At 46.6% G+C, this 133,760-nt stretch overlaps 2 long non-coding RNA genes across 2 annotated transcripts; one reads left to right on the top strand and one right to left on the bottom strand.

Moving 5' to 3' along the window:
• Window positions 1-41,325: 41,325 nt before the first annotated feature.
• Window positions 41,326-52,639, top strand: LOC126534370 (uncharacterized). Its single transcript, XR_011895690.1, has 4 exons — window positions 41,326-41,750; window positions 42,502-42,592; window positions 46,732-46,917; window positions 48,731-52,639. It is a non-coding gene; the product is annotated as an uncharacterized lncRNA (long non-coding RNA).
• A 9,302-nt stretch (window positions 52,640-61,941) lies between these two features.
• LOC129385761 (uncharacterized) lies at window positions 61,942-122,577 on the bottom strand. Its single transcript, XR_008613315.2, has 5 exons — window positions 122,353-122,577; window positions 95,303-95,457; window positions 90,525-90,607; window positions 65,554-65,631; window positions 61,942-62,150 (listed from the first exon to the last, which is right to left on the bottom strand). It is a non-coding gene; the product is annotated as an uncharacterized lncRNA (long non-coding RNA).
• Window positions 122,578-133,760: the final 11,183 nt, after the last annotated feature.

Below are 133,760 nucleotides of genomic sequence, written 5' to 3'. Positions count from 1 at the left end.
TACAAGATGGCGTCCCGTAGCACGAAGTGGGTGGCTTGGGGACGAACGGCTGGAGGGCTTGTAGCCATTGAGGAACTGTTAAGAATGTCAATGAGCGGCACAATCCACGGATTGTTTCTCTGTTCAGACGGCATGTCAGTAACAGCAAGCGTAGAAACCAGGCACTCTATGAATCAGGATGGCGTTATGTCGGATCGCATGGGTGAACGGGAGAGCGCATCTGCATTTTAATGTTGGCGCCCGGATCGATAGATGACGCGAATGTCAAATTCTTGGAGCCGAAGAGTCCAACGTCCAAGACGCCCCGACGGGTCTTTCAGTGACACCCGCCAGAAGAGCGCGTGGTGGTCTGTCACAACGTCGAACGGACGGCCATACAGGTAAGGGCGAAATTTGTTTAAGGCCCAAACTATAGCCAAACATTCTTTTTCTGTGACGGACTAATTGGTTTCTGCCTTCGTGAGGGCGCGACTTGCATATGCAACCACATATTCCGGATATCCAGGATTGTGTTAGGCAAGGACGGTTGCAAGACCAACGCCGCTGGCGTCCGTATGAACTTCGGTCGGTGCACCCGGGTCGTTGTGGCGTAGAACAGTAGGTGAGGTAAGCAGGCGACGCAATGTGGTGAAGGCTCGGTCACATGGCAGAGTCCAATCGCGAAGGTCACCAGGGCCAGCCAGGAGCTTCGTCAGGGGAGCGCTGATGCAGGCGAAATTGCGCACAAAGCGTCGGAAATAAGAGCGAAGACCGACAAAACTTTGGAGCTCTTTCACTGTAGTCGGCCACGAACATTCTGCGACAGCACGATGTATGTCAGAATCGGGAGGGAATCCGTCTTTGTAAACGACATGGCCATGTACGGTCAGCTGGCGGGCTCCGAAGCGGCACTTTTTCAAGTTAAGTTGAAGGCTGGCGGTGGCAAGGCAAGTAAGCACTTTCGTAGAGGAGAGTTGAGTTATGAAATCAGGGGAGAAAACTACCACGTCGTCTAAATAACGCAACCACGTCTTCCATTTGAGGCCTCGCAGAATATTGTCCATCATCCTTTCGAATGTCGTGGGCGCATTGCTGAGGCCGAATGGCATTACTGTAAACTCATACAGGCCATCAGGCGTAATGAAAGCTGTCTTCGAGCGGTCGGATTCATTCACTGGCACTTGCCCATTGCCCGATCGCAATTCCGAAGAAGAAAAGAATTCGGCACCATGAAGACAATCCAAGGCGTCATCTATACGCGGTAGAGGATAGACATTTTTATCGTGTAATCTTGTTTAGGCGATGATAGTCCACACAGAAATGAATGGAGCCATTTTTTTTCTTAATGAGTACTACGGGAGACAACCAAGGGCTGCTGCATGGATAGATAACACAACGTTCAAGCATGTCTTCAACTTCTTCGGTGATGACATGACGCTCGGTGGATGACACGAGGTACGGACGCTGGCATAATGGTGCGTGATGCCCCGTATCAATGTGGCGAGAAATGGCACTTGTGCGGCTTAATGATGCTTGGTTCCAGCAAAAGAGGTGTGAAAATCATTTAAAAGAGTAAGTAGCCGCTCACGCTGTGTGGGCTCGAAGTCATCGGCAATAGAGCGACAAAAAACATCTGGTAATACTCGGTTAGATGGCACAAGGGGTGTCAATGCCGTTACGTTGGGAGTATCCACGTGGTCGGCGAGAGGAAAATGCACAATAACAACAGCATTCACAGTCTGGATGGTACCAATAGAATCGCCACAGTGCAAGGCCAAAGTGCACGAATTTGGGTTAGAAACCAGTATTCCTGCAGCACCATGGTGAACCGTGAGGAGGGCGAAATGCAACAATATAGGCTGGCGGTGAAGGAAGACGACAGTGGGTGAAAACATGACCGTCGCTTCGGCAAGCGATGCGCATGAAACAGGGACAAATACAGCGCTATGAGGGGGAAGGTCAGTATCTGAAGCTACACAGATCCTGCTAACATCATGAACTAGAAAGTCGTGAGATGGCAAATCGCACAGAACGGAGAACTGAACCTCAGCATGTGCACAGTCAATGACGGCATGATGGCGCGACAGGAAATCCCAACCGAGAAGCACATCGTGGGAGCAAGTTAACACAGACAAATCAATCGAATACAAAATGTCTCGAATCAGCACCCTGGCAGTGCACATAGCGACTGGCTAAACTTGTGCACTGGCTGTTCTAAGAAATAGTACCGAAGGCATCAGGTCACTTTCCGTAATGCACGACAAAGATTCTCACTAATCACGGATACAGCAGCACCTTTATCGACGAGCACAAGAGATTTGATGCCATCAAGGGACACTTCAATAACGTTAGCGCGGGAAAAACGAGGACTGATGGTCCGACGATGACGCTGTGACTGGGTGCTGGTATATCACCAACAGCGTAGACTTCCGGTGGTGGTCCTTGAGGCATACGGAATGGTCGGAAGCCGGAGCTTGGTTGTCGCGGGGTGCCCACGAAGGCCTGCAAGCGCCGGCGGCAGAAGCGCGCTACATGTCCAGGGGTACCGCAGGCATAGCATATTGGGAGGATGTCAGCAGTGAGCCAAGGATTGTACCCTGCTGCTGTGCACTTAAAAAGGGAGCCTTCGCGTCTGGTGAGGCGAAGGCGAGAACACCGGCGGGCGAGGCGCGGAAGGCGGAGGAGAAAATCCCGGCAGACAAGGCGCACGTGTAGCGTCTTCAGCATACGTCAGATACGCGTCCACGGGAGCCGGCTGACACGGAGGTGGAAGAGCTTCGGTCACTTGCTCTTGAATTATCTGTCCGATCGCTGGAGCCAAATATTAAGAAGGCTTCTCTGTGGTCGGCAAAATCGAGAGCTGTCGCGCGACCTCCTCGCGCACAAATTCTTTTATTTGCGTCAGCAAAGTTGTGTGGTTGTCGCCAATAAGCAATGTTGCTAACGAATCTTCCGTAGGCGGTGGGTGCCATGCTAAGCTGCGTTGCTTCCGTAGCTCGTCAAAACTTGGGCACAAATTGATAACTTCAGCCACGGTACGCGTCTCCTTTGCTAATAACATTTGAAAGGCATCCTCAACAATGCCTTTCATAATGTGATTTATCTTGTCCTGTTCTGCCATTGACAGATTAACACGCTTACACAGGTCAGTGACATCGTTGATGTAACTTGTGAAAGTTTCACCGTGACGTTGTGTACGCCCCCGTAAGCGTTGTTCTGCACGAAGCTTGCGCACAGCGAGGCGCCCGTACACTTCTGCGAAACTTGTCTTGAATGTGCTCCACGTTGTGAAATCGTGTTCGTCGCTTCGGAACCAGAGGTTCGCGACGCCAGTTAAGTAAAACAGCACGTTGTGCAACTTGGTGACGCCGCCCCATTTGTTATGCTGGCCCGTTAATAAGATGACAACCAATCCTCCACGTCATTATCATCGGTGTCGCTAAAGATGGCAGGATCACGCTGGCGCTACGCACCGGAAACGATGACCGCCGAAGGCTGTGGTGCATGTTCCTGGATGATTTGGTCAGGCATGGTCGCAGCAGTCGGTAGCGTCCGGCTTCGGAGTTTCAGTTTCCGAGGTTACCCAGCAGCTCCACCAAATGAAATGGGGTTTATTGCAGTTCGTTCGAGGGATTTCAGGTAGCACTTGATCACCAGTCCTAGCGCTTCGCATCAGCAGCCTGAGCTCGGGTCTCGCGCCGCAGCGGGGGCAGTCCACACACTGCCACATGGATATTGCCCGCTACAATATATATATATATATATATATATATATATATATATATATATATATATATATATATATATATATATATATATATATATACGGAAGACAACGATTGAGCGCACAGTCAGCAGCGTCGGCAGCATCAAGCGCGCAGCCGGGGCTCGAGCTCGGGAACTGCTCGGTGCACCCTAGAACCGGCGGTTGCTACGAACCCCAATAAATCTTCTTTATAAGTGCCGGAGCCGTGCAGGGTAACGTTCCATTCTACCATCCTGGAACTCCATTCTCGGACGCTACCCTCCGCCATGCCGGACGGCGACCAGCAGACTCCTCCATCTCCACCCGTCCCTTGCGCTGGCACCGTTCGCCAGCGGGAGCCTTCTATCTTCAGCGGCACTGACAACAACGTTGAAGACTGGCTGTCGTCCTATGAGCGGGTGAGCGTTCACAACAAATGGAATGACTCGGACAAACTGGCTTACGTGTCATTCTACCTCGCGGGCGTGGCCAGTCTCTGGTTAAGAAATCATGAGAGGGATATCCGAACGTGGTCGTCGTTCAAGACGTTGATTACAGAAGTATTTGACCGACGCGCCATCAGTAAACTCCGAGCCGAGCAGCGTTTGTGTACACGCGCACAGCACACGGGTGAGACACTCACCAGCTATATAGAAGACGTTCTAGATTTGTGCAGGCGCGTGAACACTGCCATGACGGAAACGGAAAAGATCAAGCACATCATAAAGGGAATCGATGATGACGCGTTCCAGATGCTTCTGGCCAAGGACCCACACATTGTGTACGCCGTCATTTGCTTGTGCCAGAGCTATGATGACTTACGTAAGCGGCGAGCTCTCACAAGTCGACAGCCTACACCAAATGCGGCGTCACTCTGCAGCCTGACCACCGGCCCAGAACAAGCCTCCCTGATAACCCAAATCAGATTTTGTCCGCGAAGAAGTCGCACGACAGCTATCTCTGGTGTCCGTCACTCAGGAGTCTGCCAGCACTTTGCCGTCTCATCTCCGTAACGTGATCCACGAAGAGTTCGCTGAAGCGCTGCCGGCCGTTCACCAGCAGGATGTTGTGACTACACCAGTCACTTATGCTACGGTTGCTTCAATGGCCCCTCGCACTGTGCCCGTATGTTGCTTCCAGCAGCCTGTGCACCGCCCTCCCCTCCCGTCCCCTGGACCACCACTGCCGTCGCTAACCCGTGGGATACGCCGGGCAATCGCCCTATATGCTCCGCATTTAATACCCCGGTCATGTCGCAAGATTCTGCCGCCGCCGATGGCAGGCGTTCGATCCCGATCGCCGAGCGCCTTATGTGCCGCCTGATTCAAATGGGCCTTACAGACCCTTCGACCCATCACCAGCTCGCTCCTAGACTGATCGCCGTCCTCGCTTCGAACGCCTCCGAACACCCTCCCCACGTCGTTGATCGCTTTCCCCCATGCGTCGACGACCCGCCTCTAACGAAGAGGGTAACTAGACGACGCAGTTCCTGAGGCAAGAACTGCGCAAGTGTCGACATGCCGAAGTCCTCCTCTTTTACCTGCCAATGTCATTGATGTGTTTATTGAAGATGTCGCTACAGTCGCCCTCATCGATACCGGTGCTGCTATTTCAGTTATGGATGCCAGGTTTTGCCGTTCTCTTCGTAAAGTGACGACAACTCTGTATGGGTTGTCGCTTCGAACGGCGAGTGCTCAACCCATTTGCCCTACCGCTGCTTGTACTGCCCGTGTGACCATATGGACGTTTTGTACACGATTGAATTCATAGCTCTTTCATCGTGCTCCCACGCCGTTATCCTAGGATGGCATTTTCTCTCACGCCACACTGCCATCATCAATTGCGCTCGGACTGAGATTGAACTTTTCCACCTTGGTGACCTGGCCTCCGTCGATGCTCATCCTGCCGCTAAAATTGTCGTGATAGAAGACACCTATTTCCCCCGTGCTCTTCAGCATTCTTACCAGTCTTCTGTAGTACCATATTTGACGGGACGGTCTTCTTTATGCCCTCTCATCACTTTGTTACCGAGAAGCACTTCCTTTGCCCTTTGCAGCTCTTGACCTTGCCGCCGGTGTCAGAACGATGCCCATTTACAATCATATTTCATCGGCGCTATCACTGCTCTGCCGTGAATGCCTTGGTTACGTCGAGTCGGTCGATTCAACACGAATTGTCTTCGTCCTCGACGAAGTGCCTTCTACTGCCGTCCATGAACTCCGTACACGACTCAACATTTCATTCCACAACAGCCCGTTCATCGCCGAAGATCTGACGCATTCGCAGCGATCTCAACTTCTCACGTCAGCACTTCCGCCATTCTTTCGACGTTGCGCTAACATCTCTTGGCCGTGCATCGACGGTCGAGCATTACGTCGACACTGGCTCTCACTCACCGCTGCCACAAAGACCATATCGTGCGTCCGCTACGGGACATCGCGTCATTGCAGACCAGGTCGATGACATGCTCTGTCGATGCGTCATTCATCCTTCCCAAAGCCCATGGGCCTTTCCCGTGGTCCTAGTCACAAAAAAAGACGGTTCCATCTGCTTCTGTGTTGATTTTCGACGGTTGAACAAAATCGCGCTGAAGGACGTCTACCCATTACCATGCATCGATGATGCTGTGGACTGTTGTAAAAGCCGAGTTCTTTTCTTCGCTGGATTTGTGGTCAGGCTACTGGCAGGTTCCGATGGCAGAGGTCGATCACCCGAAAATTGCCTTTGTTACACCAGACGGCTTGTATGAATTCACCGTCATGCCTTTCGGACTTTGCAACGCACCTGCTACGTTCGAAAAAATGATGGATAATGTTCTGCGAGGGCTCAAATCAAAAATTTGTCTTTCCTATATTGACGACATCGTGGTGTTCGCCCCTCATTTCGCAACGCACTTCCTCCGCATCCAGCACGTACTCACTTCCTTGACCAAAACCGGGTTGCAACTTAGCCTGAAGAAGTGTCGTTGCTGTTCGTCAGCTTACAATTTTAGTCCATGTCGTGTCAAAGGAGGGCATACGCCCGGATCCCGAGTACCTAGGTGCTGTTACTGCGTTCCCAAAACCTACCACTATGAAATAACTACGAGGTTTTCTCGGCCTCTGCTCTTACTTGCGGCGATTCGTTCGAAACTTTGCGTCACTTATATGGGCTCTCACGCAGCTTCTTGGTGGCGCTAGTGATCTCTCATCATGGTCTCCAGCGTGTGACTACGCCTTCACAACCTCGCGCCGTCTTCTCAGGACGCCACCCATTCTTCGCCATTTTGACCCTCAAGCGCCAACCGAAATCCATACCGATGCAAGCGGGGTAGGCCCTGGCGCTGTGTTGGCACAGCGTCAACCTGGCCACACAGAATACGTCGTCGCATACGCGAGTCGCACGTTAACCAAGGCGGAGACCAATTACAGCGTTACAGAAAAGGAGTGTTTGACCATTGTGTGGGCGCTTGGCAAGTTTCGCCCATATTCATACGGCCCATCGTTTGACGTAGTGACCGACCACCACAGACTATGTTGGCTGTCGACGCGCAAAGATCCATCGGGCCGCCTTGCCCGTTCGGCATTGCGAATCCAAGAATATGACATCCGCGTGGTTTACCGTTTCGGGCGAAAGCACTCCGACGCTGACGCGCTATCCCGGTCGCCGCTTCTCCCGAAGGCCAGTCACGACCCCTCCTGCGAGTGCACATCATCATCGTTGGACGTTAACACTATCGCTGCTGCACAACGCAATGATCCCTGGACTGCATCACCTGAAACTCAGCTCGTTTCAGCTCACCTTAAACGATCCAAAACTAGCGCCAAATTACCTTCGAAAAAAAAATAGAACTAAAAACATTGAATTTCTTTTCCTTCCTGATTCATTTCATAAAAGTACTTTCTTCTACAAAACTACGGAAGAACACATTTCACGATTATGGTCAAGTGGAAGGCATTTATCATTGAATAAACACAACAACACAACGTAGTGCTACCGTCGAAACACGTTATACATTAGACGTCCACTGCAGGCCAAACTTTTGCTTCACGCTCGACAAAGAACACTCGGTGACGTCTGTTGGCGCCGCCGTGAAGCTTGCGCGTGGCCTCGGTAAAGCCTCGCACGAGGCTGCATGCTAAAGCTACGGCATGTGTCAGGCGGGCTCCGCTCCCTCTAGCGCCAGGATGGATGGATGTTTTGAGCGTTATCGGTGTGAAAAAGCGTGCTAGATTACGGACACAGTGCGCCATCTAGTGGCGCTGCCGAGAACTCCGCGCGTGGAATCCGAGACGACGAGCGTGGCTCACCGGTGCCTGCGAATGCTGAGAATTCTTCCGTTGCTTGCCGCACACCCAGTGGAACACACTGGCGAGAAGTGTAAGGAAGACGGGTACATCATGGCGCAGCTCGCTAAAGCGTTTCGGTGAAAGCGTTTTATTGAAGCGTGGCGCATACCTGGTGCATTTGGGGCTTAGTGTGAAAAAGCGTCCAGTTTCTGTGGTTCATGAACCCGTGTGAAATGGCATCGGTTCGGCCCAGCAGGAACCCATGTCAAAGGTTTTCTATTGGCCAATCGGCTGGTCGGAATGCGACCTGGCTCCTCCGCCGCTGCACTACTGGTACTGCACGCATGCTCCCCACTGCACAAGCTGCGTCGTCTACAGGCCTTGCCGTTGCGACAGTCCACATCGTCATTGCGAAGTTCACAGAGAGAGAGAGAGAGAGAGAGAATAAACATTTTTATTGGGTAAATGAAGCTTTGGAGAGGCGTCCTCATTCCTGAATGCCTTGAGCTCGGGCCGCGTCCTGGGCCCTCGCAATCAGCCGTTGCTGATCCTGGAGGTCGGAGCTGGCCAAGGCTCTCTCCCAAAGCTCGTTAGTGGGGTAAGGGTTCGGAGGATTTAATGGTGCAGCTCTGCAACCCCCTACTATGTGCCTGAGGGACCCGGGCTCTGCGCGAAAACGGCATTGCGGAGAGAATTGTGTAAGGTCTATGAGGTGATTTCTGGTTGGGTGGGGGAATGTATTAACCTGTAGAGCTCGGAGGAATCGCTCCTGCTCTCTAGGTAGTGACTTGTGTGGGGGTGCATATGTTCTGCGGTTTAGCTTGTAGTGTTGTGTGATGTCTTGGTAAGAGACTAGAGGGTGCATGCGCTCGGGTCCAGATTCCTCGGCATCGGCTCGGTGGGTCAGATCTCGAGCCACGTGGTTGGCGACCTCGTTGCCAGGAATGCCTTGGTGAGCTGGCACCCAGATGATCATGACTGATCTCGTTGGCGGCTTTTGATTGATGATCCGGAGCGTAGTGGTATGAATTCTGCCGCTAGCAAAGTTGCGGCACGCTCGTTGGGAGTTGGTCACTATGAGTTCAACCTCTGTTTGAGAGAACCCGAGGGCTATGGCCGCTTCCACGGCTTGCAGGGCATTGTTTCCTGTGAGCGAAATGCTGCTCCGATGTTCTGTGTTGACGACTACGGTGGCTGTTGTGGCTGCGCGTCTGGAGTTAGAAGCCGCGTCCGTGTAGGCTGTAGAGGGTAAAGTCCCGTATCTCTTGTGTATGGCCAGGGCGCGGGCCTCCCTTCGCTCTGCGTGGTGCACTGGGTGCATATTGCGAGGTAGAGGATGTACGGTGATCTTTCTCCGGATGGCATGGGGTAAGCTCACAGCCTGAGCAGGCGGATGGCTCAGAGGAGCAGAGAGCCCCAGGCGTAAGAGAATGGACCTCCCTGCTTCCGTAACCGCCAGCCTTGTTCGCTGACTGGATAAATGTGCCTCGATCAGCTCCTCGGCCGTGTTGTGCACACGTAGTCGTAGTAGGCGTTCTGTGGACGTACTGGTTGGCAGGCCCATCGCCTGCTTAAATGCCTTTCTGGTCATTGTGTTGATTTTCTTCAGTTCCGTCTCGATGAGTAGTGCGTATGGAATAGCGTAAGTTATTCGAGACACGACGAAGGCTTGGACAAGCCGACTCGTGCCGAGCCTCGTGCTATTCCTTGGATCGTTGACAAGTGTGAGATCCATGTCCTCATACTCAATGACCCATGTTGGTGAACGGCAGATGAGAACCGCGGCATATTTTGACAATAACAGCTGGCTGACGAAGAAGCGGGTATGGTGATAGTGGCACTAGGAAGATGGCATGATGGCGACGGCATGACAAGGCCTGCATGATAGCGTGTTTGTGATGACAATAGGATGACGACGATGGCATGACAACGACGCAATGTTATGATTGAGTGACGACTACAGGGATACAGTAGAATGATGGAAAAGGAAAGATGTTCATAGTTCAAAGTAGTTCATATGACGACAATGAGATGGTAATACTGAAGTAATGATGCTGCTGAATCGAAAGCTTGATGACGATGATATGATGACGATGGTATGACAATGAAGGCAGGATCAGAGTCGGATGTCGAAATTACAATGGCGAGGATGTAATGACCACGACAGTATCATAATGACTGTGTATGGCAACGACTCACAACCACAGCATTATGACGATGACGCAATGACAATGATGGTGTGAAAACGGCATGAGGACAGTGGAATAATCACAGTCGTATGATTACAATGGCGTAACGATGACTATATTATTAAACTTGTATGACAATGTTCGCGTTATGATGGCGGCATGACGACAGTCGGATGATGAGCCTGATGCGACGTTGATGGCCCGACCGTAACGCAATAACGTAGACGGTCTCAACGGATCTCTGATAGCGACTGTTTCACAATGATTGCGAAAGGGCGACGACTGTAGGATTACCACACAATGACAAAGAAAGATTGATGTCGAGAGAATGACGAAGGCGGTATGGGGATGGGGGCATGACGGGAAGTTAGTTACGCTACTAAAGGAATTAAAATATAAAAGTACCACGTGACAACGATGACACGACGAGAGCCGGATGAGGATACACGAATGACCATGTGTCAATAACCACGACAGCATGACGACCACAAACACATACAAGATGGCCTAAATAAATTAACTTGGATCCCTGGTTTGTTGTAGCTGAAACCATGACACCGTGAGCAGAGTCATATTGCGAATCTGGAATGACGAAGAATGAACCACCTTGCTTGTGCCAGGTTAGCGGTTTGACAAGAAAGGTATGGGGAATGTTTGCCGACGTTGGCGTGATGGCGATGGCGTGGCGTTAATCGGATTACAAAGCTGAAAGAACGATGCAACGACAGAAAGAAAGAGTATCTTATAGAAAAGAGCACACGAGCATACGTAGCCCTTCCCCTGTGTAGTGGGTGGTCCCTTCAGTCCAGGTGTCCAGTGGTCATAGCTGCCTCTCGCACTCGGTTGACCAGGTATAGCTGGTCCGTGGAGTCGGAGCTGGACAGCGCTGCCTCCCATTCCATTGTGTTGGGGTTTGTTATGGGTGTGAGCTGTTGCGTGCTTGCGCAAGGCCACATCATGTGGTAAAGTGTAGCGCATTGATCGCAGTGTGGGCATTTATAGGAATACAGTGTGGTGTGTATGGCGTGGTAAAGACCCAAATGTCGATATGAGGTGGTCTGTAGTTTTCGCCATATTTCGCATTCCTCTCGCACCAGAGCATTATGAAGCTTCGGTAATGGTCTTAAAGGGCGATAGTGTTGTAAAATATGCGTGTAGCCTAATGGTATCGGGTCGCGGCTCCAGCTGTGCATAGGCTCAGGTGTAGGCGTGAGCCTGCTGATTGCCGGGTAAGGATTCATGCCCCGGAGTCCAGGCGATCTGTGCGTATGGCGCGAGCTGGTGCCCTCCAATCGCAATTTGATGTGAAACATTTGAAATGTTGGCGCTGGAAAAATTTCTGCATGCCGTCTGAGAGTACGTCAGAACTATCACCCACTCCCAGTGCGGTCTCGTCGTGATGGGTAAAGCTACCGGTAGTTCCTTTGTCTCTGCAGCGCTCGCACTCGAACGCGACGACGCATTTATTTTGGTCCCGTGATTGTCAACTACGCTGGTAACAAAGGCGGTGCTTCTTGCGGGGTTGGCCACGTCTACAAACAACATGCTCTGATGGCTTTCGTACTTCTTCGCGAGCGCTTGCTCTCATTCATGCAACTGTCCGATGTGTAATTTCGGGTGCATGAGACGTTCATATTTTCCTGTTCTCTTGTTGGAATTTTGTCAAAGCACTCGTCTTCAGGTTGGAATAACGAAGACGTTTCAAGACGCCGTCAAGACGTCACGTTCTCGTGATGCCTGTGGCAGAAAGGATGTTGCACATCAGCCGCCAAGGTATGTGAGTGGTAGCGCTGGCTAACACTCCCAGCGTTCTACTAAGAAATATAAATACCCAAGAAAGTGGATGGACAAACGGCGCCACGGTAGCTGAATTGGCAGAGCATCGCACGCGACATGCGGAGGTTCTGGGATCGTTCCCCTCTTGCGGCAATTGTTTTTAGTCCACTTTCATTTTCATAAATTTATCGTTTCCTTATTTCATTTATTAGGCACAAGCAATTTCCCCTATGTCATCCTTGGTCTTGGTGTTTGTTGACTTATTATATGACTGATAAAAATCGTGTCCCTCGCTTAAACCCCTTTCCTATCGTTTGTCCCACTCTTGTGCACTGTAGCTTTTCCTTTTGGTTTACCACGTAGGTTTCTATATTTTCCGTGCGTTGTTGTACACCCCTGCCTCCTCAAGGCGAAAAGTAGCCGTTCCAAGAAGGAGTCCGAGTGCTTGTTAATACGCCTTGGCATATCAGCCGGTCGGGTGCATCCACTTACCCACTACCCGATGTGGCTCTCAATCAGAGCCTGCACTAGGTTTATCAGGCCCTCCTCCGTGAGTCCCCTCTTCCTCCTGGTAATTTTTGGCAGCTTCTGTATGGCATATCCTCCGTCCCCGTTTTTTTTTTAGAGAGATGATTTAATTGAAAGAAGGCAGAGAGGTCGGCCTGAGCTAAGGCGCTCTAGCCTGCTAAGTGTAAACCGTGGATACGAAGTCTGTCCTTTTGGAGATTTGTCTAGGAGCTATACAAAGATTGATGGTTGGTGCCTGGGTTGTTGATCGTCCTCGTGAGCGCTTCCTGATTATGAGGATCTCCGACATCACAGGTGCGCATTGTAGTCTGCAAGTCTCCGCGTTTCTTGCTACCACCTCCACTGCCTCCTACATTGGCTCTTCTTGTTCTCTTATGAACTCTCCTATCGTACTGTATTGTCATATTGTCTGCTTGCAAGGCATGTCTGATCCTCGGTATTTTCTCGAGTTGGGCTGGGAGTTTCATCATGGCCACGTTGAATACTTTCGGAATACTTCTCCTTTGGGCGTTTCTCTATTAGATATGTCTACTATCTGTGATATTATATTCCCCAAACTTATTATGGCTGTACAATCTGTGAGGGAAAATACTCACGTAGTTGTATGCTTTGTCGGCTGCTAATGGTGTCAGTGAGATTTGTTAGTACGGGGTCGTGCCCCTCGTTGTCAAACGCCGGCTTTAGGTCTAGAGCAAGGATTGCCTTTGGGTAGCACGGCGTTGGTGCAATCAGCCTTCCTCTTTGCGGTGTGGAACCATGTCGGCATTGGCACGCTGGGACAAAAACCAAACATCGTGTTCCGCATCACTTGATGTTCTATATGCATCTGTAGCCTAAAATCACGCGTTCGATCAGTTTACCGAGGCAAGACATGAGCGAAATGGTTCTTAGTTTCTCCAGGTATGGTGTTTTTCCCGGCTTTGGTATCAGTGCAATCTCAATACCGTAATAAATAATTACAAAAATAATAAATCAAACAATAATAACAATAACTAATAAAATCATAATCACATTATCGAAACGACCAGGGCGGCATCACGACCAGGAGTACATATCTTAGTGACCGAAGCACGTAGGCAACTTGCTCCACTTGGTCGGCGTAAGAGAACAGATAGATAGATAGATAGATAGATAGATAGATAGATAGATAGATAGATAGATAGATAGATAGATAGATAGATAGATAGATAGATAGATAGATAGATAGATAGATAGATAGATAGATAGATGGATGGATAGATAGATAGATAGATAGATAGATAGATAGATAGATAGATAGATAGATAGATAGATAGATAGATAGATAGATAGATAGATAGATAGATAGATAGATAGATAGATAGATAGATAGATAGATAGATAGATAGATAGATAGATAGATAGATAGATAGATAGATAGATAGATAGATAGATAGATCCGGAAATGTGCGTAAAGTACTCAAAGAATACTAACTCCTAAGGATTTCGGTAGAACCCATCTCATGATGACTGGCAATGGTAATGCCTTTACCATTGCATCGATAGAGAGCTTTAGCTTTTCCAGTGTTCTGGTAAACGAAAGCAGACTGGACGCTTCACCGCATGAGCGAAGGCGCAGGCCTGAACGGTGAGTGGGGTGCAAACACCTCGTCGCGTGGAGCTTTAGCAGACAAACAAACAGCTAATATTCAACTAACAAAATCTACTTCGCTGCTCGTGTAAATGTTTGGCTGCGATTTATTTTTCTTATATAGCCAAACACACCCAGTGCATTAAATGTCCAGCACGCTAACGCGTTGGCGGGATAGGTATCCAACGAAATGAAGAACATATCCATGGCCTTTGTGGCGTGGCCTGTTAATGTGTCTGGTTGCGGTCTTTGAAGAAACGCCGGCTCGATTCAACGCAATATCGGAGATATTATAGGGATATTTGTTGTCATTTCAGAGTGGAACCTTACCAGTGGAAAGTAGCTTTTTAAGCAAGTTGATATCAAAGAGGTTCTTTGTGGACCAGCACAGGCCGAGCGGCACATATTCAATGCCCCAAAGTCGGCGTCAGAAATTTCCTTCGAGCAGCATACCTAACCCAGTCCATCTGCAGTGAATCATGTCGGCGTGAAAAAGGTTCGTTGAAAAGCCGCACTTAAGCACACATTACCACAAACGTTAATCCAGGTTGGTGGATAATGTGTCCCTATAACGTAAAAATATTCCACTCTGTCTTTATTCCAATCTCCTGAGATCGAATTTACGTAACCGCTGACTGAAGCATCGGGCGGTGACCCACAGCGTTATCTGAACAGCCCGATCAAACGCTCTTATCGTTTTATAGGAGGTAACATTTGTTTGCTTTCAAAAGGAATAACATTGCCTACATTGAGAACTTTTTCGTACGCAAATAAAACCATGCTCTCCGGCAGGTGCGAGTAGTGAGTGCCTAAGCGATCGGCGGGCAGCGATATTCTGTTCCTTTGGGAGCGGGGCAGTCTCAGGCTATGCAAAGAAAAATTCAGCCATTTTTCGGGTCAATAATGATGCTTTAATTACTGCATGTCATTTTGACGCGGTTAGTTTTCGCGGCCTTGCGACGTCGCGGGACAGACAGGCGGAGTGGGCGCAGCCCGAACACTTTTAACCAATAGCAGAGGGCTAACGATGAAAAGGCATTGAGTCAAAACTAATTATTTCTCATTTGTTCGGTTTATTTATGCATAATTAGTGTCTGCACGTCATATCAGATGGGGAGCTATCGCGGTTTTGGTGACTTTGCGTCACACACAGGCGAAGTGGGGGCGGCCCGAGAATTTTTGACCGAACGTGGAGGGCTAACTGCAGAATGTGAATTGAAAAGTTTAATATCTTTAGGTTAGAGTGCCCTCAGCATAGCAGCCCGATGCGTTATCCGTTCAACCTCGAACTACCCAGTGACCCAGGTACACGGGAGAACCGTTGTGTACAAACACAAATGGATACACACATGCAAGCTTAGAACCCTGAAAGGGCGTAAAATGCGGTAAGAGCGCTAAAGCCGCAAAAACTTGGAGATGCAACAGTTACAAATTCATCTATGGGAAGTACAGCGCTCAAGGAGAGAAACGATGTAAACACTTTCCGTGGTGTCGGCGCTTTTTTGAGCGACCAGTACACGTTGGATGAACGCTAAGGGAAAATAGAGTCACAGGACGTTCTCTACACTGGCTGCATTTACGTGAACCCGACGCGAGTGGGTCGAGTCAAAAATTGTGGTAACCGAGCCCGACGTAAAGAAGTTTACAGGAATCCGTTTCTGGATATTCTGGATAACCACGGCACGCAGCGTCGAGCCATCAACCACATCATAGCGTTAGAGCAGCGCTTTCAGTTCCTGCAACCGTCTAAAACTGGGGCTGTATAACGTAAAACTATTTCAATCTCCTGACTTCAAATTTATGTAACCACCGAACCTAGCATCGGCCGGATGCCCGCAGTGTTGTTTGAAAAGCCCAATCACAGGCGCTTCTCGTTCGTAGCGTGTCACCTCCTTTTGCTTTAAATGCGACTATGATTGCCTACATTCTGCAGTGTTTCTTAACTAATTGGCTGAGAAGAGGCGAGCAGCACGCTCATATAGAGAGAGTTTCGATGGGGCAGAACCAGCTCAAAGAACGTACATAACCGCATGAGGAGGGTGGTGCGAACAAACTGTGTACCGCTGCTGAAGCAGTACCGGCCGGTACGCGCGGAGGCGAGCGCCATCAAGTTGTGTTGCAAGAAACGCAGCAGCGCGCGCGAGCACGACCTAAGTTCCCTACACCTGGCGACAACTTTCTGTAGCAGGTCGGCCAAGCCTTTGGAGCCGGAACATGTTTTTCGGCGCCCGAACATTTAGTCCCCTAATGAAAACATACGTAGACTATCCAGGGTAAATGAAAATTTACTAGCCACGCTTTGTTTCTTTACGCATTTTATTTGCTAATTAATCATTAATATTTTCATGATTCACAAGCAGCAGGAACTAATAAAACAGGGCAGGACACTTTAATAGCAGGCAAACTGAAAAACGATTGTTCAGGGACCTTGTTTTCTCTTCTACAATGCGCGAGATCTCCGTTTTTCTCTACTTGGCACATATTGGATGTGGCATTTGCGCCGCTCCAGAGAGAGCATCGTCCCAATGCTCCCCTACCGGCAGGAATACCTGTCAAACGGGGTGTGAGCACTTCATTCCGAACAATTGCGCTCAATGTCCACGACTTCTGGTGGACGCTACCTCTCCCTGGAGGAAGCCGGACTGTCAGGGATAGCCTCATGGTTCAGGTCGCTGAGGCGTCGTACAACCTTGTGCGGACCAAAGTACCGCCTGAGGACCTTTTCTGAAAGTCCTCGCCGACGGATGGGCCTCCGAACCCCGACTTTGCCGTCTGGCTGATTTGTGATGTATCGGTGACGTAGATTGTAGGGCCGAACGTCGTAGTTCTGTTTTCGGGTGATTTTGACGCGGGCGTGTTGTCTCGCTTCTTCAGCCCGTTGAGCGAAAGCTTGAGCGTCCGCGCCTGTATGACCGCAGTCATGTGGCAAGATCGCATCCATCATTGTCTTCACTTTACGGACATGAAGAAGGCTAAATGTGGCCTTTCGCGTTGTTTCCTGTTGAGCAGCGTTGTAAGCGAATGTGATGTACTAGAATGTCATCCGAATTTTTGTGTTCCACGTCTACGTACATACTCAGCATGTCGGCGTTTGTCTTATTCAAGCGTTCTCTTAGGGCGATCGTTTGCGGGTGATAGGCTGTGGTCTTTCCGTGAGCCGTGCCGCTGAGGTGGAGCGCTGTCTTTAGGAGTGTAGCCGTAAAGGCAGTTCCTCTGTCTGTTGTTATCGCCATTGGCGCTCCATGCCTCAGAACCTCGTTTTCAATAAAGAATCGTGCTGCTTCAACTGCGGTGCTACTTGGAAGGTCCTTCGTTTCTGCATAGCATGTCAGCTAATTGTCGAAAACTATTACAGACCTATTACCAGTATTGGAAGTCGGGAATGGCCTGAGAAGGTCCATGCCGTTTTGTGCAAATGGAGTCTTGGGCACTTGGACCTGCTGAAGTAGCCCAACTAGTTTCATATGTGGTGCTTTGCGTGAGTACACACATGTTTCACAAGTGAGTACAACTTGCATACTCACCAGCTAACATTCGTAAGCTACCATAAGGGCCGTAAAGCAATTATTTGACAGGTAATCTAGTGAATTTAGTCTATTCGTTGGTTATGTGTTTTAAGTTCTTGCGCAATTAATTTGCGCTTCTCTGAATACTCCAGCTCAAGGACTAGCACAATGTGATTTGCAAAATGCATTTTTCTTTACAGCCAAGCTGTTAGCCTCGCTACGTGGAAATTTCTGGTATCCTCGTGCGGTCTGCTCATACAAAAACAAGCGGTAGCTGGAAGGCCTTCTGTTTGAATTTCCGCTTAGCGGTTTCACCTTTTCTGGCACATTCGAATAACGCTCTCGAGCTGTTATGTTGACAGCTTGTGTGTAAGTCGAACTTCACACCATTTTTCTGACCCAAATAAATGTTCATTTAGTTCAATAATGCACGTGCGCTTAACGGAGCGCCTAGAAGAAAGACGATGTATACTGCAATTCTACACACGTGCGCGCGCGCGTGATGTACGTCGATAGTCGTAGCTGTGATTGAGTAACGTCGTCTAACCTCGGTCGTGCTTGTCCAACGTCGGATACAGCATCGCTCCACTTCCACTTTCATAGAATGGAATGGCGGTGAATTTTTTTTTTTTTACTTGCGACCTTCATCTTGTAGTCTTTCTCTCCTCTCTCGCCTTCTCTTGCCAGAAGAAGTAAGCAAACGTTTTTACTCCTAGAAACCTCTCTGCTTCGGAATAATAAAACGCGCTATCTCTTTTTCGCTCTCTAAAAATACCCGTATTGAATACCGTATTCACATGGTCTCGGGGCCGAGGGCATTCCGCAGAGTAGTTGTCTAACAATAAATTATTAACCAGAACCTTGATTCCCGTCATCATACTGTAAGCTCATTGTTTTATTTAATGTGCACATATTTGTGAATAATTAGCAGTGGTGTAGTTGATTTTACGAAACTTGTTAGATTTATATTGCCTGCTCTTGGTCCGTTGCGTATCTTCCACTAGGTGTCGATCCACTCTGGGCTGTACTTCCGGGATGTGTATTAGTTACGGTAACACAATTGGTAAAAATGCCTAATTATATTTGCGTATGCCTTCTATAATTCTCGGTGCGTACGCCTGACATCATATGACCAGTCTTCCCTCGACAAACACGCATATCGCCTGGCATCGATGAGTTCATGTTCACTAGAATTGAACACACCGCTTTTAGTTCTATTGCACCAGGCGAACTGCTTTTGTTCGCATCAATGCAATCATTTGCTTTGATTCTGAACAACAGCACCGGCACCTTCTTCGTATTTTGGTGCAGTTCGGGTCGACATTCCGTGCGAAATAAGTTTTTGCTTTGGAGTTGAGCCATGATTGAATCGTTTTCATTAAATGGATTCAATAGTGCCAAAAGAAATTATGGTTTGGAACAGATCATACAAGAAGGCGGGTAATATTTGTCTTTTTTCTGGTTATTAACTTGTTACTGCAACAACAAAATTGGACCTTTAAAATATTACCTATTGTGTGCACTCTGATTTAGAGTTCCTCTTTTGTGTCGTTCAAATATTCATGGTGCATCTGATAAAATCGTGTATGGATGGTTTCTGAGTCTTGCCAATTTCACAAGGCCCAAAGGGGTAACTATTGCGCCCTGCACAGCAGTCTTGAAGCAAAGACTTCGCGAGTATTCCAGAACTGCGGATCACTATTGCCACCTCGGTGGTAATTACACTTCAGCCGGGTCTTGTCTACATTTTTTGCAGGGAGGTAGGGCCGTTGAATATAATTTTCTTTTATGAAATATCAATATATTTTAACTTGCCCTGGAATATTACCTTCATCTAAAAAGAAAACCTTCAAAAATTCTGAAAATACAAAAAATCTTGAAACTTGAAGTCACTGGTAGCAAGAATACGACGAGCTACCAATATATTTATTCTGTACGCGTCATAGGTTCAGTTGCTTCTAATGCTTGGGATAAAAGGAGAAGGTGATTATCGTGTATAACTTTGTACAACCGTGAGGGAAACCTATCCTATATAGTCACTCTTTTGCGGCTATGGCAAAATGTGAAACAAAACAGTGCACTGAAAACAGACACAGGAAGGCGTAGCAACAACACGAGCTTCACTGTGATCTGGAGAATTTATTCAGAAATGAAGGTAATCAAAAACCAGAGTCTCTTAAGATCTCACTTTAGGGGTGAATGGTCAAAGCCTTCTGTTCCTGCTTTTATCATTCGCCCCTTTCTCCATGCCTGTACTCTTTCTCTGCTTTCCTTTAGTCATTAATGCGCACTACTAAGCATTTTTAGTCATTTGTAATTAATTTGGGTCATTACAAGGCGTCCTTAGACATGTTGACCATATAATAGTCATTTGTAGTCATTACAAGTCATTTCAGTCAGTATTGCTCATTACTCGTAGTTTCTAAGCATTTTAGTCATTTCCAATGAATTGTAGTCGTTACAATTCGTCGTTAGACATACTCGTCTTTTCATAGTCATTAATAGTCATTACAATCATTTGAGTCTATATAAGTCATTACTTGTCATTACTAAGCATATTTAGTCATTTCTAATCAATTCTAGTCGTTACAACTTATCGTTCAACATATTGGCCATTTCATAGTCATTACTAGTCATTACAAGTCATTATTAGTCATTACTGCTCATTGTAAGCATTTTCGGACATTTTTAATCAATGGTGGGCATTACAAGCCATCGTTAGACGTATTGCTCGTTTCGCAGTCATTTGTAGTCATTACAAGTCAATAGTTGTAATTTTAGCCATTACTTCATTACTAGACATTTATAGTCATTTCTAATTATTTGTGGTCATTACAAGCCGTCGTTGGACATATTGGTCATTTCGGAGTCATTAACAGTCATTAGTCATTGCTAGTCAGCGGCATTACTAATATTCATTACTAACAGTCAGCGGCAAAACCGGCCGGTGTCACTGAAACGTTATTTCGTTTCTTGGCAGATTTCACAGACAGGACACGGCGGCATCCACCGGATCTTATCATCCCTGCCGTCGGTCGCAGGCATCACGGACTCTCTGCGCCGCATGCGGCCTCGGCATTCACGGACCCATCCGTGAACGGCTCCGCAGCATCCCCTGGTGCAAGACAGCTCAAGCCGGTCCGCCTCGTGTCGGTTGCAGCCTACTTAAAGCCTGCCTCCCCGCTACTCTCCTGCAGTCAGCGGCAAAACCGGCCGGTGTCACTGAAACGTTATTTCGTTTCTTGGCAGGTAGGTTTTCTTAAACCACCTTTGTGCGTACACATTTGACTGTTTTGCCGCTGACTGCATTGGACTGCCATGTCTTCTGTATGTTCGGTATGCAATAGGCCGGTAGAGCGCAAATTCTTTGTATCTTCAAGTTGCAAAGCTAGTTTCCATCTAGGGGAACACTGTTCCGCGATAACAGACGGTGTTTACACCAAAATTTCCACTGTTGAACGTGACACATGGACGTGTCAGGCTTGTAGGTCTGGTACCGGTTCCAGTCATAGCGATGGCTCATTTGGGTCCCGCTTTTCATCTATTATTACCAAACAGGACCAACTAACCAGCACTGTTCAAACGTTCACGGTGAAGGTGGAGGAACTGCTGCTCTCTTTCAAGGCAACTTATGAAAGGATGGCTGATAGGGTGACCGACATTGAAGCCTCTATCGATTTTCTTTCTGAAAAGTATGGTTCTATGCTCTCTACGTTGACTACCTATCAAACCGAAGTGTCTCAGCTACGGACTCAAGTGGAGTAGCTTTCAGGTACAGTGGCCCGTCAGGCTGAAATTGTCGACCAAACGAGTGTGCAAATAAATGAACTGGAGCAATATGGCAGACGTTGCAAATTTGAAATACATGGAGGCCACGTTGTTCCACAAGAAATGGTACTAGAGCTCGTGCCCATTATGTTCCAACCTACTTCAATAAATTACCCCTCAGAATCTTCTATGCAAAAACGACACACAAGTTAAAGAGACTGCTAAGGCATATCTGTAAAGCCGTATTTGTTCCTTTTGTTTACCGTTATTGATTGTATTCGTGCATGTGATTGGGCAATTCTTTGCACCTTGACAGATTGCTGTATGATTATGTTATCTCATGGTCATTTTGTTCACACGCATTGCTGCGTCCCTGTGTTTCATTATTCTCAATGAAACTTCTTTGATTGGACACTGTATAAATTTTGAAAACTTTTTTTGGTACGCTATAATCGAGTTCGCTGCTTGTAAATAATCTATTAATGTATCGTGTTTCGTTTTGCTGCCTGCCAGGCTCTGCCGCTCAAGCATTCAAAGGCTTTGGGAGGCCAGTATGAATGTACTGATTTCATTATTGGAAATAAAGGTATTATTATTATTATTATTAGTCATTATTCACCTCTAACGGTCTATATTTTAACGTTATCGTTCACTGTCACTAAAATCATGTTTCATTCTTTAATCTGTCTTCATATGGCGTGATGGCGCCTCGGCGGACATTCCGGCGGTCAGGTCGGCCGACATAAGCTGCACCATGGGCCTAGAAAAGCTTTCCCCTTAAAATAGGCCCGCAGATTGCACTAGCCCAAACGGGGGGATGGCTGCTGGCGTGCGACGGCGTAAGACGTGTGGTGTATCGGCTCCGTCGTTCTTCTGCTGCAGTTGCGGCTGCATCGTCTGCACCCCAACAAGAGCGACGCCAATCGACGCAGCAAACCATCTGGACCACGCGGATACTTATGTTCACCAGGTGTGCTTATTTTTTAAGATTTCACGACCGAACAATACCCGACAACGTGGGCGACGCCGTTAGGCTACACGGCGACACCGACGCACAGCGGCGCGGAACCGGCCTCGCGAGGTAAATGGCGGCTCCCGCGTCATTCCTGAGGAGTTACGATCCCGAGACCACGGCCTAGACGACGGCTTCAACATCAGAAGATAAAAAGTCCACTCTTATTCCGAAATTTCAGCAGCAATTTCTCAATGAAGCGGTGGCGCGTCGCTCGCTCGTTCAAGCCAAGACGGCCGCTTCCATCGCCGCCCCGGCCTCCGGCACGCCAGCCGGCAAGACGCAGCCTCCTGCTTCGCTCGCTGCGGGAAGCAAAAACAAGGCCCTTACCAACTGGAAGCCTCTACCATTTCCAAAACCGGGCCCTGACGACTTCGTGGTCGTGCTCAAGCCACGTGAACCTGTGTCGCTACACCAAGCCTTTTCGCAGAACCGTTATGGTGCCGCCATTAAGGCCTACTTCCGGCATGAGGGGGCAAGGTCTGTTACGGTTCTGCCGTCCCGTGGACAAAACCTGATATTGATCCACACCCCGAACCCGGCGGCGGAAGATCGGCTCCTCGTGGACTTCTCAGTCAACACCGAGCCTGGGACGATTCCGCTGCTCGGATGTATGTGATGGTCACCCTTAAACAAGACGGAGGCGATGTCTGCCACGGCGTCATCGTCGTCAGCAACTCTGACACCACTGAATCGCGTCGGCAGCAGGTGAAATAGAGAGCAGGCACCATCATCGAGTCAAGAAATTCGGCTCCTCTAACAAAGCTCGGGTAACCTTCGCTGGGAGGTAGAAACCGGGTTTTGTGCACGGTGCGAACATGCTCATCCCAGTGCAAGCCTACTACCGCACAATCCCGACCTGTGGCCTGTGTGGGGCTGTCGGACACCAGGCGGAGGTTTGTCCCAACACGCAGCAGAACACGTGCGGACTCTGCAGGCCACAAGCCACAAAGTCGCGAGGGTGTGCGGCAAAATTCCGAGCACACAAGATGTCCGCCCGAAGGGCAGTACAAAGACGAAAATGGCGGCCAAGAAGAAGAGCCGCCATCTTGGCCTCCCGGTGAGTCACCGAGCCGGAACGACTGCAAAACCGAGAAGCCGGCACCACCTACCGGAGGAGCCGGCAAGCGACCGCCCACGCAGCCGACACCACACGGCGGCAGTGGAAACCTGCCGATTCGCCACCACGCGGCGAGGCCAAAGCCTGGGCCAACGCCATGAAACACGGAACGCAGGTGAGCGGTACGGACAGGGCTGCCTCCTCCTCCCCTACATCCCCTTCCCCTGCGGCACGCACTGCGGAGCAAGCCAAGATAGCAGCTCTCGACGGCCAAATTCAGATGCTGCTCAAGAAAATTGCGCTCCTGGAATCGCAGGCAGAGCAGCCTACCACTCCCCCCTCTACCCCCGCAGCCGAGGCTATGTAGAGTGAGCCCGCGGCACCGAACAGAGCGCGGAAACTGCACTTATGCCCGTGTAGAGGCCCACATGGACGCCCGTTTCATTACCCTAGAAATTCAAATTTCCGCGGCAATCACCTCCGCTATCGCCAAATTCACTGAAAACATACCGGCAATCGCCGCACAGCACATCGCGCATTCCTCACATGGCATCCGACGAAGCGGCGGTCCTATCAAAGACGTGCCTTGCCGCTGCCAAAAAACGTCGCGCCGCACCATTGAAAATGAAGTAGAAGAAATGATAGCTTCTGTCTCTCCAGAATGCAGGATGCTCCCCTCCCCGCAAGTGCTCGCTCCGGAGCAGCGTCCCTGCAATGGGTCTTTCACTTCAATCACCATGGCACACAGCTCTCCAATCAGGCGGTCTCTCCGTACCAATTCAGCCACCCCCATCCAAATTACCCAATGGAACTGCCGGGGATTCCCCTCCCGCGCAAAGCGGGCGAACCTCCGGCTTTTCCTGTCAACAATAATTTCACTCCCCGCGGTGGTTGCCCTCCAGGAGCCAAGGAGCGGCGCCATCCTTACAAATAATACCACATTCTAGCAGGACCCCTCTTCCTGTATCTGCGTGCAAAAGAATATACAGCCAACCAGGAGTTGGAGCTGAATACCGAATACCCTTATGTGATGGTAACCCTTCTTCCACTTAAGCAACAATACGCACCATTACATATACACAACATCTATTGTTCTCCCAAGCTCAAAAATCTAAATTTCACTGCCCTCTTCAGTCACGTCCTGAAGGCTGCTGGCAGGGACCCCTTGGCGATCGTGCGTGATTTGAATGCTCACAGCACACTCTGCTGTTATGTGCGTGAAGAGATGCGCAGGCGAAAGCTAGCGGAGCTTGCTTCCACGCTGGGCCTGACTCTTCATGCCGACCCTGCACATCCAACGCGGTAGGGTATCTCCGTGACTCGAGACACGTGTCCGGACCTTAGCTTCACCAAAGACATTACACACGCAGAATGGGCCAACACCGAGGAAACCCTCGGCTGTGACCATTGAATACTCAACACAACCGTCAGAAGCAAACCACCGGCAAGATCCCACGCCCAAGCCCGTCTACCCGACTGGACGAAGTTCCTGCAAAACTACACTAATTCGGCCCCTATCGACGAACAAGGTTACCATGCGTGGCAGCAAGAATTGGTTACACACCTTCGTTCGACCGAAACTCAAGTTCAACTATCGAAAGCGACGCCGGATGTGGCAACCACCTCCTGCACCTATGGGAGGCGCGGCACAGCCTCGTCCTTAGGTGGCGCGGCAAAAAACACAATCGGAAGCTCAAAATTTGCATCGCCGAGCTCATCCAACGAGCGGCAGAGTATGCGGCCCAGCTCGCCGACTCAAATTGGGTGGACCGATGTCTAGCCAGCTAGACAAATGTCTAGCCAGAGCGCCTGGAGTCTCTTTCGCACCTATATCGATCTGACTCAAACCAAAGCCGAGACACAATAACATCTTCAACGGGCTATCCTTAGCTTCAACGGAGACATCTCAAAATTAGCATGCAATTTACGCGATCAATGCCTTTCTATACAACAGGAGTCCCGAGGGCCAGCGTACTCGTATGCAGGTTCCGAGAACGCGAAGCTGGACCAACTATTCTGGCTCTACGACCTGAAGGCGGCCCTCACTAAAATGAAGCGAGGAACGGTGCCGGGAAGAGACAAAATAACAATGAAATTACTTGCCGACCTTCCAGACCCGGCCTACGAGGCACTCCTCGCACACACAAACTCAATCTAGCTCGGTACGGCACCCCTCCCAATCGAACGGAAGACCGCCCTGGTCACTATCATTCCGAAAGCCGGCAAAACCATAACCACAGACAATATCCGCCCCATCTGCCTCTCGTCTTGTGCGGGAAAGCTGATGGAGATTATGGTGCGAGTTAGGCTGTCCGAGTTTCTGGAAAACCAAATGTTTTCGCAGACACCATGTTCGGGTTCCGCCCGCACCGGTCCGCCCAAGATGTCCTGCTTCAACTAGACCACCAAATTTTAAATCCCGCCGAATACCCCCTCAATGACAACACAGTACTCGCCCTCGATTTCAAGGAGGCTTTCGACAATGTCACATACGACATAATTGTGACGCACCTCTCCCATACCAACTGTGGACACACACGTTTCAATAGGTTAAGCAATTTCTCTCCGACCGGCAATTGTACATCCGGATTCAAGATGAATAACACGGCCACTACCAATTAAGCACCAGAGGTACCCCGCAGGGCGCATTCCTCTCACCCCTACTATTCACTTTGTCAATGCAGAAACTCCTGGCTCAGCAGAGAAATGTAGAAGGCATACAGCGCGCGCTGTATGCCGATGACATCACCATCTCGGCTAAACACGGATCGTTAGGAGACATTAAAGTCAACCTGCAGCAAGCGGTGGAGATCGTGGATGCCTACGCCCGCCGCTGCGGCCTCCAATGCTCCCCAGCCGAATCGCAATTTGTGCACATTCGCCTCTCGCCCAAGTGCACTACCAAAATAGAACTGTCCCTACCAAATGGACCCATCACAGAAAACGATCAGATCAGAGTACTGGGTCTCTTTATTCATAAACACCACCGTGTCGACAAAACACTGGCCAAACGGCGCAAGGTGGGGGCCCAGGTGGCCGCATGGTTCGCCGGGTTTCCAATAAACGCGGGGGTTACGGTGCAAAGACGCCTTGCGGCTGCGCACGCCTTCGTAACCAGTCAAGTGTTGTACTCGACTCCTTACATCCACCCTCGCAGGTTTGACGAGAACGCCCTCAAGGAGATTCTCAGCAAAATTTACAAGCGTGCTCTCGACTTCCCGGTCAACACATCCTACCAGCGGACCCTCGGCCTGGGAATGGTCAACACCTTCGCGCAACTCCGAGAAGCACACTTGACGAACCACTACACAAGACTCCCAAAAGCGCCGTCGGGTCGCCGCCTTGTTGCCCAACTACACATCCACCATCCAACACTGACGGAAGAGGCCATGCGCATCCCGGAAGTTTGGAGATACGCCCTGCACGAGCGCCCTCTTCCGGCCAACATGACACGAGACGACCGTAGTGGCCGGCGCCACGCGCAGGCGGAAGCATTGGCACGTCACTATGGGAACAAGCACGGAATATTCTACGTGGACACCTCCGGCCCATACCATGGGGGTTGGTATACGACCGCAGTTGTCCACCAAAACACTGCGGTGAGCTGCCTTACGTTTAAAGTACAAGACATGGCACATGCTCAAGACAGAGTACACAGGCATGGACAATCTCAAGCTTGAGACGCCCATAACGAAACAAGCCGTATATTCTGTCGCTCTAGCATTAAAACGTAGCTCAGCCCCAGGCGAGGACGGTGTCACGAATGCTAAGAAATATGAGTGATCAGCAACTAGACCAACTAACCCGATACTTCGATTAGAAAATCTGGGAAACAGGAGAACTTCGTAATCGATGCTAAGTGACCATCATCTTAACGCCTAAACCGGTGAAAGCAAGAACATTGCGAATCCCACGCCAGTATCTCAAACCTCCTGTTTAAGCAAACTTTTCGAAAGGTCCTTCATATCAGCGTTACAAACTATATCGAAGGGATCGAAGTTCTCTCGCACATGTACGGCTTCAGACAACATCTTTTTACAAAATACGTATTCGTTAGACTACGAGATGACGTGCTGCGAAATATCCCTGCAAGTGGAGAGAACATCATAGCAGCGCTTGTTTTAAAAAGCACATTTGACATAATTTCCCATAACCTCATAATTAAAGAGCTCGAAAGAATGGGCTGCGGAATTAATATCCACAATTACACCCGCTCTTTCCTTAGTAAACGTAAAGCCAGAACAGGTATGGAAAATATTCGAGCTTCCAAACTCACAATGCCTAACAGAGGCAGACTACAGGGTGCCGTCCTCTCGCCACTTCTATTGAATGTCGCAAGAAACCACTTGTCAAGACCACTAGAAAAAAATAACCACTTCGACTTCGCGTTTACGCAGACGAGATCATCTTATGTACCTGCCAACGCTCCTTAGGGCAAAAGGAACAAACTATACAAGAGGCTATCGACTCGGTTAAGGACTTCGCAGAACAAAATGGTATGTAATGCGTTCCGGATATATCTGAGTTTATCCAGATCCACGGGCGTAACTACAAAAACTAACCGGACATCCATTTAACAATGAGGGACCAGCCGTTCCCAGAGAGATTTATATTCAGAATAGTAGGTCTGTTGTTACAAACCAAGAAAATAGCCACTCACACCATTGCGACTATCAAGTCAAGCACAAGGAGCATCGCAAAACTAATAAGCAAAATTACAAATAAAGGCAAAGGGCTCCCCGAAAACGAAACCATAACGCTAGTCGTGGCTCTTATTATTAGCAAAATAACATACGGGCTACCGTATCAAGAGCTAACCACTTAGGAAACTAAAGAAATCGACCTACTAATACGTGGCGCGAATAAGGCAGCACTTGGGCTTCCTACTAATGCGGCAAACGAAAGGGCGGAAGCTCTCGGCATATGCAACACATTTGAAGAGTTAAGAGTAGCCGTTCTGATGACACAAAGAGAACGACTATGCCTCACCATCACATATAGAAACGTTCTGTCGAGTTTAGGCTACCCATTGGGACCGCAACGCTCACAGGAACAAAGGATCACGATGCCGGAGCCAGTACACGAGCGCATAATGGTCTCCCCAATCCCACGCAACATGAACAAATGTTATCACACAGCGAGAAGACAAGCGAGAGCTAAAAAGCTTCAGAAAAGCTTCGGCAGTAATGAAGACAAGATATATACACATGCAGCTAGGTTTATCAAAGTACACGTAATCGTGGCAGTTCAAATCACACGCCACACAACACTTCACACATCAGCCTCCATCGTACTAGGCGCACTGCTACAGCGGAAGCAGTGGCAATCGCACTCGCAATCGCATAACAGCAAAACAGCTCAGCTTTAATAATGTCCGATTCACAAGTGGCATGCGGAATGTATGTACAAGGCAACATACCTCAAGTCGCCCTTAAAATGATACGCGACACATTGAAAGAAGATCATGCAGTTTTATGGTGTCCTGGCCCCGAGGGTATCTCGGGTAACGAACAGGCGCACACACCCTAACTCGAAGCTTTACTTACCGATCTGGAGATACGAACAACGATGAAAAAGAAGATCCCCTACTGGTCCACGATATACTGGAGCACCATCGAAGAATCCGACAACAGTACGTCCCACCACGCAAACTACTCAATGTCGAGGAGGCGCAGAAATATAGAATACAGACGCATACCTACCCACCTTTAGGTAGATGCTATAAACTAAACCTAGCCTTGTACAGCAACTCGTGCCCGTGGGGTGGGTCCTGGCCTTCATTGCCTCATATAACATGGGAGTGTGCCGAAAGACCTCATACTAATATTTCACCTTTGGTACTCACCTTATCAGGTGAGCCCTGGGAGGCCATCCTCGCTCTCGCTGACCTCGAGGCCCAGAAGGGCCTCCTGGGTCGCGGTGGCCGGTGGCCACTGGAGTCTTGGTATAGGGACCAATCTTGCACCGCTCCCTTCCTCCATTCCTTTTTCTCAACCATAAATGTTTATTCCTCCTCCTCCTGGCGTTTTCTATACAGAAACTCGGGATCCTCGACTCGGTGTCGCCTCTCCTCAGCCGCAGCTTCTGCATGGTATTGCGGTTCAGTTCGGTGGGGACGCATCGCTTCTCGCTTGTCAGTACTGCACATTTCCGGTAAGCCGCTTCTGCTTCGGGCGTTCGGACATTCTTCGGTCTTCCCATGGCGGCAGCACGTACGCACGGTGTAGAGGAAGTGAGAGGTGTGTCGCCGCGCCGGCTATTCCGAGTTTTTACTCGCCTGTGACGTCACGACTCCGCTATATTTTCGTGGAATTCGAGGAGGTTACGTGGGTCGGCACAGCGGTGTAAGAAGTATACAGAGAGAGGTGTTAGCACTCTCCCCTCGCCACGTGCGAGAGTACCGCCTGCTCCCGGCCACAGTATGTTCGTGCGTAGCGAGCCAGGAGAGGGGGCGTGGTCACAGCCGACGTGGTCACAGTGGTCACAGCCAAAGAGGCTCACCTCTGGTGGGCATTCCACAGACGAAAGTAGCAGCGCTTTTTTTAGACGTGTTTGCAATGGGAAGAAAGTGTTTCGTCCCGAACTGCAATTCGGGCTACCGGACACGCTCCGTGCCACTATTCAAAGCTCCATCCGACAATGTTCGTCTGGAGCAGTGGCGCCGTGCGATTCCGAGGGCAGACCGGACTTTGACACCTACCGACCATGTCTGCGCCAAGCATTTTTCAGACGACGTGATATGCCAGACATATTACGCGAAGCTCAGTGGACAAATGCTGCTTAACGCGGAAAAGAGGCCAGTGCTGTCTAAAGACGCAGTTCCCACCTTATTTCCAAATTGCCCAAAGTACCTCACACGGCCAAACAGACCTCGAAAGCAGGCTTTTAGAAGACAACCTCCTGCGCGAGCACCTAAGCGACGTCGGCCGAAAGTCGACGACAAGTGTGCGACGCAGCATCTGCAAGCTCCTTCGCCCGCTGCGGCTCCCGTGGACTCGGAAATAGCCTTGGAGCCAGCGGCTAAGCGACATCATCCTCAATATGGCGCCTTGATACAATGTCCGGCACTTCACGGTGGCTCAACCAGCGCACCGCAACAAAGTGAAACCCAGGTAAACTACCCGCTTCACGTACACTTGGTTGCTTTATCATTTTTTAAAAAATCCAGCCTCAAATATTCTGTACACGATGTTATTTCGTGCAGGTTGGTAGCACAGGTCAAGAATGGATTACTAATGACACCGCCACTGTTAGTTTGTTTCATTCCAACAATTCAAATTTTATAGAACCAGAGGGATGCCTGCATGAAGGGAAGAAGGAACTCCACAACATCATACCTGGCTTCACCCAGAGTAGGAAGAATGCCAGGTAATCTGTGCTGCAAAGATTTCATAACTGCTGCGCTGTTGTTATATTTTTTACCTTCAAAAATTTCTCAGACCTTTATTTTTCTTGTTATCCTGTCATATCTCAGTTTACACATTAGATACATTATTACAGCATTAGCTCTTTCATGAACCAGCATTATTAGCATTTCAAACCAATTTCTTTTTTCAAAGTGAAGTTGTCAGGGCTTTCATTCAGCGTATACTGCCGCTGCAAGATGCTTGCTGATTTCAATATTGTAGCTGTGCTCCATATATCAGAACTGTCTTTTAACTTCCACTGTGCAATGTTTTTTGTCCAGAATGACACCCTCGGAGATGACAGCATAGCAGCCACTTCCTGTAAACTCAGCAGCATGAACAAGACGTCTGTTCATCCCAAAGGATGCGCAGGACAAAATAAAGGGAGGAGCTGCATAGCACCACATCTTCCTACACCCTGGAGAAGGAGGAGTCCTTCTCATTTTAACTTCTTTCTAAACATGCATCAAGTCTACAACTCCCCATCAGAGCATGTGCAGTGCAAGAGTAGAGAACTTTGGACTGCATGCTCTTGTTTTTTCTGAGCTGGCTTTGGCAAACAGTCTTGAGCGTAATCGCGCACCTTATCTTCGTAAAACACTAGAGGTAACACCTTCGAGTGACGACTCTCTTTCGGTCAGGACCTTCCTTCATGGGCATTCTCTGCCCATTGACAGTAGGCAGTGAAGGAAGTCTGTGTTCTATAAGTGCAGTACAAAGTGTTGTTCGGAGGTTTCATGACATGCCTGTGTGTATTGGCGTTCCCTCTACGAAAAGTTCAATGATATACATCCCGAGTGGGCATACGTTGATGTCTGTGGAATGTGATGTCATAAGAAATGCACACTGCTTACTGATGAAAAAATATCCAAGGCTTGTGACCGACTGAGAGATGTGCTCCGAGTTCATGATGCCAGGCGAAAGAAACAGAACAGAAAGTAGCATGTCCGGCTCATAGCAAGCCCAACAAAAAAGGCCCGAGTCGAAACAATACGCAAAGCGAGAATTGCCTGTTATAAATCTAAGGTACGACTTCTCAACGGGAAAAAGAAAGTGGAGGCAGAACTTGCTAAATGCAAACGAAAGTTAGGAGAGCTAAATGAGGAATCCATTGAACGTCTCTTTAATGAGGCGAACCAACCTGAGGCTCAGCAGCTCGTTTTCAAAGAGTGTGTGGCAGCCGGAAAAACTCAGTCAAAGAAGGGTCGAAGATATTCAGACAACTGGATGCTACTCTGCCTGCTCCCGCATATTAGATCACCTGCAGGGTACAGGTTTCTAACGGAAAATGAAATTGTTGCATTGCCGTCAATCAGAATAATATGCCGTTATATGGCAACAGTCGGCTTCAACTCCGCCTTTGATAACAAATTATTTGCTGCTCTGAAAAAGCTGTTGTCAAGATGGACATCTTCAGAGACACGGTATGCTAAAGTTCGATGAAATGCAGGTCCGCAAGAGTAAGCGTGTCAACTCAAGTACTATGAGATATGTAGGAATGACATCAGAGACAGGAGACTCAAGGGAGCTTGTTGACCATACCCTGGTCTCTAAGTTTTTTTTTTTTTTATGGCGCCGAAATTAACGGCTTTTTGTGTGATGGGGCATCAACAAAATAATGTGGATCACTTTGGGACTAAGTGGGAGCCTTCAGGACTGCTACAACTCCTTCACCCACGCAAGTGACCCTACAAGAAAAGTTTTTTGCATTTTCAGGCGTGCCACATTTAATCAAATGCTAAAGAAATCGATTGAAGCAGCAGTGGTACCTGAAGAAGGAGGGCAAATGGATAAGATGGGAAGACTATTCTGCAGTTCACAAGGAGGATAAGCACGAAGCTGGAGGCCTGCGGGTGTGTCCAGAGATTACATATAGTTACATCTACCCAACCATTTGCGAAAAAATGCGTGTGAAATTGGCGACGCAAGTCTTCAGCCGCTCCATCGCATCAGGCATTAAATTCTACAGAGAACAAGTTGCACCGCGGCTTCGTGGCAGTGAGGCGACTGAGGAATTTTATTTAGTTCTGAACGATCTCTTCGATGCATTAAACCGTCGTTTTCCTGCGGAAGGCATTACAAAGTACAGTTCAGACCTTGGAGTTATCAGCCGCGGTAATGAATGGCTTGACGGCTGGGAGAAGGAACTTCAGTGTGGCTTCATAAGAAAAGACATGTTCCTCACCAAGAGCACATCTGAGGGCCTTCGGGTCACATTAATATCCACAAAAGAACTTTGGAATGCTCTACTCCACGATTACAATTTTAAGTATGTCATAACAAGCAAGATGAATCAAGATCCAATTGAACGTTTCTTTGGAAACATTGGCTGGAAGCCAGAATGACCACCCGTCAATGCATACTTTCTTGCAGCTGTACCAGATATTATCTACCTACACCCTCCTGAAGCCTCCTAAATTTGGAAACTGCAGAGTAGTTGAGGGAAAGAAGCCGCTACTAGACATATCCGGTTTCAGGGCCCTTATAAACCCGAACAATGTCACATCAGCAAATGACTTTTTACATGAGGTGAAGGAGAAACTCGACAGCCTTATCTGTGTAGAGCACCGGGAATGTGATGATGTCATTTGCCAAGTGAAGGGCGGTGCAGAAAGTGAAGTTGAAGACTGCATAGTTTATTATTAGCAGGATTCATTTGTTGAAAAATGAAAAACTTCACCAGCTGCCCTACACGCAAGTCAGCGTTCAGCACGGAAAAGACCACTTGCGCTAATGCAGCACTCACGAATGCAAAAACAAGAGGAGGTCTTGCAAACCCAAACGTGCACCTTTATAATTTACTTAAACAAAGAGAACGTTTGTTTGTAGCATATGCAGATGCCCAGACTGTATACTGGGACACAATTGATGGTGTCCTAGACACATACACGATTACTTTTCCCTGTGAAGAGCATGAGGAACAAACCGTAGCTCAGTTGCTGCATGCGAATGAGGCAGCATTGCAGACATGTCCACATCGGCATGAAAAAGAAGGCTCAAGAAAAAAAAAAGAAAATGGCTAAGCTTTGCTCATCATAGCCACAATTTTCATGCAGTGTATGTGCATCTGTCATGCAGTGTATGTGTATGTGCTGGATCTGTCTCCGAATAAATTGAAATAAAATTTTCCAACTCATTGTGTGTTGTTATGGTCCTCCAGCTGGCGACGCGCTGTGTGGCCCACCAAGGCCACATACTTAAGAAAAGTGTGGTGCCGCGCCGAGAAACAGCTTGTGGGGGCTTCCTACGCTTCATCGGACGGAGGAATTAATTTCATTTTCATTTCATCTATTGATACTGTGAATCCCATCAGGGATTGTCACAGGAAGGGCTGTATGTGATACATAGGAACGTGGTATAAGATGTTACATACTAAATCTTATACAATAAAGAATTTGGGCATATAACAATTTGACTACGTGATTATACAAAAGAATAACAAGAACGAAAAGGATATCAGAACAATCATTACAGTTGCCGAAACCAGTTACAGGGTCAGTATTGAGGTAATAACAGTCACGCATCAATCAAGGTTACAATAATGCCAACAAGAAAAGAAATATGTTGCATCACTGCCGTAATTATATTCAAGCACAAACACCATTAAAATAACAAGGAACTACATAAATAATGAGAAGAATTATTGCTGTAATACGTATTGTTGATCCGCAATCAGGGTACCAAACGTATTCAACGATCAGCTGTCAGTGTTACCTGTCTTAAGATTATTCAATTCGCGTGTCGCCCTTGGAAAAATGAGTATTTGAAAATATCAGTGCGGGATGAAAATTCGCTTAATGTGTGTGCGAGTTTAGGACGACTTAATCTATTCGAGGACGTTGATATGTGTTTCATAAAAGGCAGTTTGAGTTGATTGTGTATTAACTGATACATGATTTTTAGTCCAGCAGGCTAGGCTCTGTTATCCATGGTTAGAAGCTCTGCCCATTTTAGCAATGCTGTTGGTAAGTCTGTGATGGAATGTTTATTATATATGTATCTCAGCGCTTCTCGCTGTACCGCTTCAAGTTTTTTAATCAGCTTCTTAGCAAACGGGAACCAAACGCTGTTGGCGTACTCTAGAAGCGGTCTTATAAATGTTTTATATGCGAGTAACTTTGCTTCAGATGGTGCTAGTTTAAAGCGTCTGTTAATGAAGAATAGCTGTCTTATTGCGGTTGATGTGATATTGTTGATGTTGATATTGTGGTTGATTGTGATAAGTCAGATGTTAGTGTCACACCAAGGTACTTATGCTCATGAACAGATGCAAGATAATTATTGTTAAGGGTGTACTGGAAGGCTGATGTATGTTTTTTTCTGGTTATAGATAATAGAACGGATTTTTTAGATTGATATCCATCTGCCAGTCCTTGCACCACTGGGAGACTGCTGATATGGCGTTATTTAAAGTTCTATGGTCATCAAGGCAGTTAATTTCCTGGAAAAGAACGCAGTCATTTGGAAAAAGTTTTATGTTCTGTGGAGCATATGCCGGTAAGTCATTAATAAAGATTAAGAATAACACTGGGGCTAAGGCACTTTCTTGTGGTACTCCTGATGTAACGTTAGTTGTCGCGGACCTCTCATTGTTAATTTCAACATATTGTGTGCGATTACTAATATAGTTTTTAATACAGTCAAGGATAGGGCCGCTTCCCAAAGTTAGGTCTAGTTTTGCAAGAAGTTTAGCGTGTGACATGCGGTCACTTCAAAAAGTAAAAAAAAAATGAGGTCTATTTGTTTCTGGTTATCAATGCTCTTGGATATGTCATGTGTTAATTCAATAAATTGCGTAATTGTAGAAAGGCCTGTACGAAAGCCGTGCTGACAAGGGGTTCTAGATAAGATTTCTAGATAAACATTTACGTGTTTTAAAATAATATGTTCTAATAACTTGCATACTGTGCTGGTTAATGATATGGGTCTGTAGTAAGAAGGATCAGATTTATTTCTTGATTTGTGTATTGGTCTTATTTTGGCAGTTTTCTATACCGTAGGAAGGGTGCAGGTGGATAATGATTTGTTAAAAAGGAGGCTTAGGAATTTTGCCATCCACTCGGCATATCGATGAAGTTATATGTTAGGGATGTTATCTGGCCCTCGTCCTTTCTTTGTGTCGAGATTTAGCAAATAATTTAGGACCCCTGTTTCTGTTATAATTATTAGTTTCATCTTCACACCAGTGCCGGAGGTTATTCCCGGTAGTTTTCCGTTATCAGACGTAAAAAAAGTGCAGAAATAATTATTCAAAGAAGTCGCAACGTTATTGTTATCCGCAGTGGATGTCGGTCTTTCATCTCGTTTTTTACAGTTTAAATAACGCCAGAATTTTTCGGGAGCATTCATTTTCGGGAGCATTCGGGAGCAAAATAGCGTGATTTGGCCTTCTTAATTTTTGTTTTCAAATCGTCCACGGCGTAGGTTAATTGTTGAGCAGTTCGTTGTGAGGGATGGGATTCTTTTTATTCTTCTGATTCGGCGAACTGTCCTGTTTGCATGAATAACGGTCCGAGTTATCCAGGGGTTATGTTTATGAGTTTTCTTAGTATTCAAGGGGACGTATTTACTGATGCAATATGACACAACGGACTTAAATTTGTGCCATAAGATTTCTATGTCTGTGTTTCCATCATGCGTGAGTTGCTTGAATGACGATAGTTCAAATGACAGTGTATCGATGATGATTGTATCATCAGCTCTGCTTTTGTCTTTATACGTTTTTGTTGGTTGCGAAGAGGGTAGCGATTCTTGATACGGCATCTCACACAATACTAGATTGTGATCTGACAAGCCGGTTGACACTTCGAATTTAACGTTACGGGTGCGGAAATGATTGCTTAAAAATACTAGGTCTAAAATGTTAGAACTAGATCCTTGTACACGGGTGGGTTCGATTATTATCTGGGTTAGGTTAAAAGAGAGCTTAATGTCGAAAAGAATATATGCGCAAGGTGAACGGTGATGCAGTGTGTGCTAGTTGATATCAGGGAGTATAAAGTCGCCTAGTAATATGAGCTTGGTCCCCTTCATATGCTGCTGCATATACACGTGCAATGATTGCAGTACATTCAGATTAGTAGAAGGACTAGGGTAAATGCATCCAACAATGAAGGTGGTGTTGGCAAAGCAAAGTTTGCAAAATACAGCTTCAACACCCTCAACGTCATGCAACATAACGTAGGGAATTTCCCTTTTTATCAAAAGAGCAACGCCACCGCCTCGTGTTGGCCAATCTTTGCGAATATTAACGTAGTTTGGGGGAGTAATTTCGAAGTCTTTGACCCCTTTGGTTAGTCAAGTCTCTGTTATGCCAATAAATTCCGGTTCCAAAGCTATTAAAATTGATTCGAGGGGTCCGACCTTACTACTGGTACTTCGAGCGCTAATATTACCGAACGTTATTTTGGATGTTGGTGACGGCAGGCACGCAAGGTTCGCGTACCGATGTCCTGGTTTTTTGTATCGCTTGAAGTGGCATAATGGGGGTCACCTCATTATTTTCCTCGTCCCAAGAATAAAGAAAACTATTAATCTTTAGTTTGTCGTAGACCAGGGCCACTTTATCATATCACCGGATTCCTTCCTTGTTTTTCCATATTGCCATAGCTCCTTCCTAATATCTCTAACTTGCGGTTAAAAGTCTTCGCTGATGGTGTAGTCAGTATCCTTGAGTTTTTGACAATTACGCAAAATTTTTGTTTTGTCTCGGAAATCTAGGAGCTTAAAGATTATTGGTCTTGTTTTGTTTGCCATTGGTTTGCCTAGTCTATGGATGCGTTCTATAGCCACTGCTTCTAACTTCAAAGTATTCCTAATGACCTTTTCATTCACTGCGCGCTCCAGAGATTCGGTATTTTCTTCTGTATCTTCCTGCATACCATATACAATAAGGTTCGACCTTCTGGATCTATTCTCTAGATCCTCTATCCTAAATTCCAAGGACGATACAATTTTTGTAGGCTAGCGACTTGTTTAGTGGAAGCTGAAACTATATCTTCAAGGTACGATAGACGTTCTAGTTTTTTATCTATCGATGTCTGTTGTTCTTCCTTTATTGTCTTTATATCTGCGGCGATTTGAGCTAACTGTTCGGCAAGGTCCGAAAGGTCAGGCCCGGGATTAGTATCGACGTCTCCAGCAAGCAATAACAACTTAGCAAGGTACACTATGTCATACAGAGAATCGAGAAGCTCTGTAGGGCACGGCAGCACGACCAGACAGCGCTCACTAGAGTGAAAACACTTTCCAAAACATCTTCCCGCAGAGGGACGCCGAGCGACACCAACGGACCGTCGGAACTTGAAGGGCGGCCGTTCGGGAGAACAACGGGACGGGGCCATAAGGCAAATACCCGCATGCGTTAGGAGCCAATTCAACAGTAGCGAGCGGTGACGCTGTGTGCAGCCGGTGCCTTAGGCGCCGGATATGCCCAAAGTGTTTTCGAGGAGACCAAACAACCAAACCCCGTGCACTTCAGCTGCTGCCACGCTGCTCCATTACAGAACTTAGATGCAAAATCGCTATTCTTCCTCGCCCGTTCCCAAGGCCTGACACAGCCAACAAGCGACACCGCGTCTTTTGAAATGGGCTTTAAGTGCTCCGGGATCCGTAGGACATCGTTAACTGCTGTACACCAGATACTTTCGTATTAGTGAAGCATTAAGCCTGACACACGCATGATTTTATTACATTTAAAGCATTTTCTTAGCGCTTTCAGTTGTACTCACGCTACTAAACTATAAATCGAGCGTAGGCAGTGGGATCTCAAGGCGCCAGCCCACTGATCTGGGCCCGCTGGTCCCGGCGCCATCTGTTGTCTCGCAGTAGAACTACGGGGTGCGCCCTGCCGCGGCCGAACATACTACGGACGCGCCGGCGCGGGCGCAGTGTCAACACCTCAGTATATTCGTACGCCGTGGTCGGCACTTTCGCAGGTGGTTGCAAGTCAATGGGAGGCGCCACACAGCTGGACAGAGTTTTCTGGTAACGCTCCACTGCGGAACTAAGATCTTAACCGGCTCAGCTGTTAACAGGGCTATCACGATAAACCTCACCAGAATATTTAAAAGTGGTCTTTTGCAATAAAAAAAATTTGCAAGGACGCCTAAATTTCACCTTTCATAGTGGAACGCGATAACATTTCAATAATCTTAACTGCTTCTCACACTTCTGGGCAACTGCAGCTTATGCAACCGTAATGTTTACCGAGAAAGGCTAAAGGCGAACGCTATGCACGAAGGCAAGTTTTCGGTGGAGACACGCATTCTTGCGCGGGCCAACGCCAGAGGTAGTGCACAGTCACGCCAAAAAGATACATTGGTTTCAGGTTTCTTTTATTGTTTCTCAGTTTTAATATTTCAGTCAGAAGATTTCACACAAAAGCCATGCTCTCCCGCTGTTTTGTTTTTTGACCTCTGTTATTGGGCTGTCACTCAAAATTCCGCGGAATAACTTCGTAGAAAATGTAACAAAAGGTATCAGCAACTCTTGCGATAGAATGGTGTGGCAATATAACATGCATATAGCGCTTCTAATTTAGCAAGCCGTGGCATATACATGTACCCAAGCATATACAGGAATTTCCGCTCACGGGGACGCCGACGCCGGATTTTCGGCGACACAGGCTCCCTAACGCTTTGGCGTTAGGGAGCATTACACTGTAAAAAAATTTCCGTAATTATACGGAGGATTTCCGTCATTATACGGAGAACTGCAGGGTAAAAATACGGAAACTATGTCATATTTCAAAAATACGGCAAAATCTGCCGTTAATATACGGAAAGTGCTCTCCGTTTTCAGCTTTACGGACATTTTCACTGTAATCATATGTACGGCTATACACTGTTTTGGACGAAACAGACAGAATTCCGTATTTTTGTTATGCGAACATCCGTATTATTGTGAGAAAACTTAAGCTGTCTGAATGAGCGCTCGTACTCGTAAAGTTTCAGCCAACAATATTTTATTGAACACGCAAACTGTACGCATTATGAAGATGCGTACAAAATGTGAGAGCTAGCCTTCTACCAAAAGCTGCAATAACAGATCGTATAATATATACGCATCTTCTATTGCGGTCGCAGTTTGCCGCGCATATGGGCCTCGCTGATCATATGCGCAAATATATGCGTGTTCTCGCAATGTTCTCAAATTAAGCGCTTTGTAGTTAATAGTTGTAGTTTAAGTGAACGAAGAGCTGTGGACATACGTGCATACGTAAACAAGCTTGCAGCATTCAGGTGCTGGTGCACTGGGAATGACATTGGTGCTCTGTATACGCCAAAAATTGTGTGCACTCTAAATCAGCACCGAAACGCAGGGAGTGGTATAATGACTGTAACGGCATTTACATTTTGCAACAAATGGTCTCGAAGGGGGCTGGCGGCCTATAGATCCAAGTACAACGGTCGGATGAAATTTTCGAATGCGGCAAGCAATTAACCCAAGTGTCAAAGGGCATTGCTGAACTGCAATGTAGTTGGTTTAACTCATTCCCATAATATTTACAAAATATCTCGTCTCTGACAATAACTGCCCATTCATTGAGACAAATCGATTACGCATAATTTTCACTGTTCATGTGTTAATTCTTGCGATAAGATGTAATCGCAAACACTTGGCGCTTCATCTTGAACCAAGACCGGTAAGCGCGCTCGTTCTTGTACGGTAGAATAAAGAACGCGAACATGCACCGACATGTGTGTAAACTACTGGAAGGTGACTGAAGATGAAGGACCTATTACCGTGCTAGTACTGTGTGTACTGTCAAAAAGAAGAAAAAAATAATACGGAAAGAAAGAATGCCCAGTGCCGAGATGTAACGATTCAAGCTTTATTTCTTTTTGACCTAGAATGCAACACCATTAGTTCCATGTGCTTTATATATGGGTAATGTTATGACACAACTCACTATTTACCCGTTCATTACATGCACCAACCAGCCCAAATTATCGCTATACTAGAGATTATGGACGCATCGCAGTGCATTGCTTTGCACTTTATTGCAGCACAGAGGTTAGCTATCCCCAGTAGCGAACGCTTTGGTTGACCTCCCTGCCTTTCTGCTTCTTGCATTCTCTCTCCCTTTGTATAAAACGCACTAACTTGTGGGAGAGAAAGTGTTCTCCTCTTTTAGAATTCAATTAATTGTCAAGCAATTATATTGCAGTTCCAGTAACTGTATCGACCGGGTTCCGGTCGAAGAAACCAACAGCAGGCGTTTCAAGACAACAGTGAACTGTTATGTTTATTGCGCTGGGCATTTTATACCAGAGCGAGGGAAAGGGGGTAGTGCAAATGGAGGGCAAGGAAAGGCACGTGTCGTTCCAGCGTGCCAAGATAGCTTGTGCTCGTTGAACTGATACGATACAGTAACTAGAGCACAAATGCGAAAACGAAACCGAATCTGTCCTCCGCGCTCACAGAGTGCGGCACCAGGGGGAAGCGCGCGCTGCGCGTCCGTTAGGAGTGGCAGACAGAGTTGCACATGTGTAGTCAGCCGGAATTTTTCGTGTCGTGTTGTAAAAGTTGTTAATTTGCCGTAAATATCTCTTGATTTGTACTCAAGAGTGAAGCAAGACTCCAAGGAAGAGAGATTGACGCATCGGGAGCAAAGAACAGAAACGATGGATGGTTACGCTGCTTGGGTCTCGACACGTTCGAATTGGCAAAGTTCCGAATTTGTCGCTGTGTTTTGTACGCTTGTGCGCTCGTCATTTGCCGTCATCGCGCGGAGATATTTGCGCTGGATGTCTTTCACTTCGTGTACAAAACTCTGCACGCTGCGGCATCGAAGAAGTTGTCCTGTGTTTGGGTGCACGTATGCGCTTGGACACGGATATATCCTGCTTGCTCTCAACGGGTGTTCAACAGTCTACGCGCACTCGTAACTTGCTCATGAGGTAAGCCCATTTTAATCTTATTTGGTTTGCATAACGTAGGTGTTAAAGTGATGTGTGGTAAGCCGGTGTCGCGAACAGAAATATTGTTTCAAAAGACCACTATGCAACGTCTTAGGGCAAAACTGACGCATGAATGGGGAAAGGGATCACCCTATATTTTCAGATCAATTCCAGTCGTAGCGCGATCGACTCGATCGCAATTTCCGTGAGGTACTTCTAACCTTTTGCTCACTCGCGTTAAAAGCGTAGAATAAAACTGCGTTCAGTTGCGCACTTGTATTGACGCTTGTATTGTCTTGAGAGCATACTGTATCCGATACAAGAACTTCTGTTAAAATGCGGAAATAAACGTTCGAGGCAATAGCAGTCGCTCACTACCTGTGATCGTTACTTTCTTGCTTGGGTGCACGTTTTAATTGTGACCAGAAAAAAGAAGTTCTTTCCTCTGGCTGCTCTGCTGTGTTTCCTCAGTGCAACTTTTTGCAGTGCAGCAAGACGTGTTGCTTCGAATGATGTCTGGGCAGTCAAGGCATTCGTGTCAGTAAGCGAGCAGTAAACGGGGTATCAGTGCGAAAAAAATTGGACATACAAGAGAAGCGAATGGTATCATCATTGACTCTTTTATTTTACGAATAATTCAGTTGTATTACTAAAGCGAATAGTGGATATGCATGAAAGTCAGATTGTATTGATACTCAGCAAAAACAAGGTAACTTATCATTACTAATCAATCCTTTTCTTTTACTGAAAGGCAAGTTGCTGTTGTGCTGGAGCTGAGAAGAGGTCTGCTGCCTGCAATGGGTCCATCTCTCTCAAGTTATCGCAGTATTGTAGCTCTCAAAGTGAGTGGATTTTTTTTTTCTCTTAGCTATTTGCCACCTGAATCATGACTGCCACCTGCCACCTGAATCAAGCTGTGTAGGTGATCACTGTTAGTGACATTGGAGTGCTGGTGGACGAGCACTCCTTTATGATTGCAACGCATATGACAGAGTGTAGCTGTGACAGTATGCGAAGGTGTTAATCTATAAGCCAAATTAGGTTCTTTGAGGTAATATGTTAATATATTGATGACATTGGATTGTGGTCTAGCAGGCAAAAATGCTAAACAAGGAGAAGTAATTTTAATTTGCACTTGGTAAGATGTGCAAGCAATTCAGGCTGTTACACATGAAATGGGACATTTGTAGATGTCTTCTACAATGCTGCAGTCCTGAATAGCTTCAGAGTTTAGTGATACCACTATAATTTCTCTGTAAAGCATGCAGCACAGTTTAGCATTGGGGGAGGCTGGCATCAACAGGCGTCTACTTACTTACTTAGTTAAACGGGGTTTAATGGCGCAAAAGCGGCTAAGGCTATGCTGCGCCAAACATGAGGTGTTTTAAAATACAGTTAATGAAGGAAAAGGCTTTGTTATTAATCTATATTTTATGTAAAAATCCAGTGTCGTCTAGAAATGTACGAACGTCACATAATGGGACTAGCAGATCATCACCTAAAATTAGAGCAGGGTGTAAAGGTATGTGTAGTTGATATAATTTGTGCAAAAGTGTTCGTCTGTGTGTTTCGGTGTGCGTACATGTGAGTAATATGTGCATAACTGTTTGTGGCGGTTGACATTTCTCGCATGTTGGTGTGTCTTCTTTCGTAAGTAAGTAATTGTGTGTGAGGTGTGTGTGCCCAATGCGTAGTCGGCACAAAACTACATTGATGAACCGCTCCTGATGGTAGCATGACTTCCACTCGCCAACTATGGGTTTCGTGAGATGTAGTTTGTTGTCAGCACAATGGTCCCATTCGCGTTGCCATTTCGCCGTTAAGGCTTTTCTAATCGTGCGGATGCTATCTTTGTATGGAAGTGTGTTTGTTATCTCTTTGTTCGCTGCCATCGATGCATATCTATCGGCTGCTTCGTTACCCGGTATGCCAACATGATTTGGTACCCAGCAGAAGTGGATTGATCTCCCATATTTGTTAAGTGCGACCATGTTTAGTATGTCCCCTAACAGGGGTTCACACTCAGATTTTAGGTTTAGAGCCTTCAGTGTACTTAAGGAATCAGTGTAAATGACTGTGTTTTTGTGCTTGCCAGTGACAATCTTTTTCACTACAACCCATACAGCGTAAACTTCAGCAGTGAAAACAGAGGCATGTTTTGGTAGACGAATACTTCTTTCCCAATTTTCTGTTACGGCCCCTACACCCACGTGTTGTTTTGTTTTGGACCCATCAGTGTAGAATTGCATGTGATTTTGATATTGGTCCTGAAGAGCACGGAATTCTTGTATAATGTGGTCGTGAAGAGTGTCTCTTTTCCTTAAATGTGTTAATGTCCAGTCGCACAACTGTGTGAAATCGTACCACGGGGCCAACCGTTCTGGTTTCTTGGCAACCTGGAGGACTTCGTGGGGAATTTCATAATCCCGACACTATTGCTCATACTGCAGTACAAGTGGCTAAAACATGTTTGGTTTATTTCTGTAGTGTAAGCGTGAGTTGCACTGTGTGACGATGTTGTAGCATATGTGTTGCGGTGATGACTTGAATTCTGAGTACGTAAGGAAATGTGAGGAATGCTCTGCGCTGCTGTAATGAGGGTTCGTTACATTCAAGATATAAACTTTGAATAGGTTACGTCTACTTACTGTGAAGTTCAAATGAGGTGTTACTGTTAGGGTGACTATATGTAATTTATGGTTTAATTCTAATCTTGTATGAGGCAGACATAGTTTACCCACTTCGTTAAACAATAGAGATGTAATATCTATGTATACAAGTATTACCCATTCATTTATGCCATTTGGACAATGGCAGAAATGCATGGGCAATACTTGTGTACATAGACATTACATCACTATTGTTTAACCAAGTGGTGCCCCTGCATGCTAAATTTTATAGGGCTATTATTAAGTAATGTCAACTTTTGTTGTAACATTAAGGCACCTTTTATATTATTACAGATTACCACCATTGTGTACCATCATAGTGTGATATTTACACTAAATGTATTTGACTTTGCTATAAAACCCTGCACAGTGGTGCATCATGAAATTTTGTTCTATAGTTTCTGGCCTCAGAATGCACTTCACGTTATATTCTTGTTTGCAACAAAACTATAATGCAGGTTTCTTTCCTTATATTTTGTGGCACTTCAAGCTGCGGCGAGCTAAACCACTGGGCAGCAATACTGGAATCGCTACTGCGTGTGGAGCTGTCTTCAAACACACACAAGGAATACATAATTGCGTTTTTAGCGCAAAACAATGGACACAAGAAAGACGACAGAACAAGGCGCTACTCTCAACTGACATCACTTTATTGCGTCCCTCCTTTGTAGACAGCAGAATCTCGAAGAACATGCGCTGTGAACACCATGTGCAGGAACCACCAACATCTGATCACAAGAGCACACTCATACGACAGAATCCAAAAAAACCATATTGAGCACTGTACAAGGTTAAAGAAAGCATACTAATGCACTGTGACCCCAATGACTGTATGAAGAAAGCTTCCAATAACTCTCTGGCGGTGGTATCACGGCTCTTTTTCGAAATCGTAGTATCACGAAACATTGCGAACATAAGCGATCCATACCAACAGGCACAGGTTCCCATTTGGCTCAACATTGTAAAATATGGAAGTGCAAAGCCATGTTTCGTGATACTATGATTTTGAAAAAGCGCTGTGATACCACCGCCCGAGAGTTATCGGAAGCTTTCTTCATACAGTCATTGGGGTCACAGTGCATTAGTGTGCCTTCTTTAACCTTGTGCGGTGCTCAATATGTTTTTTTGGATCCCGTCGCATGAGTGCGCTCTTGTGATCGGTTGTTGGTGGTCCCTGCACATGGTGCTCACTGCACATGTTCTAGATTCTACTATCTATAAAGGAGTGACGCAATAAAGTGATGTCAGTTGAGAGTAGCGCCTTGTGCTGGTCGTCTTTCTTGTGTCCATTGTTTTGCGCTAAACAAAGTATTTATGGATTCGCACCAACTAGCCCGCCAACGCATTGTGTTGAACGCAAAGAAATGCTGCTTTGCCTTCTTTGACTGTGTTGCGGGCACTTCTGAAGTACTGTCTGTCCAATAACCTTGGTGGCATGGAAGTGCCGTCCACTTCTATGCGTTGCTTTCTGTTTCATTGTGGCATCACATCACATTATATTCATAATGTGTATGTACTTTTTCTAAGAGACCCATATTCCTATCCTTGTGTTATATTTGCTGTCGCATTATTTATGTGCAAATGACCAGTGCTCCAAGTTCCATTTTATCACAAAGTAAACTACTGGTACCTAAACAGTTCTGTATATCAAAAAACCAAAGCCGAACTGCCGAACACTATCAAGCAGCAGCCTTAGTACAGTGTCAAGTAGTCAAATTTTATTGGTTATGCAGAGGCGCACAGCGTACCTCTTTATTACTTGCTGAACAATTAAGCTGTGTGAAAACTGAGTATTTATGTAGCTTCAACCGCATGCTATTGGCCATTGTTCCTGCCCTCAGCAAATGTGGAAGATTATCATGGCATTTCTTTTTCTAACTCTTTTTTCCTTATTACAGTGGGATTACTGCATGTGTAAGTAGGAAGCGGATCACATAGGCAATCAAAAGCCAACAATGTGTAAACTTGGAACATTGATTGTACAGTTTGATGACCCAGAATAAGTAGAAATACACCATAAATGATTGACGATTAACTTTTACTTGACACAGGGCTAGAGCATACAGTAAGCATACTGTATGCTCATACGGTGTCATATCAATTTAAATTTTAGTGTAGCTTTACAGTGTACGCGTCTATTGTTGCATTCTGTCAGAGGGATGGTAATGTTTCGCGTGTCTAGCAACTAGACTGTCTACATACAGTAGTAAAAATGTGCGAACTGTATTTTTTAATGATTTGATAGAATGTGTAGAACAATAAAGCCACACAATCAACGCACAGTGATGTGACTTTCTCTGCACATGTTGCAGGTTCAAAAAAGTATGGTGGAAGCTGTTGCCAAGGTTCCGACCAGAAAAGACAGCCAGTATAAAAGGGTCCACACCACTGATCTCTACTACAGGGCATGGACAGCACATCGAGCACCCTCGACTGAAGCCAACCTTGTCCCGGAAGTTGGTGCTTCACAACTTTGCGGCAGCACTTCGTTTGCACGGGTGTGTGGCATTTCTTCCCCTAACATGCCTGCCTGATGTGCCATAAACTACCCGAGCAGTGTTTCGAGGTGTCCAGAATTTTTCCATTGCAGTGTCTACAGTGTAGCTAACATAAGTGGCGTGCAATGAAACACTGGTAAATGAGAAAAAAACTTAATGTAAGAGAGCACTATCGTATACGGGTTCAGATTGTCATAAAAGCGCTTACCAGACATGTAGAGACCTAAAATGTGAAAAACCACAAAGAAAAGTTTTTCGGCAGCAATATTATCTGATCGCACGCACTAGTTAGTCCACCATATGCCCTGCTTCCAGGACAAGCGCCTGCATGACACCGCATTTCCACTGGCTTCACCTGCATCCGGTGCGGTGTGCTGCATCCAGCAAAACATTAGAAATCACTGGTGCACAGTGTTTTCTGTCCCCTTTCTCGACACCTACTGAACACATGGTAAACTGTTTGCAAAGCAAAAAAACAGAAGGAAAGGGCTCTGAACACATTGCATTTTAAAGTGGCTGGTACTGGGTAACGCAAGTATTGTGGCATAGTAGATTTGCACCAGGCAACCTGTGCGCCCAAAAAGGCTGCTGTTTACTTGCAAATGGCCAACGTATTGTGAGCATGTTGAAGTTCTTTTTTTATTCTCATCGCTTATTTAGCTAGTGGAGACAGCTTTCACAACTGGAAAAGAAGCCTTGGAAGCATGAAACACTTCACAAAACCAGCTTCGGTATATCGTGTCTGCATCACAATTTCATGGCTGCATGAGTGAACCCTCTGGTTAACATGTAAGAGCGTTCATGATGTTTGCCATGCATTATCCACTTTATTTACAGGTCAACCCTATCTTGAGATTTAAGCTGATGTTGCGTTTAGAGAAATTATGGCCGCGAGCCAGCTTTTGAGAATACAGATTGAGCTCGACAGATTAAACGCCAGAACAAGTCGTTGAGGATTTCAGATCAAGAATCTTCAAAGGCCAGTTCATTTAGTGGTGTTAATATTCTGCTCAAAGTTGTTGATTGTTACCTTCGTATGGTGCCCAAGCATTGCGGTAACAACTTCACTTGGAGTACATAGCAAGGGTGTATTCGACGTAAGCTGCTGGCTTTTTTCTGTGTTTTCAAAAACTGGTTTCTTGTTCAGTTTAAATTTTCAAATTTTGCATTGTTTATTAGGTGTTGTGTTCTGTTTCCTTTTCCTGCAGCTTCTTAGTTAAACATCTGAATAGTGAACACAACTTGACCTTTTGCTTGATTTTCTAGATTACCGCCCTCGATGCAAAAGAATTTCACTTCAAAACTGCTTGTACCGTACTGAAAGAATAACTTGAAGCAGCCATAGCCACCAATAACACGCAAGAGATGATTATGAAAATTGTAATATTGTTTTTTGATCTACAGGGTGTCTTAACTATCGTGCACCAAGATTTAGAAATATGTAAATGCGATGTAACCAGACAAAATGAAGGTAATGTTGTTTGCCGTCGCTTGGAGATACTCTGATTATATTTTGCATTCTGCCTAATTACATAATTCTTAATTAGTTAATAAATATCTCAAATAATTAAATGAAATGTGTCAATGAAAAGTTGTAGAGCAATATGAAAGCCTCCTTATACACTTTTTTGTTACTGTTACTCATTGTGTGCTACATAAAAGTGTTTTTCCAAGGAATAAGCCTGCGAATACACATAAAGTGTCTTGAGTGGCCTGTCATGTGTCAGTTTTGTGGTGCAAAGCCACGAATACACTTTAAATGGGTTCTTTTAAGAAAAAGACTTGGCTCAGAAAATTATCCTTCTTTATGCAGCCTGTGGAGACAAGGTTTCTTAGACATGGCCATGGCCATCAAGGAAGATGCCGAGGCCACAGGCAGTTCCTCCAGTGACCGTGAAAAGGTCCCCTGGGGCACAAGTCTAATTTGGCACCCCTACCTTTCTCCTGCAGCTTTTCTGTCTACTTAGCTAACCAGATGGGTCAATGATGGCAAAGGGAAAAAAAGAATCAACAGCTTCAAACGTAGAACTTGCTCAAGCTCAACGCATTTGTGGTGTGAAGTTTTTCCCTTATCATTTATCAAAAAACGGGTAATAAGTATATGATATGGTCTTCATATGGACACCTCTTTCCCACAGAGAATTAGCAGTAAAAAAAGCAGCTTATGAAGGCTTGAATATTAGCTAGGATGATGTGGCATAAATAGGATAAGGATTATGAATGTTTCTGGTAAAGGTAGTGGTAGTAGAGTGAATAATCAGTTTATATATAGATTAAAAGACATTTCGTTCCAATGCCAGAATTTTAAATCATGCCAAATAATTCTTGCGTTTGATAGTCTGCGCATTGAGTGACAGTGCTTCTTGATGCTTGCTTCTTGCTGACATCATTCTTATGCTGCATAATTCACCTGCTTAAATTCCCTATTTCTCCCGTTCAAGCAGCTTTACATTCATCATAACATACCTTGTAGATGAGTTCCAGAAACTTGCTGATGAGATTAGGGGGCGGCGTGCACCCCAGGCTTAGATATGCATTCAAGAGCCTAATATCTTGCAAATGTTAGAAATACTCCTCCTAAGCAAGTTCTTGGTGTCATACAAGGTTATTTGCGAGTACGAATTTGCCTAAATTTAGAAAATAGTCAATCTAAAACATGTCAAGCAACATCGCTGACAGTACACACACATTCCAACGGAACTAAAGACAAATAAATATAGCACCAAATGCAGAATCATTGGCATGATGCCATTCTTTCAGTGAAATAAAATCTGTCCTGCGTTGTAAATCTGGAATCCTTTATAATCCAGACTACTAAGTGCCTCACGAGGGTTGTGACGTAAAATATGCGTGTATTTATTCCTCGTTTTTTTACTTTAAGACCCGATAATGCTTAAACAGCAGTGAAAGAACTGAGATCACGGTACTCAATACTTTATATTGCTCCAGAAATCCGTTTTTCTGCCGATCGCAGCATTTGACACTGACAATTTTTGACAGAAAATGTGAGACAGAAGGCACATAACACTTAAGGTGGTGCTATTCACTTTGATTGTTTGGGAACAAAACTCATAATGTACATGTTATGGCCCTACGTGTCATTGCCTTTGAACAACAAAAAGGTAGGGGGTTTGCATTTTGCAAAACTGCATGGAGGTTTTTACTGTATGCAATTAAAATTAGAAACCTTCACAGCTGATACTAAATGCATTCTCCACAGCTTTAGGTTATACAGGTGCACTACTTTACACAGAACACACTCTTTTACCTCATCACTGCCCACACTCTTAGGCAAAGTTACACCCTTTGGAGTGCCCCTTCTGCCACACAACGATAATCGTCATCTGCCTTGTTGCGTTTCCTTTCTTTAACGCTGCGAGCCCTGTACTTTCCAGTAACTAATGGCATGCGCGTTATCAGCATGATAGCATTCCCGAAAGGAAAGTAGCGGGCGTGGCGTTTTAAAGAAAGGAAACACATCAAGGCAGATAATGATTATTGTTGTGTGGCAGAAGGGGCACTCCAAAGGGTGTAACTGCCTAAGAGTGCAGGTGGTGATTCAGATTCTTCAAAGGTGTTTCATTGTATGGGATGGCACATCGCTCTTCACTTATTTGCAGAATATTGCATTCCAATTGTGTCATATGAGATGAATCCATTAGAGAGCTTTAACTTGCCCTAAATTTATTACAGCTCTGTACTGGTAAACTGGCAACAGCTTGCAGTGCTTGTGGAAAAACAATTGTAACTGCCATATTATATGTAACTGCTAGTGCATAGGCATCGGCAGCAGCAATGGTTAGGGTACACTTGTTTCTTCTGTTCTGGGGTATGCATCCTCCACGAGAAAGTAGTTTTTTTCGTCTCCCTGTTCTACCACATTGGAATGTGAAATGGGGTGTAATTTGTAGGGTATACTCTTGCATAAACTTCATGAGCATTTATTCTTGTCTGTGCCACAGATCATTGTTGCTACCACTATAGAAGCAGTTTACAGCACCCGTAGGGAACAATCTGTGAATCTTTAACGAACAGTAAGGATAATGAATAATCGAATAATTTTTAGTAATTTTCAACAAATTTAGCACTCTTTGCTTTCCACTGTGGTGTTTTTCAAACTGTAATGTTGGCACAAGGTTTGTCTGCAGGATGTCATTTTGTGTGAATGAGTGCACTTGTGCGCATAACACCTCATCGTCAACATTCTGCTGCACAGAATGTCATTAGCTTTCGTATGCATTGGTCACTATCGGCTGCTCCTTTGTTAGTTGGAATGTAGCATTTATGTAAAGCACATTTGATGTTCTAACAAAAAGCATTGTGCCCTCTTCTAATTCTCCTACTTGATCCCTAGTGCTATAATAGCATGGTTGACACCATGAGAGTCAGTGTGGTGTATAATTGTGTCTGGTGGGGTGGGGGGTGTACATTAACTTAAGCAACTTTTCCAGACGACTTGAATCAATATTGTGGAATGCTGGTTTTCTTTTTTCAATCACTGTTGCCAAGTTTCACTTTGGTTGTGGCAACAAGTTTAATGTAGTGCGCTAGCACTCCTGCCAACACATATAATGTGCAGGCATCTGTGTTGAAAAAAAGACCAGCTAATGGTTTGCGAGGAGCTAAGGTCCATTTAGACCATTAAATTTTGAGCTTACACCGGTGGAAATAACTGGTGAATGAAAGCACACCCAGGAGAACTGACCGTAATATTTTCTTTCAATATAATAATGCTGAAGCTTTGAACTGCACATGAACTGACTTGTTTAAAAAATGACCCATTTCCTTGTTCAAGTAAGACAAAGGTTCCACAGGAAGACAGAAACTTGAAGCCATCAACAGCAGCATGAATATAAACAGCGCTCGACGTTTTGCAATCTTGCACCTGGTTATCATATTGTCCATCCCATTTTTTTCCACAGGCTGTTCTTTACTGTTTTATGGTCATACCCAGTTTAATTTTAATGTCCCAATTTTTAGTATTTCGTTAATATATCTTTTCTTCATCGGCTTTTAACAAAATATATATTCGTAATGTGCCTTCATTTACCATTTACAGTGATCTTGACCAGATGCATGTTGATACAAAATTTATTTTCCTTAATTCTTCGTTTTCCTTTTCCAAAAGTGCAAACTGTTTATCTTGATACCTATTTTGTCTTGTCGGAAGATTAGGTCTACTGGATTAATGACTGCTTACATGTGTACATCATTTTCTGTTTTGGTCACCCCTACTCTTTGCAAGAACTGACAGTAGTGCTCATACCCGCTCCATCACAATCACCACTGCTAAGCACACCCTTCCTTCCTTTATTTTAACACTTTGGCTTCTCTTGACCTATTATATGCACCAGTTTCTTCTCCCCCAATGAGGCTAGGGGCCACTGAGCTATACACAATCCAAAACAACACAGCCAAGGAAAACATTTGCTACCCTAATGACAAGCACCTATGCCGAAATGTTGGCTATAGCAACATCCCTTGTTCCAACAATGTTGGTCTACTTACATGTTTTTCTAACACAGAAGTTACTGCTTTGTCGTGTTCTGTGATTATACTTTTTTGCCGCTTTCTTTAGGATGGATATTCACGAATACTATTTGTTTCTCCTAACAGCAGCAAGTTTATCCTTGCAAGCATTTTGGGTCAAGAACAACTTTCACCAGGAAGAAGTGCAAGACGAGTGATTGAAGAAAATAAAGTTGCTTCTGTGATCTAAGAACTTGAGGACTGAAATGTTGCACCTTTGTGTATATATGCTATGCAGTGCATTCATATCACAAAGTGCAAAGTGTTTTATCTCTGCAGCCATGTCAGTGTGTTGGCAAGACAATTTTCTCAATGGTGACCTGCTGCTTTGTCTATGAGCTGCCTTCATGACATTTGCATTAAAGGCGATGTACTATCGTGGACAAAAGTACCCTGGAAGTGCAAGCGTTGACCAAATTTCATTTCTGTTCAAGACCGCTGAAAACAGTGGGTCACGTATGCACATTCCGAACGCAGATGGTAGCACGGCTGATCCCAGCAAATAGTGCACCATAAAATTCGGTCGACTCTAGCACGTCCTGGGCAATTTTGTCTCCGATGGCACATTCTTCGAACAATGGATATGCTCTACAAGATGAAATACGGGAAGCACCTGTACTTTAACGGATATAGTACAGATTTAGCCTACGGAGTCTTTCGTTTTCTGAATACGGCAAGCACCTGTATTTTAACGGTTATAGTACAAATTCAGCATACAGTGTGTTCCGTTTTCTGAATACGATGAGCACCGTACTTTAACGGTTATAGTACAGATTCAGAATACAGAGTCTTCCGTTTTCTAGATACAGAAGCACTCGTATCTTGTATTACGGTCTCTTTTTTACAGTTGTCCGTTCTACGGAAATGACCGTTCTTAATTTACGGAAGAGTGTTCGGTCACAAATTACCAGCAAATTTTCTGTAAAGTAAGGAAAATTTTTTTTACAGTGTAGGAGAGGCTGCTATTAGTTCTTAATAGAGGCGGATATTAGTGGCACGCGAAATAAAAACACATGTTCAACTAATTAACGAAAAATAGTGATCACCTGCCTCACTGTGTAATTTGCGGCACATATTACGAACTCTAGCCGGTGAGTTTGCATGAAGCATCCACTTCAAGTGAACCTCGAGGATGGCACCAGTTTTGGTACATTATTTTGCAAAATGTTGCTCGAAATACATGGGCGGTCAAGTTACTTTTCGGCTTATATGTCGAATAAAGCGTTATGTAAAAATTGGCATTTTTTACTTTCAGTTTGATGACGTATATCTTCGAACAGGGGTCATTCTGGAAATTCATTCCAAGTGGAAATGGCTTGCAAACTGTCCAGCATCAATTCGTAAAATACAATATGTAACGTAAGGTAAATGAAAAGGTAATTATTGATTTTTTATTGAATGAATGCGTTTACATTTCCATTGCTAGTGGTGGGTGCTTTTCTGAATAATGTAGCTCCAGGACTACAGTTTTGCTAACTGCTAAAGGTGATTATTTATAAAGGATGGAATACCTAAAAGTGATCGCTCCTTAAATTACAACATGCCAACATTTGGGTGAGGAATGCAATTGATACCGATACGTACCTCAAGGAAATGCTGTAAGAACCAACTCCCATTTCTCGATTTAAACACATAAGACTCACGGACATCATTTCATTAGATTACCGATGGACTGATTACAGTAAACCCGGTGGCATTTACGAGAAAGCTTTAGTTCACTCCTAACGTAAGCCGATGTCGCCTAATCAAGTACATCTAAAATGCACAAATGCTTTTCTGAGATTACCGCTGGGCCAATTTCAATGAAATTTGGTGGCCTTAAGAAAAAGCAAAATCGAAGTGAAGATTAAGCTAATTTTGATTTAGGGCACGAATATAATTAAAGATTTCACAATATGTGTAAGTTCGGAAAGAAGTGGTAGCACGAAGTTTACAAATTCGTAACTCTGCACCAAGAACGAATAACAATATTATATTGCTTGCATTCCTTATTAAATGCAAAGCAGACAAATTTAGTATATATTGTATACATTACCTAAATTGGTCACTATATTATGAAGGGTTTCCTGGCATTGCCGCTCGTGGTGTACTTAAAAGTCATCTATAATAAATCAATTTTTTCCGCTTTATATACATTGTTAGGTGTAAGTTACAGAATCTTAATATCATATTTCATTCCTTAGTTACGGACTTCTAAACTTTACAGTTGGGGTTTCTGCAAATCTGTGATCTTTCGTAATTTTTAGAAACGCAGCAAATGCCTGTACCGAAACTTCGTTGAAGCGGTCACTAAATTGTTACTTTTTTTTAATGCAACAAACCTCCTCAAAGTTGCTCAAGTGGTTGCCGCGATAAACAATTCTTACTTTTCAACGTATTTAGATGGGAGCCCCCAAGCTAAACCTTCCCCTGAAGAGAGAGGGCTAAATTTTACTCCCTGTAGAGATCAAAGTCTTCATTTATAACCGCATAGTTTTAAAAACTTATCGAAAGAGCGAAAGGTCGAAATTCAAGAACAAAGTTTAGAAATTCATACCTGTGCACTAAATAAACGGAGATGCGTTTAAATGCCTCAAGCAGAATCGCGGGGATTTTACTATCCCGGTGTCCGTTTCTCGCAGAACGTCATGTTCATTTCAAGCACATTGGGCAAGGCGGCTACATAGTGAAATACAGATGTGTTCTCAATCCCATTGAAGTGTAAACACTCACGTTATTATTGACCATCGACCCATACAAAACATTCAATTGGGCCGTTTTATGCTAAACTTATTGAAATGGCTAACAAAATCAAGTATTATGTCGACCAGTATTAGGAATTTGGGATGATGGTATCTATTTCCAGCAATATGATGAGTAAACAATGCAACGAAATTTGCTTACATTCCTTAGTTCTTGAAGTGTAGCGCTGTTAGCTGCGACAATCAGGCCTACTAATACAATCAAGTGTAGAAGTTGCATGATTTCGATGAATAATCTAGTGTATGGCTCCGAAAGCGCTACAATACTAGCCTTAGACACGGAATGACGGTATCGGCTGTTCTTTTGTAGTGCAGCAGCTTCCTGGCTTATAATATCATGTGATATCCATGCCACATGGCAAGCTTTTGTCAACAAGTGCGTCGAAATGGAGGTGCCGAACAGCACAAATGAAAAATACAGAGCTGTTATGTAAAAAACATTTTCTGCTTTTCTATACAAATTCGTTTCCTGTGCTATAAGATAACTTATGGTTCCTTTGCCAGAGCTCCTTTGTTCAATTGGAGCAGAAGCAGGCAAAACGGTCAAGTTTATGACCTTCAGCGGTAGTGGTCCACACATTGTTACCGTTTCTTAAAGTGACCTTGTCGTGCTATTATAGATGAGCATGCAGCAGCCGGTGTCGTGTCCTGTAAACATGTTTTGGCATAAGCTACTTGAGCGGCACTTAGTTTCCGTCGCACCACGTACTCATTCGATTGTGTGCCCGAGATGGTAAATGTGCCACGTGTGGGCGAGTGGTAAAAGCGGTGTGGGCGCATTGGAAGCCAATGACGATTTCGCAGTTATGTAGGACGTGAGAATGGCAGTTTTGCTTTCGAACCGTCTGTTCATCGAAGCAGAGGTAATTCGTTTTGTAGGCGAAAATGTTTACAACTGCAAAGAGAGGCAGGCCATTTATTCTCCCTGACTCTAAGGTTACGTGCCACGGCCATAAGTCTTTCACGTGCGAAAGCTTCAGTAACTACCATATATTCAAGAACTCAGGAGCATCTTAATTACTGTTGGTGATTTGAGCAGAATTCATTCTTTCATTCTTTCACAATTAAATTTTTCTTATTGTTGTTTTCTGAAGCTTTTAGTTTTCATCTTACTGAATTCTACCGCAAGTAAGAGTGTGAAAATGCATGTGAACTGTTGTACAGTCAATAAATATACACGCCTATATGGTTATTATACGAAGAAAATGGTTGCTGTGTATACCTTCATGCGGAAGCAAATACGAAAGCAGTTGTTAAATTGAAAGTATAAGCTCTCATAGTATCAAATTTTTCAACTTTCTAAGACTATTGCGACTTCAAGTCCCATTCAACAAGCATCAACCGTCGCCTAAATTATTGTTAGTAGTGAACTGTCTCCATGTTGGAACAGGTATCCGCGGCAAACTGGTCCCCCACGGAATGCCACCTTGCTTCATGGTGTAGAAAATGTAGTGACAGCACAGCTTGCGTCAAATTAGGCGATTATCTCTATAGTTCGCGAAGACCCCACAAATGTCTGGCTGCTTTAGCGGATTCCTACCCGCTACCGTGAATTGGCTCAGCTAAGTTCCCATTGCAATAAGACAGCCGTTAGTGCCCCCAGCTTATTCCCATTGCTTTCGCAAAGTAATCAACCAGCCACCAGTGGAGGCTGCTTAGCTGTCACCTCTCCCGTCTAGAATTTGCGGTCTTCTCATTAAATGACTGGTCTTGTCACATTCGATACTGTAAGCTTCGGCGATGACGCTGTCACTGGGGGTGAGCATTTGGGGACTGGATGTCAAATCGAACGAAGCAGACCGCAAGTGGAAGCTCCCAACGACGATACCGACGATGCGGTGCGAAAAATGGTAGCGGCTCTAGCGGTTCTGTGCCTAGCTGCCATGCCTGCGCTGATTGTAGAGGCACGGGTCATTGTGCGCACACATTTCACTGCTGCTCATGTAGGCAGCAGGATGACAGTCGTCATCTCGCGGCACTCGATAATTCTGGTGATGTAGGCTGGTCGACCTAGTGGACCAACTTGCCATGGGTCTGGCACCAGGCACCATGGCCTCGTCCAAAATGTCGGTACATCAAGGCAGGGTGCCAGGTTTTGCTGAATAGGGAGGCGTCGATCACATCGTCCAGATAGGCAGGCCTTGGCCTGTAGCATTTCTTGCTTTTCCACAGCCAGAGCTCATAACTTTCACTTGGTGTTCCCAAAACTTTTTTCCAGGCAGCACTTGTAACACAAGAACTATTATGAACATTTAAGGTCGAGTGGGTTAGCCAGAAAGGGGGCTTTGTAGGTTAGCTTCTATACGTGTAGCGCACCCAGAACAAGACCGATTTAGAATGTACGTGCAGTGCCTGAAAGACGAAGTGCTGCAGCTGTGGCTCGTGAAAGGTAGGGTGGCATGTCTCATGCGCAAGAACCAGCGAAGTAGCTGACGAGTTGTATCCTGAATCGGCCGCGTGCTCGTGTGACGTTGACCAGCTAATATAGGCGCAGTCGTGATAAAAAGTGCTGGTATGTCATGACTGGCACCTTTGCAAGGAAAACACGATACTAGAGGCGCGCTGGCGCGAGATGTGACGAGAGGATAACAAAAGCGGGTAGTCATCCATGGAGATTTGACACGAGCGAGGTTCCTCGGTTTTCCGACAGCCAGTAAACTATGCATTCAACCAGTCGCTGCAAGCAGGAGCGGAGTGACTTGGTATTTGAGCAGTACCAGGAATCTGCTGGTCATACCGAAGAAAACAGGATGAATGGCTGCTGAACGCCGAATTCAGACTGCTATGGATGCTTGGGCGACCAGCCATACAGCCGTTGCCTGTGGCTCAGTGCATGGCATTAGCCTGTCTTTGTCACCCACGCCTCCTAACGCCCTCCCAGACTCCACAAGCCAACCGCAACAGCGCCGACTTCGCCTTGCCTGCGATTCGATGCCGTCAGGGACAAATAGCAGCGCCGGACTCGACGTGTCAGCTCTGCAACAATCCGACTCCACTGCCTCGAACCGTGTCAAAAGACTCGACCTCAAGCGCCTTTCCCCAGGCTAAACCGCGGCACCGACAAGCCAGCGAGAGCAACGCAACTGCAGCAGCGATCTCCATCCCTTCCCTACGCTGGTGGTCCCCTCCTTCAGCCGACTTGCCGTCGAGCTATGTCGACAGCTCTGACAAGTCAGACATTGGAGGCTGTGCAAAACCGTCGCATGGCGCAGATAATGAAGATGCACGGCCACCACCATGCCGTGACGCGATTGCCGGTGCCGTCTCGCCCCTTGTCGCCATCTTGACTCGCTCAAAATTACCCGACGCAATAGTGTTGCGCTACTCATTATTTCAAGTGATGTCCTTTTGTTTTTGTTTTTTATTACTCGCGCACTGACCGCCTGACCGCCTTCTAAAGGCACAAAAACATGCCGCCGACGACACCCCTGGATGCTCCCTAACCTCTCGCTAACCCAAAACCTCCCATGCCCCTTTTGTTTTCTTGTTCTTTCGTTTTCTCTTGGTGTTTGTTTTTCTTTCTTCCCGTTTTCTTTCTGTTCTTTTCTCCCCGCCTTCCTACTCTTCCGCTCTTATCCCCTCGTCTTAGGATCCGTGCTTCCAGATGTCAGGCAACAGCGCTCATTCTCTTTGAAGTTTCTCCCTTTACAACCAGCCACCACCGACAACCACCACACGTCACGTCACTCTACTAATCCTTTAAAACTATCATGCCGAGGATGATGAGGCTGCCTTTGACGAATTAAGGTCCTCCTATCGAAACGCTGGCCAACCTTTCTGAGGCACCGTATCCATGTTTATAACGTTTACACCACAGTGTGCTAATCCATATGTCAGCCCCTTTTTGATTCTGGATTTACATGTGCTTAGTTATTTTCTTAAGCTTTTCACTCAAGTAAATGAAGGAATTTTTCAGTATGCAGCGTAAACAGTAGCTCCTGTAGCGATCCTGCGCAGTTGCGTTGTACAAGCTCAGATTTGGTGAGTCGCGCCTCCATTATCCATGATGGCACACATCGGCCGGTAACTCTAGATGTTTATTTTTTAGTATGATTCGCACTATATGCGCATTGTCGGTTTCCACTAAGATTTCGAATACATCGTAATATTGATCTAAGGAAAGCGCTGTATGACTTGTACGTTTTTTTTTATAGTCCTAAATACGCCACGAATCCCAAACTTGAAATTTTTGCGTACGCAGCTTTAGCTCCCAAAGAATAACACCATTGTCAATAATGCCTGGGAGTACTACACGACACTTCTCAGCCGTGGGAGCGTTCGCGAATAGCAAATATGAATTATTAGTTACGCGTGTATGCTGCTGAACCGAATTCGCAAGACCATATGAACAGCATATTTCCAAAATTGCGCTTGTTAAAGCACTCTGCTCGCGTGAAATAGGCCCCTGGTGTACCCAATAGACCTCTGGAAAGTTAAATTCGCCACCTATTCCCGCATATTTCGTTTGCACAGTCTCAGTGCAGCACTCAGCTCATTCAAAACGTTAGGTGGACTATTCGACACAATAGTAAAACGAACAAAAAGAAGAATTCTGCCGTTATCAAGCGTAATGAAAGCCCATACTGCTTCGCTGTGGCCAACGTCTATTTCAATTACCCTAGAGTTAACCACCTCGTCGATTAGTATAAGGACGCCTTCTCCACGACAGTTTCGGCCCTACTGGTAACAATATAGTTTCGGGGAAAATTTTCGTATCCCTAACAGTTTCAGCACGCCAAGATTCCTATTCAAGCATCAAAGAAGGCCAAGCCATGTCAAGGATGGCAGCGAAATCATGTGTTTTATTCCAAATGCTAATGCACTTAACATTCAAGACAGCAAGGAGAGACTGATTCGTCGACTTCTGTCATCACCGCGCATTGCCTGGCCAAACTATTCATCAAAAATATACTTGACACCGTTTAGGTACCGGGAATCGTATTTTAGATGGGTTTTCTTATTTTAATTTTTATTTTTCACACAGTAATCTCACAATCTCTTTTATTTCATTTGAACAGTTGCCGAACAATCTTCCTATATGCTTATTTCGGATCGCTTACATTCCTTCGCATTTGACAAAACAGCTTCTGCATCTTTGAATGAAGCAAAGTTGGCAATTATCGGTCAAGGTTGGTTTTCTGTTTACTTCCCCAGGCGGTGTGCCCCTTCAATCGCAATGTGTTCGTACTTCAGAATAGAGGAGCATAGTTCTAACACTTTCCTTTCTACTGCATCATACGGATTGCATCCATCTTTATCTTGAGTGCTTGAAAAAGAAGACTGTTATCGCCCTGTCTCCTACGGTTCTCAATGCCATACACTTTTTGTTCAATTGTAGCCCTGTGTCCTGAGTTTCACAATTTTTCTTCCACTGTAACACTCTGCTTTGGATTTCGTATATATTAACTATTGCCGATTCTAGTTTTCTTATGCGTGCAGTTAGGCTGGCCATACCAGATTTGTTTTGAATAGTATGGGCTGACGGCAGTCTGTAGGTTCTTTATCTCCTGCTGACCACTTTCAAGTTCTCGTAGGACTGCCTAATCACGGCCTACGTATAGCTCAATGCGATTACGGAACCAGAAATTGATTTTTTCAATCGCCGCCTATGATGGTGAAAGGAGTACACCGTCCTTGGATAGCCTCAGTGGGGATGACAAAAATAGCTTGGGGTTAATTACCTTCCAGAACTTCTCGCCACTTTTTTTTTCGATGCGTTCTTTTATTGTTAAAAGCGTTATTCTCAGTCGCTTCGATTTCAGTTCTACACGGCTTAGATTGCTCTCAGTAACGTTCCCAATTATCATCAAACGACGATCTCTTCGCCTTTGCGTAATGTTATTTTTTATTCACGGAACGTTTGGCATGCGAGTTCCACCATGCGATTTGGGTTAACGAATTTTTTTCAAATATATCGATATACTTTTTAGTTCAGTGACCTGTTGCTGTACAAAAGCCAGTTTTCATTTGTGCTGCAACACGAGGAGTGCAAAAATTCCAAAGGAAACGATGACAGAATATTTAAAATGATATCAACATCAAGCACCGCTGAAGTGATAGCGATGCTGGCCGTATTCGCAAGGAAGGCGATCCTCACATTGCCATGAGCCATTAGCACTTGTGCACTAGTCCCTCCGAAATCTTGTGGACGTGCCAGTGTCAACAGTACGCTGATCATTCCTCAATGATGTCCGTTGCTCAAAAAATCAAATGGCTTTCGTAAGCATCAATTGCGCCGCCGCAACTCCGACTGTGTAGTAGTGATTGTGGCTCCATATAGGTGACTCGTTTGAAGGTACTACTGTAGGCAATAGAAGCACGGCTGATGTCATGGCTATGAGCGGCGCTGACAGTCTGCGGAGGAACGGCGATCGGAATATAGCCCCGGGACAGGAACCCACGTGGACTCATCACTTGATAGCCGTTTAGACGAGTCAGTATCAGTGTGCCGCTGATGGTTGCTGGACAATGTCGCTGCCCCAAAAAAGTGAGCAGACTTCCTAAGCATCAAGTACGCGGCCGCAAATCACCGAAAATTCCGCGGCTACAGAACATAGAGATAAAAGTGCATGTCCGGCACTTGAAAGACAGCTGTAAGTATGACACGTTTTTCGGAAACGACGCACGCCAAAGAAGCCTACGTAGGCGATGATGATGATGACGCAGATCCGAGGAAATTGAACGGTGAGTATAACACAGTAATAACGAGACAAAACGCATGTAACGCCCATTCTGTCACCATATTAATCCGACATTACAATTATTCCAAACCTTTATTCAGTACACAAGTAACTCATAGCGCCCTCAACACAAACCAAATATTTCGAATAAATCAAGGATGTCCGCACTGGTCGGTGTAAACCGGCCATTGTTGACTACATATCCTATTATATGCCCTTTGGCACCTAGGGACCTGTGCTCGAACTTGGTCACCCCAGACGTGCATTTCGCAATCAGTCAAAGCTGAAAAAAAGAACGAAATGTCCTCTCATGCAATTTGCTTGTTTATTGTAACCCAGAATTTTTTTTATCATGTGCCTAAGTAGCCTTAGATGTGGTTTACACCTAATATTAGGGACTTCTCACACGTGATAATGACCTACATGCTACTATCTATTAACCTTAATAGTTCGATGGAAAGATTATAAGCTAAAGTTATTACCTAGAGAAGCAAATGATATTTAACTTCTTTGAATGTCACTTTGTGGCTACTGGACAAGTGAGATTTTTTGAGATACTATTTCCTGGTCAGTGAGAAAATGACGTACTGCAAAGGCCTTTATTCACTGAAAAACAGTGGGAATCTATCATTAGGAAAAAATTTGTTTGAGAAAATAAGTATTTCGTCTGCTTACCTATTTGAGGATAAATTTGTAAAAAAAGTTATAAACATTGTTCAAATTTACCTAAGACTGACAACATGAAAGCCGTCGGCGTCTACCTTTCAACTTTTCAGGCTGATTCAAACCGTAGGGTATGTGGAGCGCTGTGGAAAACGCTCCAGCGAAAACCTCGGGGTACATTATCAACTCACGAATCTTGTGATATTAACCTCCTCGTTATTTGTAACGTTTATATTGGCGATATTATGACTTTCAATTCTTTTTGAATAAAATAGCCCGTTTATTTTCCTGCCATAGTGTAAGATAGACGTACCGTTGTTCGTTGAAGAACAATATGTATGGTGCACTACATAAGAAATGAACTGAAGTAGAGCGCTTAACTACACCACAGTCCACATTAGGTGGATATGATCTGATTGTGCCCGCTGGCTTAGTTAATTATTATTAACATTGTCTAAACCGTCATAGTGCAGTGGTCAAGTCCCGCCAGGAGCCGGTGCACTAGTTAAATTGTAACTTCGGCGACACAGTGTTTTCGGAAGTGTAGACAACGGGGCAACTCCGGGAATCGGAGAATATTCCACTTGTGGACTTTGCGCTGATTACATATAGCGAAGCCTGGGTCACTGTGTAGGTAATACATGCAATGTGGTGCAAGCGACGTGGGTGTTCCTACTTCCCGTATGATCGCGGCTTGTCGTCTTTATCCCGTGAACAACGGTGTGCCATCAGTCTGGGAGGCTTCGAAATGTAGGCATGTTTTGCGTGGCGATGTCGTATCTATAATTGCACTGGGATTTATAATCCCACTGCCGGCTTTGTAATGTAGCAGCCCCAATATCGCCTCCAAAGCCGGTGAAGAAGAACCCGACTCACGTACATGTGGAGCGTTAATAGAAAACGTTGAGGCGCTCAACGGGGTGGCCGTGGAGTCGGCCTTTTCCGGAATCCCGCGGCACCATGGCTAGCTCGCCTAAATAAACTGGGCACACCGCGACTACCTCTTCAGGCTGCCTCCCACATAACGATAACCGGGGCTGCCATCTTGTGCACGCGTTCAAAAACCCAACGTTCGGTTTCGCCTCACGCGATTGTCCAGCCCAATCTATTTCAATTGCCTGAGGCGAAACCGAAAATCGGCTTTTCGAGCGCGTACAAGCTCTCGGCCAAGGGCAACCGAGCCCAGCCATGTCACCGTCCGTGCAGCGAATCTACCAAGGCGAGAATGACGTGACCTCACGTGGTCCGGCAGACGTCTCGCGGTTGTAGGGTGTTCGCGAATTCCCCATCGACTTGCCGGACGTCTGCTTCATCCCGCTGGACAGCCAATTCAATATCAACAAGCTTCCAGGCCCCGGCTGCCGCTCCTGTCCCCCGGCCCCATCTTCTACAAAGACTTGCGGGCAGCCGTCCTTCTCACTGCGCCACTTCGAGCGCTCAGTCACAACAGCTATCGCCATTGGAACCGTCGCGTCATTACGCGACATGTCGTCTCACATCGCCACCGTCCACCCATATCCATGGTCAAGACGCACCGGTCCCAGCGTCAAACCTCTACTCGGTCCGTGAGACTCCTCCCTATCATGAAGGCAGCGGCACGAGCACTCTCTGCAAGGAATTCACAGGGCCAACCGCAAGTGCTTTCAGCTATGGTATGGCCCGCCAATCTCCTTTCTTGGACGTTCCCGCAAGCAATCCGCTTTCCGTTCAGGGGCACCTGACTCATCAAATATTCAGAGGCTCTTGCACAGGATCCACAAGGCACAAATTTCATCCATCGAAGCCACGGCGACGCCACAAGCACAACCTTTACGACGCCTTCATCAACCACCACAACCCTGATGCTATCGGGATTCCAGATTTCGTGGGAAGCAGCAGCAGTTGAGCCTTCCGGTCTCCTGTGCTCGCACCTTTCGCGGATGCCTGACCTACCGAAGTTTTGCAGAAGAAGCTGTGCCATCCTATTTCTTTAGCTGGAGATTCGCTTCTACGACAACGTCAGTGACCAACACTTGCGCTGTCTCCATGCATGTCGCCAGCTGCCAGATGGTCTTCTTTCGGGGCTCCTACTTCTACCAGGCCCAAGAATCTACGAGAACATCAGCGGCCAGAAATCTCGGCACGCGCCAAGAACCGGTAAATACGCCTGAATTCTGCTTACCGGGTTGCACCGCAATGGGATAGCTGATGTCTACAACGCAAGAAGAGGTCCTCAGCACACAGAAATGTTAGCGGTGTTCCTGCGGCACTGTCTGCACACAGGCGCACACTTGACGCGAGCACGTGTGCACTATTTCGGCATCCACTGTAAAATCCCGCTACATCGATATGTCGTGGTACATTATGCATCTAACCTGCGATAGAGGCGGCTGTCTCCTTCTCAATCGTAGTGACACTTTCTCATAGAACGTCATCCCTTGCGACAATCTTAGCCACGACCACGAGAGAGCTATCCGTACGCTTCACCGCAGCGTGGACTTTACGTGGACTTCTTAATGAATGCTACGAATTGCCACTCATGTATATAGGCTTGCAGTCTCGCTTATTTCTATAGGCGTGCCTTTTGCACATATTTCAAACGCCCTTCGCACTAGGAGGGAGGCCGCGTAGCGGGGTGACTATCGTATTACTGGAACTCCGTCATTGGAGGCAGCAGTCGAAGAAGTGGAGAACAAAAGTGACTGGTGAGCGCGAGCAGTGGTTCTGGGCTCGGCTGGGCACTCTTGGGCGTGGTCTGCTAGTACTGGGGCCTGCTGGCGTGGACGTAGGTACCGCAACGTTCCCACAACCTAAAGAGACCGGCAAGAAGTCGGCTCACATGCATGTAGCGCGAGAGTAACGCACGCTGATGTGCGGGACATGGGTGGCTTCGGTATCGGCTGCTGCCGAGATAACGCGGTACCTTGGCTGGCCGGCCTAAGTGTTGGCCATAGCGGCTACGTCCTTACGACACCTCCCAGTATCAAATAATCTTCCAGGCATTGTTTCTTACCGGTAATATATACACATTTCTAATTTCTTACCATTCTTTGGCAGCAAAAATACGGCGCAATGCTCTTGCGCATCCCAAAAATATAGGGTATAGTCTGTTCCGTATCTTCCTAAGGCAAAACAGAAAACATCACGGTGAAGTCAGGAATGCTATCATTCACGTGTACCAGGGGCTCTATAACGTAAGACTATTCAAATATGTTTTATTCCAATCTCTCAGACGTCAAACTTGTGTAACCGCTAACGCAAGCATCGGCAAGTGACCTGCAGGGTTGTCTGAACAAACCAATCAAACAGTCTCCTCGTTCATAGGAGGTGACTTTTGTTTGCTTGAAAAACAAAAAGTATTGCCTACACTGACCGGGTTGTCTAGTCTATTTGGCTGACAAGACGCCAGGAGCCCGCTCAAGTGGTGAGGTATTCGATGGGGCCGAGCCATTGCACTGAAAATAGTAACCGGAATAAGAGGGTGGTGCCGGCGTCTGCGATTGGTCCGCTTTCTCTTACTTAGGTTGAGGTGGCTCGTCGAAAATCGTGGCGCAATGTAACGGAAGCTTAAGAATGACGCTAAAACAGATCCTCAGCAAAGAAGAATTAGCATAACGAGGTCGCAAACATGCCGAAAGTTCTCGAAAGCGTTACACGGCCACGCAAAAACATTTATTACATGCAAATAAATCCATGCTCTCCAGCAGAGGCGAGAAGCCAGTGCCGAAGCGACGGCGGAAGGCATCGTTTATTCCTGTCGAAACGGGGCAGCCTGCGGCTCTTCAGAAAAAAATTCAGTGTTGCTCAGCATATTAATGGATCTTTAACCCGCACACGTCAGTTTGACGCGGTAAGTTGTTGCGGTTTTGCGACGTCGCGTGAGAGGCAGGTGAAGTGCGTGCAACCCGAAACTTTAGAACAATAGCGGAGAGCTAATAGCAAAAAGGAATCGAATCAGAAATAACTATTTTTCATTTGTTCGGTACAATGATCCATAATCGGAGTGTACACGTCATACCAGATGGGGAAGCTATCGCTGTTTTGATGAGGTCGCGTGACCGACAAGGGAAGCGGGGATGATCAAAAAAATATTTTTGACAAATCGTGCAGGGTTGCTTGGAGAATTGGAATAGAAAACGCTGGAATAGCTTTACGTTATAGCGCCCCAGAACTACATTTCTGCAGATTATAACAATGCACTGAGCTGCGCCTGCCATACAGTGAGCTAGAAAAGATGGCGCAGATATTCGAGAGCGCGCGTCCCAGTTATTAATAAATTAGTATTTGCAGGTATCTCCAAATATCTTGCATGGTATGGTAGTAGCACAGTGTCATCCGCGCATATCCACTTCTACACAGTTTTGCCCCGTTTGCTGATTGTGGATATAACAAAAAACAAACTATTTTCACAATTTTTCAACCGTCCTTCTGTGCACTTAACATAGACAGTGAACACCAGTGCAGACAGTGGGTATCCTTGCTTCAGTCCTCAGTGAATTTGACTAGCATTATCACATTTCGTGCCTTCCCATCCGCCTTCTACTCAGCTCTTACTATATCTCTCACACAGCAGCTACACGAAATTATTATCGATACCCTCGTGCTTAAGAATGCCACATAACACTCTCCCGTCTAGGTTGTCGCAAATTCTCTGTATATGCAGAAATGGTATATATAAAGGTTATATGCTAAGCTATGGGAATTTGTGTGTAATTAGGGCACAAATATATTCCTGTAAGCGTCTCTCTGGTATGGACTCACATTGTAGGTATCTCGGCATAGCATAATTTTTATTTATTCTGAAAGTATTTGTATGGACGCTTCAACAAATTGCGTTCTGTATGTTTGCCTATACCGCACGTGCAATATAGGTGACACTATTCAGCCAACAAAATTGCTCAGACCAGGTCTGATGAGTTCTTCCTCAGAATTTAAACAAATAATTGCTCCCTTGCTTAGTATGGGGGATCACGTGGCGCGCTCCTCATAGGTTTCGCTTACGGCGCTCAATAAGAACACCATGCGGCAGCCTTCTTGGGCATTTATGCAGGTACTCTCAAAACGAGGGAAGTCTTTGACTGTCGATATAATAATCTTGGGCAAACTGAAAGCACAGAATCGTTTACAGACGCTATCTATTTATCGAATACGTACAGTGAACGCCACTGCGCGCAGTCACCGCGATGGAGTCTCCCGAACCGGCTTCTTGCGTGAAAGGTAGTCAAACGCTGACAGTAAACAATGTGAAACATTTTCTCATAGTGGGCTGTCTGTGTAACCAATTCGAGCATAACAGAATGGAGCCTCAATCCAGCGATCGCACGGGTCCGCAGCGACCGACTGCGCGTCTGCATGCATGTCTGCGCACAATGATTTGCTTTCGCTGTGAGCCCGTTTTCGCACCGTGCCTTGAGATTTAGGCCGCCGCATATGAGCATTTGACAGTACACTAGCAACCATTGTTGCGTGGATGCTATCAGAACTGTCCAAGAATTATTTCGTTATAGAGACTTCGACGCCTATAGGCAACTGTGATGTGCCGTGGCGACGCTTCAATCTTTTTTTGTCTTGTAAATTCTTGGACATTACAAAATTATTTCTCAAGTTGAATCGCACTGTATGTTTATCGGTCTTCTCAGCGTGCGATTTCCCTCCGCTTCTTTTTTATAATCAAGTGAATTAATTCTTAACACAAACATGGGCATATGCCATGCCTTTCTTTAATGTGCGCCTTACCGCTCCCTTTCCGTTCTAGTGAACTTGTCAGTATCTAGCATCAACAAGTTCATAGACCAAACCATCCTGACATTAGCCGGGCAGCGGGCGCGGGCGAGCGTCACAGTGCGCGTTTCCTGCTAATCACGGAACATCGCGTAGTTCCGGCGCCGTAGCAGAAATCTTCCTCGCGTGTGTGCTTGCTGCATATCTGAGTTGTAGCCGATAGCTGTCTGCCGGTTCTAAGTTTCGCCAGCCAAGCTTCACGCAGCTCCTTGCCCTGCGGCTACGTGTGAATAAGGCTGAGACCGGGCTCCGTTGCCTACGCCCGGCGCTGCGGCACCGCGCAGTAGCCTACCATGCTGCACGCCTCCAAAGGCAGCCACTACCTTTTATAGTAGTTTCAAATGTTTTCAAGCAGATACCCAAGGCGGGAAAGCCTCACCACCTAATCAGAACCACGGCGCACGTGAGACTTTACACTTTCGTTTTCAGCTCGCTTCGGCGTTTCCGATGCAGCCGACGCGGCCGCTGTGTCCACGTGATCCCTCATACCACGTCACGCCGATGGTGGCGCCAGCCTTTCCAGTGGTGGAGCTCGCCGCCAATAGCGACGGCAGCGGGACGATAACGTGAGGATGATGGTACGACAACGGATACATGATAGAGTATGTATATCCACGACGCATTGACGACGACGGCATGACGAGTGTCGGATTTTGTAATTAAAATGTCCACAGTGTAACGGCAGCAGCAACACGATGATCATTTGACGGCGAACGCATGCCAACCCAATGACGGCGCGTCCGTCACAACTGTATGAGAATAATGGGATTACGAGCAGTGTTCCATTTCATTTCATTTTAATACCTTAAAGACCCACGAGGGGTTTTACATAAGGGATGGGTACATATATTATGGTGAGCAAGTAATAACACAACGAAATATGACTCGTTACATTATTGGCAAAGTTAGATGAGCACGTGATGGCTGCGATGTCGTTGGGTAGGTCGTTCCAGTCTGTTTCTGTACGGGAAAAAAATGACGCGGCAAAGGTGGTAGCTCGGGGACGACGTCGGGAATCTTGAAAAGGCTGACGAATGCGATGAGATATGCGGGCTGGAGGGTTGCGCGGCCTAGTGAACTATGGAAAAATTAATGAAACAAGCAAAGGCTGGCAATGCGGCGACTAAGTGATAAGGGCAATAAGTCGGATTCAGCTTTCAACGCTGACACACTGATGTCGTAAGAATATGATGAATGGATGAATCTGGCTGCTCTGTTTTGGACTGATTTGTATGCATTCATAAGGTAAGCTTGGTGCGGGTTGCAAATGGGTGAGGCATATTCTAATTCTGATCTGACAAGATTTGTACGCTAACACCTTCACATGGTGAGGAGCTTGGTGGAGATGACGTCTTAAAACTCCTAGTCTTTTATTAGCGGATGAAATGATCTTCGTAATGTGTGTGCTCCAGGACAAGTCGCCACACAATGTAATGCCTAAGTGCATATATAATAGAACCGTTAGTACAGGGACGTTAGCTATGAGGTACTGGAAATGAAGTGGGTTGCGGCGACGCGTGAAAGACAAGATTTTACAATTATGACGACGACAATGGCTCGAGGACAAGTGCATCACCAAGCCTGTCTGAAGGCGTTGGTTTGACGACGACAGCATGGAAGAGTGGGGTGCAGAGTGAGCATGCAGTGACGATGGAATGAATACGATGGCATGGCAACGGTGGTATCACAACGGATGCATGATAGCATGTGTCTGAAGACGATACAATGATGACAATGTCATGAGAACAGCGACACCATCTTCATAAGCCTATTTATTTGTCCACTGCAGGACGAAGGTCGATGCCAGCGATCTGCAATTAGCAGTTCATAAGCTGTTACTTAGCAGTATGTAATTACAACTTCCGCCTGCAAATTTATTACTCCATCACACCACCTAATTTTCTACCACCCTCGACTACTGCTTCAGTTTCGTTGGTACCCATTGTCTAATGGTCCTCCGCTTATCTGTCCTACGCTACAAATCTTATTTAGAGCCCCATTTTTTTTCTCTTGATGGCTACCAGAATATTTGCTATCCCCCTCTGTCCTATGATCCTCACGGCTCTCTTTCTGTCTCTTAACGTTCAACCTAAGCATGTTTGTTCTATCACTCGTCGCACAGTCCTTAAGTTGTTCCCGAGAATTTATTGTTACCCTCCGAGTTTCTGCCCTTTATATTAGCCTACGCAGAATGCAACGATTGTGTGCTTTTTAACTAGATTGGCAAGCTCCCAGTTAAAATATCGTAGTGCCCGCTGCAGGCACTTATCATCATCAGCAGCAGCAGCAGCAGCAGCAGCAGCATCATCAGCATGGTTATGCCCACTGCAGGGCAAAGGCCTCTCCCATACTTCTCCAACTACCCCGGTCATGTACTAATTGTGGCCATGTTGTCCCTGCAAACTTCTTAATCTCATCCGCCCACCTAGCTTTCTGCCGCCCTCTGCTGCGCTTTCCTTCCCTTGGAATCCATTCCGTAACTCTTAATGACCATCGGTTATCTTCCCTCCTCATTACGTGTCCTGCCCATGCCCATTTCTTTTTCTTGATTTCAACTAAGATATCATTAACTCGCCTTTGTTCCCTCACCCAATCTGCTCTTTTCTTATCCCTTAACGTTACACCTATCATTCTTCTTTCCATAGCTCGTTGCGTCGTCCTCAATTTAAGTAGAACCCTTTTCGTAAGCCTGCAGGTTTCTGCCCCGTACGTGAGTACTGGTAAGACACAGCTGCTATAAACTTTTCTCTTGAGGGATAATGGCAACCTGCTGTTCATGAAGCAGGCACTTAAGCTCACTTTTATGTTCCTGTAAGTTTCCTTCTCACGGTCTGGGTCTCTTGGGAGTATTTGAAGCAGGTAAATGTACGCCTACACAGACGTATTGCGCTACGTACGTCGGCGTCTTGTCCCTTATGTTCGTCAGTGTAACACTAAGCGCAATACAATTACGAACATCCACCAACTAGCCCCGCTCATTGCTTTACAGACATAACCTTCGTAGCGTCATAGCCACAACATAATGTAACATAGACTCAAGAACGAAATAATCAAAATTTAATGCCGACAGAGATAACACGAAAGAATGACAAAGAATAGTTGAAGCCGATGGAACGACGAAGGCGGTATGACAGCGACGTTGCAATGCGAGGACGTTACTGTACTGGAAAAAGGGGTACCAGCGAAACACAAAGGACGCGCACACAAGGAAAATGCGTTAGACATGGACGGACGCTGGGCTTTCAAATGTACTTCATTGGAATTCACATTGCCGCTGGAAATACATACCTTACCGGAATCGTCAAGCTGCAAGGAATCCGCCGATACCAAACTTTTGTCGGTGGGTTGACTTTTCATCATTTTCTGCGGCTTTTTCTCTACGATCACGCCTACGAGGGAGCTAGGCTTAACTGGCGCAGCCTGCTCTCAGCGCGGCGGTGCAGGCAGGCCTACGTTGAACCCCGTGCTCGCGTTTCCCCGTCTATGTGCGTGACTGAAGCGACAACACGTGCGTTCACCTAAAGCGAAGCCATGCCTGAAGTCGTACCTATGAAAGGTATGGACGTAATTAACCCAGGAAAATCTCCATCTGTTGGCTGTTGTCTGTTGTCGCATGTAGTGGTAGCTTTACGATTTCCGAAGCTACCCAAGGAACAAATCAAGATTATCGTGCGCTCCAAGGGAGGCGTCGACATATTCGAATCCGACGTAGTACTGCTCACTCAAGCCCTGGCCATGACGGTGGTCCTGCCTGAGGAGCAAGCGAAGGAAGACACCACGTGGCCAAAGACGTAACAGAATATTTTAATCATCTCCACCCAGCACGCCTCTAATACGAAGGCCTATGCGAGACTAAATAAAATCCATACCATTCACTACACCTACGAGGTATCGGCGTGCAACATCGCCCTCGAGGGTACGTGCAAAGTCGTAATAAGGCACATCGACCCCTCTCATGACAAATAATCACATAGAAAAATGATTGAGAACGAAATAAATCCCATGGCACAACAAGCCAGACGAATCAAGAACTCGCACCTAGTCGTGATATTGTTCAGAGGCATGCGTGCGCCCGAGCACGTTATATGCGGCACGTCCTTGTTGCCATGTCTTCTATGCCGACTCCAAGTCGACGTTTGCCATTCTTGCGGCCACGTAGGCCACTGTGTCGACCTTTGCATCAGCAGCGAGGAAGAGAGAAGTAACTGGCACGGTTGCGGAAAAGCAAAAGCGGAGGACGAAGAAGAACATCAGTGCACCCCCTAATGCTAGCATGCGGCGGGCCCCACGACCCCGGGGACCGAACGTGCAAAAACCGATATCCAAATCCCATACATCGTACGACGGCGACATCGAGGGCGCCGACATATAGAAATGAGGGCACAACTGGACGAAGAGTCTTACGTCACCAACGCAATCGGCGATAGCTCATCGGCTGCACCAACTGCAAATCCAAACCGAGGCAAGGACAACACTCCTTTAGATCGAAATGCCGGTCTCGCTCCCAATTCGTCAAGCGGGCCACGCGGGCCGACAAAGTCAAGGGAGCGACGCCGCCGTCTGGGAAGAAGAACCCAAGCAAAGAAACAAAGGCTGAGGCAAAGCCAGAGCATAGGAACGATTACCGCATCCAAACGCTCGAAGCGGAATACAGGCAACTTAGACGCGAGCTCGCAGAGCTTAAGGAATCCTCTAACAGCATGAAAGGAAAATTCGTAAACCGCCACGAGGTTAGCAACAGTAACCCCAGACCAATAGCCGGGCAGTCAAAATGCGAGGTGCTCAAGCGGCAACCTTTTAGCGACACTGAGGAGAAAGAAAGAAGAAGTTTGTTTACCACATAAGTACACTGACTGAGGGAGACATAACCGTCGTCAGCCAGACCCCGTCCGCCGCCTCGGATTCCCGCGTCAAAAACGAGGGTAAATGGGAAAAGACCTTGAGTAGGATTTTATGGAAATGCTCTCGGCCACAGGGTTGATATTAAAGCGACTAGAAGGACCTAGGGCTCAGCCCAAACGCAGACCAAGAACGCATATTGAACCACTCCCAACCGGATCAAATCCAAACGGTGGCGCCAAATGTTTCTGAAAATTTCACAGTAAACAAGATGGCGATCACAAATAACACTAATGTTCAAATTTGGCTGTGGAACTGCACTAGATTCCAGGCTCCGTTAGGACGCTCGCTCAGAAGGAGATCACTGTATAGGGGTGTCGCGCATTAGCGCACAAAAGCGAAACGGGGAGAGGCATCGCCACCGTAGTTAAACAGAGCGTCGCCTTTCTGGAACACACTGGTCCAAAATATCGGGGCGGACTAGAAGCGCAACTGACCGAGCTCGTACCCAATTTATCGAGCAACGCGAATATTTTGATGCTTAACGTCTACAGTTTGCCTGCGGATAGGAACAGACTTTAATGCCCTATTCCATTCCGTAATCAGGGCAGCCAGAAACGCGCCCCTCTTAACTGCGGGGGACTTCAACGCTTCGAAGACGGAATGGGGATACGGCTTTACCAGCAAGAAAGGCACAAGTTTAGCCCGATGTGCAGTCGATTGCAACCTCACGCTTGTTACGGATCCTAGGTTTCCCACCAGAAGGGGTAATCGGTCAGCCAAGGCGCAACGCCATACCTCGCACTCTTCCGAAATATCGAGGGTACGTGGGACAACCTCCAGGAGGAGTTGTCGAGTGACCCGTGCGTTATCGAAATCACGGTGCAGGCCAAACCCAAACCTCCAATCAAATGCGAATACGTCGATGGGGATCTTTTCCGGAAAATTCGAGCCGAAACGGCCCCTCAAACAAATCCTTCCAAGAGCTAAATGCCAATCTTAGACAATCCGTGAAGAACACGACGAAAGGAATCGCCACACAAATTGAAGTCCCAAAATAGACTCGTCGTTGGCGCACCTCCGGGAGGCTAAACTCGCTCTTGCAGAGAAGTGGAAAACGCAGAAATGAAATGGCCGACTACGAGCAAATCAAGGAAATACTTAGTCAGCAAGGAAATAGAGGGGTATTCCAGACAACTGGCACCACTGCGACAGTGGGACGAGACATGCAACAAAACGGACGGTCGCATGAGAAGAGGTAGTAAGTGAAGTCTGCTTTAAAGACTCCGCAATGACAAACAGTCCAGGAGTGCGTTAAATCTCGCCGTCGATAGGCTCATACATACGCAGGTCGTCTCGGGCCTCACAACTGATGTAATTGTCAAGGAACTCGCGTGAACCTACGCACCCATCAAGGAAAGAAATTCGCAAGGCATAAATGCGAGATTGGGCTACACCGGGCTAGACAGGCCAGAATTAGACGACTCTTTCACAATTTCGGAAATCAGGCACGCATTCTTAAACTTAAATGGAATATCGGCCTGGGGCCAGACGGGGTCACCAACAAACTCCTCCGGAAACTGGACGACCAGGCCATCGAAATCCTAACGGCAGATATAAACGATGAGTGGAGCTCGGGGCAGGTCCCGTAGGCATGGCGCACAGCCAAGGGGGTGCTCATCCCCAAATCAGAAAAACCTCAGCACATAAATAATGTGCATCCCATCTCTCTAACAACAGGCGTTTGCAAAGTGGCCGAACATGCTGTACACAATCGAGTCGTCGAACACATAGGAAATGACGAACAATTTAGCATAATGTACTATGTTTTAGAAAGAAACTCTCCACACAGAAGGCAAAGCTCCTCCTGAAAAGATCAATATTCGAGAACGAGACGCGGGACGTCCAAGAAATCATTGCACTCGACCTCGCTAAGGCCTTTGATAATGTGGCTCACTAAAAAATCTCGAACGAAGTTTCCTCTCTCAACCTAGGGCGGAAATTCTTTAATTACACTCTGTCATTTCTATCGGAATGGAAAGCGTTCCTTGGACTGGGCACGACCTCGGGCAGTCCTTACGAAACGGGCAACTGGGGAAACCCTCAGGGCTTGGTCGTATCCCCGCTACAATTCAATATCGCCATTGATAAACTCTCCGAAAGGCTGGCCGAACTCCCAAAAATAGGTCATGCAATCTATGCAGACGATATCCCAATCTGGTCCCCGGGGGGGATTCCTGGCCGATCTTGAGCAATCTCTCCAGTTTGCCATAGAGGCAACGGAAGAATTTCTTACATGCACGGTTCTCAAGCTTTCACCGATCAAATCTGAACTCCTTCTGCACAGGCAGTCCTGGCAGGGCATTAGGAACCTCGGGCCTCTGGAAACGCTGCCAGTCGAAATTACGACACGAGAAGGGCACCTCATTCAGCGGTTCAGACGGTGAACTCCATCAACATTTTAGGACACTTTATCAACGCCAAAGGCTGTAATGCAAAAGCTCTAAACAAGCTACGCGCGCAGGCGAAAAATATACTGAGTCACCACTATAATTACAACCAAAAGCGGAGGAATCAAGGAGGAGAACCTACTCAGGGTCTTCCAAGCTTTTTTCATCAGTCATATTACTTCCACCGCACCATACCTCAAATGGGGAAAATTGAAAACAACAAAGTCGACGCGCTCATTAGGTCCGGCGTCGAAAGAATGCTCGGTATTCCGCAGGCCGCTAGCACGGTAAAACTGTTCGAACTGAATCCACAACATTACAGCCGAATTAATCGAAGGACATCTTATTTCACAGATCTACAGGCTTTCCGAAACAAAGCCGGGCATTAAACTTCTTGATGAAGATGGTATATTCCCTATACAGCCCAGGAAAGTATAAAGGTAGAGTCCGTACCCAGGAACATCCACCCGATATATAATGAAGGTCGCAGAAGAGCGCGGGCTAGAACCATCCTTCGACGAATCGATCCTTACGGGGCAGGTACATTCTTCGTCCACGCTGCTAAATATGGCAGCGAAGACAGGTTTGCAATCTTGGTCGCTGACGCGCTCAGAACACTGATCTGCGCCGCGTCAATCTACGCTAAACGCGCGACTGAATCGGGGGAAACGGCGAAAGCCTTGACTCTTCAAGGTACAAAACGCCCGACGACCACTTTCTCCGACTCGCGCACGGTGGTCAGGGCTTTCTCGTCCGCTCTAGTTTCAAAACACGCAGCCGGCATGGACAACAGGTCCTTTCGTATTACTGCAGGCTAAGAAACTGGAGGTCATGGCATAGCATGGCTCCCGGCCCACGTGAACGATATAGATAACCAAGCGGGTTGCAACTCTAACAATCGGGCAAACTGTCTGGCGCGTGAATTAGCGAACCGCGCCCGAGCTAATGGTCGGGCTGTGCCACAGGATTGCGCCTTAAAAGATCATCGTACCACCTATCACGAAATTATGTCGCATTGCAGACACAGCAGGAGGATATCCCCCCCCCCCCCCCCAGCCAACTGAACAGGGCTCAGGCCCTTACTTTCAGGCCCTTACAGACGAGATCCTACATCATCCCCAGTGCGCTTAGTTGGGTAGAACCCAACTTCCCACAGTCGCGCCGCAAATGCGGTCACGCATGCTGCTCCTTCGACCAGCTGTTCTGGCTGTGCCCGTACAACGCGGGCTCTGACCTTCAATACAAATCCAAGTGTGGCGCCTTGCTGAAGAGCTCGGAATGCACGCACCAACTACAGGCCATCGAGAGGGCCGGCAACGTCGCAGAGTGTCACCACCCTTTGTACCGTCATGGGCGGAGCCGCCAACTTGATTGGGGTGCCTTCGGATCCCCCCAATGAAGTTCCTCAGGACACTCCATTAAAGTTCTTTTCACTGTGACTGTCACATTGCGTCACATAACCTCCGACACATGCGCATCGTCAACTCCACCCAAGACATGTGCATTGATAAGACCTCGAAAATACATTGCCGCACGAAACAACCGACGCTTGCGCAGCTTGTACTATCAAGATCCGTGCATCAATGCGAGTTTTTCTAATCACCTTTTACTCACATGATAGGTAAGCACGTTCCTTGTTGGCTAAACAGAAAGATGTATCACTCATAGAATTTCCTTCCTCATTTACAATGTGAAAAGCTTTTAAGATTTTGTCTTACCCCTCCCGAATATGGTCACACGATCAAACAGTGGAGCACATTTTGCACTTCTTGCATTGGCGGTAATGAACTGCCGAATTGATTCCCTGGACGACGCTTAAGAATGTGTTATATTCTTGCAGGCCTTATTAACGCACCTACCTCTCTGGGCTATATATACTTTACCACAAGCCAACGGAATGCGATAAACAACCCCAGATTTACGCTCAATGAAGGGTGTCACGTGTTTCATTTTACAGGCCCCTCGTTCTCCCCTCGTTTCCACACCTCCCGCCCAAGCTAGCCAGCTTTCAAGGTGCAGAAAATTCAATGCTTGCACCTTGCCTATCCACCACCTTCTTAAAGCTCAGGGAGATTTTATGAATGTATGGCATTACTTCTATTTGCTTTCTTCGCTCTGATGTGGGCGACTCCAGGCCTGCGTGATCCTTTACTTTCCCTGATCCAGCTTCGGCTACAACACTAATGACCGAAAGAGGGAAGCCTGCTGCAAGCAACCTCTGAACCTGCTATTTCAGGCTACAGGCCATGGGCTGGCAGCTGCTCTTGTGTACTGAAACCATCCTGCAGATAAGGCCTTTGTCGTGGAATGTTAGTTCTAAGTCTAGGAATCTAATGCCATATTTATCCGGCGCTTTATATGTGAAAATTAAACCGCGAGAGCATTCCTTATTACCAGATAAAACACCCTGTACTATACTATCTACAATGTCCCCTGGTTAAAGCCTTAAAAAGATTTAAAAAATCATCAACATATCTAAACACACGGACCACATGACCGTTGTTCAAGAACGTTAAAATGAGGTTGTCACTTCTTGCCTGGAAAACACTGCATAGAACAGCGGCAACGCTAGACCCAATACAAATATTGCACGCGTAATGCGAATACGTGAGATCATTTCCCACCTGCGGCAAGTTGTTTTTTCATCCACTTTCATTACCATTCATTTGTCAATTTCTTTAATTCAATTAGTAAGCACAAATGGAATTGCCGAGGCTGTGAAGCGCATAGGAGCCCAGTTGAGGCGACAGGAGCCGCCGCCCTCCATGGACGCGGTAATTACCACGAAGGCCACTCTATCTGGCACTGACAAGCATCAGCTTGTCAGTGTCACTCATACTCATAGCCCACTAATTGATGAAATGGGTCAACGTCGAGGGTTTCGGCGGGAACTGAGTGGACTTGAGTTTGCCAGATTACCACGAGGTTGCGGCCTATTCGGGGCCGATGGTACAACATTTCAGGCGCAGTCGCGAAATCATGGGTTCGACAATTGTGGTTGCCCAACACACAGGCATCAGATTCCCTCGTCTAGTCACTTAGGGAATTGAACTGCTTTAAAAGCCGACACCTTTGGTACAGCGACTTGTCCTGACGTCTGCTGATATGTGTGTGCTGAAGTTTCCTGATGTGTGGTCGCACATGTAGTAAATTCAGACGTTTATAGTGCCCTTGCATGGAGTGTGCGTCCATATGTAGAACCAGTGAAAATAATGTAAAATAAACCCTTTTCCTTAGCTCGTACTTCCGAACGTATTCACCACTGTGCCTGAAGGATTTCTGGCCTTTATGCTAGCCCGAGTTGCAACAGCCGGCAAGTGTGCATCGAGGTTTTGAAACTCCATTCGTTACCTTCAAGAGCGAAGTACACGTTGGAAAGCTTCTGGTCCGGACGCAACTGAATGATCTTAGCCGTGCATTCGTACTGGTCCATCTAGTCTTCTGCGTCTTCAACGTGTCACCCGAAAGCTGGTGGGGACTATACTCCGTACCATACACAGTAGTAAACGTTGTGGAAGCTAGAGATGCTTCTCGCAGTGGCTTCGATCGCACTTGGATATAGGTTGATCTTATTGACTGCAAGGGTTCGCAACTGTTTTTAGATAAGCTCAGTATTAAATGAAACGAATTTTAATCCTTAGAGACGAACACACTGTGATACTTGGCGGATAATGCGTTGTTGGAGGTTATTATTATCATTGTTCTTTTTCTCGGGTTTTAATTTGTAAAGCGTCGCGAGGTGCTTCATATGCATGCTCGTGCGAGCGAGCATCAGCGAAGCGTGGAGGAACGCCCAGCGAAGCATAGAGGGAGCGCACGGAGTGATAATTTTTCTTCACCGGACTTCTTGCGTAGCTTCCACAGCGTTGTCTACTATATATGGAACGGAATATAGAGCGTTTTCAAGTGTCACTTGTGTTGAACTTGTAAGCGCTGTTTCCTTATTCAGTGAGGTCGCTGGCAATGTTCTTTGGAAGAGACAGCTTTCTGGGCGCAGTCCTTGCAGGCGTCTGCTTTCGCGGTGTACAGGTGCCTCGACAGATGGGTGATGTCTTCGATGGCTGGATCGAGGGCTGCAACACTCAACCCCTCCACCAATGCCGCGGCTTACTGTAGGCAGGAGCGGGAATGTGCATTTCATCGAGATAATTAGGAAACGGGTAAGTTCAACCTTCTCTTTCCTCGGCACCTCACTCGCACACTCGAGGTAGTCGCCTTTGTAATCAGTGTGGTTGGGTGCAGATAGGGACGCTGCAGTATTATGTCGCCCATAATATTGTATCTGTCATAGTAACTGTTATTGCGGACCTTTTTGTTCCTTAATTAACTAATAGACAGGCTCACAAGGACCTTGTATAATACAGGAAAGTCATACATTTTATTGAAGTACATTAGAGCGCGTGTATTATAACGAAATGGTTGCAATAATGACAGGTTTTCGCGTTGGGTAATATTTTAGCACGAAAGAGTTTGATGTCGGGTCCTCCATGAACTCCCTGTAACTGATGTGACTTCGCCGCGAACACGTAAAATATGCTCTCTCTCGACATAGTGTACCTGTATATGCTGCGGCAGGGAGCAGAGTGGCGCATAACATTTCCGGCGCAGCTCGCACCGCTATTCGCCAAGAACGATCACGTGGTACAAATTGACGAGAAATGTTAAACTACGTGCTGCGAAGCCAACTTTACGGAAACGGCGCCGACTCGTTTCTGTCAGTGCCATCAAAATTGCGATCAGCGGACCGTCGAGCGTGCGTAGCAACGATCGGGTCCGGTTTGCGGGTACGGTATTGGAGGTTATTAAGTTAATGACTTCGGTAAAGTGCTCCGAAGCACATCATTTTGACACTTGTATTCCAATATAATGGGTTGCAGGCACCAAAATGCGCAAATTGCATGGAAGGTGGGAAAGCTTTTCACGGGTGCGGACGGACGAGAACGGCCGGCTCCGAAAGGGACCAGGATATGCAAGGGGCGTTCGCTTTGTTTACAGAGGTGGGTACTGCTTGTTTACACTAAAGGGGAATTTTTCTCGAGTAACACTCCTGTACACGCTGAAATGCGTACACATGGCATGAGAGGTTGTTCACTTGTGCAATTTTTGGTGCATATGCAAAGCGCGACACAGACGCGGTACAAAGAAAGGACGTCACGTCTGTGTCGCGGTGCACATATACGCCAAGAATGTTAACTTACCAACTCGCTCCATTCGCTATGTCGCTTGTACGATTTTTCTGACTATGCGGCTTCAGAAAAGTGTGTTCAGAATAGAATAAATATTAGCAAGTACAATTTGCCCTCTGCACCCTGGCTCTTCTTGGATCAGGCTAAGTCAACGTGAGGAATGTGAAATTATTTTTGCAAATTTAAAAAGCGCTGTTTTATAGTAAATCATCCTGAGTAGTACGAAGAGATAAAGGAAAATGTGCTGTCATATTACAGTGTGCAATATGTCAATGAATACGTTGCCAGTTTGTCATCTGATGAGATTAGTCAAATAAAAATAACATTTGTGCGGGTGTTTGTATATGTCCGTTTGTATATGTACACAAGAACTAAAAATTTCGGGGAATTGGTACCTCTTAACACTTAACACTGTTAAGAACTAGTTGCTATTCCAGTGGCTTTGAATTCTGACCCCCAAGGTTTCAGGAACCGGCACTCATCCCCTGCTGCCACCAGCCACTGGTCATCCATACCCTTCTACGAAATAAATTTGATCTAGAAGCTCGTGCATCTTGAATCTTTTTCCGCTTGCAGAGTTGCTGCTACGAACCAGCTGTTAAGTTTGCGGTATGAATAGTAAAAATAACCTTTGCATAAGATGTGCGAATGTGAACATTTGAAATGCGTTTAAATTTACGTGTCTGCACCGCATATATCGAAAACCTGCACCTGTTGTGAACGACGTTTAGTGATGAATGATGGTCACGGTCAACGGTCACTAACACAACTGCAGGCACGATATAGTTGTCTTGGCGACATTCATTATTCAGCCAACATATGCTCACATAACTGTCTACCACACGTGTGTAAAGTTTTCTTTAAACACCCTTTAAAACATTTCTTGCCTTCCGCCTCCGCGAGAAAGTTTCATATGCATGCTGAAAAACATTGCAGCGCTTTCTGTTGCAAGGTAATGCGCGTTTGCACGCAAACTTTTGAGCTGTTCGAGCCACGGGCGTAGTCAGGATTTTATTTCAAGGGATCGATGAGGCCCCTATTCTTTATATGTACATTCGTGCAGGTGTTTGTATATGTGCGTGTATATATGTACACAAGAACTAGAAATTTCGGGGAATTGGCACCTCTCCGGCTACGCCAATCGTTCGAGCATAGCGTGCATTGAAAAAGTGTCACCTTTCTCAGCGCTTGGCTACAGTTGCCGCTTGTAGCTCGCGACCAGCAGACAACACAGCAAATAGATCACCGCGCCGCATTTTCCTCCTGCGCGCGCGAGGAGTGGCTCCACTGCAGAGCTGGAGCATAAACCGGACCTATGCGCAACTCTTCTCCCTGCGGGAGCATGTACAGGGACACTATCTTGACAGGGATGGCGCCGCCACCTAAACGAGTTGGAGGGAAGTAGTGCATCAAGATACGAGCGACAGGAGTCAGCGCTTTGGTAGACTCAGCGTAGCGGAGGTTCCAATGCTGTATAGCCTGCTGTAGGCGGTGTAGGCCTCCTGTTGCGGTGCGACGCAGTTCCCGCGCATGGTTTGTCTGTCGCGTCCGATTAGCCTGTGAGGCCTCGTCACTTACAGAGCACAGCTTCCACATGCATCAGCAGAGCTTACACGCAACCCAATGCCTCGCATGCGAGGGTACCAACTAAGAAAACTGTTGCGTTGTGCGGCGCAGAACGGCAACGACGTCGACGCGTTAATCTAGCTTTGATGTGTCGATGGATACGCCGGCGGGAAGCAGAACCGCAGAACCCCTACGCACTTTCGCGGCACGCGCTCCGAACTCTGCCACTGGCATTTCTGAAACTGAGCGCGTCGAAACTGAACTGGCTCCCAAGAAACTACGGAGCCCACCCAAAATTATTGTACCTCCACTCATGCGACTCGGCAGTAGGCCGGCATTTGCCAGCAGGACACCAAACACCAAGCAAATCTGCGGCACGGTCTCCAGCCCGAAAACCTGCGCCGTTAGCTGCAGTAGACTTGTGAGTTCACGAAGGAAACATGCAACAGCTTCTGTGAAGCCCCGTTTCACTTTCGTGTTCTACCGATTCATATGACAATGGAATCAACCATATCTTTTATCAACTAGTTTTCGTCCACACTTCCTACAATGAAGGATATTTCTCTACCCGCCGCTGTTGCTTTGCGGCTATGGAATTGAGCTGCTAACGATTAGTTCGCGGGATCAATGTCGGCCACGACGGCCGTATTTAAATGGCGCCGAAACGAAAAAAAAAAGAGCCGTGTCGTGTCCAACAAGTGCCATAGTAAAGATCCCCTGATCATGAAAATTAACGTGGAGCGCCCCGATAGAGCGTGCCTTATATTCAAATCGTGGTTTTGCCCCGCAAAGCCCCATAACTCAAGGATATTTTCAGACGTTTTTAAGCCATGACGTCTGCAATAAACGTCATAACAAGTAGAGAGGGCATTTTTTTACATTTAGGTGTAAAAAACTTCCTTTAGGTCGCTTGTCACATTACCAGAAGTTGTAAAATGTACTTTCTCCTTAAAAATCAGCAAACTATAATTTAAACTTGTCTATGAGGTATGATTCAGTATACCTCCTCTCGCGAAATGAGCGTAAATTTGTTTGTAGTATATAGAGCCTTGCTTTGTCAAATATGTGAACATGTCATTGAAGTGGCTGGCTACTACTTTATGTAAATCGTGTTTTGTATCTACGCGATAACCGTTGAGTCTTGTACCAATTTGTTCTCTAGTCTCACCTAGGTATGGTTTTCTTCAAGAGGCAAATTCTAGACGGTACACTATATTGAGTGATGGGCAGGTGAAACTAAAAGTTAGCTTGTGTGAGTAATTCGACACTGTAATTAAAAAAAAACTGTAGTAGTAGCTTCAATATGTTTCCAGGTAGAGCACTTGGCGCGGCTACTAGGATCAGATGCTAACTTCGTCTTTGTCCTTAGTTTGGCATGCAAAAGAATATAATAATAATATATGGGGTTTTACGTGCCAAAACCACTTTCTGATTATGAGGCACGCCGTAGTGGAGGACTCCGGAAATTTCGACCCCCTGGGGTTCTTTAACGTGCACCTAAATCTAAGTACACGGGTGTTTTCGCATTTCGCCCCCATCGAAATGCGGCCGCCATGGCCGGGATTCCATCCCGCGACCTCGTGCTCAGCAGCCTAACACCATAGCCACTGAGCAACCACGGCGGGTCCAAAGAATACGCTTAAAATTAATGTTGCGCCTGTAGGCTATCTGGGTGGGTCGGGAAAAATCTTGTTTGGGGTTCCTCGTGAGTACTGGATAGTATTTACTAAGGATATTCTTTACGTTTGAGACTGTGTTTGAGAATTTATTAGCAAGAAGAGGCCTTGTTCGTGTTATGATTCTATGGCGGGGTTTGAGGACCTCAGCTAGATCAAGTTTGGTTGCATCAGTGTAGGGTTTTGAAGGACACTGTTTGTGTGGTTTCTGTTTGATAGCGTTTATTTAAGGTTCTAGATCTATCTATGTAGTCTTGGTTTTCAGTTCAAATGCTACATAGTGGTATGGCTCGCCTTTTAAAGATGCCTTGTTTGTCATGTCTGGGATGGCGGCTCGTACATCTGAGGTACTCTTGTTTGTAAAAAGGTTCCCTATACAGCGTTGACTTTAGTGTCCTATTCTCAATAGATATTGGTGTGCCCAAAAAATTTCTTCACTCCGTTGAATATTCTGATGTGAATTTTATTGTTGGGTGAAAAGAATTTAGAAATGCTACACACTTATCCAGACTTTCTTGACCATGTCCCCATATTGTTACCTGTTAGTGACGGTGAAGAAAGCAGCCAAACTGGGAAAGATGAAACTAGCGTTTTATTGGGCGAATACGTGCCCACAAAAGCAGGCTACACTTAACGGCGACAACGGGGAACACAGTCGGGGGTCGTCAAAATCTGATCAGCTTGTCAAGCGCGTCGGCTTTTATAGATCAGTCGTCGAATGTTCCAGAGTAACCGCTGGGACCCGCGTGCCATTCACAAAATTCTACACCAATCGCGTCGCGCATGCATCCACTCAGAGGGCACAAGGTTCGGCGACAACAGACAGCGGATAGAAGCATCGATAACATTGTAGAAACTTCCAATATATGTAGACGCGTCCTGCGCAGAGCGGTAACATTTCTTAGGCGTTAAAAGCGCTCACCCGTAAAATATAAATGAGTTCACGTGTCAATTCCCTCCTCTGAAAAGGCATCGTCTTGATGCTACAAACATAACAGGAGAGTGAAACGCAAAAGTTCACTTGTTAAACAAAGTAACAAAACAACAAAAAACAAGGCCCAAGGTGACACAATCCAAAAAACCTACAAAGTTCAGCTATGCGACGTCCCCAAAATTCATTAGCGCTGGTGGAACGTCTTAAGTCGGAGAACATGAACTACTTCAGGTCGTGAGCGGCGCTGCTGTGACAGCGAAATGCCGTCTGGCACGACCTGACATTCGAGTGCGCCAATGCGTCGGATGATCTTGTATGGTCCGAAATAGCGACGTAAAAGCTTCTCGCTCAGTCCTCATCGGAGTATAGGGGTTCAAACCCAAACACGGTCACCGGGCTGGTACTCGACGAAGCGTCTTCGGAGGTTGTAGTGTCGGCTGTCGGTCCTCTGTGGGTTGTTGATCCGTAGGCGGGCGGGCTGTCGGGCTTCTTCGGCGCGCTTGAGATAGGCAGCGACGTCAAGATTCTCTTCGTCAGTGACGTGCGGCAGCATGGCGTCGAGCGTGGTCGTTGGGTTTCTTCCGTAAACCAGCTTAAACGGCGTGATCTGTGTTGTTTGTTGTACCGCCGTGTTTTAAGCGAATGTTACGGACGGCAGGACGGCATCCCAAGTCTTGTGTTCGACGTCGACGTACAATGCTAGCATGTCGGCGAGGGTCTTATTCAGGCGCTCCGTAAGACCATTCGTCTGTGGGTGGTAGGCAGTTCTCCTCCTGTGGCTTGTCTGACTGTACTGCAGAATGGCTTGGGTGAGCTCCGCTGTAAAGGCCGTTCCCCTGTCGGTGATGAGGAATTCTGGGGCGCGATGTCGTAGCAGGATGTTCTTGACAAAGAATTTCGCCACTTCGGCTGCTCCACCTTTCGGCAGTGCTTTCGTTTCAGCGAAACGGGTGAGGTAGTCCGTCGCGACGACGCTTCACTTATTTCCCTTTGTTGACGCCAGAAAGGGTCCCAACAAGTCCATGCCGATCTGCTGAAACTGACGGCAAGGAAGCTCGATTAGGTGTAGTGATACCCCTTGCCTTGTCGGTGATGGGTCTGCGGAAATTGAGGCTGCACCTCAGGAACTCCATGCGATCGCTGAACCTCATCTTTCACGATGTCAGCGATCGAGGCCACTTCAGGCTGCGACGAAGGCAAGACCTTGCGCAATTCTTCGCACACAATGGCCCTGATGGTCTCTTGGAGATGAGCGGAGCCCAGTGCTTGGAAGGCGCACTGATGCGTGAGCGCTTGGCGGTTATATTGCCGAGTGCGCATTTCTAAAGTTTTCTCAATCATCGTTGCCTCTGTCTAGAATTCGGCTACGGTCTTCGGTGGGCTTCGGATCAGTCTGGCGGAAAGTTCTTGCTTTACGCCTCGCATCAAGAAACGCACCTTTTTCTATTCGGAGATTTCCGGGTCAGCGTGCCGGAAAAGACGGGTCATCTCTTCCGTGTAGATGGCGACGGTCTCATTGGGTATCGCCTCGAGTAGGGGTATGGCCTCGAGGTATGGCCTCATTGGGTATGGCCTCAAGGTTCCAGCAGAACTTCGGCCATTTCTTTACGGACAACGCTCGTAGACGTGCTCAGGAAGTTAATGCGAAACAGATCCCATGTCGTAAGGGTGGATTCCTGGTTCTCGAACCAAGTCCTCGCGGCATCTTCCAAGGAGAAGTACACATGTCGTAGCTTATCCTCAGAGGTCCAGCGGTTGAAGGTTGGTATCCTTTCGAAAGTTTCGAGCCAACTTTCCGGACCCATCGATGTACCTCCACGGAAGGTAGGGGGCTCTCAGGGCTGTTGAAATACGATGGGTGACACTGGGGCTGCCATTGTGGTTCCCTTGGCCACAATCTTCTTGTTCTTCTCAGGTAGACGTCCGTGCTCCGGGGGAAACTGTTGAAGACGGTGGCTTGCTCGATGGTCCGGGACTACATTGATGTTCTGTTTGCGGTCCGGGCTTGGATCACGGCTTGTCGGGGACGCCCGGTACATGAACGAAATGCACCTTCACGAGATGTCACGTGGTAGTGACGGTGAAGAAAGCAGCCAAACTGGGAAAAACGAAACTAGGGTTTTATTGGGCGAACCTGTACCCACAAACAGCGTCAAATCTGATCAAACAGCGTCAAAATCTGATCAGCGGGTCAAACGCGTCGGCTTTTATATATCAGTCGTCGAATGTTCCAGAGTAACCGCTGGTAACCGCGTGCCTTCCACAATGTTCTACACCATTCGCGTCGCGCATACATGCAACCAGATTACACAAGGTTCGGCGACAACAGACAGCGGATAGAAGCATCGATAACATTCTAGAAACTTCCGATACATGTAGACGCCTCCTGCGCAGAGCGATAACGTATCTTAGACGTTAAAAGCGCTCACCGATAAAAGATAAACGATTTCACGTGTCAATATTGTGAATATGTCGTCTATGTACCGTAGGTATGTGTAGGGCTTGTCTGCACAGCACGATAGGAAATCGGTTGCTTTTTACTTGGTTTTTGAACCATATTTCTAGACTGTTTTTCTTATTAATGTTCTAACTCTGTCTTTTCGTCCGGTGTCAGGGCTATGTTCTGAAATCTGTGGCTAGAACTTTCCAGTTGTTCTTCCCGGTGTTCTTTCATGATATTCAAATGTAAGAGTAGGAACTATTTAGGGTTGTTTGCCAGTTTACACGATGATGTGGTAGGACTACTCCTACAGGCGGAAGAGCCTTCAGTGTTAATCCTTTAGGATCGTCTTGTTCTCTGTGCAAACTACGTACATTGTCACATAGTAGGTGCAGCTCACACGTTTTTCTGTAAGTTTTCTCGCATGTAGGAATTCTGTGCTTCGTGACAGGCAACAGTTAATAACTTGCGATGGCTGTCATTCATTTGGCTTTTTGCAGGTAGATCTGCATGGCGTGGGTTCTCTTTTCCAGGTTTCTTCCCGCATGGCTCGCTTGATTACAGCTCGGTTTCTGTTTGACTCTGTGCATGCGCAGGCGGGCGTGTGGGTGTCTGTGTGAACATTTTGGTAGTGGATTTTCTGTTGTCTTCTACAGTTGTGTCTGTTCGCACTTCCGGTGACATTGTTTATTGAGTAGTGTGTGTACTGTGGCTTCCGTTGTCACATATTCCTCTGTATGTGTTCCAAATTTTCCGAGGTGAATGTCACATTTGTGTTCGGGGTTGCGCGGTCGGCGGAGTCAGTGGGGGTTGTCTCCGAGGTAAATTCAAGGAGGGTTTTTCTGTGCTAGCTGTATTCCTGTGCGGTTTAGGTGGAAGCGTTCCCATGCTAGGTTTCGTGCGGTGCCTCGTGTATTTCTGCGTGGTGCATTAAGTCAACGTTCTTGTTGAAATATACTCTAAGTTGAGCACTAACAAGTTGAGTTTGTTGGTCTCCTCATTGTGCTTCAGGAGTGTGTTTGGTGGATTGGGGTGTTGTTTCTTTTGTAGGCGGGGAGCAACAGTTACGGTAATGTGTGCGGTTGGGCAAGTGGCTTGAACTATTGGTATTACGTCGCTCATAGACTCGATCGTTTCCGTGGCGCTGTCTGTTTTGAGGTTGCCTCTTTCTACATTGATAATGAAGTGTGGTGTCTACCAATCCAGTGAGAGGATATGTGATGTTCAGGTACTCAGGTACCCGTCCAGGTATTTTACGTACTGCACGTGTGAGCCTGGTGGGTATTCATCAGGTATCTATACTGGCTGTCTCCAAGACTGCTAAATGGGCAAAGGATAACAAGGGGCACTCACCCTCTTACATCATCGTCAACTGGCATGGAAATCCAGAATCAAGAATGGGGCTGACAGATGGAGTAGTGCACTGATGTATATATGTTTTAAACGGGAATAAGGTGCCTCAGAAAAGCTGCCCAAAGTTTTGATAGGAGAACGTACCTTCTTCAAAGGCGACCTCGTCATCGTCGGCATGCTAGTTTTTACGGATTAGAAGAGTGACATCACGGGCGGTTGTTGTATTTCGGTGCTGGCTGTAGAGGGAGAGACTGCAATGAAAATGAGCGCTGTCTCCTGAGGTCTGTAAGGGTGGTTTCTAAGACGGGGAGATACGCGCGGCAGAGTGGGAAGGTGGGGCGAAAAAAGAAAAAAACGAACACCAAGAGGATAAAAATAAGAAAAAGAAGAAAAAAAAGAACGGCATAGGAGGGTGTTGGGGGAGCGAGTGGTCAGGGAGGTGTCGTTGGGGGCATTCCTTTGTGGCTTTAGAAAAGCCGGTGAACCGGTGAGTGTGCGAGAAACAAAAAGGACCCAAAAAGACATCAGTTGAAAGAATGACTTGAGTAGTGTAGCAGCAACACCTCGGGTAATTTTGAAGGAGTTGAGATGGCGACAAGGAGTCTAGTGTGCTATGCATGCGGTAGCTGGAGGGCACGGCTTGGTCTTTCAAGAGACATTCGCCTCAGTATGTCAACGTAGGCGTCGTCACGGTGGTATACAGAAGTAGTGATATCCTGTGTGGCCGAGGCACCGAGAAAAGTAATCTTGCGTCTGGGACTTTGGAATGTGTTCGTGAGGGCGTTTAAAAATATTAAGGGAGACGAAAATGGGGGCGCAGGACTAAGGTCGCAATAACAAATGGGAAGGTGGCATGAGTAAGAGCAGGATGGGGCAGTTGTATATGGTGAAAACAGTCCTACAGTATATATATGCGTAATAACGTAGAACATTATAATAAATGAAGTTGTAGGGGAGAGGCACGGAAAATTTGAAAATGAAGTAACAGATGAGGTTACAGATTAGGGTTAGCTGGTGGCGTTATGTTTTTTTTTCTGCCTTGGTTGATAACATGAGAATTTGAGGTTTAAGTTAAGAATTTTAGCGATGCTACGTTGCCACGTACCAACATAACTCCCGTCGGGGGTAGGCATTTAAACTTCTGTATGATGTATGATTCCTTATTCTTCCTCAAGCGAGCCGAACCGAAATTTGTTTTAATGTACAGAGCCGTGTTTTGTCGAATGCATTGCCAGGTTCATTGAAGTGGCTGGCTAGTGTTTTAGGTAAAGTGCGTCTTGTATCTCCTTAGAATAGGTATTATTCTCTACCTACATAATTAGCGCAGGGTATTATCTTGATGACAAAGGAGGACTGATGACTAAAGATGCAGGTTCTCTACTCGTATAATGTAGCAGTTTTTTTAAGAGGTTGGTTAATGATAGGTGGGACCCCATCTATTGCGTTTCGCTGAGGAATAAATATAAGCGAAATTGGTGCTACCAGCAAAATGTCATTAACATAGATTTTCCAATTAGTAAACCTTCTCAATGGTCTGCAAATTGTCAACCATTCCACATCCCGCTGATACCGAAAGAAACGTTCACACTACCACTTATATGTCAAAGCGGACAATTTGTGACTTTTTCGCTAGCATTATTTTTGTCTTCCACTAATACAAAGGTGCCAATAATTGTACAATAACATTCTAGAACTGGAGAATTTGTGCGTACCCTCAATCCATCGTAAATATCTTTCGCATAATTATGCTCTTTATGAGTGAATGTTTCAGCATAAAAAATTTAGCTTACCTTTATGCTTGCTGACTCGCATTACTGGCCCTGGTCGATGTCTTCGCCCTTCTACCAATTTCGCATAATACCTATAGCTGCGCCTGAAAGATACAATCATATTACGTAACGTGTGGAAAGTGCATTTGTCTACAACTGAACATTTTTTTGTGAGAGCAGCTTGCAACGTTCGGTAAAACAATTGTCCTGAACCTTTCTCGCAGTGACTGTCAACAGTAATGCCATTCGCATTTAGGCAATATTGAACACATATTTTTTCAAGTACAGATTATTTCAAATCTGTAGTGTTCATTTTGAGATTTTACGTACTTCGGGTATATGCGGTATACAGTGCCTCCAAAATTATCACACTTTTCTGTAGAACTCGTCTCCCAGGGTCGCCCATGTGTATGGCTGCGGGACGACAGTATACGGCGACACAGTGAAAATAGAACAACATAGAAATGACGTAGATGGAACGAAAGACACCGTATGACGCCGACAGCACAAATACGAATATATGACGCTTTAGAAAGCACTACGTTGGTAGAACTACAACTGGAGGACGGTAGAGACATCACGAAGCTCTAACGATGCTATAACCATGACAGCCGGACGACGAGGTTATAACGGAGACACAAGAGAGATCGTGTGACCAGGATGCAATTTCGACAATGGGATGAATTAAAGAAAGTTTAGGTAATGTATTTGGTGAAGACGGAATGAAGTCGATGTAATGGCGAATGTATTAAAAACAACTACGGTATGACAACAATGGAATGACGATGCCGGATTGAGTGACGGCAATCTCTAACGATGACAGCGGGAAGAAAAAGGTGCGATGACAACCGGATGGCGACGCTGGACATACGATTATGGTAATAAAACAGATGCAGAACAACGACTTCTGAAGAAGAGGCAAAGAGGATAGCATGGCAAGGGCGGCATAATCTCGTTTGAATGACGGCAACATGATTACAATAGAATGACGAAGAAATAATGATGCATATGGTACGATGAAGGCGGTATGAGGAATTTAGTGGGATGACAGTGGGTGCGACGATGGCGTGAAGACGACAGCTCAACCACAGTCTACTGAGTAAGTTAGAAAGACACGGATGAAACGACCACGATGGAATCTGAATGGTGACTTTGCAACACAGGAGCGAACACATGACGCAAACTTATGACAAACGTGCAATAATGACGATGCCGTGAGAATGGTAGCAGATTGATTTTGCGTGATGGCAAGTTATCACAACGATGGCATGACGAGGACGGGATGACGAGAGTCTGATGGTGAAACCAAAAATATGTTAGTGCAGCGACAACGAAGGCATCACGACGACAGTATAAGTAGTGCATGTTGACAGTATGACGACGATAGCGTGAATTCTATAGATAGATAGATAGATAGATAGATAGATAGATAGATAGATAGATAGATAGATAGATAGATAGATAGATAGATAGATAGATAGATAGATAGATAGATAGATAGATAGATAGATAGATAGATAGATAGATAGATAGATAGATAGATAGATAGAATTGCCAAAGTACGCAACGACTGCTAATCTCCTTAAAATACGAATTGATTTAGGATGGTGGGAAGCCGGAATCGAAGCATTTGATTCTTTACGTTTGGCGGCAAATTTGCATATTTCAGCGCTTAGAGTTACGATTGCGTAAGTACTACTCTTAAATTCATGTTCTGAAGTGAAAAAAAAATATAGTTCTTTCTGGTCCGTAATTTACGAAGGCAGCTCCACCTGAAATTGCACAGTGAAGCCAAACTGAGAAAACAAAGTACCTGAAAAATGTTTGTTTCTGAGAAAAATTAGGGTATTTTTTGTATTTGCATCAAAGACAAGCTATTTAGATAATTTGCGCTTATGATGGCCAAAATTAGTCTTCCACAGCAAGCATAAAGAAAAGACGCGCCCCCATTTCACCCTTTGACTGTGGATTACAGTGAAGCTGGTTCGGAGGTTGGACAAGTACCACGACCGTAACTGATGTTAAATGACGTTACTCAAGCGCCAGTGCCACAAGCGATGGACGTCACTCGCGCATGGACGTGTACGGAAATACAGCATACATCCTGATTCTCCTACGCCATCCGCCTAGCGCAAGTGCCTTATAAAGGTAAATAAATGTGTAAAAGTAAATTGCGTCAGCAAATCCGTTAAATATGACTTGCACACAAGCTGTAAACATTATGTTTCGGGCTCTAATAGGCATATTCAAAACAATTCTGTTACGCGGACAATGAAAGACAAACCCTTTTCGACCTGCCGTTTCCGGTCCAGGCTCATTCATCCTCACTTTTGGTTCACTTGGCCTGGCGCAAGTGAATTGTTGAAAAAACTGAATTTGTCAAAGTAAAATGTGTGTAAAATTCGAAAAGTTCGACCTCCACACAGCCCAGAGACAAGATAACTTCGGAGTGTATTAGGAATATAAGAGAAAGCATAATTCTGTCACGCGGAATCTGAAGCAAAATCGCCTTTCGAGCTGTCGTGGCGGAACTCTTGTTGGATAGCGTTTATCATAAAGTCTACTGGGGTCGCCCACCAGGGTTGCCACGAGCGGAAGCAACACTTCTGCGCCGCCTATGGCTCGGCGTGGCATTCACGAACTCATATTCCTTCCGTATTGGAATGGCCGACAGCCCTGCTTGCGACACCTGCGGCTGCGAAGAGACGATCGCGCACCTCCTCTGTGACTGTCCACGTTACAATGTGCAAAGAAAAGTGCTCGTAACTGTGCTCGAAAAACTGGACAATCGCCCCTTCACAGAAGAGAAAGTTCTAGGACACTGGTCCAGACGGGTTTCGGCACTCAAGGCCTTAAGGGCCTTGCTCAAGTTCTTAAGGACATGTGAATTGTGCGAACGACTTTGACTATTGTTGCGCGTAACATCGCGTTACTGTGTGCATTTTTCTTGTTTTTTTTCTTCTCTCTTCCTTCTCCTTTTATTCCCTTTACCCCTTTCCCCAGCACAGGGTAGCCAGCCGGTATTTACATTGGCTAACCTCCCTGTCTTTCCTTCCCTTTTGTCTCTCTCTCTCTCTCTACTGGGGTCGCAGCATACAGTGCGACAGATGCAACGGGCACAGCGCCCAGACATCCAGACGAAATACATTATGTACACGTGTTCGCCATGAGCACAGGCACGCACGCATAAGTGCAGTATGCACGCTCAGTCTCGTTGACCGTCGACTTGGCGCAATAAAACCTCAGCATCAAAGTAGAAAGGACAGCTCGTATGAAGAATGAAGGTTTTCACTTGAAGGCTTTCACTTGGTATGAAATGAAGGTTTTCACTTGGGATCTAACTTCAAGGAGGCGTGCCTTTTTCTGCATGTTACACACTTCAATTTTGGATAACAGTCTGACGAGATGGCCACTCACGGTGCATAGATAACATTGATTCGCTGAAGCTAATTTGTTCGACTTTACTTCCGGGTTAGTGTTGCCACAAACTGGAGTTGAGTGTATTGAAGATTCTCAAAAGAGACAGTCCTTGTGTCTAACTTTCGAGGAAGACTCCAGGAGAGCTGCTGTTGGTAGGGCGGAGAGCAAGTTTCTTTTCTCCTCAACTAGTCTAGTCCATTTCTTTCGTTTCCAATCATGAACGCCATTTGTTTCTCAGCTTTCGAGTTCCACGCCAAGATGAGTCAAGAGTTCTTGCAACTCCTCATCGGCTGCCGTTGTTGTTCTTCTCCTACGGTGGTCCAGAGCTTGAACTGTCGATAGCAGACGGTGGACTTTGACCTGGCTTCATTCCGGTAATAGCCAATGGCACTGCCTGCTGGGAATGGTTACATAATGTGCGTCATCATAGTTGCGTAACTGGTAAGAGTGATGTTTTGTCCTTTGAGACATCTGATATCATACTACGCATAATCCAATAGCCTTCGAAAATTATAAACCATTCTGAGGAAGGAACTGCTGAGTAGCGCGCAGGGACTGCATAGATGCTCCTGCACAATGCGACGCTTATTGCACGAAGGACTCCTTAGAAATTCGGTGGCGCCGTCGGACCGCTCGCCTGTAGCTTGAAGACCAGAAATTCAAGCCGCTTCTGCACCGCCCAGAAGAGTCTTCAGACGTTAAAATCATTCTTCGCTTAGCTTTTCATTTTCATACTAAGGTGCCTTGAACGCGAAAAACAAATAAAACTTACAATACATTTCCATGCTTCCATGCATTAGATATAGTACTCTTAAATACAGTACTCTTAGATACAGGATCCGAATCCTTTCTGAAAGGAAGTTGAACTTAGAAAGTGGGTGCGGAAGAAAATGTCATTGGTGGAGCTCTACTGAGTACTGCGATGAACTAGCTAGGCGTATTACAGCATATTGCTAACGCATATGAAAGGCAGAGTACATCTGCACATTGGGACCACAACGAATCAATCACATGATAATTGAGCACTCGTTTAGCTTCTTTTGAAACACGTTGAGGAGTCCCCCGAAGCACTGCACTACCAAGAAAAGAAAGCAATCGTGGATCATGGGCCACTTCTATATTTAGTAACAGCATCCAAGTTACGGCTATCTCCGTAACGCTTTAAATACACGCATTCATAATTTTCTGAGTGCATATTCCTATAACTATTTAACACGAGTGAAATTCAGAGAACATCGCTAGATTAAGGCACGCTCTAGCTAACCACCTGACATTATAACACTCTATAAGTTATTTAACAAATTCAACACTTGTTAGAGAGCTGCTAACACTACCAAACGAGGAAAAATTCCCGCAACATACGCCATTTCTATACTCACCAAGTTTGGCCCATCTCGTAATGTCGCATATATACGTACTCATCATGCCGTATTCTTCGTACTTCAGCATATACGCATTTGTACTCGTCTCCCCTGATGATGACTTGAAATGAACGATAACGAGTCCATATTTTCTGACCACCTGTATTTAATGCCTGAAAAGTAACAAACACACGTATGTACTTATCAGCCGTAACAACGGAAATGGTTTAGACAGCGCTCCTTGAAACCGCAGTCTAGAACCGAACCGTTGTAAAACATATCTGAATTTGAATTTTCTTCAGAACTGAATCCAATCCCGTACAGATTACATTAGAACATTACATACCAGAAGAAAAAAGTTAGCCAAAAAATGATGGCTGCGGTATTTGAATGAAGCGGTCCTAGCATTAGTCCGGAACAGATAATCAATCGCGTTATATTGTCACGTGGTGGTGTCGGCCAAGAATACAGTAGCAAAACTGTGAATGGCGAAACACTCTTATTGGTCGAACCTGTGCCCAGAAAAGCAGGCTACTCTCAAAGCGCAACGATAGCGGCGATCACAGTCGGCGATTGTCAAAATATGAAAAGCGGGTCAAGCGCGCCTACTTTTATTCATCAGTAATCGAAGCTTCCAGAGTAATCGCTCGTGCCTGCGTGTCTTCCAGAAAGTTCTACACCATTCGCGTCGTGCATGCATGAAAAATATTACAGAAGGTTCTATGACATACAGACGAAAGAACCATCGATAACATTTGAGAAACTTCCGACACAGGAAGGCACGTGCTTAGCTGTGCGACATTTATAGGCTGTGAAACATGATCATCCGATAAAGATAATCAATTGCACTTGTCTATACCTCACTCTTAAAAAGCATGATCCTGCTGCTGCAAACAAACGAAAGTGATAAACAAAAACACCCACAGTAAAGAAAAATATAACTCAGTTCATCAGCTTGCGCAAAATGGCTTAAGGCGCACAACGTGGACCACTTCAGATCGTGCGCGGCGCCATTGCGATTGCGAAAGGCCGTGTGGCACGACCTCACAGTTCAACGCGACAATGCATCGGATAAACTCATAGGATCCTAAATAGTGTCAAAATTGTTTCTCACTGAGTCGTAATCAGCGTATCGGGTTCCAAACATAAACATGGTCGTCGGCCTAATACTGCACGTAACATCGTCGAAGATTTTAGTGTCCGTTGTCGGTCCTCTGATGGTTCTTGATGCGTAGGCGGATAAGCTCACGGGCATCTTCGCCGGTGTGGAGATAAGCGGGGACTTCATTTTCTTCGTCGATGATGTGCGGCAGCATAGCATATATAGTCGTCGTCATGTTCCTTCCGTTAAACAGCTTGACCGGCTTGATTTGTGTGATATATTGCACTGCCATGTTGTAAGCGAAGGTTACCTACGGCAGGAAGGCATTACACGCCTTGTGTTCGATGCCGACGTCCATTGCTACAATGTCGGCGAGAGTCTTCTTCAGCCGCTTCGCAAGACCATTTGTCAGCGGGTGGTAGTGGGTAGTAGCGGGTGGTAAGCAGTTCTCCTGTGGCATACCTGGCTGTATTGCGGAATGGCTTCGGTGACCTCTGTTGTACACGCCGTTCTTCTGTCGGGGATGAGGATGTCGCAGCAGGAAACAAAGAATTTAGCCACTTCTGCTGCGTTACCTTTCGGCAGAGCTTTCGCTTCAGCGAAGCGGGTGAGGTAGTCTGTCACCATGACAACCCACTTGTGTCGAGATGTCGACATCGGAAAGGGTGCCAACAAATCCATCTCGACCTGCTGAAAAGGTTGGCAATGTGGCTCGATCGGGTGTAGTAATCCCGCTGGCCTCATTGGTGCTGTTTTTCGTCATTGGCAGTCACGACAAGCCTTGACGTGACGGCCAGCAATACTACTCGTGTATTCTTGCAGGTATACGGGAAAACCCGATGTGCCGTCTCTATGATCGTAATGGAGGGCGCTCAGGACTTCGTACCGCAGTGTTGCAGGCATAATGACGAGGTAGTTTGCACGGGATGCGGAAAAGTTCACCAGGACGTCATTTCGCAAGAAGGGCGAAGTCGGTCCATCTTTTAAGTACTCAACAAGGTTTCTTAGCGCAGGGTCCACACGCTTGTGATTGCAAAGTCGCCTGTCGCCTACACGAGACAGCCAGTCGACATCGCAGTGTTTTCGTCCGGACTTGTAATTTACAGCGATGTCATATTCTTGCAGCCTGCGGCTTCACCATGCCAGACGTCCTGAAGTGTCCATTAAGGTCGCTAGCGAACACAAGGCATGACGGTCGCTTCCCACTATGAACAGTCTGCCATACTGATAAGGGCGAAATTGCGCTATAGCTCATATGATGGCAAGGCATTCCTTTTCGGTTGTAGAATAATTGTCTTCCGCTTTCGACAGCGACCGGCTAGCGTAACCTATCACCCGTTCAAGCCAAATTTCCTCAGGACTAGGAAGGAACCGAGGCCTAGGCGACTGGTATCAGTGAGGATGTCGACATCACATTTAGTTCGATGTGTCCGCGGCGCAGCGATGCGTGTAAAGTTCTTGACAAAGCGCCTGTTCTTGGTGCAGATGCCAAGGAATCTACGCTCTGCTTTTTGGTCGAAGCGCTGCTAGATCTTTGAGACCGGGGGTACTCCAGACTTGAAGAATACAGTAGCAAAAGTGTGAATGGCGACACTTTACTGGGCAAACCTATGCCCGCAAAGACAGGCTACTCTCAAAGCACAACGATAGCGGCGAACACAGTAGGCGATCGTCGAAATCTGATCAGCGGATCAAATGCGTCGGCTTTTATACATCAGTCGTCGAGGGTTCCAGAGTAATGGCTTGTGCTCGCGTGTATTCCCGGATGTTCTACACCGTTCACGTCGCGCATACATTAAATCTGATTACACAGTGTTCCGTGAGAAGAGACAGAGGATAGAACCATCGCAAACATTCGAGAAAATTGCGATACACGCAGGCGCGTTTTGCGTTCTGGGATAACACTTGTAAGTTGGTGAAACATTGTCACTCGATAACGATAAACAAGTAGACGTGCCAATATCTTATAGGTCGGCGGATACAGTTCATTTTTTTAGACTGCCACGAGGCTTCTTCTCCGAAATATATACACGGTATATATCGATTTCTCTGATTACTTCAGGGAGACTCCTGCAGTCTGAACTGAGCACTGGTGGAAAATCTCCATGGCAGACTGTCACACTGTCCTAGATATCTCCATGGCATGGCACACTGTCCTAGATATCCAACGCAAGGGCGGGTGGGGTTGAACCGCACCATTTACCGATTTAGTTAGGTGATTTATAACAATATATGGAATGAAAGAAACCATTATTGACGACTTTGATAAGAAAAGTTGTAAAACGTGCACTAGAACACACATTACACACTACAACACACACGGCGCGGTTTACTTCGTCAAGACGCATAGCCTACGATATTTTCTGTTATCTGTAAGCATATCGCTAAGCCAACTTTCACGCGAGAACCGGCACGCCTATACTTGAAGTCGTTCGTCAAGCAGTGTGTTTATCTCTAATAGAACAAGCGGGATACATCTAGAGAATTGATCGAAATTATTGCGTTAAGAACAGAACGCCTTCCTATATAAAAAAAATCAAGGTGTATTTACTACACCTTTATATCAGGCGACACATCTAGCAGCCATGACGACAAGGTGTGGTAACATTGGCGAGACCCATGTCCAGCTTTCCAATGCTTAACGTGACTTCATTTTAAGTTTTCATGTAGCAGGATATGTCATAAAATGAATCCCCCACATTACGTTTGCAGAGTCGAGTTTGCAAGACCACGTGAGCTCGTCCATCTCAGAATGGTGTCTCACCAAGAGGCCACCAACTGCTTGATAACGCTGCCGTTAAGAAACTATCCAGTGTTGAAGGTAACCTTGCAGCTTTATGTTAAGGCCTCTATTAAAGAGTGAAGCCCGCCACTGTTCCCGGAAAATAAGTTCTGACCCTCACGGACTATCTCGACCCACCGGGCCGCCAGCTTTTGGGTTGGATCTGACAGAAATCACAAGCTGGATCATCCGGACACCGATTTCAAGACGGCAGGACCATTTTTTGGCAAATTACCGGATTTGGCGGGAAACGCTCGCCGCTAAGCCTACTGAGGTTTAGCACGACTACGGGCGTTTGCGGGCAGCCAGGCCCGCTCAGCGACAGCGATGCAGCCTGGACACGACTGCCGCTCCACGAAATATCTGAACTTTGAGCCACCGACGAGTAGACTAGCCCATAATTTGCTACAAGCACAAGACATGGACGACGACTACCTCGGCGCCTCCGACTCCGAGAAATCAGCGGACGGGCAGATCGAGGACTCCGCCATGCAGGAGCAGCAAGACACTCACAAAGAAGACGAAGCAAATTGGGAATTGGTTATGATCAAACGCCAAAAGAATCGACAGAGGAAAAGCGGACGGAGCACCGCCAGTGCCGGGAATTCCGCGGCCCCTCCGCTGACAGCTGGCGCGCCAGCTTCCGGCGCTGAAAAAAGACGGGAAAGGAGTGCAGCGGCAGCCTAGGCAGAGGCTGCCCCTGCTCCCCAGCGACGATTTCAAGATTATTTTGCTACCGAAGGCACTCGTAGTCAAGTCGCTCCAGCAATTTCAAGTGGGCCGGGCCGTAGCTGCGGCATGCAGCAACAAGTTCGAGGTAAGAGACCTGATCACGAGGCTCCGCACAGGATCCAACATAATAATCGTGAGCACGCCGAACCAGGAGGCCGCCCAACTCGCGAGGCGCATCACTAGCCTCACGATCCAGGGACACTCATACGACCTGAACGCTTACGTGGCTGCACCGGAAAACACCCGTCGTGGCGTGATACACGGAGTGGACCCCGGAGCGACACCGGAGGGACTGAATAGCCGACTTGTGGATGTGCACACAGGGTGTCACCATCCACAGCGCCCGAAGACTAGGCAAGACCAAGACGGCCGTCATCACCTTTGACGGACCCATCACACCGAAACACGTCATCTACTGCGGAGCCGAGTACAAGTGCTACCCGTACCGGCCCACAAGACAAATCTGCTACGTTTGCTGCCAACAAGTTCACCGCTCCGACGTGTGCCCCACACCGGACGCCAAGGCTTGCAAACAGTGCGGGATGCAGAAATCACCAAACGGTCACAAGTGTACCCCCAGATGCCTGATCTGCGGAGGCAACCACGCTACCGGATCGAGGGAGTGCCAAGACCAACTAAAGAAAGCCAGGGACCTGCGAGGCAACGCCAACGGCGGCCACAACGGCGGCGGACGTGAGAGCAGACGTCACAGCCGGGACGACCGCGGCAAGAAGCCGAGGTGGTTCAGCTCGGAGGGGGAGACTTCGCGGAGCCGTTCACGGAGCCGGTCGCGGTCCTTCCCGCCCCTCCCACCCCTGGCCATTAAGGGGGGGAGCCAGCTGCAGCAGAGCAGCAGAAGAAGAAGACGAAGAAGGAGCCTACCCGAAAGAGTGGCGGCATCAAGGTGAGCTGGGGAGCCGGAAACCCCTGGTTTGCTCCAAACTCGGGTGGGGTAGCTAACAAAAAGAACAACACAAATAGCAACCGCGAACAGCCTAGACAGGAGAACGCGGAGAAAATAGCACTGACACGCGAATTAGAGCTATCACGTGCTAGGCAGAAAGAGCTAGAACGCCAAATAGCAGAGCTAACGAAGGCAGTGCGAGACCTTAGTTCGAACAGCCCTCCGCAGCCATAAACCGTACGAACCCAAGCCCCATGGCAAGCAGGCAATGAGGATTTCCCCACGTTTAAAGCATAGATTCAGCAAATGATGCAGCAGATGATGCAGGAACAGCAGCAACAAATGCAGCAAGTGCAATTACAAGTCACAGAGCCCCGGGGCAGCATCCGCAAGCAGAAGTTTACCGAGAACATTAGAGAGAAGGCCTACCACCGCCCCGCGCTGGCATCCCTCGCCGACACATCCGCAAACACCGAGGCTTAAACAAGGCCAGTACAACTTTAAGCAAGCAAGAAACCTTAGATATACGGCAATGGAACTGCAGAGGCTACCGTAAGAAGCAGGGCCTCCTCCAACAAACATTCACACACAACAAACACCGCCCGACATCATATCGCTTCAAGAGACGGGAACGACACCAACACTTGCAGGATACACGTGTTTCGAGACTCAAGAGAAAGGAAGAACGGCAACCCTAGTCAGCAAGGCACTGATCACCATAAGCCACGACAGGATGGCCGACACCAAGGTAGGGCACGTGATTGTAGAAATTATACCAAAGAAGAAAAGAAAGAGGGGCAGTATATGTATTGTAAATGCATACAGCCCCCCGAAACAGAGGAAGGCAAAATTCTGCGAGCTTTTCCATGGCGCACGCAAACTGGCGAAAGGCAGCACGCTAATCTAGGAGACTTTAACGCCATGGACAAAAGCTGGGGATACCAAACAGCAAACCCAAAAGGCAAAACGCTAGCGGAGGCAGCAGCGAACACCGACTGCAACCTCCTCACAGACCCAGACACTCCAACCAGAATCGGAAACAGCGTTAGTACCGACACCTGCCTCGACCTCACGTTCATACGAGGAGCGGAACAAGCAGTGTGGGAGAACCTGTTAAAGAACCCCGGTAGTGACCACTACATACTTAAGACGCAAGTAACTTCGGACAGGCTAAGGCGTCAGCTGGGATCGGCAAAAATTACGGACTGGAGCGCTTTTCGAGAGGCATGCGATAGGAATCTCGCCGAGAACGGGATCCAATCGATAGAAGAGTGGGGAAAAATGGTAATTGAAAAACAGCGCAAGTACACCAAATAAATCGTGCGAACGACGCAGACGCCCGAGGTAGACGCCAGACTGCTCAAGCTGTGGGAAGCTAGACGCGGGCTTACCAAGAGGTGGAATAAACAAAAATACAACAGGAAGCTAAAGATAAAGATCGCAGAAGTCACAGCGAAAGCAGAGGAGTACCCGGCGCAATTGGCAAGGCAGAATAGGCAGCAATTCAGCGACTCCCTCAACGGAACTTTGAACACAGCGAGGACGTGGCATATCCTCAAGGCTCTCATAGATCCGACGAAGACCAAGGCAGAAAACAACGAAACCATCTGCCAGTTCATCCACCAGTTCGAGGGACCAGACTCGGAACTCTTGCAGAAGGTGCGCGTTAAATGATTCGAAGTCACAAACCCAGCAGCTTAAGCAGAGTGCTAGCAGAGCAGAGCAGAAAACGTTAACCTGGACAGACCCATCACGCGAGAAGACGTCTACGCAGCGATTCGAAACACAACCAGAAACATGGCCGCGGGTGCAGACAAGATCAATAACGCACTCATTCGCAACCTCAGTGAAGAGTTAGTCGCAGAATTAACCGACTTTCTCAACGAACACTGGGAAGCTGAGACCGTCCCCGAGGAGTGGAAGCATGCGGAGGTAGTGATGATTCCTAAACCGGGCAAGAAACTGCAAATTGAGAACCTCAGACCGATCTCGCTCACATCGTGCCTGGGGAAACTGTGCGAACGAGTGGTGACGCTGAGACTACAACAGTACGTGGAGGACAACGAACTGTATCCCCACAACATGTTTGGCTTAAGAGCAAAATTATCGACCCAAGACGTACTGCTTGAAATCAAAGAAGAAGTAGTCTGGAACGTCCCCAGGAGCGGGGAGAATATAATAATGTCATAGGATATCAAGGGGGCTTTTGACAATGTAAGACATGAGGCTATCCTCACGGGCATGAACGACCTGAACTGCGGGAGGAGATTCTACGGCTACGTGAAAGCCTTCCTTTCAAACAGAACGGCAACGATTGGCCTCGGAGAGCTCCGATCAGAGAAGTTCCTTACTCCAAAGAAAGGGACGCCTCAAGGGTCGGTCATCTCCCCCACGCGTTTCAACATAGCCATGATTGGCTTGGCAAAACAGTTAAAAGAAATCGACGGCATGCACCATGTCATGTATGCCGATGACATCACCATCTGGGTTAACACAGGCTCGCTCAGAGAGAAAGAAGTTACAAGAGGCAGCCACCTGCGTAGAGGACTACGTCAGAGCAAGAGGGCTAGCCTGCTTCACTGAGAAGTCCGAGCTCCTGAGAGTTTGGAAAGGAAAGCAAAAACGCACAGTCCCCACCAGCGATGAGTTAAATCTCAACGTCTACCTCGAGGGGAAGCCGATACCGGAAAAGACGCTCGTCAGAATTCTGGGGATGTGTATACAGTGAAACCAATGCTCCACCCACACCCTCGCCCTACTCAAGGCATCCACCCTACAAGTGGCCCGCATGATCACGCGCATCTCACACAGACGCCACGGCATGCGAGAGGAAAACGCACTCAAGCTGGTCAGAAGGCTGGCCGTCAGCCGAGTGGCATACAGCCTCCCATACTACAATCCCATCAACAGGCGGACGCGATTCTACGCAAAGCCTACAAAACCGCACTCCACCTTCCCCACAACACCTCAACACCTCACTGGACTGGGAAGCAGATGGGGCGTCAAAGGCGATCTCGTAGGTGACGGGAGTCACGGCAGGAAGCACTCGGTATGGGCCTGTGTTGCGACACAGCAGTTTTTTTGACAGGCCCACCTGACGCAACGGAGACCATAGAAGTACGAAAGAACCAGGCGGAAAGTGCACGTCTCGGTGTTGCCGGTCGTACAAACGCCGTTGACTCTCTTGGGATTTCAGAAGGCGGTCACGGGCAATTTCCTTTGCGTGGGCTCAGCGGGCGATGGCGTCAAATGCATATTCACCAGTCGGTGCCGCGTGAACAGGGAAGGTTGTGCCGAGGGGCAGGGCAGGTTCTCAGCGGAACAGAAGGGAAACACGGAAAAACCGACTGTGTCGTGGCGCAAGGAATTATAAGCAAATGTGACAAATGGTAGAGCGATGTCCTAGTCAGTGTGCTCTGAAGAGACATATTTCGCGAGCATCTCTGTGAGACTGCAATTGTGACGCTCCGGGAGTACATTTATTTGCGGATGGTATGACGTGGATAGGTTGTGCCTCGGGGCACAGGACTGCAGGATGTCCGCGGTAACTTTTGATAGGAATGTCCGGCCACGGTCTGTGAAAAGTTGTCGCGGAACTTCATGTAATAAAATCACTTCGCGTAGAAGAAGATCGGCGACATCAATGGCGCATCTTGTAGGAAGCGTTCGGGTGATGGCGTAGCGCGTGGCGTAACCCGTTGTCACATCGATCCATCTGGTCCCATAGGTAGAAAGAGGAAAAGGGCCAAGTAAGTCGAAACCAACCCGAGAGAATGGTTCCGGGGTAATGTCGAGTGGTTGAATGTACACAGCAGGGAGCGTCGATTGTGTCTTGCGTCGCTGGCATTCCTCATGCGCAGCTACGTATCTTAGAACGGCGCGAGCAAGCCCTGCCCAATAGAAGCGTCGGCGGATCCGGTCGTAGGTACGTGACACACTCAGGCCACCGGGAGTGGGGAAGTCATGAAGTTCGCGGAGAACAGCCGAGCGAAGGTGTTTAGGGATCACAAGGAGTAACGCAGGGCCATCGGGGTGAATGTTGTCGTGGTAGGGTACAACATCTTGAAGAGAGAATAAGCGAACGGAACTGTCGGCAAGTGACGATTCCAGGCGGTCAATAATGACACGCAAGGACGGATCACGGCACTGCTCGTCTGTGACATGGAACAGTAGAAAAACTGAGAGAACACAGGCGTTGGTGTCAGTATTAGATGTAGATGTCGCGTCTTCGACTGGGTAGCGAGAGGCAATCTGCTTCCTGGTGTTGGCGTCCCGACTTGTAAGTCACTGCGTAAGGATATTCTTGTAGTCGGAGGGTCCAACAACCAGGCCGGCCAGTAGGATCCTTGAGCAATGAAAGCCAACAGAGCGCATCATGGTCTGTGATTAATGAGAAGGGCGTGCCATATAAATATGGGCGGAATTTTGAAACAGCCAGATGGGAGCAAGACATTCACGCTCGGTAATTGGTTGAACTACGATGGAGAAAAAATTCCGGCAGAACCCAATAACGATGAGTGTCGACTGTAATGCGTTAGCATTCAGGCAATGTAAACGCAACAAGTATTGCCGAAGACAGGTTTATTTAGAATGTATAGTGGTCTATTTGAGATGTCCGCGGCTGTGGGTGTATGCGCATGCACATTTTTCTGGCATCGGGCCAAGTTTCTGTCGCCTAAATTTTCCAAAATTGGCATTGAGATTGAAGGCATGGCGATGAATATATGAAGACTACGCAGTCACAGCGATTTAATACGAGGAAACGTGGATGGAAACACGAAGGCGCTATAACAATGGCATGATGGCAATGGGATAAGTACGAATATAAGATGACGACGGATTAGGACAATTCTGTGATGCTGACGGTGCCATGACAGCAGCATGAAGGTCGTCGTACGACGAAGTTATAATTACAACGATGGAAGGACCACAACGGTGTTACGGTGACGGCATGACAACAAATGTATCAGGACGACGACATGAGAACGGCAGATGCCGACGATAACATAAAAACGGTGCGAGGACAAGGAACAACGGCGCGGGTATGACAACGGTTACGTGAACAGGGCTATATGACGACTACTCACGACGATGGCATGACGATAAAGGCGCAACGGCAATTCGATGATCAAGCTCGAGTGACAGCGACAGAATTACGACGACGCTATGACAACAAATGTGTGTTGATTGTGTGACGACAATGACGCAACGGGAATGGCACGACGAAAATCAGACGACGAGAGTGGGGTTACGGTAACGGAGGGCATACGACGTTATCAAGACTGTGGTATGAAAACCTTTGCAAAATCTCGACTTTATCACGACCATGGCGTGACCACGATGGTATGATGAAAGTCCGGTAACGGAGCTTGATTGACGATGATGCAACGACGCCGACATCATACACCACGAGCACATACCTATTGACGCGAGCTATTCGACAACTTGGTTGACTGGGTCGTCGTGAAAGACGTAACAACTATTGCCTCACGAGAGTCGGACAGCGAAGCGGCAAATACGACGATGGAAAGACCACGATGGCATCACCCCGTCAATATGCCAAGAAATTCATGATGACTGATTGGCGACGGTGGCCTAGCGACCAGTGCATGGCAAGGAGCGGATGACGGGGCTGGAATCACGACGATGTCACCATTGGGAGGGTACCACAACCACAAGCAAATACCTAGTACCCAAGCTATTACATAACTTGGTTCATTTACCACTGTGAAAGACGGATGACAACGACGACCACATCAGCAGAGTCAGATGATGAACCTGGAATGCTGGTAGACGGAATGACGGTATAATTAATAGTAGTCTATTTTAAAAAATGGGTTTTGCTTGAACGCCTGAACACTGGCAGCGATAGAAAAATTTAGTGGAGCGCTTGAAAACCCCGGGCGGTGTTCTAAGATAGCCAGGTCCGATTAACGCGGCCGCGTCATACGTGAGTGTGTCGAAGTTTCCGGTACCCCTAAAGCCTTTAAGCAGCCGTGTACGGCCGCATAATGTAATCGCACAGGTCCCACTACGCTGTCCACATAGAACCTCGCAGGCCGCACCTATAAAACTACATCAATTTCATGTTTGTAGATTGATGGGGCTTTGCACATTTATTATTTAGTAGGCCAATAACATTTAGGATAAAGGTCACGTGCTGCAGCTGGTATGTTTAATTACATTATGGCAGTTTTTTGCGGTATATCATTGTAAAATATTCTGAAGAGTAATTCATACAAGAAAATTAGACCTGGTTTGAGCAATTTGTGCGGTTGAATTCACAAGGCATCATACCATGCCCACTCCTCATCAATATAGGAATGCGAAAACTGTCACTAGTTCTTGGGGAGGACCAAGACCATTGGCTCGCCATATATGCAGGCGACATCACGCTATGGGCACACAACGCCTTTCTCCATGAAGGTGATTGAGAAAGTGGAACACTTTTTTTCGAGAGGCAGGAATAAAATGTGGAACGTAAAAATTGTAATATATACGAGTGAAAATCGCATACTCGAGGAGAACTGAACAACCACAATAGGTTTGAGAAACAAGTGCTACGTGTATGTCGCGTCAACCGATAGCCTGTGCGATATATCTTCGAACAATGGTTCACCTGTTGCGCAGAGCCATGACGTGTTCACACCTGCATCAAGCACCACTCGTTTGTAATAGCTTTCATCTAGGCCAAATAGTTCTTCTAGTGAAGGTAATTTTCTCTTTCCTATGCTCGTAGTGTTGATAACAAGCGTGATGACCTTTATGATCTAATTGACACCTGTAGAACTGATGCCGTCTACTTCGGTTATCGTCGGTTATCGTCGAAAGTGCGTGATGCCGAAATATTTGAGTGTAAAAACGTGTTTAAATTTTACCGCTTTGATCGTGGCTCTTGATCAGGAGGTGGCGTTCGGATATCTCTTTCAGATCACATTCTTTCCTAACATGTTCCCACTGAGTCATCTTCAGAAACTGCTTGCGCATACGTGCGCATTAAACACTGCGATATAATTTTTTGCGTTTCCTGTCGGCCACTCACGCGGGGCATAATTTTTCTTCTGATTTGCATGATGCTTTGAATGTTATTATCGTTAGGTTCCTTGACGCATCCATTTTTATTTTCGTAGAGTTTAATTTCTCTAACTTTGATTGGTCCGCTCCATTTCTGTGGTCAAAGAGTCCTGGACTGAAAGGGCCGCCTTCGTGAAGTTACACTGTGATTTCAAATTCATTCAAATAATTACTATTCCAACGAGAACTACTTCGTTGAAGCGCTAACCTACTTGATCTTATTTTAACAACAGTTCCAGTTCTCGTGCATTCTCTTGATTTTCTTTTACCAAGACTCAGCGACTACTGTGTTATTAACTTTTCAATGAAAGCAACTGTTAAACGCCTCACCAGTGAACCAAAATCGATCAGCGATTATAAGCAGGCCGATTTCTACGTTAATAATAGTGAGCTAGAAGCCTTCTTTGAAGGCTGCATGCCCTGCTTTTATGAGTGCACTGTCGAGTAAAAGTGGTCAATCTTAACAAAAAAATTCACTGTCTAACAAGGAGAAAGTCCTCTAGGGGCCATCTGTCGCAAGCGAAGGTTACCTTGGCTTGCTCTTTCCCTAAAGCGCCGCCAACATTGCAAAAAAAAAAAAACACTTTTCTGCAAAATAATGCTCAGGAATGGCCACGGTGACTGGTCCACATATCAACAGATAACCCGCAAATATAAAAATACAATTGTGGACTCCAAGCACACTTTCTTTGGAACTACTCTACCTGCTTTGTTAAAGAGAACCCCAATACGTTCTGTAGTGTTGTTCAGGGTGCATGCTAAAACGTGTAGTCAATACCTGACGACAGTGGCGTTAGTGTTTCTGGTTAGCAACGTTTTACGTATTCGACGAAGTATATACAACAACATTTTGAGATGAGCGTGTTAAGTGCATGCCAGAATTATGTGATGCGGACTTTCCTACAGTGGATCCTGTAGTAATTGATCATGATGGTGTCGTTGGCCTTATTAACAATTTCATTGTTTCGTCATCATGAGGCCTCGACGGCGTAATCGCGAAACTTTTGAAAAGTACGGTAGCTTACTCGTCCATTTCTTTGTGTACGAACTTTTCTCTCAAACATTGAATTCTGGTGTGTTGCCTCGTGATTGGTAGGTGGGCAAAGTGTTGAATTTGTTTATATCAGGTGATACCCATTCTGCGCTATATAATACGCCAATCTAGTTGACCAGTCTCCTTTGTAAGATCTTTTACCACGTCATTTATTCTTACCTGGTTAATTTTCTAGAACATAATTCGTTTTTTCGATCTCGTCAGCATGGTTTGAGGAGCACATTCTCCAGTGAAACGCAATTATATTATTTCTCTAATGAACTCTTAGAAGCTCTACACTTGGGATTTTATGTTGATTGTGCATTCTTAAATTTCTTTAAGCCTTTTGACCTTGTCGGCCATAGACAACTTTATTTCAAGCTCAGTGAACTAAATCTTGACCCTAACATTCTTGCTTGGAAACAAAAAAAAAAAAACTGTTAAACCGACAGCAATTTGTAACTTTTAATGGCTACGATTCTTCTCTGTGTTCTGTCCTTTTCATCAATGAACTAAGGTTCTGTCCTTGGGTTCCTTCTTTGCTTTATTTACATAAACGATTTTCCTTATTGTAATAACTCTTCTATCAGGGTTTTTGTAGATGACTCTTGTATATCGCGTGATTTCCTCTACTACTGACACGTCACCACTACAGACTGACCATAAGACTATTTCTGATTGGTGTAGCACATGGAAAATGAAACTCACAGCGACGGACTGACAACCAATGAAAATTTCTGCTAAATTGTGAAGTAATTTTTCTAAGTGTAACATGAATGGTTTCCCTCTCAAAGAAGTTACTACAAACAGATACGTATGGGTATACATGAATTCCAACCTGTCTTCGCAGCCACACCATAATTATGTCAATGTAAATTATGTCACCAATGTTAACCACATGCTTGGGTACCTGAGCCGCAATTTTTCAATGGCCCTTTCTTCCCTTAAACTCCTTCTTTATAAGACTTTGCTTCTTTCCAAACTAGAGTATGCCTCAGCTGTATGCAATCCATTTACTGAAAGTCTTATCAGTTACCTTGAAGCTGTACAGAATCGAAGTGCACGCTTCATTTTTTCCAAGTGTTTCATCTACGAAAACCGCGTTACGGCTTCCATCTATCTGCTTACGCAGGGAAATAGCACGTCGCTCCTTTCATAAGACTTAGTACCATTACCATCGTCTCAAACAAGAACTCATTTTCCGTCTTTCATTCATATTATCTCATATCGACCAATGTCATAAAGAACTTGTGCCTCGTTGTCACACTAACCAAAACTTTCATTCTTGCATTCCTCAAGTTTGTAATGGTTGCAACCACTAGGCTACCTTCATTGTATCTATTACGGATGCCAGTGACATTAAAAATGCGCTTTAACATGTTGCCTCACATTTGCTTTGTGTGTTTTTATATTTATTGTTACCACTCCATTCTCTAACGCCCTATGCACCCTGAAGGTATTTAAATAAATAAATAAATAAATCGAATATAACCTTACAATTGTGCGGCCAGTCGATTAGAGAGGTGTCCTGTATTCGCATACTAGGTATGCGGATACAAGACAACGGCGGGGTATCGCACACGCTAGACACATTGCAAGAAATCACAACGACTGTTGCCCAAATCATCTAGTGTCAAAAGCAACGAAGAGGCTTCAAAGAAGCACAAAAGATCAGACTCATGCAATCATTTGTCCTAAGGAGGCCGATATACAGCTCATACTTTCAAAAACTGGATATGTTTGAAAGGACCAAAGCGTGCCCCATCATCAGCGAGTATAAGGCTGCCGTGGGGCTACCAAAACACAAGAGCACCGAAAGATTGGAGGCTTTTGGTATTTGCGACACATATTGACACGTGTACTTATCTTTATCGGGCAACCACGTTTCGCCGCCTAACAAATGTAATCGCACAGCATGGGACGCGCCTGCATGTATCCGAAGTTTCTGGAAAGTTATCGATGCTTCTATCCGCTGTCTGTTGTCGTCGAGACTTATGTTATCTGATTTTATCACCTGACGCGAATGGTGTAGAACTTTGTGGAAGGCACGCGGGTCCGAACGATTAGTCTGGAACATTCGACGACTGCTCTATAAAAGCCGACCCGCTTGACCCGCAGATCAGATTTTCGACGATCGCCGACTGTGTTCGCCGCTTTCGTTGTGCTATAAGTGTAGCCTGTTTTGTGGGCACAGGTTCGCCCAATAAAAGCCAGTTTTGTATTCCACCGTACTGCTTCTTTCTTCACCGTCACTACCACGTGACATCTGGTGGAGGTGCTTTTGGTCCATGTACCGGACGCCCCCAACAAGCCGTGATCCAAGCCCGGACCGTAAAGAGAGCACCAACGGAGTCACGGACCATCGAGTAAGCCGTCGTCAACAACAGCTGCCCCCGGAACACGGACTTCTACCTGAGAAGACCAAGAAGATCGTGGCCAAGACAACCCCAATGGCTGCCCCAGCGACCCCCGTTGTCCTGCAACAACCTTGGGACCCACCGACCTTCCATGGAGCAGCAACTGAAGACCCGGAATCCTGGCTGGAGACGTACGAGCGAATCGCGACTTTTAACAACTGGGACTCCGACGACAAGTTGCGGCATGTATACTTCGCCCTAGAAGGCGCCGCGAGAACGTGGTTCGAGAACAGGGAGTCGACATTGACAACATGGGACCTGTTCCGTACCGGCTTCCTGCGCACCTTTACAAGCGTCGTGCGCAAGGAAAGGGCCGAAGCTACGCTGGACGCCCGAGTGCAGCTACCAAATGAGAACGTTGCCATCTTTACGGAAGAAATGAGCCGTCTGTTCCGCCACGCCGATCCGGATATGGCCGAGGAAAAGAAAGTACGCCATTCATGCGTGGTGTGAAGGAAGAACTTTTCGGCGCAATGGTACGAAGCCCACCGACGACCGTAGCAGAGTTCCTTCGCGAGGCCACCGGCATTGAGAAGACACTCGAAATGCGGAACCGGCAATTCAACCGCCGCACAAGCTCTACCCACTACGCAGGAATTCAATCACTGGCCACGGACGATCTGCGCGAGACCATCAAGGCCATTGTGCGCGAAGAACTGCGCAAGGTCTTGCCTTCGTCGCAGCCTCAAGTGGCCTCTATCGCCGACATCGTGAAAGAAGAGGTGCACCGATCCCTTGGAGTTCCTGAGGTGCAACCAGAACCACCGCAGCCGGAAGCAATGGCCTACGCCGCCGTCGTCGCCCGCCGTCAAGGCCCCCCTGCGCGACCGCGCCAAGGTCCTGCAACACCGCAATTCCGTCGTCCGCCGCCGCCGCCGCCAGCGCGCCCACCCGTCGCCCAGCGCACCTATGCGAGGAAGACGGACATTTGGCGAGCCCCCGACCACCGCCCGCTCTGCTATCACTGCGGAGAAGCCGGCCATGTGTACCGCCGATGCCCATACCGCGACATGGGACTGAGAGGGTTCGCCGTCAACGCGCCGCGTCCACAGCTTGGGGAGCGCCCACGTGACATTGCCGATTACCTAGCCGGCACTCAATGGAACTCTCGACGACCGTCCCGTTCGCCGTCACCAGGCCGCTACCTGTCGCCGCAGCGCCGTCCATACACTGGCCCAGCCCGGGGCCGCTCTGCGAGCCCATACCCGGAAAACTAAAAGCAGCAACCGATGGAGGTGCGGTTGCTGTTCGTCGAACTGACGAAGATCCTCCGCCGCCGACGAAGACGACGAAGAGACCATCTCGACGACATAACGACACGCCGCCGTCCCGACGAAGTCTGGAAGCCAAAACTACACCGACGAAAGACGACTTGACGACGCGACGTTCCAACTTCAGTTCAACACGACGCAGCCGTGATCCAACGCCAAGACCTAACTGCAATGCCAGACAAAGAACAACCGACCTCGGCGTGCTTCTCGACGGCCACGCAGTCACTGCCTTAGTCGACACAGGGGCCGATTGCTCCGTAATGAGTGGACACATCGCCGCCCAGTTGAAGAAAGTTAAGACCGCATGGGAAGGCCCTCAGATTCGCACCGCTGGAGGACACCTCATCACGCCGACTGGGATCTGCACGGCAAGAATAACCATTCATGACCGGACTTACCCTGCCACCTTCGTTATCCTCCAACAGTGTTCACGAGACGTCATTCTCGGTATGGACTTCCTGGACCAACACGGCGCAATCATCAACCTGAAGTCGAAGTCAGTAACGCTGTCGGAAGATAAAGCAATGCCGCCGGAGAGCCCTCGTAGCCATCACGCCTTGAGTGTGCTAGAAGATCAAGTGAGCATCCCGCCTCGCTGCAGTATTGTTATTTCGGTCAGCACCGAAACACCCGCTGACGTAGAAGGCGTCATCGAAGGCGACCAACGTCTACTGCTAGACCGTGAAATTTGCGTCGCAAGAGGGATCGCTCGACTGCATGGAGGGAAAACTGAAGTGTTGCTGACAAACTTCAGCCAGGAGTTCAAGCACATCAACAAGGGCACGACGATCGCGTACATCGATGAAATTATGGAAACAAGTAATGCGTTTGTGCTCTCGGATTCCGCCGCATCTACCCCGACGACCATGGTTCCCGAACCAGACTACGACATTAATCCAAATCTCCCTATGATTAAGCAACAGCAGCTCAGAAGTCTGCTCCGACGATACAAAGGCTGCTTTTCGACGTCATCGAGGATTCGACAAACACCAGTCGCCAAGCATCGCATAATCACCGAGGAATGCGCTCGACCACTCCGTCAGAGCCCTTACCGAGTTTCGGCGCGAGAACGTGAAGCTATAAGAGAACAAGTCGACGAAATGTTGCGCGACGACATCATCCAGCCGTCGAAAAGCCCGTGGGCATCCCCTGTTGTTCTGGTAAAGAAAAAGGACGGAACCCTACGTTTCTGCGTCGATTATCGTCGTCTGAACAAGATCACGAAGAAGGACGTATACCCCCTCCCACGGATAGACGACGCATTGGATCGGCTCTGCACCGCTAAATACTTCTCGTCCATGGACCTCAAGTCTGGCTATTGGCAAATAGAAGTCGACGAAAGAGATCGCGAAAAGACCGCCTTCATCACCCCAGACGGCCTCTACGAGTTCAAGGTTATGCCATTCGGACTGTGCTCGGCGCCTGCAACGTTCCAGCGCGTGATGGACACGGTTTTAGCAGGATTGAAGTGGCAGACCTGTCTCGTATACTTGGATGACGTCGTCGTCTTCGCCGGAAATTTCGACGTTCACCTTAGGCGGCTGGCAACAGTACTAGAGGCCATCAGGTCATCAGGACTTACTCTGAAGCCGGAAAAGTGCCGCTTCGCTTACGAGGAGCTTCTATTTTTAGGCCACGTCATCAGCAAATCTGGAGTCCGCCCCGACCCGCAGAAGACAGCTGCCATAGCAAAGTTCCCACAGCCCATCGACAAGAAGGCAGTGCGTAGATTTCTTGGCATGTGTGCCTACTACAGGCGATTTGTGAAGAACTTTTCACGCATCGCTGAGCCGCTGACGCAGCTAACTAAATGTGACGTCGAGTTCAAGTGGGAAACGCTGCAGGCCGACGCATTTCAAGAACTCAAACGACGCATGCAGTCGCCGCCCGTACTTGCGCACTTCGACGAGCACGCCGATACCGAAATCCACACTGACGCCAGCAGCCTAGGCCTCGGCGCCGTCCTGGTCCAGAGAAAAGATGGACACGAACACGTGATAGCTTACGCTAGCCGGTCGTTGTCAAAAGCGGAAGGCAATTATTCTACAACCGAAAAGGAATGCCTCGCCATCGTTTGGTCTACAGCGAAATTTCGCCCTTACCTATATGGCAGGCCATTCAAAGTCGTCAGCGACCATCACGCCTTGTGTTGGCTAGCGAATTTAAAGGATCCCTCAGGACGGTTGGCACGGTGGAGCCTGAGACTACAAGAATACGACATCACTGTAACATACAAGTCCGGACGAAAACACTCAGACGCCGATTGCCTATCACGCGCCCCCATTGACCCGCCGCCGCAAGATGACGAGGATGACGACGCCTTCCTTGGAATAATAAGCGCGGAAGACTTCGCCGAACAACAACGAGCGGACCCGGAACTTAAAGGCCTCGTCGATTATTTGGAAGGGCACACTGACGTTGTTCCCAGGGCATTTAAGCGCGGATTATCTTCCTTCACGCTTCAAGACAGTCTACTTGTGAAGAAGAACTTCTCACCAGTCCGCGCCAATTACCTTCTTGTCGTCCCGTCAGGACTTCGTCCAGAAGTATTGCACGCCCTACATGACGATCCGACCGCCGGACACCTCGGATTTTCCCGGACACTATCGAGGATACAAGAAAAGTATTATTGGCCGCGCCTGACCGCCGACGTCACCCGTTATGTCAGAACATGCCGAGACTGTCAGCGACGCAAGACACCGCCGACAAGGCCAGCCGGATTACTACAGCCAATCGAGCCTCCTTGCCGACCATTCCAGCAGATCGGGATGGACTTGTTGGGACCCTTTCCGACGTCAATAACCGGAAATAAGTGGATAGTCGTGGCGACGGACTACCTCACCCGCTTTGCTGAAACAAAAGCACTGCCGAAAGGTAGCGCAGCCGAAGTGGCGAAATTCTTTGTCGAAAACATTCTGCTGCGACATGGCGCCCCAGAAGTCCTCATCACCGACCGAGGAACGGCCTTTACAGCGGAGCTCACCCAAGCCATTCTGAAATACAGTCAGACAAGGCACAGGAGGACAACGGCTTACCACCCGCAGACGAATGGTCTTACGGAGCGGCTGAATAAGACTCTCGCCGACATGCTAGCGATGTACGTCGACGTCGAACACAAGACCTGGGATGCCGTCCTGCCGTACGTAACATTCGCTTATAACACGGCGGTACAGGAAACAACACAGATCACGCCGTTCAAGCTGGTCTACGGCAGGAACCCGACGACGACGCTCGACGCCATGCTGCCTCACGTCACGGACGAGGAGAACCTTGACGTCCGTACCTACCTCCAGTGCGCCGAAGAAGCCCGACAGCTCGCCCGCCTGCGAATCAAGAACCAGCAGAGGACCGACAGCCGACACTACAACCTCCGACGACGCTTCGTGGAGTACCAGCCCGGTGACCGTGTTTGGGTTTGGACCCCTATACGCCGACGAGGACTGAGCGAGAAGCTTTTGCGTCGCTATTTCGGACCGTACAAGATCATCCGACGCATTGGCGCACTGGACTATGAGGTCGTGCCAGACGGTATTTCGCTATCCCAGCGGCGCCGCTCGCGACCTGAAATAGTCCACGTTGTGCGACTCAAGCCCTACTACCAGCGTTAACGAACTTTGTGGCTTCGCGTAACTGACCTTTGGACTTTATTTCTTTTTTGTTACTTATGTTTAAGAAGTGTCCTTTTGTGTTTCGCTCTCTTATATTTGTGGCATCGGGACGATGCTTTTTTACGAGGGGGGTATTGACACGTGTACTTATCTTTATCGGGCAACCACGTTTCGCCGCCTAACAAATGTAATCGCACAGCATGGGACGCGCCTGCATGTATCCGAAGTTTCTGGAAAGTTATCGATGCTTCTATCCGCTGTCTGTTGTCGTCGAGACTTATGTTATCTGATTTTATCACCTGACGCGAATGGTGTAGAACTTTGTGGAAGGCACGCGGGTCCGAACGATTAGTCTGGAACATTCGACGACTGCTCTATAAAAGCCGACCCGCTTGACCCGCAGATCAGATTTTCGACGATCGCCGACTGTGTTCGCCGCTTTCGTTGTGCTATAAGTGTAGCCTGTTTTGTGGGCACAGGTTCGCCCAATAAAAGCTAGTTTTGTATTCCACCGTACTGCTTCTTTCTTCACCGTCACTACCACGTGACAATATCAAGAACACGTGACGGCAGTGGAACACGCGGAGGCAGCGTCCATAGCGCTGGCCATTTGAGATGCAGAGGCAAAATGAGAATACGCATTGGTCGTGATGGACTCCTAGACAGCATGCCGTTCGCTTATGACACGTACTATTCCACACAAAAATTCACAGTATGCTAGGCCTCACCCTAGAACGGCACCAGGCGATGATGTTGTGCCCGGCGCAATTTGGACACGAGCGAAACGAGACGCAGGTCATTACGCCTTGAGGAATAAGCATCCGAACACTGGTCGGGCATTCCGAGAAACCTCGATCCAACCACACGATATCATCGAAATCTAAAATAAATAGGGACACAAATGCAGGCGCCCACAACCGGACCTTAGGTGGTAACAGACCAGGACCTGTCGCCGCATACAGACAAACACTGTTGACACCTCCGAGTTTTTAGTAAGATACACCCTGAATTCTATGGGCATACCTGTCCTTGGTGCAGGGAGCAACCGACTCTTGCCCAAGTCCTGTGGACATGCAAATTACAGCCTCCGAATTCCAATTCGCCTCGCGTGGTGCAAATGCCGTAAAACAGGTAGTGGGAGCTTGGGCTTGCTAGTGAACACCTGCACAGCCCAAGAGCTGTCCTCGATCAAGCGCAGCAAACCACAGAGACTAGTGGAGGCCTGGACTCAGAGCCCACCCACCGCTGAATATGTTTAGGAAAAACAAAGTTCGCACTACCATTAAAATTTCATTTAACCTGCTTATACCGCATGCATAAAAATAGTGATATATATACATATATATATATATATATATATATATATATATATATATATATATATATATATATATGTAAAGTTGCAGAAGCCACATGCAAAGCTGTATTGACAATATTTACAAGAGAGATAACAATGCATAAACAAGATGGTTGTCGAGACCTATTCCACGCCTACACGCCAAATCGTCTTCTGCTTGGCGCCACTCTTGGGTGCACCATAACATAATCCCCGCGTGTAAAGTCGCTGCCTCGGCGCTAACTTAAAGGGAGCAGAACTAGCGGCAAAGTCAGGCTTGAACCATGACACATGCTGACAGGCAAGTCCAGGGGAGCGACATCGTAGTTCACATCGCAGAGCTGGCGCAAGATCGTGTAGGACCCTGTGAAGCGCAGCAGCAGCTTTTCAGACAAGCCGACATGGTGTTCTTCGTAACGGTCCATATATATATATATATATATATATATATATATATATATATATATATATATATATGCAGAGCTCATGGTATTGACGCCAGCAAATATTCACCTCGCGTGTCGGTATAATTGATATCGCAATAAAGATCTCTGCAGAAACTTCCTACTAGTTGTGCCTACTACTAGTACTGTGACGTAGTGCATACGCGTTCTTTCCAGTCACTCATATAAATAGTCATCGGAACAAATCTCAATAGGCATATATATTTTTAAGGCATTCTCATATACAACCTCATGTTAAGAGCGACTTAACCTGTTTCTCCTGTGGCTTGAACACGGCATAAATTGATCAGGTAAATCACCCGCACATTGCGCAAGATAATGCAAAATGTTCAAATGAGGCATTTAATAATGGTGAAACAAGAAATAAAATAGGTTTCACACTTTCTGTCGATCCATGTATAGGGCAGGGTATATAAGTGTTAGGTAGCGTAAAGTTCAGTGATGACAGGTTAGTGAGGGCTAGGATTCCCCTCAATATGAAGAGAGAAGGAATGAAATTGGCGAAGAAACAGGCCGGACTAGACGAAGTAAGGTCAAACGCGGACCGATTCAGGCTGGGACATGCAAATAAATATGCAGGCAGAGAGATAAAATGACATAGAGGTAATAAATGAAAAAGCAACAAGGCTGGCTTCAGAAGCAGCAATTGAAGTGAGAGGTAAGCTGATTCAACTAACGAAAGACCTAATAAAGAAACGACAAAAATGAAAGTGTCCATATCAATAGATCAGATAGAATACGCGGAACTGTCAAAAGTGATCAGGAAGGAGAAATTAAGGGATACTCGAAAGTATAATGTGGGAAAGACAGGAAGCACTGTAAAATGCAGGCACCACAAAATCAGTGGGAAGAAAACTTGCCTTCGGACAAGGCAAGTGTTTGCGCGGAAAGATAAGCAGGGTAATATCATCAGCAATTTTGAAGATATAGTAACAACATCGGAAGGATTCTATGCTGACCTGTACACCACACAGCGCAGCCATGATTCCACCATTCGACATAATAATGAACAGGTTACAGAGACTACTTCAATAACTAGTGATAAAGCTATAAGGGCCCTGCGAGACATGAAACGGGGAAAAGTGGCCGGAGATGATGGCATAACAGTGGATTTAATCAAAGATGGAGGAGACATCAGGCTTGAAAAGCTTCCGGCCCCTTTATACGGAATGTTTCATGACACAAGGGTTCCAGAGAACTGGAAGACTACCACGATTATACTAATCCTCCAAAAGTAAGACATTAAAGAATTAAAAATTATAAGCCCATTAGCTTAATCCCAGTATTATATAACATAATTACCAAAATAGTCTCGATAGAATAAGGGTAACACTTCAGTTAAACGCCACACACATGCACGCCACACAAAACGAACATCTTGTGTCGCCGTCAACGTCGATCGCACGGCTTTTGCATGAGCAGCTTTCTCGATCGCTTCTTGTTGGTGCAGCCAATGACGGCAGAGTGCTGCTAGGAGAAATAACTTTTCTACAGCCCGCTCAGCAGGCGCGGTAAGAACATGCCTAGGAGATACATGTCAACAGATGCAACAAAAACACGTTTAAAACATAAAAATGTATGCGAACTCACAACGCAATACAGCCATTTATCCAATCCACCGAAGCCATCCTGCAGTACTCATCGCAAAGCAGCACTTGGGGTCGGGGTTTGTGGTGCGGCTGACACTCGCGCTACGAAGATTGATAACATCTGGTCTGTACCTATCGTCTGCATAGTTGCTTCCATTTAAGACCGACAAACGGACGGACAGAAAGATTTCCCACGGAGGTAGTCCTAGAGTACTTACGCATTGAAATTCGCTATTGTGCCTGAACGGCGAAGCATCAAAAGCGATTGCAAGATTTAGCTGTGCTGCAACTCATTCGACCATGTCTAACGACACCTAGAAGTCAAGCGTCGGTGGAATGCATCACACGAGGCGACTACTGCTTCAAAAAAAAAACAAAAAAAAGCACGACCGCGGCCGCTACCGCGCGTCTCGTGAGGCTGACACGATCAGGAGCGACACCGGTGGTGTTAGATGCGTCGAAGTTCGATCGTGCTCGACTTGAAACGGAAACAAAGCTACCAGCGCACCATACTTGATGTTTACTCTCGGTAATCACTAAAAGGACGCTTTGGTGTGCCCACAGTTCCTCTGTAAGAACACGTGTTGTTGTGTGCGCAATGCTCACGCCATGAGAAAACGTCTTAACGCAGCCTTTTTTGCCCTGCACTACTGATTAGGCGAGCATAGCCGCACATCCATTCGACAGAGTCGCTTTTGCAGCCAAACATTGCGCGCATATTGCAGTATTTTGCATGGCAATAAGCAGGAAGCGTGTAGAACAAAAGTAAGGGCACTAGCTAGAAGCGAGAAGCTATATGACTTAAAAGCTCAAGAAAGTTTTGAGTAAACATAGAATGCGGCTACCTCATAATCGGCTCATATGAAATGTCCGTAATGGGCCTGATTTCTGCAGTGCACAAAGCTGTATCGATTATATTGCTGTTAGGTTGCAGTAACCTTGTGAAATACAATAATGCAATAACGTGTTCAGAATACTGAAATATATATATTTGATGAATTAGTTGTGCTCGAACATATGACTCGCAAATAAATTAGCCTGGTATCCCTGAGAACCATCGTATTGTGATAGTATGCTCAACATGAGACACTACTGCGCCTGAACCTTCTGATTCACAAAATTATACCGGCAAAATTATCTTACGCAAAATTTTTTGAAGGCCCCTATATAATAACGAGTTTAAAGCACTTAGATTCGTGGAAGTGTGTTATTCCATTGAGCAAAAGCGTGTAGGTATCAGATTAAAATTAATCTGCATTCATATAACGTTCAGCGTACAGCTATAGTATCATAATAATAATATCCTCAATGACACTTACGATCGAATGCGTCAGGGTATATTAAATGCTACCTTGTTAAAACAGTTCTAATATTTCATGTAATTTAAAAAAAATTTTAGCAAGTCTATTTTGTTTCTTTTCTGTGTATACAGCAGCAAATCTTACAACTTAGCGGTAAGCAACTGTTTAGCGACAGATCACAATTTGGAGACAATTAACCGACTTCCTAGCTTAAGAGAATTGTTTCGAGAGCTATGTTGTCCTTTGTTACTGACAAACTAGGAGTACACGGTTGAAACGTGCTCTACATCACGTAGGTTCTGTGGCGATGCTGAAGTAACCGCAGTCTGTTCTCGCACACGCTACACTCTATGTTTAATTGCTCCGAAAACAAACAGGCTTCACAATGTGCTCTAAAAATGCAAGTTTGTAACTGTAATTTGTAATAGATTTCACCATCATGTGTACAATGAAACAGAAAACTAATATTACTGATAAACTGCAGAAAAACTACATGACGAAGTGGCTAAACTAGTTCACGAGAATCTGAATGCGCCGCTTCTGATTATTGCGGCATTTACAGAGATGAATACCGCAGGAAGCCTTGAAAGAGACGAAGAAATGGCAACACAGTTTTTGACTTGCATGAATGTCAAGTTTATGCAATCGCCGTGATAATACGAGCCAGTGCTACACCGATTCCTTCTCTTACGAGGTCCACCGAGTACATACAATTTGCACTTGTCACCTGGACTAAGCGCATCGCATTCTAAGGGTATTAGGTTAGCTCCCCTGAAATATGCTAAATTTGTAACGTTGTTGACTGAGAGTGAACTCAAGATTTCCCTAGCTGATTTAGCCTACAGGACAATCAATATCGTCTGCACCCTACCTAATGTTTATTCCTAACGTGTACGGACAATAGAGAAACGTAAAACGGTTCGGTATGTGCGTTACGTCATGATAGCTTCTTTTATACTGTTCCCACATAGTGTAACGTCGCTCGCCAGTTTCAGTAGCTATTAAAGTACCGTTGACGCTAAATTTAGTGAAGGTTAAGTCATCTTACATTTCTGTTTGGCCAGACGCTAGAAAAAGATGCTGGCAATACTTCATCTAACAGCCATCGTCATCTTCGTGACCGCCTTTAATATGTAGAGCGCTCCGGCACATGTGCTTCATGCTTCGTACTACCAGCTGCGAGGTTAGAATACACGATTACAGTAAAAAAAGGCTGCGTGCTCCTGCCATCGGTCCCAACGGCTCTCAGGTCTTTAGCTCGCCGACTGACACACTGTTGCCGTGGACTTAATGTCGATCCTTATGCGGCTGAATGATTGCCGATTTTTATGAAAACAATGTCAAGGCACAATATAATAACAGTTTTAAATTGATATTATTGCGATTCACTCGCATTTTCGGAAACTAGAGGGCAAAATCTTGGTAAGAATAGGACGCGGAATTTAGGATGCTTACATTCCTGAGGTCTTGAATAGTAGCAGCTTTAACTTGGGTAGCCAAAGTGGTAATTAAGATGAGCTGTACAAAACGCATTCCGCTCAATAAATATTGGCGAACTTGCGTTAAAAGTACTCCTTCCTCAAGTATAACGTGCTGCACTATAGGAACCAGGGCTGAAATGTTGTTGCTAAAGGGTCAGCACTTGCCTCGAAATGCAAATTGGAAATCATGTCTCAGCGCATATTCTCTAACAATGGCGAAAAGCAACACGTCTCTATTGCAGATAAAAAAAAATATTCTTTAGCGACGTGTGCAGGTGTTTTGCTTTTCTTTTCACTTAAAATATTTCGCACTAGCTGCATTGTGAAAGGATTGGATATCTCATGCTCGCAAGTGCTTATAAATATAGGTAGTGCGCGATCAAGTTCACAAAAACATGTGTATTTAACTTCTGAGCAGACAGCGCCGCCTCGCGCAGGCTCGTGTGGTTTGTCGTGCCAATGTTCGTTTTGTTACACAAGGAGCTCTTTTTCGCGAGTGTTTGGACGCTTCACCAAATGTTTTTTTTGAAACAAAATATGATATGTTCGCGCAATATGCAATAAAAATAAGCCTGAAAACGAGAACTACAATGTTAGTCTCTGCAAGAATTCAATAAAAAGCGAAAATGCACTACAAGGTCGCGGGCCTACCCGGACCAGGGCCTACTCGAGCTGGGCCTAACAAAGCAGCATATGGCGGGCACGGTAGGCGCCCGGTCCACATCGTCATTGCGAAGTTCACATTCCCGCATACTCAATGACCCAAGTTGGTGAACGGCAGATGATAACCGCGGCACATTTGACAATGACAACTGGCGGAGCTGCACAGCGCTGCCTCCTATTGCATTGTGCTGGGGTTTGTTATGGGTCTGAGCTGTGGTGTGCTTGCGCAAGGCGACATCATGTGGTAAAGAGTAGCCCATTTATCGCATTGTGGGCATTCATAGGAATACAATGTGGTGCGTGTGGCGTGGTAAAGGCCCAAATGTGGATATGAGGTGGTTTGTAGTTTTCGCCATATTTCGCATTCCTCTCGCACCAGAGCATTATGAAGCTTCGGTAATGGTCTTAAAAGGCGATAGTGTTGTAAAACATGAGTGTAGCTTAATGGTATGGGCTCGCGGCTCAAGGTGTGCATGGGCTCGGGCGTAGGCGTGTGCCTGGTGATTGCCGGGTAAGAAGTCATGCCCCGGAGTCCACACGATCTGTACGTATGGCGGGAGCTGGCGCCGTACAATCAGAATTTGATGTGAAACATATGAAATGTTGACGCTGGAAAAAGTTCTGCATGCCGTCTGAGAGTTGGTCAGAACTATGACCCCCTCCCAGTGCGGTCTCGTCGTGATGGGTAATGATATCGGTAGTTCCTTTGTCTCTGCACCGCTCGCCCTGGAAAGCGACAACGGATTTATTTCGGTCCCGTGATTGTCAACTACGCTGGTGACAAATGCGGTGCTTCTTGCGGTGTTCCCCGCAGGGGCGTCTGCGTCAGCAGGCGTTTGGTGTGTTGCGACACCACGGACCCGAGCACACGAGGGTTGGACCCTCCCGCGTGTAGTCGTGCGCGGCTTAGCCGTGTCCGGGGAAAGGGGGATCCTGGAGGTTGAGCCGATGCTGGGTGATCGGACCTTTAAGGCCCCCCGGCGGAGGCAACACACCTCTTTGGCCTCTGCTTCACGTAGACGGCACCCCCGGACTGACCCACCCGGGGGAAATCGGTAGTCGCCTCTTTCTATCTCTCTCTCCTCAAACCTTCGTCTTTATCTCTCACTTTTTTACCTTTCCTGTCTTCTTCTCTTTTCCATTTACTTCCTTTCTCTACGGCGGCAAGGGTTAACCTGGTGTGGATATCCTACCTTGGGTACACCATATTTGGTTATAGTGACGGCGTACGGCTGGCGTCGTGCAGGCTTGGACACAAGCCCTGCCGCGTCCCCTCGTTGGGCTCCGTGGTGGGCGGTCGGCGCTGTTGCCGAACACACACACTTTCCTATGGCAGCTCAAATCTCTGTTGTCCATGATCGGCGTCTCAAAAGATGCCGCACCGAAGTACCGTTTCAATTCTCCTTTCGAAGCAACGCTCCATCCTTCCCCAAATACTATGTAGTCCACCGTGAAAGTAACACGCCTATTAGAAAGCTTTCTCCATTCCTGGTCGCCAAATGCCTGAAAGATAAAATCGGACAGACATACAAAGCCTCCAAAATGTCTAGCGGGGACCTCCTCCTAGAATTGAATAGTAAAGATCAAGCAGATAAGCTGTCTGAACTTACCAGTATTGGCGAGGCGACAGTGACTGTTTCAGCCCACAGAACACTCAATACAAGTAGGGGAGTAATATCTGAAGAAGATTTTATTGGATTAAGCGACGAGGAACTGCTGGAAGGTTTCCAGGAACAAAATGTTACCAAGGTACAGAGAATAGTAATCCGCAGAAACGATCAAGAAGTCCCCACCAAACACGTTATACTCACCTTCGGAACAAGCGTAATGCCTACCTCGCTCGATGCAGGTTATGTTAAAGTCAATGTAAGACCATATATTCCAAACCCCAGACGATGTTTCAAGTGCCAAAGGTTTGGACACGCTTCACATGCATGTCGAGGACAAACAACTTGTGCTAAATGCAGCTCCAACGAACACCAATCTGAGAATTGCACTTCTTCCCCACATTGTGTTAACTGCAAGGGAGATCATCCAGCTTATTCACGGTCCTGCCCTTGCTGGAAAAAAGAAAAAGAAGTCATTGCTCTAACTGTAAAAGAAAAAATTTCGTTCTTTGAAGCCCGAAAGCGGCTTTCGTATCTTCCGCGAAGAAGTTATGCCGAAGTGACGCAGGCGGTGGCAGCGTCACAGAGGCCTCCGGAGTCCTCCGAGCCCACGCGCAGTGGTGCCGCAGTGACTCCTCCCGCCCCCGTGGTGGAAGCAGTCAGTACTGCTCCACCCTCTTCGACGGCCCTGCAGACACCAGTCCCGCAGGGCCCTAAGATCAAGCGAACCCCAAGGCCCGCGACACGTGTCTCGGCGCCTAACTCTCGATCCTCCAGCGCCTCAGAGAGAGCGATGGAGGTCGACGCAAAAACCCCGGTGTCATTGACACCGAAGGACAAGCGCTCTCTTGAGCGCGGTAAGAGGGACAAGATCCCAATAACCACCCAAAATAAGAAAGCGATAACCTGAAGGTTATCGATCATTTGTCTTAGCCTTTTTATCCATGTCACCTATAACCCTACCTCTTAGTTTTTCGTAGTGCCATTTTTTACCTTTCAATTTCAAGATGGCTTTTATTATTCATTGGAATTGTAGAGGGCTTTTACACAACTTAGGTGACATCAAAGACTTGTTAAGTAACTTCTCGCCTGTGGCCTTGTGCTTACAAGAAACAAACTTAGGCGAAAAGCACAAAAACATTTTAAAAGGCTTCACTGTTGTGCGGCGCGATCGTACTCAGGCGAACAGGCTTTCGGGTGGTGTAGCTATAGTCCTACAGAGTGGCATTGCAGCTAGAGAAGTTGCCATTAATACTCACTTAGAAGCCGTTGCAGTCACGGTTTTAGCACATAAAACCATTACCATTTGTTCAATGTACATTCCACCACATTCACATTTTACTGTAAGAGATCTGGAGTTAATTTTAAACCAGCTACCTAAACCTTTTTTAATAGCAGGTGATTTTAACGCTCATAACATATTATGGGGTAGCAAAACAAATGACACCAGGGGACAAACAGTTGAAGATTTTATCCTGACTAACGAAATAAGCCTTTTAAACACTGGTTCGGCAACGTACTGCTCCCCAAGCACAGGAGCTATGAGCTGTCTTGATCTGGCGCTGTGCACTTCATCTCTGTTGATATATTTTAAATGGAGTGTTATTAACAATCCTTATGGTAGCGATCATATGCCCGGCATTATTAAAAGAACATCTCCTTTCCCTACAGTACCATTAAGATCACCCCATTGGAAACTCCATCTAGCATTCTGGCCTCTCTTCAGCCAGATGGCCAGTCTCGATGACATATCAGATGAGCAAACAATAGACGAAATGAATGAAAAGATTATTGCCTCCATACTTGCTGCAGCAGAACAGACGATCCCGCAATCCTCCGGTTTCTTAAGGAAAAAACTAAAACCCTGGTGGACGAATGAATGTACACAAACTAAAAAAGCACAAAACAAAGCGTGGGGTATCTTTCGGCGATACCCAACACAAGATAACCTCCTGTACTTCAAAAAAGCAAAGGCGAAAGCCAGGTACACGCGTAGGCAAGCCGAAAGACAGTCATGGCAAGCATATGTATCCACCATCAATAGCTCAATAACATTCAAAAGAATGTGGGATCAGCTTCGTAAATTTAGAAGCGAGTACGCTCCTTATACAATCCCCATACTCTCACCTCCAGGTACACAGACGAATTTAAAAGAACAAGCAGACATATTAGGGCAGCATTTCCATAACATATCAAGCTCGCTAAACTACTCCACTGAATTTCAAAAGTACAAACAATCAGCAGAAAAACAAAAGCTTCCGACAGCAGGAAGTTCCGATAAACCATATAATGCCCCCCTAACACTTTCCGAAATTAACAGAGTACTCACTACTGGCAAAAAAACAGCGCCAGGTCCGGACAGAATACATTACACAATGCTCGCACACCTATCTTCAAAAGCAGTTAAGACATTGCTCCGCTTTTTTAACATAATCTGGGAAACAGGAAAAATGCCGAATGCGTGGAAAAAAGCCATTATAATCCCTTTCTTGAAAGCTGGAAAGCATCCTACAACAGCTACCAGCTACCGACCTATAGGACTCACAAGCTGTCTCGCCAAGTCATATGAATCCATTATAAACATCAGATTGGCATACGTCCTCGAAACTGAGATCCTGCTCGATAATCATCAGTGTGGGTACAAGAAAGGCTGCTCCACAACAGATCATCTAGTTCGGTTAGAACACGAGATACGTGCGGCCTTTCTACAAAAGCAATATTGTCTCACAGTTTTCTTTGATCTTGAAAAAGCGTACGACACAACATGGAGGTTCGGTATTTTAAGGGATTTAGCGGATTTAGGGATCCGCGGCAGAATGCTTAAATGTGTAGCTGAATTCATGTCCGATCGAACAGTCCAGGTGCGTTTAGGAACGGTGCTGTCCAGCGTATTTATTCAGGAAAACGGAGTACCTCAGGGATGCGTATTCAGCACAACACTGTTTGTGGTAAAAATGAACTCGCTCAATAATGTAATTCCATCTTCTATAATGCATTCACTATATGTGGATGATCTTCAAATTGCATGTCGTGCATCGAACATGGCAACCTGCGAACGACAAATTCAAATTACACTAAACAAACTAACGCAGTGGGCATCTGAAAACGGCTTTCGCTTCTCAAGTGAAAAAACGATTAGTGTTGTCTTCACACAAAAAAGAGGCCTACAACCAGATCCCATCCTTAAACTACAGGATGCCACACTACCCGTGAAACAAGAACACAAGTTTCTGGGTGTTCTGTTTGATAAAAAGTTGAACTTTCTCGGACACATCAATAGTATTAAAATCAAAGCGAACAATGCACTTAACATTCTAAAAATCCTCTCCCGGAAACGGTGGGGCTCTGACCGTAAATGCCTGCTACACATCTACCGCACTTTGGTGCGTAGCATATTAGACTATGGTAGCATTACACATGGTTCAGCCAGACTATCTTACGTCCGACGACTTGATCCAGTCCACAACTTAGGACTACGACTAGCATGCGGTGCTTACAAAACATCACCTATACAGAGCTTACATGTTGAATGTAATGAACCTCCTTTACAGCATCGCAGAGCGCTACTAACTTTTTCCTACATACTCAGAATCCGATCCTCACCACAACACATATGCTACAACATCGTCACAAAGTGCAGCTCACGCTTACATTACACAAATAAACCAAACATGATTAGGCCGCTTATCTTGCGATACGAGGAATACTGTCGGGATTATGACATCCCTCGGGAAGTCCTCCAGGTTGCCAGAAAGCCAGAACGTTTACCCCCGTGGTGTGATTTCACAGCGTTATGTGATTGGACACTAACACATCTAAAGAAAAGAGACACACCACATCAACACATTTTACAAGATTTCCACTCTCTTCAAGACAAGTACATTAACTACATAGAATTTTATACTGATGGCTCTAAAACGGAAAAACACGTGGGTGTAGGGGCTGTAACAGAAAATTGGGAAACATGTATTCGATTACCTCAGCATGCCTCTGTCTACACAGCCGAAGTGTACGCGATATGGACGGTAGTTCAAAAGATCATTGCTGACAAACTTGAAAACACTGTCATATACACAGATTCACTAAGCGTACTGAAGGCTCTACACATGAAATCCCAAAGTGAACCCTTGTTAGGCGATATTTTGAATGCATTAACGTCAAACAAATATGGCAGATCAATTAAGTTATGCTGGGTACCGAGCCATGTTGGAATATTGGGTAACGAAGCGGCGGATAGATGCGCATCAATGGCAGCGTACAAAAACATTCAAAAGACAGCACTTCCATATAAAGACAGTGTCAATGCGATTCGGAAGGCCTTGATGTCAAAATGGCAACGCGATTGGGACACTTGTTTAAGCAACAAGCTTCATCTAATTAAACCTGTCATTGGAGAGTGGAAATCATGCAGTCACCAGCAACGATTCTACGAGGTGATCTTGTGTCGACTTCGAATTGGACACACTCATCTGACGCACAATTTCCTTCTCCGAAAAGAAAACCCGCCAACTTGCGAAAAATGTAATGAAGCTCTTACAGTCATGCACATCTTAATAACATGTCCACACATCGATACACTGAGACGGAGGTTCTTACACAGCCTGTATAAATTGCACATCCCATTACACCCTACCCTATTACTAGCAGATGACCCCCTAGTGCCATTTCCTAACCTCTTCGAGTTTTTAGAAAAAACTGGTTATTTACACCAACTATAGTGTAATGCAGGTTTACCTGCCCTAACGGTTCTCTTTATTTTGTCTTGTGACTGGCGCAGCATGGCCTTAGTTGCCTTTGTGCCACTAAACCCAAACTAACTAACTAACTAACTCTTGCGGTGTTGGCCACGTCTACGTACAACACGTTGTGATGGTTTTCATACTTATTCGCGAGCGCTTGCTCTCATTCATGCAACTGTCCGATGTGGAAGTTCCGGTGAGCGAGACGTGCATATTTTCCTGTTCTCGTGTTGGGATTTTGTCAAAGCACTTGTCTTCCGGTTTGAATACCCAAGACGTTTCAAGACGGCGTCAACACGTGATGTTCTCGTGATGGCTGTGGCAGCAAGGATGTTGCACATCCGCCGCCAAAATCTGTGAGTGGTGGCGCTGGCTAACACTCCCAGGGCTCTACTAGGCAATTTAAATACCCAAGAAAGTGGATGGAGAAACGGCACCACGGTAGCTCAATTGGCAGAACATTGCACGCGAAATACGAAGGTTGTGGGATCGTTCCCCTCCTGCGGCAATTGCTTTCTCATCCACTTCCATTTGCAGAAATTTATCGTTTCTTTATATCATTTATTAGGCAACGGTAATTTCCCCTATGTCGTCCTTGGTGTCGGTGTTTGTTCGCTTCTTATGATATGACTAATGAAAATTGGTTCCCTCGATTAACCCCCTTTCCTATCGTTTGCCCCCCTCTTGTGCGCTGTAGCTTTTCCTTTTGGTTTGCCACGTAGGCTTCTATATTTTCCGTGCGTTGTTGTACACCCCTGCCTCCTCGAGACGAAAAGTAGCCGTTCCAAGAAGGAGTCCGAGTGCTTGGTTATAGGCGTTGGCGTGTCAGCCGGTCGGGTGCATCCACTTACCCACTACCCGATGCGGCTCACAATCAGAGCCTGCACTATGTTTATCAGGTTCTCCTCCGTGAGTCCCCTCTTCCTGCTGGTAATTCTTTGCATCATGCGCAAGATCTGCGTGGCAGCTTCTGCATGGCGTATCCTCCGTCCCCGTTTGTTTTTTGTAAGTGTAAACCGAGGATACGAAGTCTGTTCTGTTGCAGATTTCTCTAGGACCTATACAAAGGTGGATAGTTGGTCCCTGTGTTGTTGATCATCCTCGTGAGCGCTTCCTGATTATGAGGATCTCCGACATCTCAGGTGCGCATTGCAGTCTGCAAGTCTCCGCGTATCTTGCTACCACGTCCACCGCCTCCTGCATTGGCTCTTCTTGTTCTCCTATGAACTCTCCGATCGTACTGTATTGTGATATCATCTGCTTGAAAGGCATGTCTGATCCCCGGTATTTTCTCGAGTTGGGCTGGGAGCATCATCATGGCCACGTTGAATACTGTCGGAATACCTCTCCTTGGGGCGTTTCTATATTAGGTATGTGTAGTATCTGTGATCTTATATTCCCCAGACTTATTATGACTGTACAATCTGTGAGGGAAAACACTAACGTAGTTGCATGTTTTGTCGGCTGCTGATGCCGTCACTGAGATTTGCTAGTATATGTTCGTGCCCCACGTTGTCCAATACCGCCTTTAGGCCTAGAGCAAGAATTGCTTTCGGACAGCACGGCGTTGGTGCATTCAGCACTTCCTCCTTTCGGTGTGGAAGCATGTCTTGCATTGACAAGCTAGGACAAAAACCAAACATCGTATTCCGCATCACTTGATGTTTTTCTATATGCGTCTGTAGCGTGTCTAAGATCAAGCAATCCATCAGTTTACAGAGGCAAGACGTGAGTAAAATGGTTCTTAGGTTCTCCAGGCAGGGCGTTTTTTCCCGGCTTTGGTATCAGTGCAATCTGCATACCGTATTAAATAATTATGAAAATAAAAAAATCAATAAATAATAACAATAACTATTAAAATCATAATCAAATTATCGAAACGACCAGGACGGCATCACGACCAGGAGTTTATATCTAGTGGCCCAAGCACGTAGGCAACTTGCTCCACTAGGTCGGCGTAAGAGAACAGATAGATAGATAGATAGATAGATAGATAGATAGATAGATAGATAGATAGATAGATAGATAGATAGATAGATAGATAGATAGATAGATAGATAGATAGATAGATAGATAGATCCCGAAATGTGCGTAAAGTACTCAATGAATACCAACGCCTAAGGATTTCGGTAGAACCAATCAGACGATGACTGGCAATGGTAATGCCTTTAGCATTGAATCGATAGAGAGCTTTTGCTTTTCCGCTGTTCAGGTAAACGAAAGCAGACTGGACGCTTCACCACATGACCGAAGGCGCAGGCCTGTACGGTCAGTAAGGTGCAGCCACCTCGTCGCGTTGAACCTTATCAGACAAACAAAGAGCTAATATTCAACTAACAAAGTCTACTTCGCTGCTCGTGTAAATGTTTGGCTGAGGCTTATTTTTGTTATAAAGCGGAACATACCCAGTATATTAAATGTCTAGCACGCTAACGCGTTGCCGCGAAAGGTGTTCAACGAAACTCAGAACATATCCATAGCCTTTATGGCGTGGCGTGTTAATGTGTCTGGTTGCGGTCTTTGAGGAATCCTTGCAACGAGGGCTCGATTCCACGCAACATCGGAGATATTGAAGGCATATGTGTTGTCATTTCAGAGAGGAACCTTACCAGTGGAAAGTAGCTTTTTAAGCAAGTTGATATCAAAGACGTTCTTTGAGGACCAGCACAGGCCGAGCGGCACATATCCAATGCCCCAAGTCGTCGTTAGAAACTTTCTTCGAGCAGCATACCTAACCTAGTCCATCTGCAGTGAATCATGTCGGCGTGAAAGAGGTTCGTTGAAAAGCCGCACTTAAGCACACATTGCCACAAACGTTAATCCAAGTTGGTGGATGCTGTGTCCCTATAACGTAAAAATATTCCAATCTGTTTTTATTCCAATCTCCTGAGATCCAATTTACGTAACCACCGACTGAAGCATCGGGCGGTGACCCACAGCGTTGTCTGAACAGCCCGATCAAACGCTTTTGTCGTTCTATAGGAGGTCACTTTTGTTTGCTTTCAAAAGGAATAACATTGCCTACATTGAGAGCTTTTTCTTACCTAATCGGCTCACAAGAGAGGAAGACCACGCCCAAGTTTAGAAGGATTCGTTGGGGACCAGCCAGCGCTATGAAAATTAGAAACCGGATGTGGAAGATATACGTACGCAAATAAAACCACGCTCTCCGGCAGGTGCGACTAGTGAGTGCCTAAGGGATTGGCGGGCAGCTATATTCTGTTCCTTTCTGAACGGGGCAGTCTCAGGCTATGCAAAGAAAAATTCAGCCATTTTTCGGGTCATTAATGAAGCTTTAATTACTGCATGTCATTTTGACGCGGTTAGTTTTCGCGGCCTTGGGACGTCGCGTGACAAACAGGCGAAGTGGGCGCAGCCCGAACAGTTTTAACCAATAGTAGAGGGCTAACGATAAAAGGGCATTGAGTCAGAACTAATTATTTTTCTTTTGTTCGGTTTATTCATGCATAATTAGTGTCTGCACGTCATATCAGATGGGGAGCTATCGCGGTTTTGGTGACTTTGCATCACTCACAGGCGAAGTGGGGGCGGCTCAACCATTTTTTCACCGAACGTGGAGGGCTAATTGCTGAACCTGAATAGAAAAGTTTAATATCTTTATGTTAGCGCGCCCTCAGCATAGTAGCCTGACGCGCTATCTCTTTAACCTCGAACAACCCAGTGACCCTGGTACACCGGAGAACCGTTATATACAAACACACATGGATAAAAACATGCAAGCACAGAACCCAGAAAGGGCGTAAAGTGCGGTTAAGAACGCTAATGCCGCACAAACTTGGAGAAGCAACAGTTACAAATACATCTGTTGAAAGTACAGCGCTCAAGGAGAGAAGCGATGTAAACACTCTACGTGGTGCCAGCGCTTTTTTGAGCAGCCAGTAAGCGTTGGTTGTACGCTAAGGGGAATTACAGTCACAGGACGTTGTCTTCACTGGCTACATTTACGTAAACCCAATGCCAGTGGGTCGAGTCAGAAATCTGGGTAACCGAGCCCGACGTAAAGAAGTTTACAGGAATCCCCTTCTGGATATTCTGGATAACCACGATACACAGCGCCGAGCCATCAACCACATGATAGCGTTAGAGCAGCGCTTTCGGTTCCTGCAACCGTCTACAACTGGGGTTGTATAACGTAAAACTATTTCAATCTCCTGACGTCAAATTTATGTAACCACAGAACCAGGCATCGGCCGGTTGCCCGCAGCGTTGTTTCAAAAGCCCAATCACAGGCACTTTTCGTTCGTAGCATGTCACTTTCTTTTCCTTTAAATGCGAATATGATTGCCTAGATTCAGCAGTGTTTCTTAACTAATTGGCTGAGAAGAGGAGAGCAGCACGCTCAAATAGAGGGA

This window comes from Dermacentor andersoni, chromosome 7, assembly GCF_023375885.2.
Source record: "Dermacentor andersoni chromosome 7, qqDerAnde1_hic_scaffold, whole genome shotgun sequence".
Taxonomy (NCBI): Eukaryota; Metazoa; Arthropoda; class Arachnida; order Ixodida; family Ixodidae; genus Dermacentor; species Dermacentor andersoni.
The sequence above is the reverse complement of the archived record's forward strand: the minus strand, read 5'-3'. Positions and strand labels throughout refer to the sequence as shown.